The sequence below is a fragment of the Phyllobates terribilis genome, unplaced genomic scaffold (genome assembly GCF_046119375.1).
Source record: "Phyllobates terribilis strain yellow unplaced genomic scaffold, ASM4611937v1 Scaffold_35__1_contigs__length_13245226, whole genome shotgun sequence".
NCBI lineage: Eukaryota > Metazoa > Chordata > Amphibia > Anura > Dendrobatidae > Phyllobates > Phyllobates terribilis.
The window spans coordinates 4,273,519-4,417,697 of record NW_027362795.1 but is presented as its reverse complement, the minus strand read 5'-3'; the positions used below and the strand labels follow the sequence as shown (position 1 = coordinate 4,417,697).

The following is a 144,179-nucleotide window of genomic DNA, read 5'->3' as shown; positions in this document are numbered from 1 at the left end:
GCCCCAGCACTGAAGGTGTGTGACTGTGTCTGTTTGTGTGACCTCAGCACCAAAGGGATGTGTGTCTGTGACCCCAGCAATAAAGATGTGTGTCTCTATGGCCCCATCAATAAAGGGGTGGCTGTGAGATGGTTTGTGTGTCCCTGCACTAATGGGGTGTGTGTTTGTGTCCTCAACACTGCAGCACTGAAGGGGTGTGTGCACGTGTGTTTGGCACATGTGTACATGTCCCCTGAAATGCAGCATTGAAGGGCTGTGTGTGTGGCCCAGCACTGAAGGTGTGTGTCTGTTTGTTTGACCTCAGCACTAAAGGGATGTGTGTCTGTGACCCCAGCAATAAAGATGTGCGTCTCTAGGGCCCCATCAATAACGGGGAGGCTGTGTGATGGTTTGCGTGTCCCTGCACTAATGGGGTGTGTGCTTGTTTCCTCAACACTGCAACACTGAAGGGGTGTGTGCACGTGTGTTTGGCACACGTGTACATCTCCCCTGAAATGCAGCACTGAAGGGCTGTGTGTGTGGCTCCAGCACTGAAGGTGTGTGTCTGTGTCTGTTTGTGTGACCTCAGCACCAAAGGGATGTGTGTCTGTGACCCCAGCAATGAAGGGCTGGGTCTCTATGGCCCCATTAATAAAGGGGTGGCTGTGTGATGGTTTGTGTCTCCCTGCACTAATGGGGTGTGTGTTTGTGTCCTCAACACTGCAGCACTGAAGGGGAGTGTGCACGTAGGTTTGGCACACATGTCCATGTCTCCAGAAATGTAGCACTGAAGGGCTGTGTGTGTGGCCCCAGCACTGAAGGTGTGTGTCTGTGTCTGTTTGTGTGACCTCAGCACCAAAGGGATGTGTGTCTGTGACCCCAGAAATGAAGGGGTGTCTCTGTGACCCCATCAATAAAGGGGTGCATGTGTGATGGTTTGTGTGTCCCTGCACTAATGGGGTGTGTGTTTGTGTCCTCAACACTGCAACACTGAAGGGGTGTGTGCAAGTGTGTTTGGCACACGTGTACATCTCCCCTGAAATGCAGCACTGAAGGGCTGTGTGTGTGGCTCCAGCACTGAAGGTGTGTGTCTGTGTCTGTTTGTGTGACCTCAGCACCAAAGGGATGTGTGTCTGTGACCCCAGCAATGAAGGGCTGTGTCTCTATGGCCCCATTAATAAAGGGGTGGCTGTGTGATGGTTTGTGTGTCCCTGCACTAATGGGGTGTGTGTTTGTGTCCTCAACACTGCAGCACTGAAGGGGAGTGTGCACGTGTGTTTGGCACACATGTACATGTCTCCAGAAATGTAGCACTGAAGGGCTGTGTGTGTGGCCCCAGCACTGAAGGTGTGTGTCTGTGTCTGTTTGTGTGACCTCAGCACCAAAGGGATGTGTGTCTGTGACCCCAGAAATGAAGGGGTGTCTCTGTGACCGCATCAATAAAGGGGTGCATATGTGATGGCTTGTGTGTCCCTGCACTAATGGGGTGTGTGTTTGTGTCCTCAACACTGCAACACTGAAGGGGTGTGTGCACGTGTGTTTGGCACACGTGTACATCTCCCCTGAAATGCAGCACTGAAGGGCTGTGTGTGTGGCTCCAGCACTGAAGGTGTGTGTCTGTGTCTGTTTGTGTGACCTCAGCACCAAAGGGATGTGTGTCTGTGACCCCAGCAATAAAGATGTATGTCTCTATGGCCCCATCAATAACGGGGAGGCTGTGTGATGGTTTGCGTGTCCCTGCACTAATGGGGTGTGTGCTTGTTTCCTCAACACTGCAACACTGAAGGGGTGTGTGCACGTGTGTTTGGCACACGTGTACATCTCCCCTGAAATGCAGCACTGAAGGGCTGTGTGTGTGGCTCCAGCACTGAAGGTGTGTGTCTGTGTCTGTTTGTGTGACCTCAGCACCAAAGGGATGTGTGTCTGTGACCCCAGCAATGAAGGGCTGTGTCTCTATGGTCCCATTAATAAAGGGGTGGCTGTGTGATGGTTTGTGTGTCCCTGCACTAATGGGGTGTGTGTTTGTGTCCTCAACACTGCAGCACTGAAGGGGAGTGTGCACGTGTGTTTGGCACACATGTACATGTCTCCAGAAATGTAGCACTGAAGGGCTGTGTGTGTGGCCCCAGCACTGAAGGTGTGTGTCTGTGTCTGTTTGTGTGACCTCAGCACCAAAGGGATGTGTGTCTGTGACCCCAGAAATGAAGGGGTGTCTCTGTGACCCCATCAATAAAGGGGTGCATGTGTGATGGTTTGTGTGTCCCTGCACTAATGGGGTGTGTGTTTGTGTCCTCAACACTGCAACACTGAAGGGGTGTGTGCAAGTGTGTTTGGCACACGTGTACATCTCCCCTGAAATGCAGCACTGAAGGGCTGTGTGTGTGGCTCCAGCACTGAAGGTGTGTGTCTGTGTCTGTTTGTGTGACCTCAGCACCAAAGGGATGTGTGTCTGTGACCCCAGCAATGAAGGGCTGTGTCTCTATGGCCCCATTAATAAAGGGGTGGCTGTGTGATGGTTTGTGTGTCCCTGCACTAATGGGGTGTGTGTTTGTGTCCTCAACACTGCAGCACTGAAGGGGAGTGTGCACGTGTGTTTGGCACACATGTACATGTCTCCAGAAATGTAGCACTGAAGGGCTGTGTGTGTGGCCCCAGCACTGAAGGTGTGTGTCTGTGTCTGTTTGTGTGACCTCAGCACCAAAGGGATGTGTGTCTGTGACCCCAGCAATAAAGATGTGTGTCTCTATGGCCCCATCAATAACGGGGAGGCTGTGTGATGGTTTGCGTGTCCCTGCACTAATGGGGTGTGTGCTTGTTTCCTCAACACTGCAGCACTGAAGGGGTGTGTGCACGTGTGTTTGGCACACGTGTATATTTCCCCTGAAATGCAGCACTGAAGGGCTGTGTGAGTGGCCCCAGCACTGAAGGTGTGTGTCTGTTTGTGTGACCTCAGCACCAAAGGGATGTGTGTCTGTGACACCAGCAATGAAGGGGTTGTGTCTCTATGGCCCCATCAATAAAGGGGTGGCTGTGTGATGGTTTGTGTGTCCCTGCACTAATGGGGTGTGTGTTTGTGTCCTCAACACTGCAGCACTGAAGGGTTGTGTGCACGTGTGTTTGGCACACATGTACATGTCTCCAGAAATGCGGCACTTAAGGGCTGTGTGTGTGGCCCCAGAAACTGAAAGTGTGTGTCTGTGTCTGTTTGTGTGACCTCAGCACCAAAGGGATGTGTGTCTGTGACCCCAGCAATAAAGATGTGTGTCTCTATGGCCCCATCAATAACGGGGTGGCTGTGCGATGGTTTGTGTGTCCCTGCACTAATGGGGTGTGTGCTTGTTTCCTCATCACTGCAACACTGAAGGGGTGTGTGCACGTTTGTTTGGCACACATGTACATGTTCCCTGAAATGCAGCACTGAAGGGCTGTGTGTGTGGCCCCAGCACTGAAGGTGTGTGTCTGTGTCTGTTTGTGTGACCTCAGCACCAAAGGGATGTGTGTCTGTGACCCCAGCAAGGAAGGGCTGTGTCTCTATGGCCCCATTAATAAAGGGGTGGCTGTGTGATGGTTTGTGTGTCCCTGCACTAATGGGGTGTGTGTTTGTGTCCTCAACACTGCAGCACTGAAGGGGAGTGTGCACGTGTGTTTGGCACACATGTATATGTCTCCAGAAATGTAGCACTGAAGGGCTGTGTGTGTGGCCCCAGCACTGAAGGTGTGTGTTTGTGTCTGTTTGTGTGACCTCAGCACCAAAGGGATGTGTGTCTGTGACCCCAGAAATGAAGGGGTGTCTCTGTGACCCCATCAATAAAGGGGTGGATGTGTGATGGTTTGTGTGTCCCTGCACTAATGGGGTGTGTGTTTGTGTCCTCAACACTGCAGCACTGAAGGGGTGTGTGCACGTGTGTTTGGCACACGTGTACATGTTCCCTGAAATGCAGCACTGAAGGGCTGTGCATGTGGCCCCAGCACTGAAGGTGTGTGTTTGTGTCTGTTTGTGTGACCTCAGCACCAAAGGGATGTGTGTCTGTGACCCCAGCAATAAAGATGTGTGTCTCTATAGCCCCATCAATAACGGGGAGGCTGTGTGATGGTTTGCGTGTCCCTGCACTAAGGAGGTGTGTGCTTGTTTCCTCAACACCGCAGCACTAAAGGGGTGTGTGCACGTGTGTTTGGCACACGTGTACATCTCCCCTGAAATGCAGCACTGAAGGACTGTGTGGGTGGCCCCAGCACTGAAGGTGTGTGTCTGTTTGTGTGACCTCAGCACCAAAGGGATGTGTGTCTGTGACCCCAGCAATGAAGGGGTTGTGTCTCTATGGCCCCATCAATAAAGGGGTGGCTGTGTGATGGTTTGTGTGTCCCTGCACTAATGGGGTGTGTGTTTGTGTCCTCAACACTGCAGCACTGAAGGGGTGTGTGCATGTGTGTTTGGCACACATGTACATGTCTCCAGAAAAGCGGCACTTAAGGGCTGTGTGTGTGGCCCCAGCACTGAAAGTGTGTGTCTGTGTCTGTTTGTGTGACCTCAGCACCAAAGGGATGTGTGTCTGTGACCCCAGCAATAAAGATGTGTGTCTCTATGACCCCATCAATAACGGGGTGGCTGTGCGATGGTTTGTGTGTCCCTGCACTAATGGGGTGTGTGCTTGTTTCCTCATCACTGCAACACTGAAGGGGTGTGTGCACGTGTCTTTGGCACACGTGTACATGTTCCCTGAAATTCAGCACTGAAGGGCTGTGTGTGTGGCCCCAGCACTGAAGGTGTGTGTCTGTGTCTGTTTGTGTGACCTCAGCACCAAAGGGATGTGTGTCTGTGACCCCAGCAATGAAGGGGTTGTGTCTCTATGGCCCCATCAATAAAGGGGTGGCTGTGTGATGGTTTGTGTGTCCCTGCACTAATGGGGTGTGTGTTTGTGCCCTCAACACTGCAGCACTGAAGGGGAGTGTGCACGTGTGTTTGGCACACATGTACATGTCTCCAGAAATGCAGCACTGAAGGGCTGTGTGTGTGGCCCCAGCACTGAAGGTGTGTGTCTGTGTCTGTTTGTGTGACCTCAGCACCAAAGGGATGTGTGTCTGTGACCCCAGCAATGAAGGGCTGTGTCTCTATGGCCCCATTAATAAAGGGGTGGCTGTGTGATGGTTTGTGTGTCCCTGCACTAATGGGGTGTGTGTTTGTGCCCTCAACACTGCAGCACTGAAGGGGAGTGTGCACGTGTGTTTGGCACACATGTACATGTCTCCAGAAATGTAGCACTGAAGGGCTGTGTGTGTGGCCCCAGCACTGAAGGTGTGTGTCTGTGTCTGTTTGTGTGACCTCAGCACCAAAGGGATGTGTGTCTGTGACCCCAGAAATGAAGGGGTGTCTCTGTGACCCCATCAATAAAGGGGTGGATGTGTGATGGTTTGTGTGTCCCTGCACTAATGGGGTGTGTGCTTGTGTCCTCAACACTGCAGCACTGAAGGGGTGTGTGCACGTGTGTTTGGCACACGTGTACATGTCCCCTGAAATGCAGCACTGAAGGGCTGTGTATGTGGCCCCAGCACTGAAGGTGTGTGTCTGTGTCTGTTTGTGTGACCTCAGCACCAAAGGGATGTGTGTCTGTGACCCCAGCAATAAAGATGTGTGTCTCTATGGCCCCATCAATAACGGGGAGGCTGTGTGATGGTTTGCGTGTCCCTGCACTAATGAGGTGTGTGCTTGTTTCCTCAACACCGCAGCACTAAAGGGGTGTGTGCACGTGTGTTTGGCACACGTGTACATGTCCCCTGAAATGCAGCACTGAAGGACTGTGTGGGTGGCCCCAGCACTGAAGGTGTTTGTCTGTTTGTGTGACCTCAGCACCAAAGGGATGTGTGTCTGTGACCCCAGCAATGAAGGGCTGTGTCTCTATGGCCCCATTAATAAAGGGGTGGCTGTGTGATGGTTTGTGTGTCCCTGCACTAATGGGGTGTGTGTTTGTGTCCTCAACACTGCAGCACTGAAGGGGAGTGTGCACGTGTGTTTGGCACACATGTACATGTCTCCAGAAATGTAGCACTGAAGGGCTGTGTGTGTGGCCCCAGCACTGAAAGTGTGTGTCTGTGTCTGTTTGTGTGACCTCAGCACCAAAGGGATGTGTGTCTGTGACCCCAGCAATAAAGATGTGTGTCTCTATGGCCCCATCAATAACCGGGAGGCTGTGTGATGGTTTGCGTGTCCCTGCACTAATGGGGTGTGTGCTTGTTTCCTCAACACTGCAGCACTGAAGGGGTGTGTGCACGTGTGTTTGGCACACGTGTTCATGTCCCCTGAAATGCAGCACTGAAGGACTGTGTGGGTGGCCCCAGCACTGAAGGTGTGTGTCTGTTTGTGTGACCTCAGCACCAAAGGGATATGTGTCTGCGACCCCAGCAATGAAGGGGTTGTGTCTCTATGGCCCCATCAATAAAGGGGTGGCTGTGTGATGGTTTGTGTGTCCCTGCACTAATGGGGTGTGTGTTTGTGTCCTCAACACTGCAGCACTGAAGGGGTATGTGCACGTGTGTTTGGCACACATGTACATGTCTCCAGAAATGCAGCACTTAAGGGCTGTGTGTGTGGCCCCAGCACTGAAAGTGTGTGTCTGTGTCTGTTTGTGTGACATCAGCACCAAAGGGATGTGTGTCTGTGACCCCAGCACTGAAGGGGTGTGTATCTGTGACCCCTTCAATAAAGGGGTGGCTGTGTGATGGTTTGTGTGTCCCTGGACTAACGGTCTGTGTGTTTGTGTACTGAGCACTGCAGCACTGAAGGGGTGTGTGCACGTGTGTTTATTGTATGTGTATAGAGGTGAGTGTGTATTTGTGTCTGTGTGTTTGTGTGTGTATGTATGTGTGTGTTGAAGTGAGTGTGTATGTGTGTGAATGTTCATGTATGTATTAAAGGTAACCCATCACTTCATTTCAGGCCCCTAAACCACCACCATTGTGAAATACCACTGTGTAATGAGTTTATAAAGATGCCCCTGTATAAATCATTCATTTCTACATTGTGTAGAAAACGAGCTTATAATGAACCAACAGTTTATACAAGGACATATTTATTATTCTGTTGGTGCCTTGGTGGTGATTTCATTCCCAGTCCCCTTAAAGGGTTATTTGGGACTTAAGAATTGATGACCTATCTGTAAGATAGCTCATCAGTATGAGATCGGAGGGTCTGACACCTGGCGCCCCCTCGATCAGCTGAAATCTGCTCCGGCAGGTGCCAGACACATGATAAGCATACTTGATAGGACGCTGCTTCTGGTCTATAGGACGCACACAATACTGAGCACGATTTTTTGTTGTTAAAAAGTGCGTCATATAGTCTAGAAAATACAGTTGATGACGGTCACTCTTTAACTAAGAAATGCATCTTAACTTATGAAGGACTATATCCGTCATAATTCTGCTCCCCGCATTTCTTGCAGGCTCACACGCCGAGTCTGCATCTTTCTCGGCAGATGATGGCTGTGTTATTCAGCAATCATATGCCTCTAACAGTCGCAGGTTGAGCGGAGCTCTGCCCACGACAGTTAGCCTATTAAATCTTGCTATCAGTGTGTGACAGCGGCATTTAATGTGCGCCAGCAGGGGGTGCACCATTCCATCTCTTCATTGGCGCACCCGTGACTTGATCACTGAAGATCCCTGTGTCTGTCATCACTGGATTCCTGTGACAGCCAGCCTGTTGCTAGTGTTCATAGGAGACCGTGATTTCTGCTATATATAGCAATGCTGTATATAGCACAAGCAATCAGATGATTGCAGGTTCAAGCCTCCTAAAGAGACGAACAAATACAGTGAAAAGTAAAAAAAAATGAAAAAAGTATAAAAGTTCAAATCATCCCAGTTTTCCCCCCATTAAAAATTAAGAAATATAAAACATTTAAAAAATACACATATTTGGTATCGCTGCGTTTGTAAAAGTCAGATCCATCAAAATATAAAATAAATTAATCCATTTAGTAAACGGCGTAACTAGAACATTAAATAAAATGCCAGAATTACAGATTTTCAGTCGTTGCAACAAGAAAAAAATATATAATAACAGACAATCAAAACATTGTATATACCCCAAAATGATATCACTATAACCATCAGTTTGTGGTGCAAAAAACTAGCCCTCACGCAGCCCCATTCCCGAAACATGATAACGCCGCGGCTTTCAGATCTCGGAAAGTGGCGACACAAGCAAATTATTTTTATTATTTTTTTTACAAATTTCGGAATTTTTTTTCATCACTTAAATATAAATCCTATAAATCGTCACTTAAGTAGAAGAGATGAAGCTTTACTACCTCCTGCTCCAGCTCCAGCACTTCACCGCTGCCGCTGATCTTTAGTCACTGGCTCAAATGGTGACATCATGACTGCAGCTCTGCAGCCAATCACTTGGCTCAGTGGGCCACCCTGACAGAGCTTCTAAGCTCAGTGATTGGCTGCAGCAATGATGTGTGCTGAAGCTGAGCCATCACCCCTGCAGCCTGTCACAATAGACCACAGGAAGCGCTGAAGATCCAGAGCTGGAGCAGCAGGAGAAAGTAAAGCTCTGTGTGTTTTCTCTACCACTGGGAACCTCCTATATATTACATAAAAACATTCCTGAAAACCCCTTTAATCTGACTTTATAGAAAAAGTCTATATCCGGCTACTGTCCTCCCCTCATGAATCACAAAATATGCCAAGTGTGAACAACTCCTGTCCCCAAATGAGGACTTGCAGGCGATCAGTTGATAGTCGGGGGTCCGGCAGTGAACCCCCTCAGCAATCAGCTGTGTTTGGCTGGACGTAGCGGTCTCTCCAGGACACATGTGGTATTACATGGTGCTCTTTCAGAATAATATGTAATATGTAATACATGATATCTTGAAGTCTTCCAGAAGAAGATATTGGCAGACAGGTAATGACTTATTACCTACCAGCCATTGTCTCCTTTATCACTCGCTAGTTCTTATACACATTTGGATGATGTCACATCTTCATTGGAAGCCGTATTAGGAACCTCCATCGCAGATTTTATCATACAGGACGAGTTCTCAGCCAACAGCTATTTGGCCATTGTTCACATGACGTAAGCCTATGCTATATACAGCAATATGCAGCAGGATACACGAGATCCAGGGAAATATCCGATCGCCAGAAATGGGGTCAGGAAGGAATTTTTTTCCCCCCTGAATCAGAATTCTTTTGGGGGGGTTTCTTTGCCTTCTTCTGGATCTTTGGGTCCCAATGACTCTCAGGTGGTCCCCAATGACCGCAGCTCGTTTTGTGGTCTCCACCGGGGCCAATCTGAGAGTGACTGTGACCATAGTTTAATTTCTTAAAGGACCAGTAATATTTTCATTACAATGTTGCTTATTGCTATTTCAATAAAAAAATTAATTATATATATATTGTTTTGTGTGTTTTTCTCCTGGATTTCACCTTCCACAGTGAGAATGATAAGAGTAATCACAAAATATGGGTGCTCCATACACAGAGAGAACTCTGGTACCAAATTCCATGACAATTGTTCTGGGGTTCAGTCTGTGATGCAGCAGTAACATTGTATCCAGGACGTCGTACACACCATGCTACAGAAAGAAGACTGAAGAACGGGACGCAGCTGCAGAATACAGGAGACACAGGGTCTTGTGTAACAGTAAAAAACAGGAAAGATGTCCAACAAGTGGCCGGGGGGCTCCAGGACCAAACCAGGAGGGAGGCCTCAGTTATCAGTGGCCAATATTCCCATGAAGTGGCCACATTTACCAACCGTTCTGCAGCCACTCGTTTACCTTTGTCCAACACCTCCGTCGCTCCTTGCAGTTATTAGGCCACCACTGAAATTCTTTTCTGACTACACACAGACACGTCCATAGAAACCGTGCATGCCGCAATCACCGGACACAACCAGAGTCCTGGTCCAGACCAGTGGCCTTTCCAATTCAAGTCTACTTGGGTTTAAACAAGGGTCCTGTCTCTAAGAGAACCATGTGCTTGCCACTTGGAACAGCAGTAATACAGTAACACCAGGTTAATATTCTTCGGGCACAGAGATGCACAGACAGTGAACCCTCTTAAAAAGAAGAATTGGACTGACATTCCCTAAGCAATAAGTACCCACACAATTGGAGGGACAGATTGCTAGCCCTTGCTGCACCATGGTGTATGCCCAGTGGTGGCCACTCTTAGTCCAAGTTGGCTCTTCAGATTGCATGGTGATAAAGAACCTGAGGGCCATATACCTTCAAGAAAAAGATCTCATAAGGACACGTCGCCTTGAATTGTGAAGAACACAATAATGTTTTCCATACAATTCTATTGTGTTCTATTCAGGATATATTAAAAAAAAGTCTGGTCCTTAGAAGTTATAAAATGAGGTCAATACAACCTCAGGTGAAGAACAACACATCACAAATGACACCAGGTCATCGAATATTTACCAAAAAATAGACTTAAATGCAGAAACAGTTTTTGAAAAATTAAAGGGGTTGTCCAATGGAAACAAGCTCCAATCTACAGGAACCTTCATCCCCTTTAGATTGGAACGGTGGTCCGCATGCTAAAATGCTGCTCCATTCATTCTATATGAGGCGGCCATGAAGTGAGCCCGACTTTTTTGGACCGATGAGACAGAGTGGCCTTACAGAGAAGGGTCCTTGGATTGGACGCCGAGTTAATGACCCCAAAGCAGCACTGAATATGATGTACTAGTGGGAGTCACGAGTGCAAGGGTTCAAGGGCGCCAGTAGTGGAAGACATAGTGCGCGAAACCGAAGAACAAGTAAGCAGACCTGCTGATCAGCACTGCAGTGCCGAGGCCGAGTTATGGTGAAATAGGGAGCGACAGTGCGCCTCACCAGTCCTGGAGTATATTACAGAGGAAGGATACTGTGTGGAAAATGCTTCATACTGTAAAGGAAACCTCCAGAACACTTTGTGCCCCCCGATATCCCTTGTATGCCGGGACGTTGCTAGGGTCCTCAAAGGTCAGGGGCCAAAGCCCCAAAGTAGGTGTTTCCCCATACAACCTCCCCGCCACTTAAAAGAGGACCTATACATATATAATTACAGTACACCATTGTTGCTAACCTAAAATACACAACTGAAAGACCAATATTCCCAAAATTACTTCTATACAAGGCAATAATAATCACAATGCCCTCTACCACCAACACTACACAGTGAGTACATAGTATTATGATATGACCATTGCCTCTACATAAAAAAACACCCTGTACAAAGACCATCTGACTTCTCACATTTCCAGCACCGTCCCCATCTATTCCCACCCTGCACAACCTCCCCATGCTGCCTGCTCTTCCGACGTGGAATAGGAACCTCAATACTTCAAAAATTATGTCATTACTATGATTACCCTCCACCAATTAATGCTACAAAGACTGTGTGCCAGATAGAGGTGACCTATAAAAATAATAGCGTCCCATAGAAAGTAGTAAAGACCCCACTGTGCTACCTAGCAAGTAATAATGCCAGATATGCTCTTATGAAAGTTTCAATATCTGAAGTGTTCCCTCCAAGCAACAAATACCGTTGAGAATCCCCTTTAAGTAATAATGCCCCCTTAAAGCCACAATCAAACTACACCCAACTACAAAGTTCTTCTTCAAGTCTATGGAAGATGATTTCGGGGTAGTGAAAGAAGAAATTTCTGATGATGCACCCATTTAAAAGAAATAATGTCCTGAGTGCCCCCATAGCACCCTGTATATGGTATGATAGTCCCACAGCTCACTACACACTATATGATGGTCCCCACAGCTCCCTAGACACTGCATGATGGTCCCCACAGCTCCCTAGACACTGTATGATGGTCCCCACAGCTCCCTACGCACTGTATGATGATCCCCATAGCTCCCTATACCCTGTATGATGGTCCCCACAGCTCCGTATGCACTGCATAATGGTCCCCAGAGCTCCCTATGCCCTGTATGATGGTCCCCACAGCTCCCTACGCACTCTATGATGATCCCCATAGCTCCCTATACCCTGTATGATGGTCCCCACAGCTCCCTATGCACTGTATGATGGTCTCCACAGCTCCCTATGCACTGTATCATGGTCCCCACATCTCCCTACGCTCTGTGTGATGGTCCCCACAGCTCCCTATGCACTGTATGATGGTCCCCACAGCTCCCTATGCACTGTATGATGGTACCCACAGCTCCATATGCACTGGTAACATGGTCCCCACAGCTCCCTACGCTCTGTATGATGGTCCCCACAGCTCCCTATACACTGTATGATGGTCCCCACAGCTCCCTACACACTGTATGATGGTCCCCACAGCTCCTTAGATACTGTACGATGGTCCCCACAGCTCCCTAGACACTATATGATGGTCCCCACAGCTTCATACACACTGTATGATTGTCCCCACAGCTCCTTAGATACTGGATGAGGGTCCCAACAGCTCCGTAGACACTGTATGATGATCCCCACAGCTCCCCCATGCACTGTATGATGGTCCCCACAGCTCACTATGCATTGCATAATGGTCCCCACAGCTCTCTATGCTCTGTATGATGGTCCCCATAGCTCCCTATGCCATGTATGATGGAACCCACAGCTCCCTATGCACTGTATGATGGTCCCCACAGCTATCTACGCTCTGTATGATGGAACCCACAGGTCTCTACGCTCCGTATGATGGAACCCACAGCTCACTATGCACTGTATGATGGTCCCCACAGCTCCCTACACACTGTATGATGGTCCCCACAGCTCCTTAGATACTGTATGAGGGTCCCCACAGCTCCCTAGACACTGTATGATGGTCGCCACAGCTCCCTATGCTCTGTATGATGGTCCCCACAGCTCCCTATGCTCTGTATGATGGTCCCCACAGCTCCCTACGCTCTGTATGATGGTCCCCACAGTGCCCTATGCACTGTATGATGGTCTTCACAGCTCCCTATGCATTGTATGATGGTCTCCACAGCTCCCTATGCATTGTATGATGGTCCTCATAGCTCTCTACGCACTGTATGAAGGTCCCCGCAGCTCCTTATGCACTGAATGATGGTCCCCACGGCTCCTTATACACTGTATGACGGTCCCCACGGCTCCTTATGTACTGTATGATGGTCCCCGCAGCTCCCTACGCTCGGTTTGATGGTCTCCACAGCTCCCTATACACTCCATAATGGTCCCCACAGCTCCCTATGCCCTGTATGATGGTCCCCACATCTCCCTATGCACTGTATGATGGTCCCCACAGCTCTCTACACTCTGTGTGATAGTCCCCACGGCTCCTTATACACTGTATGATGGTCCCCTCAGCTCCTTATACACGGTATGATGGTCCCCACAGCTCCTTATGTACTGTATGATAGTCCCCACAACCCCCTATGCACTGTATGATGGTCCCCACAACTCCCTATGCACTGCATAATGGTCCCCACAGCTCCCTACGCACTGCATAATGGTCCCCACAGCTCCCTACGCACTGCATAATGGTCCCCACAGCTCCCTATGCATTGTCTGATGGTCCCCACATATCCCTATGCACTGTATGATGGTCCCCACAACTACCTATGCACGGCATAATGGTCCCCACAGCTCCCTATGCACTGCATAATGGTCCCCACAGCTCCCTATGAACTGTATGATGGTCTCCACAGCTCCCTATGCATTGTCTGATGGTCCCCACAGCTCCTTATGCACTGTATGATGGTCTCTACAACTCCTTATAACTGGCATGATGGTCCCTACAACTACCTATATCCTGTATAATGGCCCTCACAGCCCCATATATACAGTACTGTATGATGGCCCCCGCAGCCCAATATATATTGTATGATGGCCCCCATACCCACTTGTACACTATATTATGGCCCCTACAGCTCCCTTTATACTGTATGATGGCCCCACAGCCCCTTATAAACTGTATTCTGGCACCCACTCCCCATTTTATATAATATGATGGTCCCACTGCCCCTTATATATAGCATGATGACTCCCATAGCCCCTTATAGTATGATGGCACCCACACCCCTTATATATACAGGTGCATCTCACTAAATTAGAATATCATCAAAAAGTTTATTTATTTTAGTTCTTCAATGCTGAAAATGAAACTCATATATTATATAAAGTCATTACAATCAAAGTGATCTATTTCAAGTGTTTATTTCTGTTAATGTTGATGATTATGGCCAGGGGAGCACATAGAAATCATGAGGCCCCATAGCAGAAGCTCTAATTGGACCCCCCCACCAAAAAAATAAAGAAATATTTGTCTGTGTCACAGAAGAGCCGATCTCACAACTTTCCAGCCTTTACTTCGTTTTTCTAATTTTCCTCCTACTGAAGTCCTAGATCCCTCTTTCATTGCCCCCATGAAGTATGATGCCAATAAAAGTGCCCCCCAAACACAGTATGATACCCCCATGGTGCATTCCTCCACATTAGCCTCTACATGAACAGTATAATGACCTTATTGTACCCCACTTCAACTCCCAAGGCAAAGTATGGTGACCCCAACACAGTATGATTCCCCCAACTGTGACTCCCACACAGCCCTCCATACAGTATAATGGGCCTACATACAGTATAATGGCCCACACTAGCCCTCCAAACAGTATAATGGCCCCACACAGCCCTCCAAACAGTATAATGGACCCCACACAGCCCTCCATACAGTATAATGGGCCTACATACAGTATAATGGCCCACACTAGCCCTCCAAACAGTATGATGGACCCACACAAACCTTCACACCGTATAATTGCTTTCATACAGTATAACGGCCCCCCGCATAGCCCTCAAAATATCATAATGGCCCCACATAGACTTCCATATATTATAATATGCCACCCATAATCCTCCATATAGTATAATGCACCCTCCAAAATCCTCCATATAGTATAATGCACACCCCATAATCCTCCATATAGCATAATGCATCCCCCATAATCCGCCATATAGTATAATGAACTTCCCATGGTCCTCGATAGAATATAATGCACTCACCATAGTCCTCCATACAGTATATTTCACACCCCAAAGGGCAAAATGCAGCCCCCATATAGTATAATGCACCACACAGTCCTGCAGTATTATGGGCACCACGTACTCACTGATTTTAAAATACCGTATGTTTTAAATAAGACGACCCGAGTATAAGCCGAGGCCCCTAATTTTACCACAAAAAAACTGGGAAAAAGTATTGAGTTGAGTATAAGCCTAGGGTGGGAAATGCAGAAGCTACTGGAAAATTTCACCATCCTGGTATGTATGGCTCCCTCATCACCAATCCTGGTATGTATGGCACCCCTCATCACCAATCCTGGTATGTATGGCACCCCTCATCCCCCAATCCTGGTACATATGGCACCCCTCATCCCCCAATCGTGGTATGCGTGGCCCCCTCATCCCCCAATCCTGGTATGTGTGGCCCCATCACTGCACACTGTCTGTCATCACAGTATTCCTGTGACAGCCAGCCTGTTGCTAGTGTTCATAGGAGACCGTGATTTCTGCTATATATAGCAATGCTGTATATAGCACAAGCAATCAGATGACTGCAGGTTCAAGTTCCCTAAAGAGACTAACAAATACAGTGAAAAGTAAAAAAACATTGAAAAAAGTATAAAAGTTCAAATCATCCCAGTTTTCCCCCCATTAAAAATTAAGAAATATAAAACATTTAAAAAATACACATATTTGGTATCGCTGCGTTTGTAAAAGTCAGATCCATCAAAATATAAAATAAATTAATCCATTTAGTAAACGGTGTAACTAGATCATTACATAAAATGCCAGAATTACAGATTTTCAGTCGTTGCAACAAGAAAAAATATATAATAACAGGCAATCAAAACATTGTATATACCCCAAAATGATATCAATATAACCATCAGTTTGTGGTGCAAAAAACTCGCCCTCACGCAGCCCCATTCCCGAAACATGAAAATGTCGCGGCTTTCAGATCTCGGAAAGTGGCGACACAAGCAAATTATTTTTATTATTTTTACAAATTTCTGAATTTTTTTTCATCACTTAAATATAAATCCTATAAATCGTCACTTAAGTAGAAGAGATGAAGCTTTACTACCTCCTGCTCCAGCTCCAGCACTTCACCGCTGCCGCTGATCTTTAGTCACTGGCTTCAAGGGTGACATCATGACTGCAGCTCTGCAGCCAATCACTTGGCTCAGTGGGCCATGCTGACAGAGCTTCTAAGCTCAGTGATTGGCTGCAGCAATGATGTGTGCTGAAGTTGAGCCATCACCCCTGCAGCCTGTCACAATAGAGCACAGGAAGCGCTGAAGATCCAGAGCTGGAGCAGCAGGAGAAAGTAAAGCTCTGTGTGTTTTCTCTACCACTGGGACCCTCCTATATATTACATAAAAACATTCCTGAAAACCCCTTTAATCTGACTTTATAGAAAAAGTCTATATCCGGCTACTGTCCTCCCCTCATGAATCACAAAATATGCCAAGTGTGAACAACTCCTGCCCCCAAATGAGGACTTGCAGGCGATCAGTTGATAGTCGGGGGTCCGGCAGTGAACACCCTCAGCAATCAGCTGTGTTTTGCTGGACGTAGTGGCCTCTCCAGGACACATGTGGTATTACATGGTGCTCTTTCAGAATAATATGTAATATGTAATACATGATATCTTGAAGTCTTCCAGAAGAAGATATTGGCAGACAGGTAATGACTTATTACCTACCAGCCATTGTCTCCATTATCACTTGCTAGTTCTTATACACATTTGGATGATTTCACATCTTCGTTGGAAGCCGTATTAGGAACCTCCATCGCAGATTTTATCATACAGGACGAGTTCTCAGCCAACAGCTATTTGGCCATTGTTCACATGACGTAAGCCTATGTTATATACAGCAATATGCAGCAGGATACATGAGATCCAGGGAAATATCCAATCGCCAGAAATGGGGTCAGGAATGGTATGTGTGGCCTTCTCATCCAACAATCCTGGTATGTGTGGCCCCTCATCCCCCAATCCTGGTATGCATGGCCCCCTCATCCCGCAATCCTGGTATGTATAGCCTCCTCACCCCCCAATCCTGGTATGTGTGGCCCCATCACTGCACACACAAAAAATAAACACTTATACTCACCTTCCTTCCTCACCTCTGCTCCAGAGCTGCTGTCTTCTGTCTGCCAGCAGCTCATGTTGGTATCTGAGCAGCGCGTGCTCCTAGTTGCCGAGGTGAGCTGCTGCTGCCGGCATATTCACTCCTCTCCACGCTGGGACTATGAGCGTTGACAAGAGTGAATATGCATTCTCTTTAGTAGCGGGCACTGTAAGCAGGAGCCACGGCTCAGCGCTCCTCCGTGCCCGCTACTAAAGAGAATGAATATTCCCTCTTCTCCACGCCCATGGAAGTGGAGAAGAGGGAATATTCATGTCCCTTTAGCAGCGGGCACACGTGGTAGCTACAGCAGCCGCTACTGCGTGTGCCCGCTCCTCCGCCGCCGCAACCTCCTACCCCCCCAATACTCACCTATCCTCCTCGCTCCCCCGAGGCTCACGGGCCCCATAGCAGTGGTGTGGCCTGCCACCATTGGCGGTACGCCACTGATTATAGCTTACAGCCAATGAAATCACAAAAGTCATTATCTCAGTAAATTAAAATACTTTATAACATCAGCTTGAAAAATGTTTTTAAAATCCGAAATGTTGGTCTACTGAAATGTATGTTCAGTAAATGCCCTCATACTTGGTCAGGGCTCCTTTTGCATCAATTACTGCATCAATGCGGCGTGGCATGGAGGCGATCAGCCTGTGGCCCTGCTGAGGTGTTATGGAAGCCCAGGTTGCTTTGATAGCAGCCTTCAGCTCGTCTGCATTGTTGGGTTTGGTGTCTCTCATCTTCCTCTTGACAATACCCCATAGATTCTCTATAATAGATTCTCTATGGGGTTAAGGGCATGTGAGTTAGCTGACCAATTAAGCAGAGTGATACTGTTGTGTGTAAACCAGGTATTGGTACTTTTGGCAGTGTGGACAGGTGCCAAGTCCTGCTGGAGAATGAAATTTCCATCTCCAAAAAGCTTGTCGGCAGAGGGAAGCATGAAGTGCTGTAAAATTTCCTCGTAGACGGCGGCGCTGACTTTGTTCTTGATAAAACACAGTGGACCTACACCAGCAGATGACATGGCTCCCCAAACCATCACTGATTGTGGAAACTTCACACTAGACCTCCAGCAGCTTGGATTGTGACCTCTTCACTCTTCCTCCAGACTCTGGGACCTTGATTTCCAAAGGAAAATTGGAACTCTGGGATCTAATGGATGGTGTCAGTGACTGCCTTCTTGGCATTTGTCAAGTCAGCAGTCTTCCCCATGATTGTGGAGCCTACTGAAACAGACTATGGGACATTTTTAAACACTTAAGAAGCCGTTGCAGGAGTTTTTTGTTAATTATTCTAATTTACTGAGATAATGACTTTAGTGTTTTCATTGGCTGTAAGCCATAATCATCAACATTAACAGAAATAAACACTTGAAATAGATCTCTCTGTCTGTAATGACTCTATATAATATAGGAGTTTCACTTTTTGTATTGAAGAACTCAAATAAATTAACTTTTTGATGATATTCTAATTTAGTGAGATGCACCTGCATATGATGACTGTTGCCCCCAGTGGAATATATGCGGTGTCTATTTTGGGATATTTTAGTACACCCATGATGATACTATAGACAGCCATTATACCTGGAATGGCCCCTTCCTTGCGTGCCTTGCTTTTTTTCGCTTACATGTCTAACAATCACATATGTGTTGTGTCCCTTCCCCCATCATCCTATTCTTCTATTGCTGAATAAATATGATAGATTTTATACTCCCTGGACTCCTTTGATGGTCTTTTACCCTGCGGGGTTTTCTCTCATATATGGAGTCACTGTGTGGTGGTGATGGTAGAGGACATTGTGTAGCAGGATCATTTTGGCCTTGTATAGTAGTAATTTTGGGAATATTGGTCTTTGTATAGTGTATTTTAGATTAGTAACAGTGGTATACTGTAATTATATATGTATAAATCCTCTTTTAAGTGGCGGGGAGGCTATATGGGGAAACATGTACTTTGGGGCTGGGGTCCCTGATCTCTTAGGACCCCAGCAACGCTCCTGCACTGGGGAAAAGCAGGGTCTGGAGGCCACTTTAATATCATCACTTTATGGATATGACGCCAAAGAAACTAATGAAGTGCTTTGCAAACTGCCATAATTTTCACAATTCTGAAAATAAATTGTAAGTTTAGTTCCACTATAAGTGATGTTAATTCTGTTATGAGAGCTAACCTTCTGAGACAATTTGTCACTGCGGTGTGTGAATTGTCATATTAAGCTTTGCTACATCTATACATAGTGAAGCTCAGGGTCAAAATGCTGCAGGTCCCATCTCTTCTACAGAACAATCCCATGGAAATAAAGCTGATCATTTTATCAGACGGGATAATTAGAACTTACCTGGTTGGATCCTTTGTTTCTGGTGGTTTCTTTCCCAGGTCGTCATTAAGGCCCTTTACAATAAGCTCCAAAAACTCATCGGACTTTCTGAATCTTTCAAGCGTTTTCTCCATCACAGAAAGGACAGAAAGGACGCGCTTATCCTGGCAGAGGAGAATCAGAGATATATTGTTCTACATCTCCCAGATGTTTGGATTTATCTACAGACTAATGATTAATCTCGCATGAAGAATGATAATATTATAACAGATCACAATTTTGGGGTAAAATTATTCAATTTTAAATATATATACAGTACAGACCAAAAGTTTGGACACACCTTCTCATTTTAAGATTTTTCTGTATTTTCATGATTTTGAAAATTGTACATTCACACTGAAGGCATCAAAACTATGAATTAACACATGTGGAATTATATACTTAACAAAAAAGTGTGAAACAACTGAAAATATGTCTTATATTCTAGGTACTTCAAAGTAGCCACCTTTAGCTTTGATGACTGCTTTGCACACTCTTGCATTCTCTTGATGAGCTTCAAGAGGTAGTCACCGGAAATGGTCTTCCAACAATCTTGAAGGAGTTCCCAGAGATGCTTAGCACTTGTTGGCCCTTTTGCCTTCACTCTGCGGTCCAGCTCACCCCAAACCATCTTGATTGGGGTCAGGTCTGGTGACTGTGGAGGCCAGGTCATCTGGCGTAGCACCCCATCACTCTCCTTCTTGGTCAAATAGCCCTTACACAGCCTGGAGGTGTGTTTGGGGTCATTATCCTGTTGAAAAATAAATGATGGTCCAACTAAACGCAAACCGGATGGAATAGCATGCCGCTGCAAGATGCTGTGGTAGCCATGCTGGTTCAGTATGCCTTCAATTTTGAATAAATCCCCAACAGTGTCACCAGCAAAGCACCCCCACACCATCACACCTCCTCCTCCATGCTTCACGGTGGGAACCAGGCATGTAGAGTCCATCCGTTCACCTTTTCTGCGTCGCACAAAGACACGGTGGTTGGAACCAAAGATCTCAAATATGGACTCAACAGACCAAAGCACAGATTTCCACTGGTCTAATGACCATTACTTGTGTTCTTTAGCCCAAACAAGTCTCTTCTGCTTGTTGCCTGTCCTTAGCAGTGGTTTCCTAGCAGCTATTTTACCATGAAGGCCTGCTGCACAAAGTCTCCTCTTGAAGAAATGTGTCTGCTGCTAGAACTCTGTGTGGCATTGACCTGGTCTCTAATCTGAGCTGCTGTTAACCTGCGATTTCTGAGGCTGGTGACTCGGATAAAGTTATCCTCGGAAGCAGAGGTGACTCTTGGTCTTCCTTTCCTGGGGCGGTCCTCATGTGAGCCAGTTTCTTTGTAGTGCTTGATGGTTTTTGCATCTGCACTTGGGGACACTTTCAAAGTTTTCCCAATTTTTCACACTGACTGACCTTCATTTCTTAAAGTAATGATGGCCACTCGTTTTTCGTTACTTAGCTGCTTTTTTCTTGCCATAATACAAATTCTAACAGTCTATTCAGTAGGACTATCAGCTGTGTATCCACCTGACTTCTGCACAACACAACTGATGGTCCCAACCCCATTTAGAAAGCAAGAAATGCCACTTATTAAACCTGACAGGGCACACCTGTGAAGTGAAAACCATTTCCGGTGACTACCTCTTGAAGCTCATCAAGAGAATGCCAAGAGTGTGCAAAGCAGTCATCAAAGCAAAAGGTGGCTACTTTGAAGAACCTAGAATATAAGACATATTTTCAGTTGTTTCACACTTTTTTGTTAAGTATATAATTCCAAATGTGTTAATTCATAGTTTTGATGCCTTCAGTGTGAATGTACAATTTTCATAGTCATGAAAATACAGAAAAATCTTTAAATGAGAAGGTGTGTCCAAACTTTTGGTCTGTACTGTATATATATAGCAATTACATTATTCTGACAAGACCAATTTTTTTTTTTTTTCTTCCCCTTTTTCCCAAAAAATATAACTTTGTTTTTTCATTCACATAGACGGAGGGCTTGTGTTTTGTGGGACTAGTTGCTCTTTGGAATGACAATATTCAATTTACCACATAAAGTATTGAAAAATGGGGAAAAAATCAAAGTAAGGTTATTATTTTTGTTTGTTTGGTTTTTTTTATGAACATTTTAAAAAAAATGTGGTTTGTGAGACCATTTTCATCTTGCAAAGACCTAATTTTATAAAATGATCCCATTGATGGAGTTGTCGGCTTTTTCTTGTGGAGAGATCAGTAGTTACAAGTTTCTGGCACTTTACTGTCCTTTACAGCATTGACCCGACGTGTAATAGATTTATATATAATGAAAGATTGTACTTATGTCAATGCAGCAGAAACAAATATTGTTTTACGCTTTTTCTTTTTTTATAGTTGGCCAGAAAACCGCAGAACCTTAAGCAGAAAATGACATGAATGAGAACATCTGCCCGGCTTGTACCGGATCCGGGGGTGTTACGTACAAGGCGAAGGTCCCAGAATAAGGATTTGCTTCATTTTGGTGCAGAGTTTCTAGTAGTTTCTGATTCCTACTGTTACAGGCAGATGCCGTCTGCATAATACAGCCAGCACCGCCTCAACCCCTCCATGCATGTGGACCCCGGCACAAACACTCAGGTCCATCCTTTTATGCTAAGACATTAATAATTCTACAATTATCACACACAACTTATATACAGAAACCTCCCAACCGTCCCCGATCCAATGGGACTGTCCGGCTGTCGCTGGAGGTCGGGGCCATGTCCTGACGAGCTGTGTTCTGTCAGGACAGTCCGTGTAGTACAAGAATGTCTCATGCCGAGCATGCTGCTGTGATCGCTCCTGGAGAGGGGCAGCATCCGCTCCGCACGCCTCGTACACGCCCGGCTCCGCTCCGTACACCTCGTACACACACGGCTCCGCTCCGTACGCCTCGTACACACACGGCTCCGCTCCGTACACCTCGTACACACACGGCTCCGCTCCGCACGCCTCGTACACGCCCGGCTCCGCTCCGTACGCCTCGTACACGCCCGGCTCCGCTCCGTACGCCTCGTACATACACGGCTCCGTACACCTCGTACACACGCGGCTCCGCTCCATACACCTCGTACACACATGGCTCCGCTCCGTACACCTCGTACACACGCGGCTCCGCTCCGTACACCTCGTACACACACGGCTACGCTCCGTACACCTCGTACACACACGGCTCCGCTCCGTACACCTCGTACACGCGCGGCTCCGCTCCGTACACCTCGTACACGCGCGGCTCCGCTCCGTACACCTCGTACACGCGCGGCTCTGCTCCGTACACCTCGTACACGCGCGGCTCTGCTCCGTACACCTCGTACACGCGCGGCTCTGCTCCGTACACCTCGTACACGCGCGGCTCTGCTCCGTACACCTCGTAAACGCGCGGCTCCGCTCCGTACACCTCGTACACGCGCGGCTCCGCTCCGTACACCTCGTACACGCGCGGCTCTGCTCCGTACACCTCGTACACGCGCGGCTCTGCTCCGTACACCTCGTACACGCGCGGCTCCGCTCCGTACACCTCGTACACGCACGGCTCCGCTCCGTACACCTCGTACACGCACGGCTCCGCTCCGTACACCTCGTACACGCACGGCTCCGCTCCGTACACCTCGTACACGCACGGCTCTGCTCCGTACACCTCGTACACACACGGCTCTGCTCCGTACACCTCGTACACACACGGCTCCGCTCCGTACACCTCGTACACACGCGGCTCCGCTCCGTACACCTCGTACACACGCGGCTCTGCTCCGTACACCTCGTACACGCGCGGCTCCGCTCCATACACCTCGTACACACACGGCTACGCTCCGTACACCTCGTACACACACGGCTCCGCTCCGTACACCTCGTACACGCGCGGCTCTGCTCCGTACACCTCGTACACACACGGCTCTTCTCTGTACACCTCGTACACACGCAGCTCTGCTCCGTACACCTCGTACACACGCGGCTCTTCTCTGTACACCTCGTACACACACGGCTCTGCTCCGTACACCTCGTACACACGCAGCTCTGCTCCGTACACCTCGTACACACACGGCTCCGCTCCGTACACCTCGTACACACACGGCTCTGCTCCGTACACCTCGTACACACACGGCTCCGCTCCGTACGCCTCGTACACACGCGGCTCTGCTCCGTACACCTCGTACACACACGGCTCTGCTACATCCACACTGTAAACCCCTCCTGATCCCACACATAAACTTCAGCTCATCCAGCACCATGACAACCAGCACAGCAGAGTCCTGCATCCACTGAGGCCCCTGATCATGTGACCCCTGACTCCTCCCCTCCTGTGACCTCATCACAGCTCCTGTGCGCACAGAGCAGCCATATATGTGGTGGCGGCTCTGCGGGTGGAGGTATGTGGAGACCCCCATTACTGGGCGCAGGGGGCATTAACCCCTTCAGCACCGAGACTCTTTTGGGGTCTTGTGTTGCCCCTTTATAAGAATCATAAGGTTTTTGTTCTGTTTCCTGTAATAGATACATACGACCCAACTATGGAGACAGGAAGGGAGGAAACATATTGTTCTCATAGTACAGGACCCCTTTACTGCCCCACAGTGTAATGCCCCCATTATGCCCCTTATGCAGTATGTATGATGCCCCCACAGTGTAATGCCCCATTATGCCCCTTATGCAGGATGTATGATGCCCCCACAGTGTAATGCCCCCATTATGCCCCTTATGCAGTATGTATGATGCCCCCACACAGTGTAATGCCCCCACTATGCCCCTTTTGCAGTATGTATGATGCCCCCCACACAGTGTAATGCCCCCATTATGCCCCTTATGCAGTATGTATGATGCCCCCACACAGTGTAATGCCCCCATTATGGCCCTTATGCAGGATGTATGATGCCCCACACAGTGTAATGCCCCCATTATGCCCCTTATGCAGGATGTATGATGCCCCCACAGTGTAATGCCCCCATTATGCCCCTTATGCAGGATGTATGATGCCCCCACAGTGTAATGCCCCCACTATGCCCCTTAAGCAGTATGTATGATGCCCCCCACACAGTGTAATGCCCCCACTATGCCCCTTATGCAGTATGTATGATGCCCCCACAGTGTAATGCCCCCATTATGCCCCTTATGCAGGATGTATGATGCCCCCACACAGTTTAATGCCCCCATTATGCCCCTTATGCAGGATGTATGATGCCCCCACACAGTGTAATGCCCCCATTATGCCCCTTATGCAGTATGTATGATGCCCCCCACACAGTGTAATGCCCCCATTATGCCCCTTATGCAGTATGTATGATGCCCCCACAGTGTAATGCACCCATTATGCCCCTTATGCAGTATATATGATGCCCCACACAGTGTAATGCCCCCATTATGCCCCTTATGCAGGATGTATGATGCCCCCATTATGACCCTTATGCAGGATGTATGATGCCCCCACACAGTGTAATGCCCCCATTATGCCCCTTATGCCGGATGTATGATGCCCCCATTATGCCCCTTATGCCGGATGTAGGATGCCCCTACACAGTGTAATGCCCCCATTATGCCCCTCATGCTGGATGTATGATGCCCCCCACAGTGTAATGCCCCCATTATACCCCTTATGCAGGATGTATGATGCCCCCACACAGTGTAATGTCCCCATTATGCCCCTCATGCTGGATGTATGATGCCCCCCACAGTGTAATGCCCCCATTATACCCCTTATGCAGGATGTATGATGCCCCCACACAGTGTAATGCCCCCATTATGCCCCTTATGCAGTATGTATGACGCCCCCCACAGTGTAATGCCCCCATTATGCCCCTTATGCAGGATGTATGATGCCCCCCACAGTGTAATGCCCCCATTATGCCCCTTATGCAGTATGTATGATGCCCCCACACAGTGTAATGCCCCCATTATGCCCCTCATGCTGGATGTATGATGCCCCCCACAGTGTAATGCCCCCATTATACCCCTTATGCAGGATGTATGACGCCCCCACACAGTGTAATGCCCCCATTATGCCACTTATGCAGTATGTATGATGCCCCCACACAGTGTAATGCCCCCATTATGCCCCTCATGCAGTATGTATGAGGCCCCCACGCAGTTTAATGACCCCATTATGCCCCTCATGCAGGATGTATGATGCCCCCACACAGTGTAATGCCCCCAATTATGCCCCTTATGCAGTATGTATGATGCCCCCACACAGTGTAATGGCCCCATTATGCCCCTTATGCAGGATGTATGATGGCCCCATTATGCCCCTTATGCAGGATGTATGATGCCCCCACACAGTGTAATGCCCCTTATGCAGTATGTATGACGCCCCCACACAGTGTAATGCCCCCATTATGCCCCTCATGCAGTATGTATGATGCCCCTGCGCAGTGTAATGCCCCCATTATGCCCCTTATGCAGTATGTATGATGCCCCCACACGGTGTAATGACCCCATTATGCCCCTTATGCAGGATGTATGATGGCCCCATTATGCAGTATGTATGATGCCCCCACACAGTGTAATGCCCCCATTATGCCCCTTATGCAGTATGTATGATGCCCCCACAGTGTAATGCCCCCATTATGCCCCTTATGCAGGATGTATGATGCCCCCACAGTGTAATGCCCCCATTATGCCCCTCATGCTGGATGTATGATGCCCCCCACAGTGTAATGCCCCCATTATACCCCTTATGCAGGATGTATGATGCCCCCACACAGTGTAATGCCCCCATTATGCCCCTTATGCAGTATGTATGACGCCCCCCACAGTGTAATGCCCCCATTATGCCCCTTATGCAGGATGTATGATGCCCCCCACAGTGTAATGCCCCCATTATGCCCCTTATGCAGTATGTATGATGCCCCCACACAGTGTAATGCCCCCATTATGCCCCTCATGCTGGATGTATGATGCCCCCCACAGTGTAATGCCCCCATTATACCCCTTATGCAGGATGTATGACGCCCCCACACAGTGTAATGCCCCCATTATGCCGCTTATGCAGTATGTATGATGCCCCCACACAGTGTAATGCCCCCATTATGCCCCTCATGCAGTATGTATGAGGCCCCCACGCAGTTTAATGACCCCATTATGCCCCTCATGCAGGATGTATGATGCCCCCACACAGTGTAATGCCCCCAATTATGCCCCTTATGCAGTATGTATGATGCCCCCACACAGTGTAATGGCCCCATTATGCCCCTTATGCAGGATGTATGATGGCCCCATTATGCCCCTTATGCAGGATGTATGATGCCCCCACACAGTGTAATGCCCCTTATGCAGTATGTATGATGCCCCCACACAGTGTAATGTCCCCATTATGCCCCTTATGCAGGATGTATTATGCCCCCCACAGTGTAATGCCCCCATTATGCCCCTTATGCAGGATGTATGATGCCCCCACACAGTGTAATGCCCCCATTATGCCCCTTATGCAGGATGTATGATGCCCCCACAGTGTAATGCCCCCATTATGCCCCTTATACAGTATGTATGATGCCCCCACACAGTGTAATACCCCCATTATGCCCCTTATGCAGGATGTATGATGCCCCCATTATTCCCCTTATGCAGTATGTTTGATGCCCCCACACAGTGTAATGCCCCCATTATGCCCCTTATGCAGGATGTATGATGCCCCCACAGTGTAATGCCCCCATTATGCCCCTTATACAGTATGTATGATGCCCCCCACAGTGTAATGCCCCCATTATACCCCTTATGCAGGATGTATGATGCCCCCACAGTGTAATGCCCCCATTATTCCCCTTATGCAGTATGTATGACGCCCCCCACAGTGTAATGCCCCCATTATGCCCCTTATGCAGGATGTATGATGCCCCCACACAGTGTAATGCCCCCATTATGCCCCTTATGCAGGATGTATGATGCCCCCACACAGTGTAATGCCCCCATTATGCCTCTTATGCAGGATGTATGATGCCCCCACACAGTGTAATGCCCCCATTATGCCCCTTATGCAGTATGTATGATGCCCCCACACAATGTAATGCCCCCATTATGCCCCTTATGCAGGATGTATGATGCCCCCACACAGTGTAATGCCCCCATTATGCCCTGTATACAGGATGTATGATTCCCCCCCACAGTGTAATGCCCCCATTATGCCCCTTATGCAGTATGTATGATGCCCCACAGTGTAATGCCCCCATTATGCCCCTTATGCAGGATGTGTGATGCCCCCATACAGTGTAATGCCCCCATTATGCTCCTTATGCATGATGTATGATGCCCCCCCACACAGTGTAATGCCCCCATTATACCCCTTATGCAGGATGTATGACGCCCCCACACAGTGTAATGCCCCCATTATGCCGCTTATGCAGTATGTATGATGCCCCCACACAGTGTAATGCCCCCATTATGCCCCTCATGCAGTATGTATGATGCCCCCACGCAGTTTAATGACCCCATTATGCCCCACATGCAGGATGTATGATGCCCCCACACAGTGTAATGGCCCCATTATGCCCCTTATGCAGGATGTATGATGGCCCCATTATGCCCCTTATGCAGGATGTATGATGCCCCCACACAGTGTAATGCCCCATTATGCCCCTTATGCAGTATGTATGATGCCCCCACACAGTGTAATGTCCCCATTATGCCCCTTATGCAGGATGTATTATGCCCCCCACAGTGTAATGCCCCCATTATGCCCCTTATGCAGGATGTATGATGCCCCCACACAGTGTAATGCCCCCATTATGCCCCTTATGCAGGATGTATGATGCCCCCATTATGCCCCTTATGCAGGATGTGTGATGCCCCCCACACAGTGTAATGCCCCCATTATGCCCCTTATGCAGGATGTGTGATTCCCCCATTATGCCCCTTATGCAGGATGTATGATGCCCCCACGCAGTGTAATGCCCCCATTATGCCCCTTATGCAGGATGTATGATGCCCCCACACAGTGTAATACCCCCATTATGCCCCTTATGCAGGATGTATGATGCCCCCACACAGTGTAATGCCCCCATTATGCCCCTTATGCAGGATGTATGATGCCCCCACAGTGTAATGCCCCCATTATTCCCCTTATGCAGTATGTTTGATGCCCCCACACAGTGTAATGCCCCCATTATGCCCCATTATGCAGGATGTATGATGCCCCCACACAGTGTAATGCCCCCATTATGCCTCTTATGCAGGATGTATGATGCCCCCACACAGTGTAATGCCCCCATTATGCCCCTTATGCAGGATGTATGATGCCCCCACACAGTGTAATGCCCCCATTATGCCCCTTATGCAGGATGTATGATGCCCCCACACAGTGTAATGCCCCCATTATGCCCTGTATACAGGATGTATGATTCCCCCCCACAGTGTAATGCCCCCATTATGCCCCTTATGCAGTATGTATGATGCCCCACAGTGTAATGCCCCCATTATGCCCCTTATGCAGGATGTATGATGCCCCCACACAGTCTAATGCCCCCATTATGCCCCTTATGCAGGATGTGTGATGCCCCCATTATGCCCCTTATGCAGGATTTATGATGCCCCCACACAGTGTAATGCCCCCATTATGCCGATTATGCAGTATGTATGATGCCCCCCACACAGTGTAATACCCCCATTATGCCCCTTATGCAGTATGTATGATGCTCCCACACAGTGTAATGCCCCCATTATGCCCCTTATGCAGGATGTATGATGCCCCCACACAGTGTAATGCCCCCATTATGCCCCTTATACACGATGTATGATGCCCCCACACAGTGTAATGCCCCCATTATGCCCCTTATGCAGTATGTATGATGCCCCACAGTGTAATGCCCCCATTATGCCCCTTATGCAGTAAGTATGATGCCCCCACACAGTGTAATGCCCCCATTATGCTCCTTATGCATGATGTATGATGCCCCCACACAGTGTAATGCCCCCATTATGCCCCTTATGCAGTATGTATGATGCCCCCACACAGTGTAATGCCCCCATTATGCCCCTTATGCAGTATGTATGATACCCCCCCCCACAGTGTAATGTCCCCATTATGCCCCTTATGCAGGATGTATGATGCCCCCACACAGTGTAATGCCCCCATTATGCCCCTTATGCAGTATGTATGATGCCCCCATTATGCCCCTTATGCAGTATGTATGATGCCCCCCCCACAGTGTAATGTCCCCATTATGCCCCTTATGCAGGATGTATGATGCCCCAATTATGCCCCTTATGCATTATGTATGATGCCCCCATTATGCCCCTTATGCAGTATGTATGATACCCCACAGTGTAATGCCCCCATTATGCCCCTTATGCAGGATGTATGATGCCCCCACACATTGTAATGCCCCCATTATGCCCCTTATGCAGGATGTATGATGCCCACACACAGTGTAATGTCCCCATTATGCCCCTTATGCAGGATGTATGATGCCCCCACACAGTGTAAAGCTCCCATTATGCCCCTTATGCAGGATGTATGATGCCCCACACAGTGTAATGCCCCCATTATGCCCCTTATGCAGGATGTATGATGCCCCCACACAGTGTAATGCCCCCATTATGCCCCTTATGCAGGATGTATGATGCCCCCCACAGTGTAATGCCCCCATTATGCCCCTTATGCATTATGTATGATGCCCCCACACAGTGTAATGCCCCCATTATGCCACTTATGCAGTATGTATGATGCCCCCACACAGTGTAAAGCCCCCATTATGCCCCTTATGCAGGATGTATGATGCCCCGACACAGTGTAATGCCCCCATTTTGCCCCTTATGCAGGATGTATGATGCCCCCACACATTGTAATGCCCCCATTATGCCCCTTATGCAGGATGTATGATGCCTCCCACAGTGTAATGCCCCTATTATGCCCCTTATACAGGATGTATGATGCCCCACAGTGTAATGCCCCCATTATGCCCCTTATGCAGTATGTATGATGCGCCCACACAGTGTAATGCCCCCATTATGCTCCTTATGGAGTATGTATGATGCCCCCACACAGTGTAATGCCCCCATTATGCCCCTTATACAGTATGTATGATGCCCCCCCACAGTGTAATGCCCCCATTATGCCCCTTATGCAGGATGTATGATGCCTCCCACAGTGTAATGCCCTCATTATGCCCCTTATGCAGGATGTATGATGCCCCCACACACAGTGTAATGCCCTCATTATGCCCCTTATGCAGGATGTATGATGCCTCCCACAGTGTAATGCCCCCATTATGCCCCTTATACAGCATGTATGATGCCCCACAGTGTAATGCCCCCATTTTGCCCCTTATGCAGGATGTATGATGCCCCCACACAGTGTAATGCCCCCATTATGCCCCTTATGGAGTATGTATGATGCCCTCACACAGTATAATGTTCTCACAGTGCCATAATCCCCCCCACACAGTATAATCAGTGGCGTAACTAGGGTCTGATTGGCCCCGGTGCAAAGATTTCGACTGACCCTCCCCTCCCACTTCATCCTGATATGTCCCCTATCGTGGTATTTATATCCCCCGTTTAATGTATAGTAAAAAAATGTTCTATAAGGCTATGTGCCGTAATCGCCGCCATTGACTTGCATTGGACCGCGTGACATCCGCATCACTCCATCTGCACATGCGGATATCACACGGTTCAATGTGCGGATGGTACCCAGGTCTGGAGGAGAGGAGACCATAGAACCATAGAACCTGTTAAAAAAAAGGATTTTAAAATAAAAAAAAAAGATTCTACTTACCTTCCGATGTCCTCCCGGTGTTTTCTCCCCTCCGTCTGGTCTGCTGTATGGGTCGCGTTGTTGTGAAGGACCTGCCATGACGTTATTGAGTCATGTGACCTGTCACTCAATGACGTCATCGCAGGTCCTTCACACCACCGCGAGCCGCCCAAGACACCGGACGGAGCAGACGAAACACCGGAGTACATCGGAAGGAAAATATCATCTTTTTTTATTTTTTACCATTCTTATTCTTTTTTTTTTTTTAACTAACTTGGTCACACTACTATCCATGCCGGTTGCATGGATTTATATAGTGTGAACAAGTTGTCAAGCACTTTCCAAGTGATGCTAAAATCGCTTGGAAAAGTGCTTGATAACCTGCATGCAGAAATGCATGTGAAGAACGCTTGACAAACTCTTCTACCTGGCGGGAAAAATGCATGTAAAAACAGCACGCCTTTTTCCTGCCAGGGAGAAACGGAAAAAATATGCAGCATTTCTGCATCTTGGGCACTTAGCCTTATACTTACCAGGTACGAACTTAGAAGTCATGGGACCCCATAGCAGAAGTATAATGCACAGCCCATAGTCTTCCATATAGTATAATGCACAGCCCATAGTCTTCCATATAGTATAATGCACAGCCCACAGTCCTCCATATAGTATAATGCACAGCCCATAGTCCTCAATATAGTATAATACACTCCCCATAGTCCTCCATATAGTATAATGCACAGCCCATAGTACTCCACATAGTATAATGCACAGTCCATAGTACTCCACATAGTATAATACACTCCCCATAGTACTCCATATAGTATAATGCACAGCCCATAGTCTTCCATATAGTATAATGCACAGCCCATAGTCTTCCATATAGTATAATGCACAGCCCATAGTCCTCCATATAGTATAATGCACAGCCCATAGTCCTCCATATAGTATAATGCACAGCCCATAGTCCTCCATATAGCGTAATGCACAGCCCATAGTCCTCCATATAGCGTAATGCACAGCCCATAGTCCTCCATGTAGCGTAATGCACAGCCCATAGTCCTCCATGTAGCGTAATGCACAGCCCATAGTCCTCCATGTAGCGTAATGCACAGCCCATAGTCGTGCATGTAGCGTAATGCACAGCCCATAGTCGTGCATGTAGCGTAATGCACAGCCCATAGTCGTGCATGTAGCGTAATGCACAGCCCATAGTCGTGCATGTAGCGTAATGCACAGCCCATAGTCGTGCATGTAGCGTAATGCACAGCCCATAGTCGTGCATGTAGCGTAATGCACAGCCCATAGTCGTGCATGTAGCGTAATGCACAGCCCATAGTCGTGCATGTAGCGTAATGCACAGCCCATAGTCGTGCATGTAGCGTAATGCACAGCCCATAGTCGTGCATGTAGCGTAATGCACAGCCCATAGTCGTGCATGTAGCGTAATGCACAGCCCATAGTCGTGCATGTAGCGTAATGCACAGCCCATAGTCGTGCATGTAGCGTAATGCACAGCCCATAGTCGTGCATGTAGCGTAATGCACAGCCCATAGTCGTGCATGTAGCGTAATGCACAGCCCATAGTCGTGCATGTAGCGTAATGCACAGCCCATAGTCGTGCATGTAGCGTAATGCACAGCCCATAGTCGTGCATGTAGCGTAATGCACAGCCCATAGTCGTGCATGTAGCGTAATGCACAGCCCATAGTCGTGCATGTAGCGTAATGCACAGCCCATAGTCGTGCATGTAGCGTAATGCACAGCCCATAGTCGTGCATGTAGCGTAATGCACAGCCCATAGTCGTGCATGTAGCGTAATGCACAGCCCACAGTCGTGCATGTAGCGTAATGCACAGCCCACAGTCGTGCATGTAGCGTAATGCACAGCCCACAGTCGTGCATGTAGCGTAATGCACAGCCCACAGTCGTGCATGTAGCGTAATGCACAGCCCACAGTCGTGCATGTAGCGTAATGCACAGCCCACAGTCGTGCATGTAGCGTAATGCACAGCCCACAGTCGTGCATGTAGCGTAATGCACAGCCCACAGTCGTGCATGTAGCGTAATGCACAGCCCACAGTCGTGCATGTAGCGTAATGCACAGCCCACAGTCGTCCATGTAGCGTAATGCACAGCCCACAGTCGTCCATGTAGCGTAATGCACAGCCCACAGTCGTCCATGTAGCGTAATGCACAGCCCACAGTCGTCCATGTAGCGTAATGCACAGCCCACAGTCGTCCATGTAGCGTAATGCACAGCCCACAGTCGTCCATGTAGCGTAATGCACAGCCCACAGTCGTCCATGTAGCGTAATGCACAGCCCACAGTCGTGCATGTAGTACTATGGCCTAGGGTACCATGTACTCACTAATTTAAAAAAAAAAACAACACATTATACTCACCTTCACTCTGTCGCGCTGCATATTTTTATGGAGCTGGCAGCTGGCTTCAGCGTGCAAGCGACGGGAGCGCATGATGTCACTTCCATGCGCCTCTAGTCACGTGTACGCTGACTTCATCTGATGGCCTCTGATTGGTCGGCAGCGTGTATTGTGGCACACTGACAAGATAGGAGTGAGGTAGTAGGGGTCAATGAGGATCTAGGAGGGGCTGGGATATGCAAGGAAAGTAGGGAGCTGAGTAAGTGTAATAAATGTGCTAATAATATTAAATATCTGCTGGCAAATGCAAGAAGTCTCGCAAACAAAATGAATGAACTGGAGACTCTTATATCGGTCACAGAATACGATGTGGTGGGTATTACGGAAACCTAGCTGGATGAAAGCCATGACTGTGTGACAAACATGGAGGGATATACTACATTTTAGGATATAGTCAGCAGTGGGGTGCCGCAGGGATCTGAACGAGGACCGATTCTTTTTAACCTCTTTATTAATGACCTTGGGGATGGGATTGAGAGTAAAGTGTCAGTTTTTGCTGACGACATCAAACTATGTAGAATATTAAAATCTGATCTTGACATTATGATATTGCAGAACGATCTGGATAAGATGACTGAATGGCCAAACACTTGGCGGATGAGGTTTAATGTAGAGTAATGCAACTAGGTCGGAGTAATTCTATTGCTGCATATACATTATATGGGAGTATACTTGGGACTACAGAACAGGAGAAGGCCTTGGGTATTCTGGGTACAAGTAAGCTGAGCAGCAGTACTTAATGTCAAGCAGCAGCCGCAAAAGCAAACAAGACTGTAGGATGTATAAAAAGATAAGGAAGGTTGAACTGGATGCACCTAGGTCTTTATTCAACCTACATTACTATGTTGGTATGAATGTGTGTCCGAGGACACACATCTAGCTGAAACAGGGGCTAGCATTGGCTAGGCCCGGTCGTAGCAGTGACCGCGGTCATTAAGCCTCTAGATAAAATACTCCCACAGTACCTACAGCATATAAGGTTACAGAAAATAAAAGGGATTAACAAGAGAACTTACTACACCGATCGCAGAGACGATTCAGTTTAGCTGAAGGAGAGCACTTCAAATGGCCATTTTGTGAACGGGGTTTCCTGCATACATGATGTGTATCTCTCATACATGGGCCAGGTTGTGGGCTGGTCTCAGCACTTCATGATTTTATGGAATCCCCAACTTATGTGATAACGCCTCTCTGGATGATCGCAGAAGTTGTAGATTGACACCATATTTTCCATAAGGATTTTATTTTTACTTAGAGACCAAAAATGGCATAGCTGTTGTCAGTTATGTGGCCACTGTGCATTTATGGCTCATTGGCAGAGGGGGTACAGTTATGAGAAAATATGTATCCTTTTCTCTGGCTAGCCCATGTGCTGGAAATGTATTTCTCATTAATATTGGATTTATGTATATTCCAATATTCTATATTTTCATTCGGAGACATCCTGACTGCTGAAGCTGTGCTGATGAAAGGAATGTGTATGCTGGGTGACCATGGCTATTTCTAAAGAGTGTGAGATATCCCTTTTATCCTTGATAGACCTTTTCCTGTCTGAACAGATAGGTTAATCTGCACTCTTTGTCTATGCACAATACACATCCTCATAGTCTTTTCCCTACAAGAAGCTCTTGCATGTTAATTAAGCTGATTCACTGTTCGGCCACATTCAATTTCCTACTGGTATTAGTTTCTTGTCTAAGTCTTGGAGACTGTCAGCTGTTTGTCTTACTGGAAAACCTTGTGAGGTGTCTACTTTAATCCTCTTACTTCACAAGGGACGGCCTGCATGTTGATTAGGCTGGTTCACTTCACACTATAGGTAACACTGTTCAACAAGGCTTTTGTTTCCGGCATGAAATTGGGTGAATCTTATCGGAATTGTCATGCTGAGAAATAACTTCAGAATTGCTCTATCACTTAAGATTTTTGAGAAAAATGCAATTATGTATGCATTGAATACTGTCAAATTCGTGGTGGCATGTGATATTCCGAATTCAAAAGTCAGCAACAGCGATCAAGTTTAGAAATGTTTTGCCATTGATTTTCTTTATAATCACTGTCCGATAATTCACAGGCAAGATTCCAACAATAGTCACCCAGCATCGAGGGCCTCCACCTCCCCTGGTACCTTTTTTCCATCTGGGAAATGTCTTGATGAAACCTTTCACCATGTTCATCACTTACAGTGCCTAGGTTTGTTGGGAAAAAGTCAATGTGTGAATGAAGGAAATGTATTTTAAGTGATATGTTGCACTTCATTGACTTGTAAGCCTGACGAAAACTTTCAAACTGTTCAGCATAGTTTGGCACCTTGTAGTTGCCTAGAAAGTTGAAAACGACATTCTTGAAGGCCGACCATGCTACATGTTCTGCACCATGCAGAAGACCATCAAAGAAAGGCTGCATGCCCACTATGCGTTTTTCAAGCAGACCCGGGTACCATAGTACCTGTGTAAAAAAGAATTTAAAATAAAAAATAAAGATTATACTTGCCTTCCGGTGGCCCCCGGTCTCCTCAGCGATGTGTCCGGTGTGTTGGGCGGCTCATGGAAGGTCCTTTTAGACCATCGCGAGCCACCCAACACACCGGTCGCATCACTGAGGAGACCGGGGGCCATCGGAAGGTAAGTATAATCTTTATTTTTTATTTTTTACCATTCTTATTCTTTTTTTTTTTTTTTTTTACTATTACTTGGTCACACTATATAAATCCATGCCGGTTGCATGGATTTATATAGCGTGATCAAGTTGTCAAGCACTTTCCAAGTGATGCTAAAATCGCTTGGAAAAGAGCTTGATAACCCGCATGCGGAAATGCATGCAAAAACGCTTGACAAATTCTTCTACCTGGCAGGAAAAACGCATGTAAAAAACGCATGCTTTTTTCCTGCCAGGGAGATGTGGAAAAAATATGCAGCATTTATGCATCGTGGGCACTTAGCCTTACTATCATTTACTAGCTCTCGGATTTGTGGGCCAATGAAAACACCCTCTTTTATCTTGGCATCACTGATGCATGGAAACTTCTGTCGCAAGTAAGCAAAGACTTCAGTTTCCTTGTTCATTGCTTTGACAAAGTTCTTCATTAATCCCAGTTTGATGTGCAAAGGTGGAAAGAATATCATCTTTTCATCTACCAATGGTTCGTGTTTAACATTCTTCTGCCCTGGAATAAATTTATTGCGTAGTGGCCAGTCCTTCCTGATATAATGCGAGTCTCTTGCGCGACTGTCCCATTCCCAAAGGAAACAACAGTACTTAGTGTATCCCATCTGAAAAACCTAATAAAATTGCAACTACCTTGAGATCACCACATATATTCCATTTGTACCTTGAGTATTGAATGTGCATCTGCATATTCTCATAGGTCTCCTTCATACTGATCGACATGTCCGATAGGTATCGAAGAGTAGACATTGCCATTGTGTAGCAAGACAGCCTTCAAACTTAAGGCCAATGAATCAATGAACAGTCGCCATTCCCTTGGGTCATGGTCAACTCCAAGGACAGAAAACAATCCAGTAATATCACTGCAAAAAGTGAGACAGTCAGGTTGACTGAAATATTTGGTTAAATCTTCATGATGACTGCAAAATACTGAAATTTCTGTACCTGGCTGCAACAGATGCCACCCTTGCAACCTTGATCCAAGTAGTTCTGCCTGACTCTTTGATAAACCCAAATCTCTGACCAGATCGTTGAGTCTTGCTTGAGATATTAAACGTGGAGCAGTTGATATTGATGGTTCGAAATCTGAATCAGCAGCAGGTTCCATCTCTAATGAATCAACCATCATTTCATCGCCCTCTTCTATTCTCCACACCGGCGGTGGTTTTGGAACTGGCAGACTTTCATCGTGCGCCACTGGTCAAATTGCAGAAGCAAGGTTGGGATATTCAATAGACCTCCTGTTCTTAGGAGGAAAAGCCGGATACATTCGTCATGCAGAAGTAACAATCGGTTATATGGTCCTTCTGCTCCCTCCCGATCATTGGAATGACAAACGGCATCTATGGTCGCACACCCTTCAGCCAAGACCTCAAACTCGTAGCGCAAGATGAGCAGCATATATGAGTAGCCCTTGCTCTGTCTTGGTCACCAATTTAGCATCCAAAATATAACTCCTATGCCTTCTTAACAACTGCAGTTATACTCCTTTTCTGGGCTTTAAGGGTATAATCTCCACATGTATAACAAAAGAGATCACTACTATTGCGACATTGACACGACATTCTACAACTCCTTACTTATTAAACAGTTTTGCTCCTTTATGAAATTTTCTCAAAACAGAAGAAACTCATGAAGATTACAGCGTCGTTACTGCTGCTATTATATAATGCTACCAAAGTCTAACAGTTGTGTCTGGTCGTGCCTGAGAGTGCACAACTAATGCAATGCATGATTGGACAGGACTTAGTGCTGTATATTATAATAAAGAGAGTCCATATTATGAATTTTTATTGGTTATTTCTACAAAAAATACGCTTCTGAAATAAAAAGTTTAATATAAGTGCCAATTTATTATGCACTGTCCTTATCATTATAATCATAAACTTAAACTATCTCGGGAATGGTACATGCTACAGAAATTCTGATTTACATTTCTGAAATCAGCTCCTCAAAATACATAGACAACATATTTTAAAACAGGAAACAGAAAAAAAGTTACAATTTGTTGACCAGTGTAATTTGTACAATCCTCCACCTAAGAGTGTCTGATCAGATTGCAAATGACAGAGGGAAGGAGGGAGGCGATTAACTTCAGAGATTTTTAATATTTTCTATGACATATCCAGAAAAAAAAAACACCGTACATGGAGACATTAGCTTCAAATCACTCCTGTGTTGGTGTTCTTACAAGCAAACTTTTATACATGAGATCTAATTTGATAAAAAGATTACAGCCGGGGAAAGATGGAAAACTTTCATATAGATGACTAGTGGTGATGTAGTCAGTGAAGGACTCTGGCCAAATATGTTTCTGGAGTTATAGTAGAAGATGTCGTCCTCATCATGAAGTAGTTATTTCTCATGTCACGTGTAATGAATATCTCCTGCAGTATTGCTAATGCCGATTCCAGTGTCAGTAAATGAGACGATAATTAGCGTTATGGAAGATGAGTCCATGAGAAACGTATTCAGCTACAGACTCCAAGGAAGAAACTGCTTGTTGTCTGTGGCCTAAAATATATAGGTTTCATTAGTACATGACAGGGTAAAAGCAGAATGTTGTAAACTAATAAGAATACCATTGCTGCTTGGGTCCCCCACCAGTCTCTGTATTTCCTGTGTACTTCAGATTTCTACAGCTAATCAGTTGGCTAAGCAGTGGTCAAATTAACCAGTGATTGGGAGCATGGAGGAGATGTCTTTTTCTGCAATTCAACTTGTGTTCAAATCCATACAAGACTAGAGAATACAACATCTGCACCTTCTATCTCCTGATATATTTCCCTTATTGTGTCCAGTAATTGTATTATTACACGGAATTCTTTATGATGTTCCATCGTCTCATTGTCTTCCTATTTAGGTCACTACAATATCAGATCCTCTCAGTGGACATCTTCTATATTGACAGAATTTTTGTGAATCACCCATCAAGGATGGATATGGACAGAGACAAGATGGCGGAGAGGATATTACACCTCACCCTAGAGATCATCTTCCGGCTTACTGGAGAGGTGAGAGATTCTGATGACGTCTCATTACATCATTCTTATCTATGGGAATAACAGATGGACAGAACTGGAGAGGTGAGGACTCTGGAAATGTCTATAGTGAGATTTATTAATGTGTCTCTCCATAACCAAGATTACACAGTAGTGAAGAAGACCTCTAGTGAGCGCTGTCAGGACCCTGTGTCTGAGGGATGGGGAAGACCCCTGAGCCCAATCACAGGGCCTCCACCTCACCCCCTGATACATGAGGACATCAATGACCAGAAGATCGTAGAACTCACCTATAAGATGATTGAGCTGCTGACTGGAGAGGTGACACTGCTGGGAATGCTGGGACATTATACAGTAACACTATTAAGGGATTGGGGTGATGACGGTATCATTGTATGTGTCAGGTTCCTATAAGGTGTCAGGATGTCGCTGTCTATTTCTCCAAGGAGGAGTGGGAGTATTTAGAAGGACACAAAGATCTGTACAAGGGCGTCATGATGGAGGTTCCCCAGTCCCTCACATCACCAGGTAATAGACAGGACTAAATACACACGGCCTATAATTATCTGTATGTAAAGAATGAATTCAGTCCCTGTATGTGTTTCCTCCAGATCTATCCAGTAAGAGGACAACACCAGAGAGATGTCCCCGTCCTCTTCTTCCACAGGACTGTAAACAAGAAGATCCTAATGTTCCTCAGGATCATCAGGTAGATGGCGAGAAGGTGTCATGAGATCTCCCCTATGATGTGAAGACGGCTGTGAAGGTCTTGTGTTCAGTCTTGTTTTATCCACCAGTATTATATGTTTTATATTTGTGTAATGAGGACCGTGGAGATGACAGGATTAGAGCTGATCATAGATGGGACTTCTCCATCTGTTTGTGACTTTTACAATATTTGTTTCAGGGTGAAGATCTGACCCATATTAATACTACAGAGACATATGTATGGGGTGATGAGCGGTGTAAAGAGGAGATTCCTACATATGACTACACAGGTGAGTAGTGACCACTAAATGCAGAGAAGTGACAGATTCTTGTCTGTCACCAGCTATGGCTGCTTTATCGGTGATGTAGTCTGGCCATATCACAATCGTGTGATCGCCATTTTGCCACTAGAGCATAACATTCGCCTCCATATGAAAAATGTTCTAATTACTTGGGGAAATTGTGAAAGCTCTTTTCTATGGAACTTACAATCTGAAAGATCCACCTACCCCCTGGAATTAGAAGATGCTGACCGTTACCTGCCCAGATGACAGCGTACGTAGAAAGTGCTGACAAGTTAGAAAATCACTTGAAGAAAAATATTCTGATGGGCCTGTAAGAGAAAGTGGAGGGTAATGATGCTGTTCCTTCCTAGATCCCTGATATCTTATTGGATGAATCTACCTTCTCTCCCTTCTGTGCCGCTGAATGTTCTCATATGGTTCCTACAAGACCAGGTCCAGTCTCTCTGGCCAAACTTCACTTTTATGATCGACAACATTAAATGTGCAGTGAGGCCAAGTGTGAATTTCTGTACAATAACAGCAGAGTTTCCCTTTATCCTGACTTTACACTTTATTTTAAAACCAACTAACTTCATACAGGATTGTGATAAACTACATAAAAAAAATTACACCTGTGCCATGATATATCTCTAAGCTGTGCATGGCTGATGGCTGTAATATACATTTATTCCCGCCTGCAGGAGATGTGTTGGCTCCAGCCCTGGTTTCATGGATTCACTCCACGTCATAAATTCCATTATGTTGTCATCCTAAGGAGTTCAGATTCCTGCACAATCTCTCCTGAAATGGGGGCACTAATACTTTCTCTACTCTTCTGGTTAGGACTCATAGTAGCTCCAATGGCTCCACCATAAATGAGTGCAACTCCATTTTAGTGTTGGAGTTCTCCCCTTATACATAGGTTGTTGTTGGGGATGTAACATAGAATTTTTTTTTTTTCACAGGTTCCTTCTCACTCCGCAGCCAGTTTTGTGTTCCTAATCAGGCCCTATTTTTCAAATCTGACGTGTGTCACTTTATGTGGTGATAACTTTGGAATTCTTCACAAAGGATAATAGGAAACAAATGGACCTTACTAATTATTTTCCAGCTTATTTATTTATTTTACTCGCTTATATACCGTCATTAATTCCACAGCGCTTTACAGACCTTATTGGCACTGTTCTCATTGGGGCTGACAATCTAAATTCCCTATCAGGATGTCTTTGGAGTGTGGGAGGAAACCGGACAACCTGGAGGAAACCCACGCAAACACAGGGAGAACATACAAACTCATTTTTTGTCATTCGTGGGATTTGAACCCAGGACCCCAGTTCTGCAAGGCTGCAATTCTATAGTCAAAGTATTGTCTGATCTCATCAGACAGTGCTCACAAAGGTGAACACCTCCATATTACAAGTAAACAATTAGGAAAGGGAAAAGGGTGTGAGTAAAAGTGAAATTCTTTGTTAAATAATAATATTAAAACCTGGTAAATCATACATTCCATTAGGGATGTATCATGGATCATGATTATATAAATGGAGTCATGATCCACTAAATTACTGATAGAGTCAGACGGTGAATCAAATTATTAATAAAATAAGCCCCTAGCCAATGTCCCTTAGAATTGATGGCTGGGTTTATGCTTATAAAATGAATGCCATAGATTATATCAAGGGTGTGCTGAATTATGATAGTATCCTCAGCCAGGAGAGAATTTATTAAATAAAGGCTCAATTTGCCAGTGTGAATTCAATAGTAAAAAATTCTCCTAGCCCGTTGGATACACTCCCCATATTATAAAGTGACTTCAAAAGTGTGGCCGGTCTGATAGATATAAGTGTAATGAGCCCTTGTACAGAGGTTATCAGGGCACACTATTGCACCTGTCACACAATCTGTGTAATGGATCCTTAATAATTCCACTCGCATCTCCAGTAGTGCTGTCAGCAGTGAAATAACTCCGGCAATATAACAGACTTAGCCAGCTTAAGAGCACAAGCAGCTCAGCTATGCCACTGACTGTCTCTCACACGCTGTCCGCACAAGAATTGACGGTCAGCAGGAGAAGCAAGCGATCCCACTAAGTCACGATCTCCTGGTTGTGCTTTCTGCCGATTTTAGATATCAGATGCGGCTAGCATGTGCCACTATCGGCCTCTCCCATGCTGTCAACACGTGTGTGGGTATGATCAGCGTGAGAGACAATTTCAACTATGTCAGCAGTCTTGACAGAGCTGACAGCTAAAACGGGGTAAATCTGGTTTTACCTGACAGGGCACACCTGTGAAGTGAAGACCATTTCTGGTAACTACCTCTTGAAGCTCATCAAGAGAATGCCAAGAGTGTGCAAAGCTGTCATCAAAGCAAAAGGTGGCTACTTTGAAGAACCTAGAATATAAGACATATTTTCAGTTGTTTCACACTTTTTTTGTTAAGTATATAATTCCACATGTGTTAATTCATAGTTTTGATGCCTTCAGTGTGAATGTACACTTTTCATAGTCATGAAAATACAGAAAAATCTTAAAATGAGAAGGTGTGTCCAAACTTTTGGTCTGTACTGTACATATTTACATATATACTGAAATTATATACATGAGCCTTTCCTATGCTCATCATGAATGTACTTGTAATTGTGTGACAATCTTCAGCGGCTTCTAGGACATCCGTCCTGCAGGTAAGTATTGCTGATATTCTGGCCACATGGTAAGTCATTGGTAAAAATATGGGACAATGGAAGCAAAAAGATTAATGATTAAGTGGAGGAGCAAAGGAGCCGGAGGATGGCCAAGGAGAAGAATGATAGAGCTTAGGTGGTAAAGAAGTTAGGTATCAGGGCAGAGACATAAGGAAAATAGGTCACCAAATAGATGAGTATAAAGTTATGTTAGGTACGGGGCAGAGACATATGAGGAATATAGGTCCCCACTCAGGTAAGTAATAAAGCTTATTAAGTAACAGGGCAGAGACATATAGGGAGTACAGGTCCCCAAACAGATCAGTATAGAGGCATGTGGCCAGGTGGCTTGCCTGACTGCTCAAAATGTGCTGGGTGGGTACCTTTAATGGAGCTGTGAACAGGCGCTCCCGCCGCACCTTCATCTTGTGCATCTGTCTCTAGCTGCGGTTGGGGGTTTATGTATGTTTCCGCGATTACCGCCAGACCGTAAGTGCATGCGCTCAAACTCGACCCCCCCCCTGGAAGTTGCGTCACAGGCAGGTGATGTGGCAGGGAGAGTGGGTCTGTTGGGGCGGACCTGTCCTCCTGTATGGCTGTGTCACATGTGTAGCATATCCATGGCGTCTGGTGAAGCCTGCGCATGCGCTTTAGGCTGTATGCGATAGTTCTGTTATGTTAATTTTTTTTAGAGAGGAGTAGCGCTGGCAGGTAGGCCTATTATTCCTGCAGCAAGTGGGACAGTATCCTCACACTGTTGGGGAAAATGAATGTACAAAGTATGTATAATAATTCACTAGCGCTGGAATAAGACTGGAGATATACTAATGAGATAAAATATACAAATGTATTAGTATTGGTTTAAAATACATTACAAAAGTAAAATCAGGGGTATAAATAGGATAAAATATAGCCTGTCGGAGATACGGTCTAAAAAAGGAGGGAAGAGTGGTGGGATAGTAATTTTCCTCCTGTATTTCAGATAATTTGTCCGGTTGAGGTTTAGTAGTTTCTTTCCTAATTAGAAGACAAATGGTTTAGAATGTGGTGTGAAGATAGCAGGTCTGATTGAGGAGTAACCGATCTTACCTGCTGGTGAGGAAGGAAGGATGGTTAGTGGTCCTCTGTGTTGGTGTATTTTCTCGGTGGTAGAGAAAGCTAAAATATTGAAAATTAGTTAATTCCAAAATCATGTCTACAGGTAAGGGTTTGGTGGTACCACACCTACCGGGAAGAAAAAGAGGATGTTGGTAAATAGCTTTTTAGGAAGCGAGTTACTATTGTCCAAGTGGTCTTTTTGGTCCGGTGACTTGGAGAATCAAAGAAACAATATAGGTAAGGTAACATAGGTTAGAATAAAGAACATATAATTTTATTAGGAATTGTAACTTTTAATTAAATCAATTACCTCTGGAAACAGTCCAGGGATGACTTGGAGAGAAAAGTGCTTATTATGGCACGTTCGTGGTGTAATCCATTTTAAACCGATAAAATATACAAATTTTTTAGTATCTCATTAGTATATCTCCAGCCTTATTCCTGCGCTAGTGAATTATTATACATACTCAGTTCTGTTATGTTGTCATCATGGTGTATCGATGAGGGGCAAAAGTGAGGTTGATCTGGGTGGGGGAATAAAATTGTGCTGGTTTGGTCAATTGGTGCTGTGGATGAAAGGAATAATGGAGGGGGGTGTAAGGAATGTATGGAGTCCTGTATGAAACTAAATAGTGTGAGGCCATGCCCCTTGTATGTAATTAGGTTTGCTAGAATGATATATGGGAGCTGTGTGTAAGAGGGTGAGGGGAAGGGGTGGAGACGGAGATAGGAGGGGGAAGCCAGGGGAGACGGGAAGGGGGTTTCTGGAACTCACCTGGAGAGGAGGAATAGGAGAGGTTGTAGAGCTGATCTAGTGTGTCTGAAAAAAAGATGATCAGGTTAGCCAATCTATTTCATGGTTGAGACCCTCTGTCAGTGTCTGGAGGGTGTGTATCCAGAACCACTCCCGTTGTTTAAGGAGTTTAATATGGTTACCACCTCGTCTGGGTACTTGTTCGATCACCTGGAACCTGAGTTGTGATACTGCATGCCTGGCGCTGGAGAAATGATGGGATAGTGGTAACAAGGTTTTGCCGCAATGAATCGTGGATTTATGGCTGGCAATATGGTCCCTGATGTGTTGAGTAGTTTCCCCTACGAATAGTAGACAACATGGGCATTTGATTACATACACCTTAAAGTCAGATTCTCTGCAGAATGAATGAGGACAGGTATGGTGAAAGAAGCAGACGTCGCAGCAGCGGATCTCAGAGGAGATGGGTCACACCATTTGTAGAAGCCCTAATATGACAAAATGGCAGAAAACCAGAGCAGTAGAAATTCTCATAAAGTGACTCAATTTTGAATATTATAACCCTCAGTGAATTAATCTATAGGAGTAGTGACTATTTTGACTGCAAAACCACTTTCCGGAAATTAGCACGCAGTGGATGTTGGAGCGTGAAAATTGCAAATATACTATTTTATTGCCCAACACATAGTGCCCAGATTGTGCTCCAGGGGACACACACCGTAAATTAAGTGAGTTCTTCTCATTATAGTAATGCCAAATACATGGATGCTAAATGTGGTTTGGGCGCACTGCAAGGCTCAGAAGTGAGGGGGAGATTTGACTTTGGGAGAGTGGATATTGCTGGATTGGTTTATGGAAGCCATGTTGCTTTTCAAGAGCCTTTGAGACCCTAATAATGTGGAAACTTCTGTTTTTCCACTGACAGATGATAGACCTGAGTGGGGACTTGTTTATTGTAAGATGAGTGGAAGTTTTTATTGGTATTATTTTCACCTACATAACATCATTTGGTGGCTTTTTATTCCATATTTGGGATCCAGAATGAGCAAACAGTTGGACACCACGCTGTACTGGTTAATCCTATGGGGTTTTCTATTAGACTGTGAACTGTCATTGTCTTGGTAAATCTTTCAATGTTTTTACATAACTTGCCATTTCTACAGACACTTTAAGTAGAAATGCTCAAAAATATAAAACTCAAGGATATTTTATTCAAAAATAATAATTGGTTTTATTCTTGGCAGATGACTGTGCCAGGAGATCAGAGGGACAGCTGACATCTTCAATTTTTAAATCCGATGATCTTGAGATACCACAGGATACAATTGAAGTGAATGCCATTACTCCAGATTTACCATCATCCCTTCACAGCAAAGATCTGTCATCTGATTCTTTAAAACAGGTCCTGTCTTCTGATTCATTACTGACTACTAAGGAAAATCATAGTCACAAAAGAGGCATTAAGAAACAAACTGCACCTAAAGCAACAAAGCCATTTTCACGTTCAGAATATGGAAATAGTCTTCTCAAAAAGTCTTTTCTTAAACCTCAAAAAACGTACACAGCAGAGAATAGATTTTTTTGTTTCAAGCAGGGGAAATGTTTTAACCGGAAATCAGATCTTGTTAGTCACCAGAGAAGTCACACAGGGGGGAAACCATTTTCATGTTCAGAATGTCGGAAATGTTTTAAAGAGAAATCAAGGCTAACCCAACATCTGAGAACTCACACAGGGGAGAAGCCTTTTTCCTGTTCAGAATGTGGAAAATGTTTTACAAGGAAATCAAATATTATCGTACATCAGAGAACTCACACAGGGGAGAAGCCTTTTTTCTGTTCAGAATGTGGAAAATGTTTTACAGGGAAATCAGATCTGAACAAACATCAGAGAACTCACACAGGGGAGAAACCATTTTCATGTTTAGAATGTGGGAAATGTTTTGCAAATAAATCATATCTTATCTCGCATCAGAGAACTCACACAGGGGAGAAGCCATTTTCATGTTCAGAATGTGGGAAATGTTTTGCAAATAAATCATATCTTATCTCACATCAGAGAACTCACACAGGGGAGAAGCCATTTTCATGTTCAGAATGTGGGAAACGTTTTACAGAGAAATCACATCTTATCGTACATCAGAGAACTCACACAGGGGAGAAGCCTTTTTCATGTTCAGAATGTGGGAAATGTTTTACCCATGAATCAGATGTTGTAATACACCAAAGGACCCACACAGGGGAGAAGCCATTTTCATGTTCAGAATGTGGAAAATGTTTTACAAGGAAATCAAATCTTGTCAAACATCAGAGAACTCACATAAGGGATAAGCCTTTTTTATGTTCAGAATGTGAGAAATGTTTTGCAAATAAATCAAATCTTATTGCACATCAGAGAACTCACACAGGGGAGAAGCCATTTTCATGTTCAGAATGTGGGAAATGTTTTGCAAAGAAATCAAATCTTGTCAAACATCAGAGAACTCACACAGGAAAGAAGCCTTTTTCATGTTCAGAATGTGGGAAATGTTTTAACCATGAATCAGAAGTTGTTATACACCACAGAATTCACACAGGGGAGAAGCTATTTTCATGTTCAGAATGTGGAAAATGTTTTACAAGGAAATCAGATCTTGTCAGACATCAAAGAACTCACACAGGGGAGAAGCCATTTTCATGTTCAGAATGTGGAAAATGTTTTAACCAGAAAGCGCATTTTGATAGCCACCGGAGAACCCACACGGGAAAACGCCGCAACTACACCCAACTGGTCTCTGTATAGACTAAAAAGACCCTAGCTGCCCAACTTAAAACACCACCTCGGATCTAACTCCGTAATAGGCCATTGAGGGGTTTCTTGTACCTCCCGAGGAACCAGAGGGGAGGCCACAACACACTGTCAACAAGGGGAAAGGAAAGTGTGAAGTAAGATACAAAAACTCTGGGTGAGAAACTAAAACACATTCATATAGGGCAAAGAAGTCAAGCTAAGAAGAATCAAAAATAAAAGGAATAAAAAGTATAATTTCCCAGAAACCTAATTGTGGAAGAAGGAAAAGTTGATGGAAGAGAAGGCAAACGGATGGAGAGGATAGTTTCACCTTTTTGGTGAAACTTACAAAATTCATCCTCACCCACGATTACTTTGAATTTGATAACCACATATATCTACAGGAGACTGATACAGAAATAGGAAGTATAATGGCTTAACAGTATCTTAATTTTCATGACCAAGCTTGAATGTGACTTCTTGTCCTCATGTCACATCAGGCCTCTGGCCTACTACCGTTATATTGACGATAGTTTAATCATCTGGACATAATCTGAGCAACAGCTAAAGAAGTTCCTTGAACACTTTAATCAATTTAATCCCACCATCAACTTAACACTCAACTACTTCTGTACTGAAATGAACTTTTTGGACGCCATCATTAAGTTACAGAACAATGAAATAGAGACGTCCATGTACCAGAAGCCAGTTGACCGTCCAACATCCCTTAAATGGGTCCGTTTCCATACAAAACACATAACCTCTATTGGCTACAGCCAGGCCATCCAATACAATTGGATATGTTCCAACGCTATGGACAGAGGCAAACACCTTGGTGGCCTCAGAAACACCTTTTTGAACCAGGGCTACCACCAAACAAGAATTGAAAACCAGATTGCAAGAGCCACCAGAATATCAAGGAATCATCTTCTAGATTTCAAAACTAAACAAGAAAGCAACCGCGTGCCTCTCGTAGTCACCTAAAATCCAAATCTGGAGGTGCTAATGGGAGCTGCATGGAAATTACAACAATCTATATTTCCAGACTCCCCACTTCTGTGATTTAGGCAGTCCTCTCCAACAGCTACAGGAACTTTTCCCTGCAGCCAGAAAAAATGTAAAACCTGTCTATTTATAATGACCACTGACCAGATAAAGATTCCCAACCCGCATCAGCACCACAAGATCCCAGGTGCTTTCAGCTGCATTACATCTAATATAGTGTACTTAATTATATGTACCAAATGTCCAGCTGGGGGTCTGTGTGTAGGGAAGACAGGGCAAAAATTTAGAACAAGGATGAATTCTCATCGCCACCCAATAAAAGAAAAAAGAATAGAGCTACCTGTGGCCAAACATTTTTTATCCCTGATCACAGCATCGTGGACATGAAATTACTTGTATTAAAATGTAACTTCAAATCTCAGAGAGACAAAAAAATTTGGGAGTACAATCTTATGACAATCTTTGACCTACTGTCACGGGTGTATCAGAGGTGACAGGTAGTCGCCCTGCAGTTGGTTGCAGGAGATCTCTATGTTTGGCATTACAGACATCTTAGATGAGAGGCTGTCTCTAAGACCTAGCGGCTACCTCCCTCTAGCTAATTGGCTCTCTGGCCTGGGTGTATAAATACCTGGTGTGTCTGAGAGGGAGGTGCCGGCTATATTCATTTCTACTTGTGAAGGCTTAGCAAGAGAAGTACTGCGTCATCTCTGGAGCTTGAGGCCAAGTGCACATTTGTCTAGACTTCATCTAAAGCTAAGCAATCTCCCCCCTGTTTGTTTACCCTTGTTGTCTATAGAGTTTAGTGAGATCGACTAGTGCTCATCTCCTCCCTTCCCTAGCCTTAGCCATACGCCAGGGAAAGCCAGGGTGAGGCACGTGTGCGGCAATTAGCGAGGAGCCAATATAGTGACGGTAGTTGAGACAGGGTGACCAGACTAGGAGATCTCCACTTCCCCCTTTCCCTAGTGTCTGGGCTCCCTTTCCCTCTTCCCTCTGTGTTCACTTAGTCGTTCCCACATCTGGGAAAGACTACATCTTAGTCTTTCACACACTCAGAGCAGCAATGAATGTATGTATATCGCATGTATTTATGTCTTTGTACATCAACTAAGGAATGTGCTCCTCAGACCATTTTGGGAGCATCACAATCATGGACCAGACCTCAATCACAGGACAATAAAACGTTCACACTCCTTATGTATGAGCTGTGTCAATATTTACGGCCACAACTGCTTCTCCCTCTCCAATACTGATAGTTCTGCTTCATATCACTTGTCTTATCTACTGCATTATTCCTGTGCCCTGCTGTGTATGAATATGTGACTCTTCAGATTGTGATATAGTATGCGTGATGAAGATACCTGAGTAGTCTTGAAAGCTTGCAATTTACCATCTTTTCAGTTAGCCATTAAAAGGTATCAACCACTGAGGGCTCTCAAATCTTAATATTTTTCTATCTACTGGCTAACACGATACAATTAGGCTGCGTGCACACGATGCAGAAATGAAGCAGAAAATTTCTGCAGCATTTCTGCATCTCCCTGGCAGAAAAAACGCATGTAGATTGTGCATGCGTTTTTCCTGCAGAATACATGCGGATTCACATGCGTATCCACATGCGTTAATGCATGTGTTTCCGCATATGGACTGACAAGCACTTTCAAGGCGATAGCATCACTTGGAAAGTGCTTGAGAACTAGGTCACACTATATAAATCCATGCAAACGGCATGGATTTATATAGAGTGACCGTAAAAATAGAAAAATAAAGCTATACTTACCTCCGATGCTGCCGCGTATGCTGTCGCGCTCCTTCCTGGCTCCTTCCTGGCTTGCCGGCATCTCGCGAGACAGCCTGCGGTCACATGACCGCGACGTCATCTCAGGTCCTGGAAGGAGAAGCGCTGCAGGGGCCGCCGGACAGGTGAATATAAACTTTATTTTTTATTTTATTCTTTTTTTTACAGGTACAATGGTACCCAGGTCTGGATGAGAGTCTTCTCTCCTCCAGACCTGGGTACCATCCGCACATTGAAATGCATATTATCCGCTTGTACAGATGTACAGACACGGATTCTATGCGTCTCAATGCAAGTCAATGGCGGCCATTCCGCTGCGCTTCCGCAAAATTAATGAACATGTTGCGGATTTATGAGCGCTACAGAAACGCTGCGGAAAAATCCACAGCATGTGCATTGACATTGCGGAATGCCATTGGGGACCATGGGGTGCGGATTACCATGCGTTTTTGATGCGTTTCTGCTGCGGAGACGCATGAAAAACGCATCGTGTGCACGCAGCCTAAAACATATTTTTTTCTAAAATTTTTGCTAAACTTGAGAAATGTGTTTTTTTTTCTGTCCAGGAAGTTTCATTCATGGGTTTCATTTTATCAGCTGATGGGTTTAAGATGGATCCAGGGAAGGTTTTTATGTTATGGTTTTCATCCCCATTTTGGTGAATTTTCTAAGATAAGTTCTGAATGTCCTGGGGTGGAGGTCGTCCTACAGAAACATGGGGATGTTACATAGAGTAGGTTGAAAAAGACCTAGGTCCATAAAGTTCACCCTTTGTCCACCAATTATAAATTTTTGTCACTAAATTATCTATAACCTACAATGAGATTTGTACTGAGGAAATCATCCAGCCCTTTTTTTCAAATTTGTTAGTGTTTACCATTACTACCTCTTATGGTAGAGCGTTCCACAGTCTGACTGCTCTAACTGTAAAGAACCCTTTCCCGCTTGCCAGAATAGCCATTCTTCCACCTGTAATAAGTGCCCCTTAGTCCTTAGTATGGTCTATGGATGGAATAATAGAGAGGAGATGATGGCGTGCACTCTGTCACAGCTGAGGTGCTGATGTAATGGGCATGGGCTCCAATAGTTCAAATATAATTCATCGCACACTCCAGAGGTGAAGATGCAAAAATTCATTTATTAACATAAGAAATAAAGAAATAGAAGTATCAAACGAATCGTGGATGGCGACAAAACAAGATGTTTCGGCCTATTAGTTGGCCTGTTCGCTACTGTAAAAAAGAACAGAAATTATCAGGTACATTGGCCACAGGAATTACATGAAAATAATTATAAAAAATTCCAAACAGAGTTTGACAGCAGAGTATGATGAAGGAGGGGGGTGGGGGTTGGACAGGAGTGGGGAGGGGGAGGGAGAGATAAGTAGATACTTGGGTCTATACAATATATACAGCAAACATATTTACAAAAATACCATAGAAAACCCAGTAGAGAATACGTAAGTTCCTTACTTATAAATTGGTTTGTAGACAAGTCAGACGTAAATAGAAGGCAAAGGGGGAAGATTCACAAGGGCGAGGGACTGTAATATAAAGGGAATATCATGAGAAACACACAGCCTGCACATAGAGAGCGAGAAGTTATATGTAGATGAATACCTTGTACTTGTCCCATATACAGGTAGGGCTATTCAGGCCTGGAAAGACAGGTCAGAGTAAAATGAGGAGCAACTTAGAGATCAGTGTGCTAACAGGTTCTGCATACTAGCAGCGGACAATCCATTGATTAGCATGTCAGTACCTTAAATGAGGATAAATTTCACCTGGGTCCAGTGGGCCATGGAGATCCAGCATCCTGTGAGTGAGGGGGTAGTTAGAGGGGCGCTCCCGTGCCTTGCTGCTTCAGGCTTTGGTGTTACACTGGCCTGGGGGCCTTTTTTGGTGGCTGATTGCTGGACCGGAAGTGTGGCATCATTGGGGGCATGGCGCCGGAAGTGACAAGGTGCTGGTGCTCTCACACTGCAGAGAGATGCCAGTTGTTATGGTGATGAGGGTAAGCAGAGCGCACAATGTTCTTAGGCTAGTATGCAGTGATAACTCTGCATGATGTCACAGGGGAAAACAGTAAAAGCCTTCATTAGGAGTGTGGCAAGCTAGGGGCATCTGTGAATGCTTGGGAATTACACTGAGTAGAAAACTGAATATAACAATGAGCTGATGACAGACATGAGACATGCTAATAGGAAGTAATAATAGCACAGATATGTGACATATTGGAAATATAGCAATGTGCTGAACACATGGGGGGGTGCCAAATGGAGATGATGATATGTAAATGGGGTCAGGAGTAATTGAGACGTGCTGAATGGGGGTGATAGTACCAGAACTGATTATGGGAGAGTGGCAAATATTATATGGAGAGACCAATGATAGGGAAATAGTAATTTTGGAAGAGGTACATCTGCCGCAGAGGGTGAGGATAAGATGATGGGATGGTGATGGAGTAATAGGGGGGTATGGTGTTATCAGAGAAGAAAGAGGATATACACTATGTGGGACATTGGTTATTGCATTATGCTAGGTGGGCACTCACCCTGTTGTACAGTAGGATTCATTGGGTCTGTGGAAAAATGAATGTATTAGTAAATCCATTCAATCTCCCTATTGAGGCCTTTGGGAGATGACGTTTGTAAGGTGTATATCCAGTATGATGCTCGTTGTTTCAATAATTAGACATGATTCCCGCCCCTCCTTGGTCTAGCTACATGCTCTATCACTTGGAAAAGTAGTTTGGCCACTGTGTGTTTTGAAAACAGACAGCATAGCCAGAACAATAAACAACATTTTTAGAAAATAGCAAAAGGCAATGGTACTCACCAGCCAAAGTTTCAAGAGAAATGCACACCAGGACGTGGCCGGCCCCCTTTTGTTAGAAGGAGGTAACACAGGTGCAGAATGCTGATGAGCAATCGCCCTCCTGGTGAGCATTTCTCTTGAAACTTTGGCTGGTGAGTACTATTGCCTTTTACTATTTTCTAAAAATTCTGTCTATTGTTCTGGCTATGCTGTCTGTTTTTAATGTTAGAGTAGGGACTCGCAAAACCGTGAGGACCCTTGACGATGGGTTGCGATCTTACGTATTTTGGCCAAAATATTAACTAATACCTCATCTGATATTTTTTGCACTTTTTTTTATCTGCCAGGGCACGGCCAGGGCCAGTAATGGCGACCTTGTGAGTTGGGGCTTCGCAACTCTGCGATGCACGGATAGGGTGCCGAGCATCCCGCCTAGTCGAATAGTAGGGGCGTGTAATAGGATGCTGGCTAGGCACGGTGCCGCGAGTGTGTGAATTGCACCCTACTGCAAGTTTCATCTGTGTGCAGTTTTAGTGCTAGGCAATCGCCCCTCCAGTGAGAGTGGATGAGGGCAATTGTTCATCAGCATTCTGCACCTGTGTTACCTCCTTCTAACAAAAGGGGGCCGGCCGTGTCCTGGTGTGCATTTCTCTTGAAACTTTGGCTGGTGAGTGCTATTGCCACTGTGTGTTTTGCTTTGGAGAAGTGGTCTGGGAGTGGTAACCAATGTTTAGCACAGCGAATGGTAGATTTGTGGCTTGCTATACGATCTCTTATGTGTTATGTGGTCTTGCCTACATAAAGTAGGCCACATGGACAATTTACAACGTAAATTACGAAATTGGAGTCACAGGTAAAATAACCCTTAATGGTTTCAAATTTGATAATGTTTGAAAAGGCATCACAGCTGAGACAGGGGAAGGAGTAAACGTTGATATGGAGTGGTATGTGAGCTGCCTATGTCGGCTCTAATGACTTTATCTTTAATGTTGGGGGCACGCTTCATGCACATTATGGCTGGATTTGAAAAGGCAGAAATCTCGGGGTAGGCCCTAGTGAGAAGGGGCAAATGTTTTTTAATGGTAGTATGGACTTTTGACATCAGGGGGTGATATGTGTGAACAAAATGGACATGTTCAACATTAGAGGTAGGAGGGGGTGAGGGTTCCTCTCTGTTCTAGCGCTCTGGTTCTTTCTATATCAAGAAGTTTGGTGGGATAGCTCCTCTCCTGGAATTTCTGTGACATGGTTTGCAGGCGTTGGGATTGGAGGTCATGATTGGTGACAATGTGGATGACTCTGTGGAATTGAGAGCGAGGGAGGCTATTCTTGGTAGTTCTAGGGTGACAGCTAGAATAGTGTAACAGACTTATATTACAGCCAGTTGGTTTGGAAAATAGGCCGGTCATGAGATTACCATTTTCATCTTTTACAACTAGGGTGTCCAGGAAGGAGATTTGTTTTAGGTCATGATTGAGTGTAAATTACAGCTCTGTTCTAATGGAATTGAGCGAGTTGAAAAGCAAATGAGTGTCTCAACTGGTCTCTGCCAGATGCAAAAAATATCGATGTAGCGACAAGAGTTCATGAGTATAGACAAATTCTTCCTCACACCTATGCATATACACATTTGCATAGGCCGCCACCACATTGATGCCCATCACGGTTCCCCTCTCCTGTACGTAATAGTCGTCTCCAAACATGAAGAAATTTTCGTGGAGTACTAATGAGAGGAGTTCAAGGCAGAAATCAACAGAGTTAGATGAGAGGTTGGACTGTAAAAGGAGGTGCGAAGAGGTTTCCAGACCTCTGGTGTGGGTGATGGATGTATACAGGCTATTAACATCCAGTGTGACCAATAAACTGTGTGTGGGAATGCCTGAAATGTTCATGATGATGCTTAGGAATTTACTTGTATCGAGCAAAAAAGCTTGTGTATTCTGGACTACTGGTGTTAGAATTTTTTCAAGGTATATTGTTGTGACAAGATAGTGTCAGTGGAGGCCACAATTGGTCGGCTAGGTGGTTTCGTCAGTGATTTGTGGATTTTTGGTATAATGTAGAACACCGGGGTTGTCGGGTGGGGGTTGGTCAGAAATGTCACAGTCTTAGAATCTATAGTATTTATATCATGATGTCGATTGAGAACCTCTCGGATTTTAGAGCGGATAGTGCTGGTGGGATCATGGCTAATCTTCCTATATGTAGTTGTGTTGGCTAATTGGCAATTAATTTCTTCAACATAGAATGTCCGGTCCATGATAACCGTAGCTCCCCCCTTGTCAGACGGCTTGATTACTATGTGTTTATTGTTCTGCATGGCGCTGCGGGCCCTTTTTTCCTCACCAGAAATATTTTGATGTGTGGGGAAGAAGCCTAGGTGTTGCTGATGCTATAGGCTCTTGATGTCCCTATCTATCAAGGCTATCGTGGTCTCTGCTGCGTGATTCGTATGTGGAGGATTAAAGGAAATTGTATTGCTAAACCTAGAGCTGCTGTGGAGAGTTCCGGGGCAGGGACGCCCCATGGTGGAGGCACCCTGTTCACGGAGGTCTCCTTTTACTCTGATCTGTCTTTCCAGGCCTCAATAGCCCTACCTGTATATGGGACAAGTACAAGGTATTCATCTACATATAACTTCTTCCTCTCTGTGTGAAGCCTGTTTCTCATCATATTCCCTTTACATTACAGTCCCTCACCCTTGTGGATCTTCCCTCTTTGCCTTCTATTTAAGTCTGACTTGCCTACAAACCAATTTACAATTAAGGAAATTGCGTATTCTCTACCGTACTTTCTATGGTAATTTTGTAAATATGCTGTAAATATGTTTGCTGTATATATTGTATAGACCCTAGTATCTACCTATCTCTGCCTCCCCCTCCCCACTCCTGTCCAACCCCCACCCCCCTCCTTCATCATCCCCTGCTGTCAAACTCTGTTTGGAATTTTTTATAATTATTTTCATGTAATTCCTGTGGCCAATGTACCTGATAATTTCTGTTCATTTTTACAGTAGCGACCAAAATGATTAAGGCCAACTAATAGGCCGAAACGTCTTGTATTGTTGCCATCCACGATTGGTTTGATACTTCTATTTCTTTATTTCTTATATTAATAAATGATTTTTTGCATCTTCACCTCCCGAGTGTGCGATGAATCATATTTGAACTATGGATGAAATAAGTCAGCTAGAGATAGTCACCATCGTGCTCTCCAGAAACCCCAAAGCATCACCTAAGAATAAGAGTAAATCATCAGCATACAATGCCGCCTTCTCTTCCTTGGTCCATATTTAAATCTCAGACGTTTTACTAATTATTGCCACAAGAAGTTCAATTGCTATTGCAAACAATAAGGGAGACAGGGGGCTCTCTTGACTTGTATCTCTGTGCAACAAAAAATGATTAGACCTAGAGCCACTCGCTCCTATTTTGGCCTTTGGGTCCAAATAAAGCAATTGCACCCATTTTATAAATTTGTCACCAAAATCCATCTGCTGCAATGTAGCCCACAAATATGGCCATTCTACACTGTCAAAGGCCTTAGCTGCGCCCAAAGACAGGATCACCCTCTGACCAATATTATCAGCCCTTGCTTGCATATTAATATAAAGCCTTCTGAAATTGATCACAGTGGACTTATTGGGCATAAATCCATACTGATCGGGGTGTATTATTGAGATTACTTTTGAGAGTCTGTTAGGAATAAGTTTGACGTCTATAGGATGCCGGCAAGCTGGGGGCCTTGCCTTGTTTAGGTCATACCATAGTTATGGCTTTCTGCATGGCAATGATCCCCTCAAAACATGAATTGTATACCTCGAATAGCAGTGTAGTAGTAATACTTCCTTATATCTTATATACTTCCACTGGAAGACCATCTATTCCCAGTACTTTATCGTTGGCCATTGAGCTCAGTTCCCATTCTAAATCTTGTATATCAAGTGATTCATCTAATAAATTCCGAGAGAGTCTAAGAAAAAGGCCGGAAGCTTTAGAAACCGCTTCTTCCTTCCTGCATCTCCCAACTCCTGAAACACCATTTTATCCTGCTGCTTAGTCCGGGATTTAGCTGCTGAGATTTATTTTTGAAATATTCCTCTAATGTCGGCCTTCATGGCTTCCCATACATAGAAAATAGAAGTTGTATTTTTATTAATCACAAGGTTCTCTATGTTCCTTCAATTTTCCCTTAAAAGTCTATAACTTGCATCCAAAAGGGGTTTAATTTCCCTGTGGGTCACGGGCCTGGCCGGACATGTGAGCGGATGTGCGGCAGAAGAAGGGGTTTCTGAATATAAAATAATACAGAGAATAGCTAATTTACGTAGCTCTCGGGGACTAATCTCAATAATTTATAACATTGTCCTGGATAAGATATTGACAAATCATCCTATACGTTCAAAGGAAAAATGCCCTATAGAAGAAAACCATTGGCTAAATATATTGGAAAGAATCCCACAATTATCTTTAAGCGAATTCCACAGACTGTCTCATATATATGTGATACACCAGGTATATAGGACGCCTCAATTCTTATATAGTATTGGATTTCGTTCAAGTCCTCATGTTCTAGGTGCAAAATTCACTCAGCAGATATGTTGCTTCATATGATGTGGGATTGTCCTAAACTAATGTCCTTTGTAAAGGAGTTGTAGCAATGTTTAACAGGGTTTATTCAGTTAATGCAAAGCTTTCACTACTAGTATATATACTACGATATGTTGAAGATCTGACTATTGATGAGCAAGACAAAATAGCGGTGGCACGTATGTTATATATGGTGAGGAAGTTAACAGGCCAAAAATGGATAACAGACCAGGAGCCTATGAGGTTAGAATTTATAGACAAAGTTAATTGGATAGTAAATATGGAAAAAGGTATATACCTAAACAGAGACTCTATCTCTAAATTTGATAAGTTATGGAATTTATGGATTGATCCGGTTTTGGGGTCTAAGGTATTGCAGAGATTCCGCATAGGTCTCTTTTGACTCCACGTTTTATGTGACACTTTAGACTTCCCCAAGAATAAACAAGTATTTTCATAAATTATAAAAAGCTAAAATGTTTATTGTTATTGTGACCCAGCATACTGCTATCTAAGCTGGAAAAGAATATATTTTTTTTGCAGAGCCGAGAAACATAAACACTACATGTGAAATGTTTGTTACTGTTGGGGGGTAGAGGACTGTGTTCCTCTAATGTTTATGTTGATGTTTTTTGGAAAACTTTATAAAAATTAATAAAAAACATTTGATTTAAATAAAATGATGCTGATGGCTTCCTAGATCCCTGATATCTCATTGGATGAATCCACCTTCTCTCCCTTCTGTGCTTCTGAATGTGCTCATATGGCTCACTGCTCATGCTACTAGAGCATAACATTCGCCTCCATATGAAAAATGTTCTAATTACTTGGAGAAATTGTGAAAGCTCTTTTCTATAGAATTTACAACCTGGAGGATCCACCTACCCCCTGGGATTAGGAGACAATGACCGTTACCTGCCCAGGTCTGTAAACTATAAAGCCAAATGACAGTGTACGTAGAATGTGCTGACAAATTAGAAAATCACTTGAAGAAAAATATTATGATGGGTCTGTAAGAGAAAGTGGAGGGTAATGATGGTGTTGGCTTCCTAGAAGCCTGATATTTTATTGGATGAATCTACCTTCTCTCCATTCTGTGCTGCTGAATGTGCTCATATGGTCCCTACAAGACCAGGTCCAGTCTTTCTGTCCAAACTTCACTTTTATGATAACATTAAATGTGCAGTGAGGCCAAGTGTGAATTTCTGTACAATAACAACAGAGTTTCCCTTTATCCTGACTGTTCAATTTCTTTTCAAACCGACTAACTTCAAACATAATTGTGATAAACTATACAGAAAACATTACACCTGTGCCATGATGTATCTCTAAGCTGTGCGTGGCTGATGGCTGTAATATACATTTATTCCCGCCTGCAGGAGATGTGTTGGCATGGCTCGAGCCCTGGTTATTATTATTTATTATTATAGCGCCATTTATTCCATGGCGCTTTACATGTGAAAAAGGGGTATAATGCTAGAACAAGTACAACAATCTTGAACACAATGTGACAGCGACTGGTACAGGAGGAGCGAGGACCCTGCCTGCGAGGGCTCACAATCTACAAGGGATGGGTGAGGATACAGTAGGTGAGGGTAGAGCTGGTCGTGCAGTGGTATGGTGGAGCGGTGGTTACTGCAGGTTGTAGGCTTGTCGGAAGAGGTGGGTCTTCAGGTTCCTTTTGAAGGTTTCCACGGTAGGAGAGAGTCTGATACGTTGGGGTAGAGAGTTCCAGAGTAGGGGGGAATCATGGGAGAAATGTTGTATGCGATTGCGGGAGGAGGAGATAAGAGCGGAGTAAAGAAGGAGATCTTGTGAGGATCGGAGGTTGCGTGCGGGTATGTAACGGGAGACTAGGTCAGAGATATATGGAGAAGACGGGTTTTGAATGGCTTTGTATGTCATGGTTAGGGTTTTGAACTGGAGTCTCTGAGCAATGGGGAGCCAGTGAAGAGATTGACAGAGAGGAGAGGCCGGGGAATAGCGGGGGGACAGGTGGATTAGTCGGGCAGCAGACTTTAGGATAGATTGGAGGGGTGCACGAGTGTTAGAGGGGAGGCCACAGAGCAGGAGGTTGCAGTAGTCAAGGCGGGAGATGATGAGGGTGTGCATTAGTGTTTTTGCAGATTCATGGTTGAGTAATGTGCGGATCCGGGAGATATTTTTGAGTTGGAGTCGGCAGGAAGTGGAAAGGGCTTGGATATGTGGTTTGAAGGAGAGATCAGAGTCCAGGGTTACCCCAAGGCAGCGAGCTTGAGGGACTGGGGAGAGTGGGCAGCCATTGACATTGATAGATAGGTCAGTTGGGGGGGGTTGAATGAGATGGCGGAAAGATGATGAATTCTGTTTTGTCCATGTTAAGTTTTAGAAATCTGGCAGAGAAGAAGGATGAAATAGCAGACAGACATTGTGGGATTTTGGTTATTAAGGAGGTGATATCGGGTATAGAGAGGTAGATCTGTGTGTCATCAACATAGAGGTGATAATGAAAGCCATGAGATTCTATGAGCTGTCCCAGGCCTAAAGTGTAGATGGAGAAGAGCAGCGGTCCTAGAACTGAACCTTGGGGGACACCGACGGGGCGAGATGAGGTGGTGTGTGAGTGGGAGACACTGAATGTCCTGTCTGTTGTGTATGAGGATATCCAGGATAGGGCCAAGTCTGTGATGCCGAGAGATGAGTCTGTAGTAAGAGGGAATGGTCCACTGTGTCAAAGGCAGATGACAGGTCTAGGAGGAGGAGGACAGAGTAGTGTCGCTTAGATTTGGCGGTTAGTAGGTCGTTGGTGACTTTAGTCAGTGCAGTTTCAGTAGAATGGTGCGGTCGGAAACCAGATTGTAGGTGGTCGAAGAGGGAGCAGGAGGAGAGGTGGGAGGACAGCTCAGAGTGGACATGTTGTTCCAGTTGTTTTGAGGCATAGGGGAGAAGTGATATGGGGCGATAGCTAGACACAGAGGGATGGGTCAAGAGAGGGCTTTTTGAGGATGGGTGTGATTGAGGCATGTTTGAAGCATGAGGGGAAGACACCAGTTGTTTATGACAGGTTGAAGAGGTGGGCTAGGGTTGGGATAAAGATAGTGGTAAGGTTTGGGATGAGGTGGGACGGGATAGGGTCAAGTTTACAGGTGGTGAGGTGTGATTTGGAGAGTAGAGAGGAAAGTTGATCTTCAGAAATGGTGGAGAAGGTGGTTTTGGAGGAAGAGGGTTGAGTAGGTGTGGGGAGGGGCTGTGGGGGCTTTAGGCTAAAGCTTTGTCTGATGGTGTCAATATTCTGCTTGAAGAATGAAGCAAAATCTTCGGCTGAAATAAGAGGAGAGGGAGGAAGCACTGGGGGACGGAGGAGAGAATTGAAGGTGTTGAATAGTTGTTTGGGGTTGTGAGACAGGGAGGATATGAGAGGTGCGAAGTATGTTTGTTTTGCTGCAGTGAGTGTGGACTTGAAGGTAGTGAGGGACTGCTTGAATGCGATGAAGTGCTCATTGGAGTGGGACCTTTTCCATCTACGCTCAGCAACCCTGGAGGCCCGTCGCAGTTGTTTAGTTAGGCTGGTGTGCCAGGGTTGTCTGTTGATTGTGCGAGCCTTGGTATGTGTGAGGGGGCGACCGAATCGAGAGCTGCAGAGGCTGTGGTGTTGTATAAAGTGGAAGCAACATCTGCATCATGTAAGGAACTAATGTCTGTAAGAGGGAGGAGGGATTCAGAGAGTGAGTGTAGGTCAAGGTGTTTGAGATTTCTGCTAGGGTATGCAAGTTTGTGGAGTGGGGATTGTTGCCCTGGGGAGGAGAGAGAAGAGAATGTGAGTAGGTTGTGGTCAGAAAGAGGGAGAGGTGAGTTAGAGAGGTTAAATAGGGAACAGAGGTGGGTGAAGATGAGGTCCAGTGTGTGGCCGTCTTTGTGGGTGGGTGTGGAAGACCACTGAGTAATACCGAAGGAGGAAGTAAGGGAGAGAAGCTTAGAGGCAGCTGAGAGGGAAGTGTCAATGGGGATGTTAAAGTCGCCCATGAGGATAGTGGGGATGTCAACGGAGAGGAAATGAAGTAGCCAAGTGGTGAAGTGGTCAAAGAAAGTGGTGGTTGATCCTGGCGGGCAGTAGATGACAGTCAGTTGGAGGTTGGAGGGGGATTAGATGTGCACGCAGTGCACTTCAAAAGAGAGGAGAGTAATTGAGGGTGGCAGTTGGATATGGGTGAAGGAGCAGTTATCTGAGAGGAGGAAACCTATTCCTCCACCGTGCTTGCCGGTGGGGCGGGGAGTATGGGAGAGGTGGAATCCGCCATACGAAAGTGCAGCAGCAGAGGCCGTGTCAGAGGGGGTGAGCCAGGTTTCAGTGATGCCGAGGAAGGAAAGCTTGTTAGTGATGAAGAGATCGTGAATGTAGGAAAGTTTGTTGCAGACGGAGCAAGCGTTCCATAGAGCTCCTGTTAGGGGGACTGGGGAAGCAGGGGCTGGGGGGATGGGTATAAGGTTAGAAGGGTTACGAGAGTTTGGGATAGATCATGGGTAGGAGGTGGAAGTGACAGTAGGGATGTGGTGAGGAGGGCCGGGATGTGGAGAGATGTCGCCGGCAGTAAGGAGGAGCAGCGAAAATGTTAGTAGGTGGGAGCAGGAGAGGGCATGAGGTGGCTGTCTGTGTTTGGAAACAAAGGATTGTATGTTGAGGAATAGCTCTCAGGAGGAGGTGAGATGGGTGGGGAGAATGGAGGGAGAGATGAAAAGTTCCTTACTAGGTGTAAGGATTAGGGGTGGTTGTAAGAAGTGAAGGATTAAGGGGGTGAGAGTGAAAACAAAGACAAACATTGTTTACTGGGACTTAGTGTCCAGTTACCCTCAGGTTCAATTCAGGATTAATTCAAATTTCAGACACTTTAGCTAATGGACACTTAAGGTGATGGACACAGACTAAAGTCTTTCATGGATTCACTGTGGTTTCATGGATTCACTCCACGTCATAAATTCCATTATGTTTTCAATCCTAAGGAATTCAGATTACTGCACAATCTCTCCTGAAATGGGGGCACTAATACTTTCTACTCTTCTGGTCAGGACTGCACTATTATAAAAAATTATCTTTAACCCTCCGTCAGGGGCAACTGATCTGACAAGCGCAGCTCACTTAGTTTCATTTCTCTATTTTCAGTGGTTTGTCTGGTTAGTGTTACTTTTCTGGTTAGTAAACTTTTTTTTTTCCACCTGATTATGTGTATTCTCATTTACTACATTCCTATTAAGGTAACTGATCACTTTTAGAGCATTGAAATTAAAAAAAAAGGAAAATATAGCCAATTTTCTAGCCTGTGCCTGGCAGGCGCAATGCCCCTAAACTCATTATGAAACATATTGCCCCTGACGGAGGGTTAAATGTCAAATATTTCTGACAGAAAATATTGGCCCTAACGATTCGGGCAGCACGGTGGCTCAGTGGTTAGCACTGCAGCCTTGCTACTGGGGTCCTGGGTTCAAATTCCAACAAGGACAACGTCTGCAAGGAGTTTGTATGTTCTTCCCAAGTTTGCATGGGTTTCCTCCAGGTACTCCGGTTTCCTCCCACATTCCAAAGACATACTGATAGCGAATTTAGATTGTGAGCCCCAATGGGGACAGTGATAATAATGTCTGTAAAGCGCTGCGGAATACAAGGATATGCCTTCTACACACGCGGCTCTGCTCCGTTCACCTCGTACACACACAGCTCCGCTCCGTACACCTCGTACACACACGGCTCCGCTCCGTACACCTCGTACACACGCGGCTCTGCTACATCCACACTGTAAACCCCTCCTGACCCCACACATAAACTTCAGCTCATCCAGCACCATGACAACCAGCACAGCAGAGTCCTGCATCCACTGAGGCCCCTGATCATGTGACCCCTGACTCCTCCCCTCCTGTGACCTCATCACAGGTCCTGTGCGCACAGAACAGCCATATATGTGGTGGCGGCTCTGCAGGTGGAGGTATGTGGAGATCTCCCATTACTGGGCACAGGGAGCATTAACCCCCTCAGCACGGAGACTCTTTTGGGGTCTTGTGTTGCCTCTTTATAAGAATCATAAGGTTTTTGTTCTGTTTCCTGTAATAGATACATACGACCCAACTATGGAGAAAGGAAGGGAGGAAACGTATTGTTCTCATAGTACAGGGCCCCTTTACTGGCCCCCATTTTGCACCTTATTCAGGATGTATGATGCCCCACACAGTGTAATGCCCCCATTATGCCTCTTATCCAGTATGTATGATGCCCCCACACAGTGTAATGTTCCCACAGTACCTCCATTATATGTAGTAGACATAATGACTTCATGGAGGATCTTCTAAAATTCACTCTTGCTTATAACGTCTTTCTTTTTGACAGGAAGAACTTCCACCAGCTATGGGGTACTGTGATGGGGAGCCCCTGTGCCCCCTTGTATGCTAACCTGTTCCTGGGCTGGTGGGAGGAAACCACAATATTCATAGATGATCATAAGTGGTGACATCCATATATTGGGGTTTGGTATAGATATATTGACATTTTTATCATCTGGTCAGGGGCGAGGGAACAATTTCTTGAATTTGTCAGGGAACTCAATATCCATAGAGTGGGCCTGAGATTTACATCGGAGTTTAGTTATAACCAGTTGCCTTTCCTAGATGTACTAATAAAGAAAGAATGGAACGGGATGGGACCCTAGGAACACTCATCTACCATAAACTTACAAGCACTAATAAAATATTGAAGTGGGATAGCCAACACCCCATCCCCCTAAAAAATGGAAAACCTAAGGGCCAATTTTTATGGTTGAGAAGTAACTGTTCTAATATCACAGATATTAATATACAGGCAATAGACATGAACATCAGATTCAAGGAAAAAGGGTATCCACAGTACATTTTGGATTTCGCACAATCGTTTGCAGATAGACAGGATAGGCAGACACTCCATACCTAACCAAGAGACCAAGAAAAATATGGGAAAACACAAGTAATAGGAACTTACGACTATCAGAGTGACCGTATTTTTATAATCTTCAGAAAGCACTGTGATATACTTGTGACCTGAGGGTTCTGTGGGATTTACTCCCACAATAACTTTCAGAAAGGGTTAAAGCTTGGGCGGAAATGGGTCTTCTAAATATAAAATGACCCAAAGCATACTGCCAAAATGGTAACAAAGTGGCTTAAGGATAACAAAGTCAATGTTTTGGAGTGGCCATCACAAAGCCCTGATCTCAATTCTATTGAAAATGTATGGGCAAAGCTGAAAAGGCTGCGAGCAAGGCGACCTACAAACCTGGATCAGTTACATCAGTTTTGTCAGGAGGAATGGGCCCAAATTCCGACCAACTATTGTGAGAAGCTTGTGGAAGGATATCCCAAACGTCTGACCCAAGTTTTCAGTTTAAGGGCAATGGTACCAAATACTGATGAAATGTATGGAAACATTTGACTTTGCAGTAAGTAATAAAAATGCCTTAATACATTCTCTCTCTCTCTCATTATTCTGGCATTTGGCAAATATTAAAAATTATGGTAATCCTAATTGACCTAAAACGGGAAAGGTTTATTCTGATTTCAGGTCAGATATTGAGAAAAACATGCAAATGTGTATTTTTATATAGTGTATGTAAACCTCTGGTTTCAACTATATATGGCTACATGCACCTGCCCCCTAGATAATGTAGGCATGGCCAAGAGTTATTTAGCAGGAGGGTGAGTAAGGGGGCATTTGGGCGATATATGCCATGGTCAGGACACCCCATTAGCCAGACACATGAACAGTTTACATAAATGTGAAACCTGATACATTTCCTTTTGTATCATTGATGCAGTTAAACCCAATGTGAGAGAACGTGATCACAATAGATGTATCCTAAAAAAGAAAAGTGAGTGGACTGTTAGACGTGATTCATTGGTCCCTAAGGGACTCAATGAGAAAATGTCCTATACCTGTTTTGTGTGAATACAGCCCCATTCTGGATTATAATTTTGGATTTTATGCTCTACTATTGCTACTTAGTTTCCTGTAAATGGGGTTCACATATTGTTGTAATTCATCGAGATATCTGAGCTTCTATATCAGAATTATTTCTTATCCGTTACTGTACAGACCAAAAGTTTGGACACACCTTCTCATTTAAAGATTTTTCTGTATTTTCATAACTATGAAAATTGTACATTCACACTGAAGGCATCAAAACTATGAATTACCACATGTGGAATTATATACTTAACAAAAAAGTGTGAAACAAGTGAAAATATGTCTTATATTCAAGGTTCTTCAAAGTAGCCACCTTTTGCTTTGATGACTGCTTTGCACATTCTTGGCATTCTCTTGATGAGCTTCAAGAGGTAGTCACCGGAAATGGTTTTCACTTCACAGGTGTACCCTGTCAGGTTTAATAAGTGGGATTTCTTGCCTTATAAATGGAGTTGGGACCATCAGTTGTGTTGTGCAGAAGTCTGGTGGATGCACAGCTGATAGTCCTACTGAATAGACTGTTAGAATTTGTATTATGGCAAGAAAAAAGCAGCTAAGTAAAGAAAAACGAGTGGCCATCATTACTTTAAGAAATGAAGGTCAGTCAGTGCGAAAAATTAGGCCAACTTTGAAAGTGTCCCCAAGTGCAGTTGTAAAAACCATCAAGCGCTACAAAGAAACTGGCTCACATGAGGACCGCCCCAGGAAAGGAAGACCAAGAGTCACCTCTGCTTCTGAGGATAAGTTTATCCGAGTCACCAGCCTCAGAAATCGCAGGTTAACAGAAGCTCAGATTAGAGACCAGGTCAATGCCACACAAAGTCCTAGCAGCAGACACATCTCTACAACAACTGTTGAGAGGAGACTTTGTGCAGCAGGCCTTCATGGTAAAATAGCTGCTAGGAAACCACTGCCAAGGACAGGCAACAAGCAGAAGAGACTTGTTTGGGCTAAAGAACACAAGGAATGGACATTAGACTAGTGGAAATCTGTGCTTTGGTCTGATGAGTCCAAATTTGAGATCTTTGATTCCAACCACAGTGTCTTTGTGCAACGCAGAAAAGGTGAACGGATGGACTCTACATGCCTGGTTCCCACCATGAAGCATGGAGGAGGAGGTGTGATGGTGTGGGGGTGCTTTGCTGTTGACACTGTTGGGGATTTATTCAAAATTGAAGGCATACTGAACCAGCATGGCTACCACAGCATCTTGCAGCTGCATGCTATTCCATCCGGTTTGCGTTTAGTTGGACCATCATTTATTTTTCAACAGGACAATGACCACAAACACACCTCCAGGCTCTGTAAGGGCTATTTGACCAAGAAGAAGAGTGATGGGGTGCTACGCCAGATGACCTGGCCTCCACAGTCACCGGACCTGAACCCAATCGAGATGGTTTGGGGTGAGCTGGACCGCAGAGTGAAGGCAAAAGGGCCAACAAGTGCTAAGCATCTCTGGGAACTCCTTCAAGATTGTTGGAAGACCATTTCCGGTGACTACTTCTTGAAGCTCATCAAGAGAATGCCAAGAGTGTGCAAAGCAGTCATCAAAGCAAAAGGTGGCTACTTTGAAGAACCTAGAATATAAGACATATTTTCAGTTGTTTCACACTTTTTGTTAAGTATATAATGCCACATGTGTTAATTCATAGTTTTGATGCCTTCAGTGTGAATGTACAATTTTCATAGTCATGAAAATACAGAAAAATCTTTAAATGAGAAGGTGTGTCCAAACTTTTGGTCTGTACTGTATATATGATATGCATAGATATTTTAGGACACTTATCTTTACACTCTTTCCTCAGTTCGAAATGTAATTAGGTAATGGCAGTTAACAGCAAGGAAGACCAAGCCGAATTTCAGTGAGAGCTGCTCGTAGGATTGCTGGAGAGGAAAATCAGAAACCCCCCTTGACTGCAAAAGACTTTCAGAAAGATTTAGAAGACTCTTTAGCTGTGGTACATTGTTCTACTGTTCAGAGACACCCGCACAAATATGGCCTTCATGAAGGAGTCATTAGAAGAAAACCTCTCCTGCGTCCTCACCATAAAATTCTGTGTCAGAAGTATGCAAAAGAACATCTAAACAAGCCTGATGCATTCTGGATACATGTTCTGTGGACTGATGAGGTTAAAATAAAACTCTTTGACCAAAATGATCAAAGGTATGTGTGGAGTAAAAAGGGCACAGAATTTCAAGAAAAGAACATCTTGCCAACCTTCACAAGCATGGGGGTGGATCAATCATGCTTTAGGGTTGTGGCATGGGATCATTTCATGGGTAGAGGGAAGAATGGATTCAATGAAATTTCAACAAATTGTTGATGCAAATAAAACACCATCTGTAAAAAAGCTGAAGTTGAAAAGAGAATGGCTTCTTCAAATGGATAATGGATTCTAAACACAGTTCAAAATCCACAATAGACAACCTCAAAGGCACAAGATGAAGGTTTTACAATGGCCCTCACAGTCCTCTGATCTGAACCTCATTGATAATCTGTGGCTAGATGTCAAAATAGCAGTACATGCAGGACGACCCAGGAATCTCACAGAACTGGAAGAATTTTCCAAGGAAGAATGAATGAAAATTCCTCAAATAAGAATTTAAAAACTCTTGTCTGGCTACAAAAAGCGTTTACAAGCTGTGATATTTGCAAAAGGTGGTGTTACTAGGTACTAACCATGCAGGGTGCCCAAACTTTTGCATCGGCCCATTTTCCGTTTTGTAATTTTGACCATGGGTGTTTACTCACAGTGGCATGTAAAGGTTTAAAGGGAATTAAGTTAAGGAAGGATTCCTTATCTTAAATGAACAGGATTTAAACAAACAGTTGTCTATACTAGAGAGAAAGCTACAGTGTCGTATAACTGGGACATCCGTTCTCCTAAGAAGACCTGAAGATGCAGTGCCACAGCAATGAGTGTGTGGCCCTCATCGAATGGACTTTGAAAGTACTAGTGGGCCAGTGAGGTCCTCACAAATCAACTGGGAGCTCTGAGTTGCCCTGAGGGGCTTTAACGATACATCTCAACCTGTATGGTCCCCACAGGGATGATGGACCTTCCCATAATGGCTTGCTGGACTGTTGTAGCTTTTAACAAAAGTTATGTACTGCCACATGTAACCATAAAGTTCTTGACTCTGCATAATGGAGGAGAAACGTTAACAAAGTGTTGTGCCTGCTATCTGATATATATACTGTACTTGTCATCAAGTTCTTGTAAAGTAAAGTTTATTTTTGGATTTTGGTCTCCTTCATTTATCTGCATACCATCTGGACTGGGCCTGCCAAGTACAGTGGCAGCATATGGTCTTCAGAATCGGGAAATATACATAGTAACATAGTAACATAGTTTGTAAAGCCGAATAAAGACTTGCGTCCATCAAGTTCGACCTGTTAGTTCTGTAATTGCTAAAGTTGATCCAGAGGAGGGCAAAAACCCCAAATGATTTAGCCAATCTTCACCTGAGGAAAAATTCCCTCCCGACTCTGAAACCAGCAGTCAGAATAAATCCCTGTATCAACCTACTATTTTATTCTTATTTTTAAGTATATGCTGAAATCTGCCTGGTATCTAGAAATGCATCCAGTCCCTGCTTGAACTAGTGTAGTGAATCTGACATTGCCGTCTCCTCACTTAGTGAATTGCATATTCTCACTGCTCTTACCTTAAAGAACCCCTTCCTATGCTGGTGCTGAAACCTTTTCTCTTCCAGTCTTAGTGAATGCCCTCTTGTTACCGTAATATCCCTCCTTTTGAACAAATCCCGGGCAAGATCTCTATACTGTCCCCTAACATATTTGTACTGTACACATTTATTATGTCCTCCCTCAACCTTCTCTTTTCCAGGCTGAATAGTCCTAGTTTTGCCAACCTCTCTGGGTATTGCAGTCCCTCCATTCCCTTTATTAATTTTGTTGCCCTCCTTTGTACCCTTTCAAGCTCATTTATATCCTTTCTATATATTGGGGCCCATAACTGAGCACAGTATTCCAAGTGTGGTCTGACCAGTGCTTTGTACAGTGGAAGAACAATGTTCTCATCCTTTGCAGCTATACCTCTTCTGATACATCCCATTACCCTGTTTGCCCTTACAGCAGCGGCCTGACTTTGGGTACTCCAATTTAATATGACTCCGCCAAATTAAAGTCTGTGATGCAATGTGTCATTGGTGGATGGAACAAGACATGATGTCCCAGATGTGCTCAATTGGATTCAGGTCTGGGGAATGGACAGGCCATTCCAAAGCATCAATGCCTTCATCATACAGGAACTGCTGACACACTTCAGCCACATGAGGCCTAGCATTGTCATGCATCAGAAGGAAACCAGGGCCCATTGCACCTGCATACGGTTTCACAATGGATCTGGGGATCTCATCCCAGGACCTAATGGCAGTCAGGGTACCTCTGGCTAGCACATGGAGGGCTGTGCTTCCCTCCAAAGAAATGCCACCCCACACCATTACTGACCCACTGCCAAACCGGTCGTGCTGGAGAACATTCTCCACTGCATCTCCAGACTCTGTCATGTCTGTCACATGTGCGCAGTATGAACCTGCTCTCATCCGTGAAGAACACAGGGCGCCAATGTGGAATCTGCCAATCTTGGTGTTCTCTGGCAAATGCCAATGACCCTGCACTTTGTTGGACTGTAAGCGCAACACCCACTTGTGGACTTCCAGCCTTCATACCACCCTCATGGAATCTGTTTCTGACAGTTTGAGCTGACAAATAAATGTTAGTGGCCTGTTGGAGGTCATTTTGCAGGGATCTTGCACTTCTCCTCATGTTCCTCCTTGCACAAAGGAAGAGGTAGCAGTCCTGATGCTGGATTGTTGCCCTCCTACGGCCCCCTCCACATCTCCTGGTGTACTGGCCTGTCTCCTGGTACAGTATATGCTCCATGCTTTGGACACTATGCTGACACACAGTTACCCTTCTTGCCATAGCTCTCATTGATGTGCCATCCTGGATGAGCTGCACTACATGAGCTACTTCCTTGGGTTGTAGACACTGCCTCATGCTACTGTACCTCTAGGGGTGAGAGCAATGAGAAAATGCAAAAGTGACCAAAATAGCCAAAAAGGATGAGAACAGAGAAATGGTCTGTGGTCACCATCTGCAGAACCATTCCTTTTATAGGGGGTGTCTTGCTAATTGACTATCATTTCTACCAGTTGTCTGTTCCATTTACACAACAGCAGGAGAAATTGATTCACAATCAGTGTTGTTTCATAACTGGACCGGTTGATTTCACAGAACTGTGATTGACTTTGAGTTACATTGTGATGTTTAAGTGCTCCCTTTATATTTTTGAGTAGTGTACTTAACAGCCTCATACACGAGATAAGTGTTGGCTGAACGGTCATTTGGCAGATGGCTATTTTTCCCGACTCCCCCAGACACACAAATATTCCAGCTTTCTTCTAGTCTGTATGAGAGAGTCACCTCCAGACTCCTATAGTGGAGGATTATCTACAGGAAGAACAAACAATTAGCCTCTAAAATTCAGGATGCCAGATCCTTCTCTGCCCTGACATCATCTGTCGGGAGGCCCCCAAATACATTATATAGTCAGCCAACCCCCAATTCATTACTTCCATGCAACTTTAGTCTAATGTGTATGGGGGCTTTACAGTGTAACTCATTGGAATCTGCCTCTGGCCCGGCCTAATAGACTTTCGTACATTGCAGGTCCAGACACCATTATTAGGTTTTTAAGTATTGTAGTAACTAGCCAGCCCCATACTATCGAGTATTGGGGGAGGAGGGGCATTCACCCGAACTCTGTCAAACCTTATTAGATGCCATGTTTGCTTTTGACACCAGCAAGTGGTTAAACTGCCAGGGTTCTTGTTGCAGCCGAACCTGTGCCATCCCTGCGGTGTACATCTATGTTCCGGTGCTCAAAGGAATTAATTATATTAAAACAAATGTTTAATGTGTTAGAAAATAACAAAATTTGTCTTATGCTGTTTGCATGTTTTTTTCTTTTTATTAGAATTGTTGGTGCCAATTTTCTTTTGTTTTTCTTGTAATATAGGAAAGCCTAAGGCCAGAAATAAACCCCATAAAACACTGTACATGGAGACTTTGGTATCAAACAATTTCTGCCGACAATATTTGCATCAACAAAAAAAGTTTTATAAATGCATCAAACTTCTGTGTGTGAATCAGACATAAAATCTAACAAGATAGAAGATTACAGTCCGGGGAAGACAGGAAACATTCATATAGACGGGTGGTGATGTAGTCAGTGATGGACTCTGGCCAAATATGTTTCTAGAGCCGTAGAAGAAGATGAAAATGTCGTCCTCATCATGAAGTAGTTATTTCTCATGTCACGTGTAATGAATATCTCCTGCAGTATAGATAATGCCGATTCCAGTGTCGATAAATGAGACCACAACTAGCATTATGGAAGATGAGTCTATGAGAAACTTATTCAGCTGCAGACTCCGAGGAAGAAACTGCTTGTTGTCTGTGGCCTAAAATATATTTGTTTTATTAGCAGATATAAAGAAAAAAACTAAATAGTGTAAAATAATAAATCTCATATTTTTCTCTAATTATCTCCAGTAATTGTATTATTACACAGGATTTTTATGATGTTACATCTACTTATCTTCTCATTTAGGTCTCTACAATAGTCGATCTGCTCAGTGACAATCTTCTATATAAGAGAGTTTTCCTGATTTACCCATCAAAACTGGGTATGGACAAGGACAAGATGGCAGAGAAAATATTACACCTCGCCCTAGAGATCCTCTTTCATCTTACTGGAGAGGTGAGAGATTCTGATGACGTCACATTATATCATTCTTATCTATGGGAATAACAGATGGACAGAACTAGAGAAGTGAGGACTCTGGAAATGTCTGTAATGAGATTTATTAATGTCTCTCTCCATAACCAGGATTACACAGTAGTGAAGAAGACCTCTAGTGAGCGCTGTCAGGACCCTGTGTCTGAGGGATGGAGAAGACCCCTGAGCCCAATCACGTGGCCTCCATCTCACCCCCTGATACATGAGGACATTAATGACCAGAAGATCCTAGAACTCGCCTACAAGATGATTGAGCTGCTGACTGGAGAGGTGACACTGCTGGGAATGCTAGGATATTATACAGTAACGCTATGAAGGGATCGCAGTGATGACATTATCATTGTATGTGTCAGGTTCCTATAAGGTGTCAGGATGTTGCCGTCTATTTCTCCATGGAGGAGTGGGAGTATTTAGAAGGACACAAAGATCTGTACAAGGACGTCATGATGGAGGTTCCTCAGCCCCTCACATCTCCAGGTAATAGACAGGATTAAATACACACGACCTATAATTATCTGTATGTAAAGAATGAATTCAGTCCCTGTATGTGTTTCCTCCAGATCTATCCAGTAAGAAGACACCACCAGAGAGATGTCCCCCTCCTCTTCTTCCACAGGACTGTAAACAAGAAGACCCCAATGTTCCTCAAGAACATCAGGTAGATGGAGAGAAGATATCATGAGATCTTCTCTATGATATGTAGTGGCTGTGAAGGTCTTGTGCTCAGCAGGGCTGTGGTGTCTGAATCGGAGCCCATTTTGGCAGAGTCGGAGTGGTATAAAATGGACCGACTCTGACTCTTAAAATATATAATAAATTGGGTACAGTAGTTCAATGCAGTTTGTGGGGAATATTTTTTCATAAGAATTTGGGAAAGTTATGAAATGTCCTATAAATGTCTGTCCTATTCCTGATCTAAGGGTCTAGACTTTTAGCTGAGATGAATCTGTGCTACAGTAAATTTATCACTTAAACATGAGCCATGTATGAGGGAGTTGTGGAGTCGGTATCATGAAAATTGAGGAGTTAGAGGTTTGGCTTACCAACTCCACAGCCCTGGTGCTCAATCTTGTTTTATCCACCAGTATTATATGGTTTATACTTGTGTAATGAGAACGGTGGAGATGGCAGGATTAGAGCTGATCATAGATGTGACTTTTACAATATTTGTTTCAGGGTGAAGATCTGACCCATATTAATACTACAGAGACATATGTGAGGGGTGATGAGCGGTGTAAAGAGGAGATTCCTACATATGACTACCCAGGTGAGTAGTGACCACTAAATGCAGAGAAGTCACAGATTCTTCTCAGTCACCGGCTGTGGCTGCTTTATCGGTGGTGAAGTCCGGCCGTATCACAATCGTGTGATCATCATTCTTCCACTAGACCACAACATTCTCCCCTACACAAAACTGTTAACCCCGTTCTGATGTTGTAAGTAATAATACGTCCCTGTGCCCTGGACCTTATGGACCAGGAACATATTATTACTACATGGCGATCACACCCGCACACAGGCACAGGCTGTACGGGCGCAATAGCCACCCGTGTCAGCTGATTCTGACAGCTGACACCCGGCACGCAGTGTCCGCACCGCTCCCGGCAGCACTTTAACCCCCTAAATGCTGTAATCACTGTGATTGCAGCATTTAGCGAGTAAGCAGAGGAATAGCAGCGGGGTCTCGATCGTTGCCATGGTGACCCGATGTCGTCATGACAACATCCGGGTCACCAGCCCCAGCAAGTTAGTTTGATCATGCGCAGTGCATGATCAAAGTAACTCGTGTCTGCAGAGCTGACAGTTTATTAGTTATAGCAGTGATCCTGCTCTGCTATACCTTATAACTGCGATCAGCCTGTTGTAAAAATATATAAAAAAATATATATTTTTAAAAGATATATTAAAAATAATATATGAAAAAATAAATAAACAATAAAAACACACATATTTGGTATTGCTGCGTCCGGAACGACCTGACCTATAAAGCTGTCCCACTAGTTAACCCCTTTAGTGAACACAGTAAAAGAAAAAAAACTAGCAAAAAACGGTGTTTTATCATTGTCAAACAAAAAGTAGAATAAAACGCAATAAAAAAGATGAATGTAAATAAAAATGGTACCGCTGAAAACGTCATCTTGTCCCGAAAAAAGAAGCCGCCATACAGCTCCAATGGTTGAAAAATAAAAAAGTTACAGCTCTCAGAATAAAGCAATGCAAAAAAAAAATAGTTTTTATTGTGTAACAGCGCCAAAACCTAAAAAAAACAATATAAATGTAGTGCGGCTGTAATCGTACTGATCCGAATAATAAAGCGGCCTTATAAATTTTTCCACACGCGGAACGGCATAAAAAGAACCCCCAAAAAAGTATTCCTGAATTGGTGGTTTTTGTTTATTCCACCTCCCAAAGATCGGAATAGAAAGTGATAAAAAAAGTCACGTGCCCAAAATGAGTACCAATAAAAACATCAACTTGTCCCGCAAAAGCAAGCCTCAACATGACTCTGTCGGACGAAATATGGAAAAATTATAGCTATCAAAATATGGCGATGCAAAAACCCTCAGTGAACTGCAGCCTTGCAGCGCTGGGATCCTGGGTTGAAATCCAACCAAGGACAACACCTGCAAGGAGTTTGTATGTTCTCCCCGTGTTTCTCTGGCTTCCTCCCACACTTCAAAGACATACTACTGATAGGGAATTTAGATTGTGAGCCCCAATGTGAACAGTGCCAATAATGTCTGTAAATTGTCTGAATTGTAAAGCGCTGCGGAATATGTTGGCACTATATAAATAAAAAGATTATTATTATTATATTTTTGTACCTTAGATGTGAGTTCCTTATACTCCAACATTACACATATTTTAGGTTTAGAGGCTATTGATCATTATTTGTGCTCAGATACCTCTATATTTTTGGAACAGAAAAGGTTCTTATTAGAAAGTATTGAGTTTATCTTAAATAATAAAAAAAAAATATTTGAAGGGACCACATAAACAGATGAGAGGTTGTGCGATGGGGATGAGATTCGTCCCTAGCTATGCTAATTTATTTATGGGGAGGTTTGAGTCCATCTTCATCGTACAGTCCCATTTATATACTAGACATATATGTCTCTATAGGAGATTTATAGATGATCCTTTCTTTGTCAGGACTGGTACCCTTGAGGAAGTTTTTCATCTAATATATCCAGTTTAAGTATTCAATTCCTTGACCTCCTGATTCAAAAAAAACCCAGAAGGAAAGATAATCACCTCCATGCATTTCAAAGAGGTGGATGTGAATAGTTACCTAGCATATAATAGCAGCCATCTTCCAGCCTGGGTGCGTAATATTCCCTATGGACTGTATTGGAGAATTAGGAAAAATTGTAGTAGAGATGTGGATTTTATTAATGAATCTAGGATTTTAAAGATGAGATTCAGGGAAAAGGGATATCCTGACAAATTATTAAGTGATGCATATAAGAAAGCCAAAAGTTTACCCAAAGAAAAATGCTTGGAAATGATAAACAATAAGGGGAATCTGGCCGGACCTACCACTGTGGTAAAAAATGAGACTATTAAACCATTGAGTGCCGAGTATAGTCTCATTACAACATTTAGCCAATCTAGAGTTATTCTTAATAACCTATTGAAGATGTACTGGTTAATTTTATCCAGTGATCCCATTTTGGGCAAGCAACTACCGGCCAAACCAAGGATTATATATAGGAGGTGTCAGAATATGAAAAATGTGTTAGCGCCTAGCTCCACATCACTAACTAAGAATTATATAAAGTATAAAAATATAAACCAAGGAAGGAGGGATGGGTGCTTTAGATGTAGAACATCAAAATGTCTCTGTTGTGGGATCTTTAATAATGGAACAAAAACTTTTAGAATTCGCACACCACGGGGGAGACTTTTCAGATTAGATGCTGGACAGACTGCCAGTTGTCATATGTGATATATTTGTTGGAGTGCACATGTGGTCTACAGTATGTAGGTCGCACCATACAACCAATGCGCGCCAGGCTAAATAAACATCGGCAGAATATCAGAAATGGAGATTTGTTCCATAGTTGTCAAAGCACTTCTTAGAAGATCAGAAAGATCCAAAATATCTACACCTTACGATTATTGATCATATATCTGACACGGTGCATGATAGAAAAGGTTGGTAAACCGGGAAAATTATTGGCTCTATAAGTTGGGAACTTTATCCCTGGAAGGTCTGAATCTCTCACTTGAAAATATTATTAACTAAGTAATATCATTTATATAGAATTGAAAAATATAGTGGATATTTATTTTTATTAGGTTTTTAATAAGTTAATATGAGTGTAATTATGAAAAACTGCAGCTTTTACTCTTTTTATATTCTCCTTTTATATGTATATACAGATTAGGAGGGCTTCTTAAAGAAAACTTAACATGTCTGTGAGAGCCAGAATTCTTGCTGGTTGGTAGGTGATCAAATACTTATTTCATGCAATAAAATGCAAATTGATTATTTAAAAATCATACAATGTGATTTTCTGTTTTTTATTTTTAGATTCTGTCTCTCACAGGTGAAGTGTACCTACGATAAAAATTACAGCCCTCTCCATTCTTTGTAGGTGGGAAAATTTGGAAAATCACTAGCGTATCAAATACCTATTTTCCCCACTATACATAACATTGTTTGGCTTTTTAATACATATTTGGGAGGCAGAATGAACAATCAGTTGAACACCTCGCTTTACTGGTTCACGCTATGAGGTTTTCTATTAGACTGTGAATTGTCATTGTCCTGGTGAATAATTCAATATTTTTTACATAACTTCCCATTTTTACAGACAGTTTAAGTAGAAATGTTCAAAACTATAAAATTCAAGGATATTTAATTCAAAAATAATAATTGGTTTTATTCTTGGCAGATGACTGTACCAGGAGATCAGAGGGACAGCTGACATCTTCAATTTTTAAATCGGGTGATCTTGAGATCCCCCAAGATGCAATTGAAGTGAATGCCATTTCTCCAGATTTACCATCATCCCTTCACAGAAAAAATCTGTCATCTGATCCTATGAAACAGGTCCTATCTTCTGGTTCATTACCGACTACTAAGGAAAATCAAAGTCACAAAAAAAGCATTAAAAAACAAACTGCTCCTAAAGCAAAGAAGCCATTTTCACATTCAGAATATAGAAATAGTTTTCCTCTCAAAATGTCTCTTCTTAAACATCAAAAAATTCACACAGCAGAGAATAGATTTTCTTGTTCCAAGTGTGGGAGATGTTTTAACCAGAAATCAAATCTTGTTAGTCACCAGAGAACTCACACAGGGGAGAAGCCATTTTCATGTTCAGAATGTGGGAAATGTTTTAACCGGAAATCAGATGTTATTATACACCAGAGAACCCACACAGGGGAGAAACCTTTATCATGTTCAGAATGTGGAAAATGTTTTACACAGAAATCACATCTTGTTAGTCACCAGAGAATTCACACAGGGGAGAAGCCATTTTCATGTTTAGAATGTGGGAAGTATTTTACACAGATATCAAGTCTTATCAGACATCAAAGAACCCACACAGGGGAAAAGCCTTTTTCATGTTCAGAATGTGGAAAATGTTTTACACAGAAATCAAATTTTGTTAATCACCAAAGAACTCACACAGGAGTGAAGCCATTTTCATGTTTAGAATGTGGGAAATGTTTTAACCGGAAATCAGATGTTGTTATACACCAAAAAACCCACACAGGGGAGAAGCCTTTTTCATGTTTAGAATGTGGGAAATGTTTTAACCGGAAATCAGATGTTGTTATACACCAGAGAACCCACACAGGGAAGAAGCCTTTTTCATGTTCAGAATGTGGGAAATGTTTTAACCGGAAATCAGATGTTGTTATACACCAGAGAACTCACACAGGGGAGAAGCCTTTTTCATGTCCAGAATGTGGGAAATGTTTTAACCGGAAATCAGATGTTGTTATACACCAGAGAACCCACACGAGGAAGAAGCCTTATTTATGTTCAGAATGTGGTAAATGTTTTAACAGGAAAACAAATTTTGTTAATCACCAAAGAATTCACACAGGAGAGATGCCTTTTCGATGTAAAGAATGTGGTAAATGTTTTATTGTGAAATCAGATGTTGTTATACACCAGAGAACCCACACAGGGGAGAAGCCTTTTTTATGTACAGAATGTGGAAAATGTTTTAACCGGAAAGCAGATGTTGTTATACACCAGAGAACCCACACAGGGAAGAAGCCTTATTTATGTTCAGAATGTGGGAAATGTTTTAACCGGAAATCAGATGTTGTTATACACCAGAGAACCCACACAGGGGAGAAGCCTTTTTCATGTACAGAATGTGGGAGATGTTTCAACCGGAAAGCATATGTTGTTATACACCAGAGAACCCACACAGGGGAGAAGCCTTATTTATGTTCAGAATGTGGGAAATGTTTTAACTGGAAATCAACTCTTGTTACACATCAGAGAACTCACACAGGATAGAAGCCATTTTCATGGAAAATGTTTTGCGGATAAATAAGCTCTTCTTAGTCACCAGAGCAGTCACACAAGGAAGAAGCCTTTTATATATTCTTAAAGTGGGAATGTTTAACTTGGAAAGACACACTTATTAGCAGGAAAAAATCTTTCTAATAAGTTAGTGCGTCTTATAGACTTTAGGCAGCTTACTGTTACTGAGGAGAACATTGAAACAGTGTCCTTCCTGATCAATCAGAAAATTGCTCTCTCCTCCACTCCACTTATCTAACTGATTGGTGCAAAGTAGGAGAAGAAACTACAGGGACCTGCACAGAGGCTGCATGTCCAGAATAAGCAGCTGAAGACTTCCTTAAGGACCTTTCAGATCATGTAACACTGTTTTACATATTTTCAAAAGTTGTCAGGTTCATTTATGAAATGAGCCATTTTTTTATGATTTTGACCATGTGAATTCAAATAGCACAATAAAATTTTTTAGTTGCCTCTTGTTTCTGTGATATCAAAGAGTTTTCCTTTTACTGCTACATATAATTGATGAAAAAACACAGCAAAAAAGGGCAGCAGGGACCTGCCCAGATCTTCAGAACTAAATGCACTACCAGGATGCAGCAAACCCACATAAAGATGGCGGATACACAGGTGCAGAATACTGATGAGACAATCACTCACAACCTACCATTTCATGGAGGGGGTGACTGCGTAGTATTTGAATTGCACACAAAAAGGATTGTATAGGGTGCTGTTCACACTAGGGTAGTGCACAGTATCCGGCTTACAGCCTACTAGCTAAGCCCATACTATTAGATTAAGCGGGCTGTCCGGTATTATCCAAGTGCACCCCATGGGAACAGACACCCCAGTTTACAATGCCCGCACTGATGGGCCTGGCTGCACCCTGGGATAAAAAAGTGTAAAAATACATATGTATAATATATGAGGTATTAGTTGATATTTTGGCCAAAATATCTAAGCTCGTAACCTGCGACAAGGGTCCTAATGCTTATGAGCCCTACTCTAAACACAAAAAGCAAAGCCAAACCAAGAAGAATTAAAATTCCCCCAAAAATTCAAGAAAAAACACAGCAAAAAAGGGCAGCAGTGTTTACCTGCCCAGATCTTCAGAACTAAATGCACTACCAGGGTGCAGCAAACCCACATACAGATGGCGGCTACACTGATGAGACAATCACTCACAACCTACCATTTCATGGAGGGGTGACTACGTAGTATTTGAATTGCACACAAAAAGGCTCGTAAGCGGTTTGCGAGCTTACGTATTTTGGCCAAAATATCAACTAGTACCTCATATATAATATAACACTACAAGCATCCGTCTGTCTGAAGCCTCTATAGCAATCTCCGGCGCCATACACTCCTCTTACCTGCGCAAGGCGTGTCGCACTTGCGCAGTCTTGCCCCAGACAGAAGAACGCATGGAACCATTGCAGGTAAGAGGAGTGTATGGCGCCGGAGATCGCGGTATGCGAAGACATTGAATGCATACCGCAATCTCCAGCGCCATACTTACATACTTACCTGACCGGGAGGAGCGGTGCCTCTCTCCTCGCCAGAGACCGGGGGTGGAGTGAAGGTGTCAAAATCAGTGCATACGCATAGCGCTATCCAGCGCCATTTTACTGAAGACACATTTGCAGTGTGTCTTCAGCAAAATGGTGCCGGACAGCGCTGTATGGGCACTCGCGTACTCCGGCGCTACACTCCTCCCCCGGCCTCCGGCAGAACAGGACACAGCAGCGCTGGAGCACAGGGAAGAAAGGGGAGTATAAGTGGTTTTTTTTGTATGTGTGCAGCGTGAAAGGGATGAGGGGTACCATGCATACCAGGATTGGGGGATGAGGGGGCCACACATACCAGGATTGGGGGGTCAGGGGGCCACACATACCAGGATTGGGGGATGAGGGGTACCATACATACCATGATTGGGGGTGAGGGGACCATGCATACCAGGATTGGGAGGTGAGGGGACCATGCATACCAGGATTGGGAGGTGAGGGGACCATGCATACCAGGATTGGGAGGTGAGGGGGCCACGTATACCAGGATTGGGAAGTGAGGGGGCCACGCATACCAGGATTGGGGGATAAGGGGGCCACACATACCAGGATTGAGGGATGAGGGGTACCATGCATACCAGGATTGGGGGATGAGGGGTACCACACATACCAGGATTGGGGAATGAGGGGTACCACGCATACCAGGATTGGGGGATAAGGGGTACCAAGCATACCAAGATTGGGGGATGAGGAGTGCCATGCATACCAGGATAGGGATGAGGGCGCCATACATACCAGGATTGGGGATGAGAAATTCATGCATACCAGGTTGAGGGATTGGGTACCATACATACCAGGATTGGGGATGTGGGGTACCACACATACCAGGATTGGGGGATGAGGGGTACCACACATACCAGGATTGGGGGATAAGGGGTACCAAGCATACCAAGATTGGGGGATGAGGAGTGCCATGCATACCAGGATAGGGATGAGGGCGCCATACATACCAGGATTGGGGATGAGAAATTCATGCATACCAGGTTGAGGGATTGGGTACCATACATACCAGGATTGGGGATGTGGGGTGCCATGCATACCAGGATTGGGGGATGAGGGGTGCCATACATACCAGGATTGGGATGAGGGGTGCCATGTATATCAAATTTGGGATGAGGGGTGGCATGCATACCAGGATGAGAGATGGGATGCCATGCATACCAGGATTGGGATGAGGGGTGCCATGTATACCAGATTTGAAATGAGGGGTGGCATGCATACCAGGATTGGGGGATGAGGGGTGCCATGCATACTAGGATTGGGGAATGAGGGGAACAGGGAAGAAAAGGTGAGTATAAGTGAGTTTTTTTTGTATGTATGCAGCGTGAAAGGGAAGGGGGGCCATGCATACCAGGATAGGGATGAGGGGTACCATGTATACCAGGATAGGGATGAGGGGTACCATGCATACCAGGATAGGGATGAGGGGTACCATGCATACCAGGATGAGGGATGGGGTGCTATGCATACCAGGATAGGGATGAGGGGTACCATGCATACCAGGATAGGGATGAGGGGTACCATGCATACCAGGATAGGGATGAGGGATGGGGTACCATGCATACCAGGATTGGGTATGAGGGAGCCATGCATGCCAGGATTGGGATGAGGGGTCCCATGCATACCAGGATTGGGGGTGAGGGGTGCCATGCATACCAGGATAGGGATGAGGGGTACCATGCATACCAGGATAGGGATCTGGGGGGGCCATGCATACTATGATTCGGATGAGGGGTCATGCATACCAGGATAGGGATGAGGGGTACCCTGCATACCAGGATGAGGGATGGGGTGCCATGCATACCAGAATAGGGATGATAGGTACCATGCATACCAGGATGAGGGGTACCATACATACCAGGATAGGGATGAGGAGTGCCATGCATACAAGGATTGGGGATGAGGGGGGCCATGCATACCAGGATAGGGATGAGGGAGCCATGCATACCAGGATGAGGGGCAGCATGCATGCCAGGATTGGGATGAGGGGTGCCATGCATGCCAAGATTGGGGATGAGGGGTGCCATGCATGCCAGGATTGGGGATGAGGGGTGCCATGCATACCAGGATTGGGGGTGAGGGGTGCCATGTATACAGGATTGGGGGTGAGGGGTGCCATGCATACCAGGATTGGAGGTGAGAGGTGCCATGCATACCAGGATTAGTGGTGAGAGGTGCCATGCATACCAGAATTGGGGGTGAGGGGTGCCATGCATACCAGAATTGGGGGTGAGGGGTGCCATGCATACCAGGATAGGGATGAGGGCAGCACATAACAGGATGGGGAACAGGATGGGGCAGCACAAATACCAGGATTGGGGCTGCACAAATACCAGCATGGGAGACCATATACCAATAAAAATGCTCGCCACACGGACATAGAACGGGCTCAATAGCTAGTAAATTATATATATGTATTTTTGCACTTTCTTATTCCAGGGTGCAGCCACACCCATCAGTGTGAGCATTGTAAACTCGGGTGTCTGTTCCCATGGGGTGCACTTGGATAGTACTGGGAAACCCGCCTAATCTAATAGTATGGGCGTAACTAATAGGCTGTAAGCCGGATACTGTGCACTACCCTAGTGTGAACAGCACCCAATACAAGCCTTTTTGTGTGCAATTCAAATACTAAGCAGTCACCCCTCCATGAAATGGTAAGTTGTGAGTGATTGTCTCATCAGTATTCTGCACCTGTGTAGCTGCCATCTTTATGTGGATTTGCTGCACCCTGGTAGTGCATTTAGTTCTGAAGATTTGGACAGGTAAACATTAGTGATGAGCGAGCATGCTTGCTACTGCTCGGTGCTCGCCCAAGTATCTCACTTCTCGGCACTCGCCGAGTATTTCCGGGGTTGCTCGGCGGGAGCTCGGTCCCCTCCCTGCATGTTTGGCGCTCTTTAGAGCTCCAATCAACATGCAGGGATTGCCTGTCACTCATTGTAATGCCGCAGCCATGGTGGTTGTGGCATTACAGTGATTGGCTGGCCGCACAGCATCATCGGGTCTATATCAGACCTGGCGCCGCTGTGCTCGTCACAGTCACTCTGGAATCAGGTAGAGTAGGGAGAGGTGCTGCTGCGTCAGGGAGAGATTTGCTTGTGTATTAGGTACTGTAGGGAGAAAAACCGTACATTACACATATCCAGCTTAACAAACAGTCCTTTTGAGGACTAACTAATCCATCTGCAGAGATATCAGGCAGGCAGTGTATATAGGCAGGTAGTGTATATAGCAGACTGCAGTGCATATAGCACAAGAGGCTCCATTCTAATTCTGCCTTCTGCTGCTGTTAGATATTTCTATACAAAGGCCCAGGTCTCAGGGGCCAGGAATACTTTTTTGGATCTTAATCCTCATTATTTGCTTAAAAAGCAATCCAGAGAACACCGTTTTTCTGTGCCATTTGCTTGTTGGCACTGGAGAATACAGCCAGGTCTTTTCCATATTAGAGCGCTAGAAATCCAGCTACTTAAAACTGTGTTTTCTCCGTCACACGGATCTCATATACATTTTCAGAAAATACTGCCATTTTTGGCCTCCATTCCAATTTTTTTCACTGTGTCAGCGAAGTTTTTGACACCGGTTTGCTGTTCAAACTAGTTACCTACAGGCCAGGTATTTAAAACTCTGTTTTCTACGCCACACGGATCACATATAAGTTCGCTCCAAACTCAGTCATTTGTAGTGAGTGTGGAAGATACTGTCCTCCATTTAAAATGGGCAAGGCACGTGGCAAGGGACGGGGAACTGGACGTGATGGTGATGGTGCATGCAGAGGCCGAGGACAAGGCCGTGGGCAAGCTGAAATTGTGCCACAACAAACACCCACATCTTCTCGCCCGACCTTCCTGTCCCAATTCCTAGGGGACTGCAGCACACCACTATTGAACCCAGAGCAGTGTCAAAAGGTTGATGGTTGGATAGCGGACAATGCTTTCAGTCACTTAGCCACCACCACCCTGTCTTCCACACGGTCAAGTCTCAGTAGCCGTGAGTCTGGACCGCATATTCCTCACCCTGATCCTCCTTTCTCCCACCATGCCGAGTAGCCGGAGACAACTGATCCCACACTTGGACACTCTGAAGAGCTGTTCACTTTTCCATTTACAGATTCGGGCCTCTCGCCCGGTCCACTTGAAGCAGGGCAAGAGGAGATCGCATGTAGGGATGCCCAAATATTTGAGCAGCCACGGTCACATGAAGGCGACAGTGGGAAAGTGTCACAAGAGGGGGACGATGATGAGACACAATTGCCAGAAAGTCAGGAGGAGGACCAGGGTGCGGAAGTGGAAGACAAGGTGGTGGATGATATAGTAACTGACCCAACCTGGCAGCAGGACATGCAAAGCGAGGACAGCACCACACAGGTGGAGGGAACCAGAGCACCCCAACATGCAGGAAGAAGCAGTGTGGTGGCCGCAGACAGAAGGCAGGCAACCGTTCCCCGTAACACCAACACGAAGGAAGTTGCCAGTTCAACTGTTAGGTCTTCCCGAGTCTGGTTGTTTTTGTAAAGACTCTGCCGATAACCCCACAAAGGCCATTTGCACCACCTGCCAGGCCAGCATCAGCAGGGGTGGCAAAATGACCAGCCTGACCACCACCAGCATGATCAGGCACATGGCAGCAAAGCACCCGATTTTGTGGGCCGAACTCCAGGGTCCAGGAACAGTGTCTGCGGGTGGCACCATTGCTTCTTCCGCTGTTGTGCAAGCAAGCCAATCCCCTGTCCATGGTGCATGCGAAGATGCCTCCTGCCCTGCACCTGTCACTGCACACTCTCAAGTAGCAGCATCAGGAAGCATGTCCATGTCCTTGTCCCAGTGCAGCGTTCAGTTGTCCATACCCCAGTCCTTGGAACACAAGCGCAAATATGCAGCCAATGCCCCACAGGCCACACTACTAAATTCACACATTTCACGACTGCTTGCACTCAAAATGTTGCCTTTTAGGCTCGTGGAGATGGAAGCATTCCGCAACCTGATGGCAGCGGCGGTCCCTCGGTACTTGGTCCCCAGCCGCCACTAATTCTCCCGTGTGCCGTCCTTGCATTACACAAGCAGGTGTCCCAAAACCTTAGCCGTGCCCTCAACAACGCAGTTACTGGGAAAGTCCACCTTACCACGGACACATGGACAAGTGCTTGTGGGCAGGGACGGTACACTGGGTTAACATAGTGGAAACCGGGACCCAGTCGGACCTTGGGATGGAACACGTCCTCCCAACGCCAAGGATTGCGGGCCCTAGGTCAATCAGGGTTTCCTCCACGGTCTACAGCTCCTGCACCTCATCCTCCTCCTCCTCTTCAGCCTCCATATCCGAAATGACCACATCAGTCACAAGCTGGAAGCACTGCAGCACTGCCTCGGCCAAGCGGCAACAAGCTATGCTGAAGTTAATATGCTTAGGTGACAAACCGCACAATGCTGAAGAGTTGTGGACAGCTCTGAAAGATCTGTGTCCCACACCGCTGAACCTACAGCCAGGCATGGTTGTGTGTGACAATGGCCGGAACCTGGTGGCGGCTCTGAAGCAAGGTGAGCTCACACATGTACTATGCCTGGCCCATGTGCTTAACCTCATGGTTCAGCACTTTCTCAAATCCTACCCGGAGCAGCCGGATCTGCTTGTTAAAATACGCCGCCTGTGTGCCCATTTTAGAAAGTCAGCTACAGCTTCCGCTGCCCTTCCCATGTTTAAGCAGCGTTTGCAGCTTCATGGCTCACAGACTGGTGTGTGATGTCCCCACGCGTTGGAACTCTACACTGCAGATGTTGGGAAGGATTTGTGAGCAGAAGAGGGCAGTTGTTGAATACCAGCATCAACAAGGCCGTTGGTATTCAGTTCAGACTTCACACATAAGACCTCAGGAGTGGACATGGATGTCAGACATATGTACCATCCTCCAAAACTTTGAGGACTCCACCAAGATGGTGAGCGGCAATGTCGCCATAATTAGCATCACCATCCCGCTTTTCTGTCTTCTGAAATGCTCTCTGCTCACAATCAAAGAGGATGCATTGCAGGCGGAGCACAATGAGATGGAGCAAGGAACCATACAGGGTGATTACACACAGCCCAGCCTCATCTCATCCCAATGTGGATTAGGTGACAATGAGGAAGAGGAGGAGGAGGAAGGACAAGAGCTAGTTTCATGCGCTATAGACGGTACTACCTGCACAGCTGTCATACCATCTGTTCAGCGTGGATGACCAGAGGACAGAGAGGAGGAGAGCATGGTCAGTCATCCTCTTGGTGAGGACACGGAAGTCTTGCCTGTTAGTAGTCTGGCACGCATGGCTGAGTTTATGTTATGCTGCCTTTCCCATGACCCAAGCGTTCTCAAAATTTTGGGTGACAGTCATTACTGGTTGGTGACACTTCTAGACCTACGCTTCAAGGAGAATTTTATATCTCTTATTCCTGAGGCAGAAAGGGCTACAAAAAATGGGGCTGTACCAGAAGGCCCTTGTTGCGGAACTATTAAAAAAATTCCCATCTGAAAACGTTGGCGGCAGAGGGCACAATTCGTTGGACAACCAAAAAGTACAGGCGAGAGAGACACAACTTCAATCCAGCAGAGGCAGGGGAACACTGTCAAAGTTCTGGGAGAGTTTTCTCAGCCCCTCTCATCGCACAGGCCCTGAGGCGTGGGGTACTCTCACAAGGAGTGCAAAGTTTGGGAAGATGCTGAGTGAGTACCTAGCCGACCGTACCAACGTCCTCCGTGGTTCTTCTGTGCCTTATAATTATTGGGTATCCAAGGTGGATACGTGGAATGAACTGGCTCTCTATGCCTTGGAGGTCCTGGCCTGTCCTGCCGCCAGCTTTTTATCAGAGCAGGATTTTTAGTGCCACTGGTGGAATTATAACTGATAAGCTCATCCGCCTGTCAACTGAAAATGCTGAAAGACTGACTCTTATAAAAATGAACAAGGGCTGGATTGGGCCAGACTCCTCAACACCACTGAATGATAGCAGCGTAACATAAACTCAAATCCAGTGTCTTTTCTTGGGAGGTGTATTCCCATGCACCTTTTCACACCCAGACATGGGTATACGCTTCCTGATTTGGGCTATTTGCTCTTGTCCTCCTCCTTCTCCTCATCCTCCACCACCATATCACCAGGGTGACTGTGGTCCGTGATGCAACACCCACATAATTTTTTTAAAGGGTGTTTATGATGCCCGAAAAAATTTTTTTATATAGTATGTTCATGTATACCCCCCAGGAGTAAATGTTTGTCAGCCCATACACTTAGTGCATGGGCATTACAAGTATAGGAGGCCCGCTCCTTTCTAATGGGAACATTTTTTTATGAGGCCCTCCTCCACGTCTCTTCCAAGGGGCATTGGAGTGTCTCCAAATTTTTGGCAACCCTTGCATTCACTGCATAGGCCAGCACTATTGGAGACCCACTTCCTAATAATGGTAACATTGTTTTCAGGAGGCCCTCTGACCTCCATGTCTCTTCCAATGGGTATTGAAGTGCCTCCAAATTTTTGGCAGCCCTTGCATTCACTGCATAGGCCAACACTATGGGAGACTCTCTCATTTCTTATGGGAATTTGTCATTACTGTGGCCCTGCTCTGTCTCTTTAAATTGCTAGTGGGGTTTTTCCTAAATTTGGTCAGCCATTGGACTCACAGCATACCCTATAACTGTATAGCAGACCCTCTCCTTTCTAATGGGAACATGTTGTACTTGTTACTGTGGCCCTGCTCTATGTGTCTTTAAATTTTTAGTGGGGTTTTCCTAAATTTGGTCAGCCATTGGACTCACTGCGTACCCTATAACTGTATAGCAGACTCTCTCCTTTCTAATGGTAATTTGTCGTTACTGTGGCCCTGCTCTATGTGTCTTTAATTTCTTAGTGGGGTTTTTCCTAAATTTGGTCAGCAGTTGGACTCACTGCATACCCTATAACTGTATAGCAGACTCTCCTTTCTAAAGGGAACAAGTCGTACTCGTTACTGTGGCCCTGCTCTATGTGTCTTTCAGAGTCCCTCCATCATCAATGAAACAGGATGTGTCTGATGATGTGTCACAGATCACATTGCCAGATAAGGTTGTAAAATGTTAAAATGACATTTCCCGGTAAATGGTAGGATCTTTCTTTAGTATAAAAACAGAGTCTCCAATGTAACCTCAATGTAATCACATTGTTCAGCTCCTGCACCTCCTCCTTCATCTCTGAAATGACCACATCAGTCACAACAAGCTGAAAGCACTGCAGCACTGCCTTGGCCAAATGGCAACAGGCTGTGCTGAAGATAACATGCTTAATGCTTAGATGACAAACCGCCCAGCGCTGCAGAGTTGTTGAAAGCTGTAACACAGCAGCTTGATCTGTGGCTCTCACCGCTGAACATACAGCCAGGCATGGTCGGAGTAGATATGGTTTCCCTCTATGCCAGTCCTTTCACCGAGCTAAAGAATATGGCTGTGGTGACATATAACTCCCACTGAGAAGCTGTTTCAGATTGAAAAACATTGTGCCCACCAGAGGATTTGATTCTGAAGGCTCACCTTTCTCCCCCGCTCAAGAGCCCCATAGCAGCTGCAAAGTTAGCGCTATCATGAACTCTCCTGAAGTAGAAACCAGGGCACACCAGAGGATTCTCTGGTGCGACCGTCCAACCCTGCCGAGAAACAGTCCTGGCTAAGAAAAGTGTGTGGGAAGGTTCCCGGACACTATGGCTGCTTTTTTACTGAGGTGGAAACCCATGCAAACATGGGGAGAACATACAAAGTCCTTGCAGATGTTGATCCAATGTGCTGCTGTTCACCCTCTAATATCTAACAGGCCAGAGAAACTTGCACCTACTGCCACTCTATCTTCTGCTCCTTTGTGAGAAACTAATGTATTTGGGCATCCACTCAGTCTACCAAATAAAATTCCTGAGAAGGAAATTGGGGATGTCTTCGCTACTTATACTGGGGGCAGTGCAAATACCATGGCGTCGTACCATAGTTTACTGGAAATATTCCAGGCTGGTAGGAGGCAAGCAAATTCCCACAGAAAAGTACCAGTAGTAATGTTCAGGGACCCGCGCTTGTAGAAGGCGGAGACAACACCGGGAGAAATAGTGACGGCTGGGGACCGAGTATGGACACGAGGCATGAGGTTGTGAAAAGCTTCCGCCTCCACGAGCCTAAAAAGCCACATTTCAAGTGCAAGCAGCTGCCCAGAAATCTGTCAGTTTAGTATTGCAGACTGTGAGTGGGTGGCTGGCTGCATAATTGCGCTTGCATTCCAAGTAACAGAAAACTAAGCAGATGGTGTTCTCTATCATCATCATGGCTTCACCTCGGCACTATGAACTCTCCTGAAGGAGAAGCCAGGACCCACTGAAGGAGTCTCCGGTTTTCTGGTGGGTCTGTCAAACCCTGCCGAGAAGCTGCCCTGGCTAAGAAAAGTGTGGGGAAGATTCCCGGACACTCTATGGCTGTTTTTTTTAATGTGGATCGGACATTTTTTTTAATGTGGATCGTTTTTTTAATGTGGATCGGACATGCTTATGCATGTTATTTCTCAAACAGCATTGCCGATCAGGCCATTGTCCAATTCTGTAGTCATGAAATTAAATGCCCAAAGAAAGATGTTTATTTGTCAAAGCACCACCGAGAAGTGCGAGTTGATGTTGGACGGGCTGCCATTGCTTCTGCAACAAGCTGCTTTAGAGGACTTCCTGGGAGAAATAACACCCAGAGTAGATACGGTTTCCCTATATGCCAGTCCTTTCACCGAGCTAAAGAATATGGCTGTGGCAAAATACAACTCTCAGTAAAAAAAAGCTGTGGACTGGCTCCGTACCGTCCCTGGCCACATTCACCTGTCCACGTGTTTGTGGTTAGGCGGTCCTTCCCAGTAAGTGCACTGGGTAGGGCACGGGTAATGTTGTGGGACCCTTGCTTGTGGAAGGCGGAGACGATACCAGGAGAAACTGTGGCGGCTGGGGAACGAGTATGGACATCCAGCCGCCGCCGGCATGAAGTTATGAAAAGCTTCCGCCTCCACGAGCCTAAAAGGCCACATTTCAAGTGAAAGCAGCTTTAGAGGACTTCCTGGGAGAAATGACAGCTGGGTAGATATGGTTTCCCAAGTCCTTTCACCAAGCTAAAGAATATGGCTGTGGTGAAATACAACTCAGCAAAAAAGCTGTGGACTGGCTCCGTACCGTCCCTGGCCACATTCACCTGTCCACGTGTTTGTGGTTAGGCGGTCCTTCCTACTAAGTGTACTGGGGAGGGCACGGGTAATGTTGTGGGACCCGTGCTTGTGGAAGGCGGAGACGACACCGGGACAAATAGTGGCGGCTGGGGACCGAGTATGGATACCCAGTCGCCGCCTAGACATAAGATTGTGGACAGCTTCCGCCTCCACGAGCCTAAAAGGCCACATTTCAAGTGCAAGCAGCTGTGAAAAATTTGGAAGTATAGTATTGCAGCCTGTGGGTTGGTGGGTGGCTGGCTGCATACTTGCGCTTGCATTCCAAGGAATGGGGTAGGGACAACTGAACGCTGCACTGGGATGTGGACGGTGATTGTTGCAAGTCTGCAACGACAGGTGCATGGAGGGAGGCATCTTCGCATGCGCCAAGGATCACTTATGATGGGCACACTTTTAGGCAGTGACCTGGGAGTCAGAGATACTTCCAGAGCTCTTCCCCATGCTGTTCCCATGTCTTTTCAGCACTGTATGCATGTGTCGAGCACCCAAGTATTCCAACGTGCTCGACCCGAGCAACGAGTACCTGAGCATTTTAGTTCTCGCCCATCACTATTCACAATCCATCTGTGCTAATGAACGCTTTAACTCTCCTCCTCTGATACCACAGTGAAGACGATCAAGACATCTAATCTGTAAAAATTTTGGATCACAGCCATGAAAGGCCCGAAAATGTCTTGTCGATGTTTTTAACGTGGAAATATTTTTCACTTTCTGAGCATTTATTATATCTCGGACTTGTTCGCGAACACGCACAAGAAGCTGTCTGGTAGTTAGTCCGACGTAAATCCTTGAGCAAGGACATGTAGCATAGAATACACACAAGAGTACTGCTGCATGACATGTAATGTATGATGTCAAATTTTCTCTTCACATTTGCAGATTTGAAAGATGTACTTCTAACAAAGTTTTTATTTTTGCACGCCAGGCAATCGCCACATGGATAGCATCCCCATTTGGATTTTTTATTGTCTGGATTTAAAGGATTTTTTATTTTCGCTACATAGTGGCTATCCACTAGAATGTCCCTCAGATTCTTGCCCTTTTTCGCCGTAAATAAGAGTGCATTTGGTAATTTTACAGCCAGAGTAGGATCCCTCATCAATATAGACCAATGTTTTGGAATACTATTGTGAACTTTATTCCATTGGTTATTATATGTTAAAATGAATCTCACCTTGGAGTGAGAATCGGAAGGACCTTCAGACTTAAACAATAATGTTTGTCTTGTTTTTTTTTTACTCGTATATATCCATTTTTGATGGATGATGAGTGTGATTGTTTTATCCTCTAGACCTAAAGCTATATTTATGATCTTTGGCTTGTTGTTCGAATCTCCCATTGGTAGAGCAGATTCACTTCAACATGAGAAAATGTCCAACTGGGACGGTCTTGATGGTATGATGAATATGAGCTGACGATGCATGTAATAAGGCATTAATGGAAGTTTCCTTCCTAAATACATCCGCCTGAATCATACCATCATTATCTACTTCCAATAGGATGTCCAAAAATTCAGTCTTTCCCTGATGTGCCTTTTATGTCAATCTTATATTATAGGGATTTTTGTTCAGTTCCATAAAAGATGCCAATTCCGATTCAGTTCCCTGCCATATAAAAAATATGTCATCAATATACCTAAGCCAACACTGCACCTGATCAATGGTCAAGACCCCATCTTGGTGAAAGATGCATCTTTTCCAGAGACCAATTCTTAAGTGTACAGGGTGATACTTTATCCTCAGGTTCAACCAAATGCAGTAAGGTTGATTGGATGGCTCTTCGCAGTACAGCTGGACAATGATCCAAACTATAGTGCAAAATCAATCCAGGAGTTTTTTTTAAAGCAAAGCAGTGGAATATTCTGCAATGGCCACGTCAGTCACCAGATCTCAACCGCATTGAGCTGCATTTCACAGACTGAAGACAAAACATAAGGGAGAAAGACCCACAAACAAGCAACAACTGAAGTCACTGCAGGAAAGCCGGCAAAGCCTCACAAAGGAGGAAATCCAGCGTTTGGTGATGTCTATGGCTTCCAGATTTCATGCCGTTGTATTTTCATTGGCTGTAAGCCATAATCATCAACATTAGCAGAAATAAACACTTGAAATAGATCACTCTGTGTGTAATGACTCTATATAATATATGAGTTTCATTTTTTGTATTCAAGAACTGAAATAAATTAACTTTTTGATGATATTCTAATTTAGTGAGATGCACCTGTATTTCCTGTGTATTATACAGAAAAATAGAGCTATCTCCATAGTTCAGGCAGCTTCTATTTTATTCAAAATCTCTTTATAAGAACAAGATCAGAGTCTCATTATACCGAGCAGAGAAGCTCCAGGGACAAAGACCCCGTCTGGTCCTAACACGCTGGGGGTCCGGAGTATCCAGCCACGGGGCCCGGATTTTCTCATTTGTGGCCCCAGCGTTTCTTGTAGAATAAATCCCTTTCTCATCCAGTCCTGCAGTAATGACTTTGTTATCAGGTTTTGTAGGAGGGTTCGTCTGACTCCATCTTATGTTATCAATATCTGTGCGAGAAACAAGAGACGTCCGAGCGCAGTTTTACCGAGTGTCCAGAGTCAGTTCTTCTACATCTGATAAAGAGCCGCGGTGTTTCCGACCGAACCTGGGGGGTATACAGCTGTATACAGCATACACACGCGGCTCCATAAACACGGCTCCGCTCCGTACATACACGGCTCCGCTCCGCACACACACAGCTCTGTACACACACGGCTCCGCTCCCTACACTTCGTACACACGCGGCTCTGCTCCGTACACACACGGCTCTGCTCCGTACACCTCGTACACGCGCGGCTCTGCTCCATACCCCTCGTACACACGCGGCTCTGCTCCGCTCACCTCCTACACACGCGGCTCTGCTCCGTACACCTCGTACACGCGCGGCTCAGCTCCGTACACCTCGTACACGCGCAGCTCCGCTCCGTACACCTCGCACACACGCGGCTCTGCTCCGTACACCTCGTACACACACGGCTCTGCTCCGTACACCTCGTACACGCGCGGCTCTGCTCCATACCCCTCGTACACACGCGGCTCTGCTCCGCTCACCTCCTACACACGCGGCTCTGCTCCGTACACCTCGTACACGCGCGGCTCAGCTCCGTACACCTCGTACACGCGCGGCTCTGCTCCGTACACCTCGTACACGCGCGGCTCCGCTCCGTACACCTCGTACACGCGCGGCTCCGCTCCGTACACCTCGTACACGCGCGGCTCCGCTCCGTACACCTCGTACACGCGCGGCTCCGCTCCGTACACCTCGTACACGCGCGGCTCCGCTCCGTACACCTCGTACACGCGCGGCTCTGCTCCGCTCACCTCGTACACGCGCGGCTCTGCTCCGTACACCTCGTACACGCGCGGCTCAGCTCCGTACACCTCGTACACGCGCGGCTCCGCTCCGTACACCTCGTACACACGCGGCTCCGCTCCGTACACCTCGTACACACGCGGCTCCGCTCCGTACGCCTCGTACACACGCGGCTCCGCTCCGTACGCCTCGTACACACGCGGCTCCGCTCCGTACGCCTCGTACACACGCGGCTCCGCTCCGTACGCCTCGTACACACGCGGCTCCGCTCCGTACGCCTCGTACACACGCGGCTCCGCTCCGTACACCTCGTACACACGCGGCTCCGCTCCGTACACCTCGTACACACGCGGCTCTGCTCCGTACACCTCGTACACACGCGGCTCTGCTCCGTACTCCTCGTACACACGCGGCTCCGCTCCGTACACCTCGTACACACGCGGCTCCGCTCCGTACACCTCGTACACACGCGGCTCCGCTCCGTACACCTCGTACACAGGCGGCTCTGCTCCGTACTCCTCGTACACACGCGGCTCCGCTCCGTACACCTCGTACACACGCGGCTCCGCTCCGTACACCTCGTACACACGCGGCTCTGCTCCGTACTCCTCGTACACACGCGGCTCTGCTCCGTACTCCTCGTACACACGCGGCTCCGCTCCGTACGCCTCGTACACACGCGGCTCTGCTCCGTACACCTCGTACACACGCGGCTCTGCTCCGTACTCCTCGTACACACGCGGCTCCGCTCCGTACACCTCGTACACACGCGGCTCTGCTCCGTACTCCTCGTACACACGCGGCTCCGCTCCGTACACCTCGTACACACGCGGTTCCGCTCCGTACTCCTCGTACACACGCGGCTCCGCTCCGTACACCTCGTACACACGCGGCTCCGCTCCGTACACCTCGTACACACGCGGCTCTGCTCCGTACACCTCGTACACACGCGGCTCCGCTCCGTACACCTCGTACACACACGGCTCTGCTCCGTACACCTCGTACACACGCGGCTCCGCTCCGTACACCTCGTACACACACGGCTCCGCTCCGTACACCTCGTACACGCGCGGCTCCGCTCCGTACACCTCGTACACGCGCGGCTCTGCTCCGTACACCTCGTACACACGCGGCTCTGCTACATCCACACTGTAAACCCCTCCTGACCCCACACATAAACTTCAGCTCATCCAGCACCATGACAACCAGCACAGCAGAGTCCTGCATCCACTGAGGCCCCTGATCATGTGACCCCTGACTCCTCCCCTCCTGTGACCTCATCACAGCTCCTGTGCGCACAGAGCAGCCATATATGTGGTGGCGGCTCTGCAGGTGGAGGTATGTGGAGACCCCATTACTGGGCGCAGGGGGCATTAACCCCTTCAGCACGGGGACTCTTTTGGGGTCTTGTGTTGCCACTTTATAAGAATCCTAAGGTTTTTGTTCTGTTTCCTGTAATAGATACATACGACCCAACTATGGAGACAGGAAGGGGGGAAACGTATTGTTCTCATAGTACAGGACCCCTTTACTGCTCCCACAGTGTAATGCCCCCATTATGCCCCTTATGCAGGATGTATGATGCCCCCACACAGTGTAATGCCCCCATTATGCCCCTTATGCAGTATGTATGATGCCCCCACACAGTGTAATGCCCCCATTATACCCCTTATGCAGTATGTATGATGCCCCCCACAGTGTAATGCCCCCATTATGCCCCTTATGCAGTATGTATGATGCCTCCACACAGTGTAATGACCCCATTATGCCCCTTATGCAGGATGTATGATGCCCCCACACAGTGTAATGCCCCCATTATACCCCTTATGCAGGATGTATGATGCCCCCACACAGTGTAATGCCCCCATTATGCCCCTTATGCAGGATGTATGATGCCCCCACACAGTGTAATGCCCCCATTATGCCCCTTATGCAGGATGTATGATGCCCCCATTATGCCCCTTATGCAAGATGTATGATGCCCCCACACAGTGTAATGCCCCCATTATGTCCCTTATGCAGGATGTATGATGCCCCCCACACAGTGTAATGCCCCCATTATGCAGGATGCATGATGCCCCCACACAGTGTAATGCCCCCATTATGCCCATTATGCAGGATGTATGATGCCCCCCACACAGTATAATGCTCCCATTATGCCCCTTATGCAGTATGTATGATGCCCCTACAGTGTAATGCCCCCATTATGCCCATTATGCAGGATGTATGATGCCCCCCACACAGTATAATGCTCCCATTATGCCCCTTATGTAGGATGTATGATGCCCCCATTATGCCCCTTATGCAGTATGTATGATGCCCCCACACAGTGTAATGCCCCCATTATGCAGTATGTATGATGCCCCTACAGTGTAATGCCCCCATTATGCCCCTTATGCAGTATGTATGATACCCCCACACAGTGTAATGCCCCCATTATGCCCCTTATGCAGTATGTATGATGCCCCCACACAGGGTAATGCCCCCATTATGCCCCTTATGCAGGATGTATGATGCCCCCCACACAGTATAATGCTCCCATTATGCCCCTTATGCAGTATGTATGATGCCCCTACAGTGTAATGCCCCCATTATGCACCTTATGCAGGATGTATGATGCCCCCACAGTGTAATGCCCCCATTATGCCCCTTATGCAGGATGTATGATGCCCCACACACAGTGTAATGCCCCCATTATGCCCCTTATGCAGGATGTATGATGCCCCCACACAGTGTAATGCCCCCATTATGCAGGATATATGATGCCCCCCACACAGTATAATGCTCCCATTATGCCCCTTATGCAGTATGTATGATGCCCCCACACAGTGTAATGCCCCCCTTATGCAGGATGTATGATGCCCCCATTATGCCCATTATGCAGGATGTATGATGCCCCCCACACAGTATAATGCTCCCACAGTACCACCTGAGATTTTACAGTTGGAATAATCCCTCTGGAAATGGTTTTCCCTTTGCCTGCTCCCCTACATGTAGACCCTCGAGCATGTATATAAAAACAACCTTTATTCCAAATGGATTAAAAATTCATGTTCTACAAACAAGCGCTGATTCAGATGCATTCAACTGACTCGTTTTGAACCAATAAAGTTCTTATTCCTAGAATTGCAATTCCATTTGGAATAAAGGTCATTTTTATTTATTTTTCAGATTTTTCCATGTGACTGGTGCTGGATTATTCACCTGCCTCTTTTTGCTCTAATAACTTGTGGCTGATACAAGCTTTCAGCCTGGGCACTACTGTTGGACTTCATCAGTGATGAGTGAGCTGGATATATTCTTTTTTATTCCTCGAGCATGTAGGGGAGCAGGCCTTACTCAGCTCCCAACCGTCCTGTCTTCTGCGGGACTGTCCCGTCACGGCTCAGCTGTTCTCCTGCGGGACTGTCCCGTCACGGCTCAGCTGTTCTCCCGGCTTCTTCTTATACTCACCGCTCCATGTTTGGCTGTAGCTCCTCCTCCTCCTCAGTGGGGATATGGGGGGAGGGTGTCAGTGAATAAGTTAAATTATATTACTCAGTACACACCTCTTCATTCTCCTGTGACCACACCTGCCCGCAACTCCAACCAGGAACTCAGTATCCAGAGGTGGAGGCTCTAACCATTGAGCTACAGCCCCCAATGGTGAACATAGGAGGATTTAGTTAACTTGACTTTACAATGCAGTCAATGCATCCAGAAGCAGCTCATATAAGCCCATAGAAATACATTGTGTATAGCAGTATTTTTATGGTGCCTGTATACTGAGCAGAAGAAAATGATTATTTTGGTCCTATAAATGAAAAGTGGTAAATTTATGAGCAATTACAAATTATTTTTTTCCTGTGAGTCCCTGGTGTTGAACCCTCAACCTCAAAACATTACAGACACAGCAGACCCTTATCCTGCTGAGCCACCAGCTATATTGAGATCAGGGCAGGCAGGGTCCTCGCTCCTCCTGTACCAGTCGCTGTCACATTGTGTTCAAGATTATTGTAATTGTTCTTGTATTATACCCCTTTTTCACATGTAAAGCGCCATGGAATAAATGGCGCTATAATAATAAATAATAATAATCTGTGCTGCAGGATCTGCCCAGGATAGAAATACTCTGCTGTGTACAATGAATGGATTTCTATACACACATTGTACACGCCTCTTCATTCTCCTGTGACCGCACCTGCCCGAGATAATAATAAAGAAAAACACTTGATAATTAAATAAAAATTTACATTTTTAATGAGTTTTGTAAAAAATAATGAACATCACAAATCAGCACATAACATGGACATATTTGGTGTCCCTGTAATCGTGATGACCCGCGCTACACAGCGATCAGATTATTTATGGGGATCGATAAATGGCGCAATAACAATCTTCTCTGATTATTGGTGTTTGCTGCGTTTCTATTATGCGTTTTCCTGCTTATTTGATGTGATTTTGGGGCGGATATGAAGTAGAGTTTTCAACGCTTTTTAATAGTACAGAAAAGCTTTGATTCTGCGCTTAAATATGCAGCTGAGTTTTTTTTCTTCATTCTTTTTTTTTCAGAAGAAGTATATAGAGAAAATGCACCAAAACCGCAGAGTAGTGATGAGGGTGTATTGTTAACCGTTTCGGCAAGCACGCTCGGGTGCTTGCGGAGTATTTTCAGCGTGTTTGGCATCTACATTTAAGCCATTGCATGTGTGTGGCGGCACTAAGATTAATGCCGAGCGTGCTTGCCGAAAGGGTTAACAATACACACTCGCTCATCTCGCTCTTCAGACGCTTCTATGTGGAGCCTAAAAAATGCAGATACTTCGTTAAGTTCAAAATCAAAGCTTTTCTGTCCTATAGAAAGCACCTTAAAACCATGGCTTCACATCTGCACCAAAACGCATCAAATAAGGGGAAGAAAAGTGTTCTTGTGTAGTTTGGTGCGGACATCTGCAGACACACAGATGACGTCGCGCTGCCCCGGAAGATAAAAGACTCCAGGCCTCTCATCCACCCACCAGGTGGCACTGACCTGGACGCTGGATCAGAGACCCAGGAATCCATCTGCTTATCTCTGTCCCGGATACAGTGGACAGTCCTGGATTTGGGTCTACACCCTGCAGTCTCAGGCGTCTGCTGAATTTTCCTCACTACCAACGCCCCTCTGACAACTCTTCCTATGGGGGGGGGAGATAATGGTAAATGGGCATGGATTGGGGTGTAGCCAGGGGCGTGACCAAAATTTGCCGTGGCACACATAGCTGGTGAAAGGAAACCACAATATCATTAAGAATAATAAGTGGTGACATCCATATATTGGGGTATGGTATAGATATATTGATGACATTTTTGTCATCTAGTCAAGGACGAGTGAACAATTTCTTGGATTTGTCTGGGAACTCAAAATCAATAGAGTGGGCCTGAGATTTATATCAGAGTTTAATTATTACCAGTTCCTGGATGTACTAATCAAGAAAGAACGGGATGGGACCCTAGGGACATAAACCTACACAGCACTAGTAGTCTATTCAAGTGGGATAGCTTTCGTTTTTTGCCTTACTGTGTGATCAGAAGGTGATATGTTGCCAAAGATAGGAGAGGTGTTACTATTGGCAACATGATATCACCTTCTGATCACACAGTAAGGCAAAAAACTAAAGCAAAACGCAACTGGTTATCTGAGTCCGGTTCATACAAATGCGGCAGACGACAGTGCGGCTTATGTCCATACATGGATAATTAAAGCCCCAGCTGCTCCATACACACATAGGAACCGCACGGTTATTAATTGCAGTACAACCTATGTGGTTTATGTCATTACGTGCACACAGTGCAATCTGCAATATGTTGGTTGCACTACACGACCTCTCAGGACCAGAATTTCCGAACATATGTATGATGCTGCAAATGTCACAACAAGAGCTTTATCAGGAGCCTCTTACCATTTTCTGTCTGTCCATAAAGGTTGTCTGGACTTTTTTCATGTTCATGCATTAGAGGAGGTTCTCACCAGTGATCGAGGTGGTGATAGAGATAAAGTATTGCATTTTAGAGAAGCACAATATATTTTCAAGTTTAATTGCAGAGTTCCTTCCGGATTGAATAAGAGAACGGATATCACGTATTATTATTATTGAATTAATGCTTTTACACCTATGACATTTGTTTGGTTTATTAGCATAATTGTTTCATTTACATGACTAATTGCTCACCTTGTTCCTTTTCCTCCCTTTTTTTTTTATTTAACTTTGCTTTTGTAATGATCACAAGACATGGTTATGACTAAGAACATTTTTGTTCGAAACGCGTAATCCCCTGGATTTATAATTTTAACAGCATGATTTTAAAGGAATTCTAATAAACATGAAGTTTTAACACACATTCATATTCCTATTTTGATGTTTGTCGCTGGATCCTTGGTTTTTGTTGATTTCTATATAAAAAAGTACGGATCCGGGAAATATTTTTGAGTTGGAGTCGGCATGAAGTGGAAAGGGCTTGGATATGTGGTTTGAAGGCGAGAACAGAGTACAGGGTTACCCCGAGGCAGCGAGCCTGCGGGAGTGTGGAGAGTGAGCAGTCATTTACTTTAATTGATAGGTCTGTTGAGAGGGTTGAGTGAGATGGGGGAAAGATGATCAATTCTGTTTTGTCCATGTTAAGTTTTAGAAATCTAGCAGAGAAGTATGAAATAGCGGACAGACATTGTGAGATTCTGGTTAGTAGGGAGATGATATCGGGTCCAGAGAGGTAGATCTGTGTGTCATCAGCATAGAGGTGATACTGAAAGCTGTGGGATTCTATGAGCTGTCCCAGGCCAAAGGTGTAAATGGAGAAGAGCAGGGGCTTTAGGACTGAACCTTCCGGGACACCGACACATAGGGGGCGAGGTGAGGAGGTGGTGTGTGAGACTCAGAATGTCCATTCAGTTAGGTAAAATGAAATCCAAGATAGGGCCAAGTGATGAGAGAATCTGTAGTAATAGGGAATGGTCCACCATGTCAAAAGCAGAGGACAGAATAGTGTCGCTTGGATTTGGTGGCTAGTAGGTCATTGGTGACTTTAGTCAGGGCAGTTTCAGTGGAATACTGCAGTCGGAAGCCAGATTGAAAGAGGGAGCAGGAGGAGAGGTGGAAGGACAGTAATTTTTGGCCAGTCATTTTTTGAGGCATAGAGGGCATAGAGGAGAAGTAATATGAGGAGATAGCTAGACAGAGAGGATGGGTCATGGGAGGGCTTTTTGGGGAGGGGTGTGATTGAGGCATGTTTAAAGTTGGAGGGGAAGACACCAGTTGTTAGTGATAGGTTGAAGAAATGGGTTAGGGTTGGAGTAAATACTGTTGTGAGATTTGGGATGAGGTGGGAAGGGTACTGGTCGAGTGCACAGGTGTTGAGATGTGATCTTGAGGGTAAAGCGGAAAGTTGATCTTTCATGATGGCAGAGAAGCTGGTTTTGGAAGAGGAGGGCTGAGTAGATATGAGGAGGTGCTGTGAGGGTTGTTGGCCAAAGCTTTCTCTGAAGTTATCAATCTTCTGCGTGAAGAATGAGGCAAAGTCTTCAGCTAAGATGGGTGGAGAGGGAGGACGTGCTTGGGGACGGAGGAGAGAATTGAAAGTGTTGAATAGTTGTTTAGGGTTGTGAGACAGGGAGGATAAGAGATGAGAAGTATGTTTGCTTTGCTGCAGTGAGTGTGGACTTGAAAGTAGTGAGAGACTGTTTGAATGCCATGAAGTGCTCTTTGGTGTGGGATCTTTTTCATCTCCGATCAGCAACTCTGGAAGCCCGCCTCAGTTCTCTAGTCTAGTCTCTCTGGTGTGCAAGGGTTGCCTGTTAATTTTGCGAGCTTTGGTATGTGTGAGAGGGGCAGCCGATTCGAGAGCTGTAGATATTGTAGTGTTATATAAAGCGGCAGCAGCATCTGCATTGTGTAAGGATTCAAACTTATGTTTGAAAGAGGGAGAAGGGACTCAGAAAGTGAATGTAGATCAAGGTGTTTAAGATTTCTGCGAGGGTGTGCAGGTTTGTGGAGTGGGGATTGTGGACTTAGAGAGGAGAGGGAAGATAATGTAAGTAGGTTGTGGTCAGAAAGAGGGAAAGGTGAGTTAGAGATGTTAGATAGGGAACAGAGAAGGGAGAAGATGAGGTCCAGAATGTGGCCATAATAATAATTATAATAATATTTTTTTATTTTTATAGCGCCAATATAGCTGCACTTTACAATTTTAGGGGGAACTTATACAGACAATACAGAATAAGCATATCTCATGTCGAAAGGAGTGAGGGCCCTGCTCGCCAGCTTACAGTCTATGAGGAAATGGGGGAGACACAAAAGGTAAAATGTACATCTATTGTATAATACAGCCTTGATATACTATATAGGATAAATAATACATGGACTGGTCGCCAGCCAGTATGTGTGCAGTCCTGACCGAAGCTATTTAGTGCATGGCTGGTATGAATCTGAAATTGAAGAATATTTTAATATGGGGGAAAACTGGGACGGACAGATAGTGTGTGGAGGCGATATGCCAGTCTAAAGAAATGGGTTTTTAGGGTCCGCTTGAAACTGTGGGTATTGGGAATTAATCGAACTGTCCTGGGTAGTGCTTTCCATAGAATTGGCGCAGTACGCGAGAAATCTTGGAGACGGGAGTGGGTAGTTCGGATTATGGAGGATTTTAGTTTTAAGTCTTTGGCAGAACGGAGGGCACATGTAGGGTGGTAAACTGAGACAAGGGAGGAGATGTAGGGGGGTACTGAAGCATGGAGCCCTTTGTGGGTAAGCGTAAGTTTAAATTGAACTCTATATTGGATGGGCAACCAATGCAATGACTGGCACATGGTGATCCTGGCTGCTGCATTAAGGACGGATTGGACAGGGGAAAGTTTAGTAAGAGGGAGACCGATTAGTAGAGACTTGCAATAGTCGAGACGAGAATGAATAAGAGCTACAGTAAGAGTTTTTGCCGAGTTAAAGGTGAGAAAAGTCCTGATTCTTGAGATGTTTTTGAGGTGTAGATGACAAGAACGAGCGAGTGATTTGATGTGAGGAGTGAAGGAAAGATCTGAATCAAAAATGACCCCAAGACAGGGGTCTTGTTGCTGGAGAGTAATGGTTGAGCCACAAACGGAAATGGCAATATCGGGCTCAGGTGGGTTAGTGGAGGGAGGAAATTTGAGTAGTTCAGTTTTTGACAGATTCAGTTTTAGACAGAGGGAGGACATAATGTTAGACACAGCAGAAAGACAATCACTGGTCTTTTGTAGTAATGAAGGGGTGATGTCCGGAGCAGAGGTGTATAATTGGGTGTCATCAGCATAGAGATGGTACTGAAAACTGAATCTGCTGATTGTTTGTCCAATAGGAGCGGTGTATAAGGAAAAAAGAAAGGGGCCTAGGACTGATCCTTGAGGAACACCAACAGTAAGGGGAAGGAGAGAGGAGGAGGAGCCGGCAAAAGACACAGAGAAGGAGCGGTCAGAGAGATAGGAGGAGAACCAGGAGAGAACAGTGTCCTTGAGGCCAATAGTGCAGAGCATGGTGAGGAGGAGCTGGTGATCCACAGTGTCGAATGCTGCAGAGAGATCCAGGAGAATCAGCATGGAGTAGTGACCATTAGATTTAGCTGTTAGTAGATCATTAGAGACTTTAGTGAGGGCAGTTTCAGTAGAATGTAAAGAGCGGAAACCAGATTGTAAAGGGTCAAGAAGAGAGTTGTCGGAGAGATAGCAGATTAGACGGGAATGGACCAGGCGTTCCAGGAGTTTAGAGATAAAGGGAAGATTGGAAACAGGTCTGTAGTTGGCCGTGCAGTTCTGGTCAAGGGATGATTTTTTAAGTAATGGATGTAGGCTGGCATGTTTAAAAGAAGAGGGAAAGATACCAGGTGAGAGGGAGAGGTTGAAAATTTTAGTTAGGTGAGTGGTGACAGCTGGAGAAAGGGACTGAAGGAGATATGAGAGAATAGCGTCACTGGTGCAGGTGGTAGACCGAGAGGAAGCAAGGAGCCTTGTCACTTCTTCTGTGACTGGTTCGAAGACAGAGAGTGAGCCAGATGCAATGGGGCGGGGAAGAGCATGCATAATGTTTGGGAGAAAACTTCCTGTCGGATATGGTCAATTTTTTCTTTGAAATAATTGGCCAGATCGTCAGCGCTGAGGTCGGTGGTCGGGGCCTGTGCTGTTTAATTGAGGAGAGAATGAAACGTATCAAAGAGTCGTTTAGGATTATTGGAAAGTGAGATGATGAGGTTGTTAAAGTAGGTTTGTTTGGAGAGGTGAAGGTCAGAGTTATATGTTTTCAGCATAAATTTATAATGGAGGAAATCTTCGGGCAGATTAGATTTTCTCCACAGCCGTTCAGCGCACCTGGAGCACCGCTGGAGAAGACGTGTTTGAGGCGTGTGCCAGGGTTGTAGCCGTCTATGCCGAATTGTTCTTTGTGTAGGAGGTGCGGCTTCATCCAGGGCGCATAGCATTATTTCGTTACAATGCTTCAATGCAGAGTCGGGACATGAGAGGAAGGAGATTGGGGCCAATGATGATTGCAACTTTTTCAGAAATTTATGGGCGTTAATGGCGCGTATATTTCTATAAGTGTGGAGAGTGGGGGTGTCTTGAATAGAGTCACAGTTCTTGACAGAGAATGAAAGAAGATTATGGTCAGAGAGTAGAAGGGGAGATTTAGTAAAGTCATGTACTGAGCAAAGCCGGGAGAAGATCAGGTCCAATGTGTTCCCATCTTCATGTGTAGGAGAATTAGCAAGCTGTGAAAGGCCGAAGGAGGAGGTTAATGATAAAAGATGAGCGGCAGATGGGGCCATCTTTGTGAGTGGCTGCGGAGTACCAATCAACAAGGCCGAAAGAGGAAGTGAGAGATAGAAGCTTAGAGGCAGCTGAGAGGGAAGTGTCAATGTGGATGTTTAAGTCACCCATGATGATAATGGGGATGTCAATGGAATGGAAATTAAATTAAAGGGGAATAAGTTAAGGACGGATTCCTTATCTTAGACTAACATTTAAGCGAACAATTGTCTATACTAGAGAGGAAGCTACAGTGTCACCAAACTGGGACATGAGTTCTCCCACGAAGAACTGAAAGCCACAGCAAGGAGGCATTGAATGTAATTTGTGAGTACTAGTGAGGAGTCGTACCGATATACCTCAGCCAGTGAGGTACTCACAAATCAACTGGGAGCAGAGGGCACCCATATGGCCCCCATAGGGGATGATGGACCTAGCTATGATGATTTTCTGGACTGTTGTAGCTTGTAACAAAAGTTATGTAGTGCCACATGTAACCGGAAAGTACTTGACTCTGCATAATACAAAAGAACCATCCATGAAATGTTGTGCCTGATGTATATCAAGTTCTTGTAAAGTAAAGAAAAGTTTATTTTCGGACTTTGGTTTCCCTCATTCATCTCCATACCATCTGGTCTGCGTTATATAGTTATATTTATGTTTTATATTGGGATCTGTGATTTCAATCTATTCCACTGTGTATAGGATGTCTATAGGATAATAGAGTATAATAAAGTTGTTATGGACGTGACTTAACTAACATTATGCAGTGTGTCTGGTTTCCCTATAGTGACGGATATTTCTTGTTGCTAAAACTGTGATATTTTTTTTACGTTAAACCTTTTTTAAACAACTCTCATTAGTGCGATCATACAACACAGAAGCCTCTGATTGCTCAGATGATGCACTGTACTACTGTAGTGCTGTATACTATCCCTGCCTGTCAGTGTAATACTAACGGCCCCGTACACATGAGATAAGTGTTGGCTGAACGGTCATTTGGCAGACGGTTATCTCTCCAGACTCCTCCATACACAGAAATATTCCAGCTTTCCTGTGATCTGTATGAGAGTCGCCTCCAGACTCCTCTAGCGGAGGATTATCTACAGGAAGAAGAAACGGATTAACCTCTGAAATTCAGGAAATTCAGGATGCCAGATCCTTCTCTGCCCTGACATTATCTGTCAGGAGGCCCCCAAATACATTATATAGTCTACCAACACCCCCCCCCCCCCCCAAAAAAAAAAAATAGTGCTTTCATGCACCTTTAATCTAATATGTATGGGGGCATTAAAAGGTAACTTATTGGACGCTGCCTCTGGCCCGGCCTAATAGAATTTAGTACATTACAGGCCCAGGCACCATTATTAGGCATTTATATATCGTAGTAACTAGGCGGCCCCATATTATCAAGACCTTGGAGGAGGAGGGGCATTTAGAATAACTCTGTCAAACCTTCTTAGATGCCATGTTTGCTTTTGACATCAGCAAGTGGTTAAACTGCCAGGGTTTATGTTGCAGCCGCACCTGTGCCATCCCTGCGGTGTAAATCTATGTTCTGGTGCTGAAACGAGTTAATTTTTTTATATTTAACATATTAAAAAATAAGAAAATATGTCTCATGCTTTTTGCATGTTTTTTTTCTTTTTCCTAGAATTGTTGGGGCCAATTTTCTTTTGAAGCATTTTAATATCTGCTTTTTTCTGGTGTATTTTTTGTAACATACGAAAGCCTAAGGCCAGAAATAAACTCCATAAAACACTGTACATGGAGACTTTGGTATCAAATAATTTCTGTCCGAGGTGTTTGTGGAAAGAAAAAAGCTTTTATAAAAGCCTCAAACTTCTGTGTGTGAATCAGACATGAGATCTAACGTGATAGAAGATTACAGTCCGGGGAAGACGGGAAACATTCATATAGACGGCCGGTGGTGATGTAGTCAGTGATGGACTCTGGCCAAATATGTTTCTAGAGCCGTAGTAGAAGATGAAGATGTCGTCCTCATCATGAAGTAGTTATTTCTCATGTCACGTGTAATGAATATCTCCTGCAGTATTGCTAATGCCGATTCCAGTGTCTAAATAAAATGAGAATTAGCGTCATGGACGATGAGTCTATGAGAAACGTATTCAGCTGCAGACTCCGAGCAAGAAACTGCTTGTTGTCTGTGGCCTAAAATATATAGGTTTTATTAGTAGATGTAAAGAAGAAAACTAAATACTGTAAAATAACAAATCTCCTCATATGTTTCCCTTATTATCTCCAGTAATTGTATTATTACACTGCATTTTTATGATGTTTCATTGGCTTATCTTCTTCTCACTCAGGTCTCTACAATATCGGATCCTCTTAGTGAAGATCTTCTATAGAAGAGAATTTTCCTGATTTACCCATCAAAGACAGAGACAAGATGGCAGAGAAAATATTACACCTCACCCTAGAGATCCTCTTCCGGCTTACTGGAGAGGTGAGAGATTCTGATGATGTCACATTACATCATTCTTATCTATGGGAATAACAGATGGACAGAACTGGAGAGGTGAGGACTCTGGAAATGTCTGTAGTGAGATTTATTAATGTGTCTCTCCATAACCAGGATTACACAGTAGTGAAGAAAACCTCTAGTGAGCGCCGTCAGGACCCTGTGTCTGAGCAATGGGAAAGACCCCTGAGCCCAATCACAGGACCTCCACCTCACCCCCTGATACATGAGGACATCAATGACCAGAAGATCCTAGAACTCGCCTACAAGATGATTGAGCTGCTGACTGGAGAGGTGACACTGCTGGGAATGCTGGGACATTATACAGTAATGCTATGAAGGGATCGGGGAGATGATGGTATCATTGTATGTGTCAGGTTCCTATAAGGTATCAGGATGTCACTGTCTATTTCTCCATGGAGGAGTGGGAGTATTTAAAAGGACACAAAGATCTGTACAAGGACGTCATGATTGAGGTTCCCCAGCCCCTCACATCACCAGGTAATAGACAGGACTAAATACACACGGCCTATAATTATCTGTATGTAAAGAATGAATTCAGTCCCTGTATGTGTTTCCTCCAGATCTGTCCAGTAAGAGGACAACGCGAGAGAGATGTCCCCATCCTCTTCTTCCACAGGACTGTAAACAAGAAGACCCCAATGTTCCTCAGGGTCATCAGGTAGATGGAGAGAAGGTGTCATGAGATCTCCTCTATGATGTGTAGACGGCTGTGATGGTCTTGTGCTCAGTCTTGTTTTATCCACCAGTATTATATGTTTTATACTTGTGTAATGAGAACGGTGGAGATGGCAGGATTAGAGCCGATCATAGATGTGACTTCTCCATCTGTCTGTGACTTTTACAATATTTGTTTCAGGGTGAAGATCTGACCCAAATTAATACTATAGAGACATATGTGAGGGGTGATGAGCAGTGTAAAGAGGAGGTTCCTACATATGACTACGCAGGTGAGTAGTAACCACTAAATGCAGAGAAGTTACAGATTCTTCCCAGCTTCTCAGCTTTGCTGGTAGTGTATCCCGACCATATCACAATTGTGTAATCACCATTTTGCCTTTAGACCACAACATTCTCCTCCACCCAAAACTGTTCAAATGACTTTGGGTATTAAAAGCCCTTTTCTATAGAGTTTACAACTTTAGAGGATCCACCTACCCCCTGGGATTAGAAAACGCTAACTCTTACCTGCCCAGATCTGTAAACTACAAATCCAAATGACAGCGTACGTAGAATGTGCTGACAAATCAGAAAATCACTTGAAGAAAAATATTATCATGGACCTCTAAGAGAAAGTGGAGGGTAATGATGCTGTTGGCATCCTAGAATCCTGATATCTTATCGGATGAATCTACCTTCTCTCCCTTCTGTGCTGCTGAATGTGCTCATATGTTTCCTAAAAGACCAGGTCCAGTCTTTCTGACCAAACTTCACTTTTATGATCGATAAAATTAAATGTACAGTGAGGGCCAAGTGTGAATTTCTGTACAATAATAGATTACTTTGGAATTTTTCACAAATGGTGCTTTACATGTGAAAAGAGGTTACCGACTGGTACAAGAGGAGAGAGGACCCTGCCCGTGAGGGCGCTCAAACAGTCTATAAGGGATGGGTGGGGATACAGTAGGTGAGGGTACAGCTGGTCGTGCAGCTATATGGTGGAGCGAGGGTTACTGGGGGTTGTAGGCTTGTCGGAAGAGGTGGGTCTTCAGCTTCCTTTTAAAGGTTTCAACAGTAGGCGAGAGTCTGATATGTTGGAGTACAGAGTTCAAGAGTAGAGGGGATGCACAGGAGAAATCTTGTATATGATTGTGGGAACATGAGTTAAGACGGGAGTAGAGAAGGAGCATGCTCAGGCATATGACAGAGGATTGCAGAGTTGTTGAAAGCTGTATCAGAGAACCTGATGGCGGCTCTGAAGCTAGGCAAGCTTGCACACGTACCATGCCTGGTCCATGTGCTCAACTTAGTGGTTCAGCGACTTCTCAAAATCTACCTGGATCTGCCAGAGCAGCTTGTGAAAGTACTCCACGTGTGTGCCCATTTCAGAAAGTCAGCTACAGCTTCCGCCGCCCTGGCCGGGTTTCAGCAGCGTTTGCAGCTTCCAGTTCACCAACTGGTGTGTGATGTGACTACTCGTTGGAAATCAACGTTGCAGATGTGTGGAATGATTTTGAGCAGCAGAGAGCAGTTGTTGAGTACCTGCTTCAACACGCCCGTTGGCATTCAGGTCAGCCTCCGCACATAAGAGCTGATGAGTGGGCATGGATGTCTGACATCTGTGTCGTCATCCAAAACTTTGAGGACTCCACCAAGATAGTGAGCGGCTATGACACAATAATTAGCGTCGTCATGCAGGTGACATGAGCAAGTGAGTGATTTTTCACGTTGAATAAAGGATAGTTGTGTGTCAAATATGACTCCAAGACAGCAGGTGTGCCGAATGGGAGTTATAGTGGCACCAACTAAAGGAAATTGCAAAGTTAGGTATAGGTAGGTTAGTAAAAGTCAGGTATAGGTAGGTTAGTAGAGGGAGGAAACCAAAGGAGTTTATTGTTGGAGATATTAAGTTCAGGCTCTTGAAGAATTCTAAAAAAAAAATTCCTATCTGACAACGCTGGTGGCAGAGGTCACAGTTCCTTGGACAACCAAGGAATACAGGCAGGAGAGACACAAATCAGATGCAGCAGAGGTAGGGGAACGCTGTCAAAGGTCTGTGACAGTTTTCTCAGACCCTCCCAGTGCCCAGGCTCTAATAAACCTGGTACTCTGACAAGGAGGGAAAAGGTTTGGAAGATGCTGAAGGACTACCTTGGCGACTGTACCAGCATCCTCCATGATTCCTCTCTGTGCCTTACAACTGTTGGGTATCCAAGCTGGACCCTTGGAGGTCCTGGCAGCTAGCGTTTTGTCAGAGATGGTTTTTAATGCTGCTGGGGGCATTATAAATTATATAACTGATAGGCGCATCTGCCTGTCAACTGAAAATGCTGACAGGCTGACTTATCAAAATGAACAAGGGCTGGATTGGGCCAGACCTCTCAACACCACCAGATGATAGCATCGAGCATAAACTCAAATCCAGTGGTTATTTTTTTGGGGTCTATTCCCATGCACCCCTTCACACCCAGACATCCTCCTTCTCCTCATCCTCCACCTCCATATTTCCATGCCCACATAAATTTTTAAGAGTGTTTCTAATTAGAGACGAGCGAATATTTCAACATTCGATTCAGATTATAATTACCGTTTTTGCAATATTCGCCAATGTAATTGTCGAGTATTCGCCGAACATTGCCGAACGCCATTGGATTCAATGGGGGTCAAAACCAATCGCATACACAACACCTTCAAATGGGACCAAAAGCTGCAAAACACATCAATTTAGGGGCAGACAACAGGAAAGTGCTATCAATTGACCCACAGTACAAGTAGTATAATTATTATTCATTATTATAGCGCAATTTATTCCATGGCGCTTTACATGTGAAAAGAGGTTACCGAGTGGTACAAGAGGAGAGAGGACCCTGCCCGTGAGGGCGCACAAACAGTCTATAAGGGATGGGTGAGGATACAGTTGGTGAGGGTACAGCTGGTCGTGCAGCAATATGGTGGAGCGAGGGTTACTGGGGGTTGTAGGCTTGTCGGAAGAGGTGGGTCTTCAGCTTCCTTTTAAAGGTTTCAACAGTAGGCGAGAGTCTGATATGTTGGAGTACAGAGTTCAAGAGTAGAGGGGATGCACAGGAGAAATCTTGTATATGATTGTGGGAACATGAGTTAAGACGGGAGTAGAGAAGGAGATCTTGTAAGGATCGAGGTTGCGTGCAGGTACAGTACAGATCAAAAGTTTGAACACTCCTTCTCATTTAAAGATTTTTCTGTATTTTCATGACTATGAAAATTGTACATTCACACTGAAGGCATCAAAACTATGAATTAACACATGTGGAATTATATACTTAACAAAAAAGTGTGAAACAACTGAAAATATGTCTTGTATTCTAGGTTCTTCAAAGTAGCCACCTTTTGCTTTGATGACTGCTTTGCACACTCTTGGCATTCACTTCATGAGCTTCAAGAGGTAGTCACCGGAAATGGTTTTCACTTCACAGGTGTGCCCTGTCAGGTTTAATAAGTGTGATTTCTTGCCTTATAAATGGGGTTGGGACCATCAGTTGTGTTGTGCAGAAGTCTGGTGGATACACAGCTAATAGTCCTACTGAATAGACTGTTAGAATTTGTATTATGGCAAGAAAAAAGCAGCTAAGTAAAGAAAAACGAGTGGCCATCATTACTTTAAGAAATGAAGGTCAGTCAGTACGAAAAATTGGGAAAACTTTGAAAGTGTCCCAAGTGCAGTTGCAAAAACCATCAAGCGCTACAAAGAAACTGGCTCACATGAGGACCACCCCAGGAAAGGAAGACCAAGAGTCACCTCTGCTTCTGAGGATAAGTTTATCCGAGTCACCAGCCTCAGAAATCGCAGGTTAACAGCAGCTCAGATTAGAGATCAGGTCAATGCCACACAGAGTTCTAGCAGCAGGCACATCTCTTCAACAACTGTTAAGAGGAGACTTTGTGCAGCAGGCCTTCATGGTAAAATAGCTGCTAGGAAACCACTGCTAAGGACAGGAAACAAGCGGAAGAGACTTGTTTGGGCTAAAGAACACAAGGAATGGACATTAGACCAGTGGAAATCTGTGCTTTGGTCTGATGAGTCCAAATTTGAGATCTTTGGTTCCAACCACCGTGTCTTTGTGTGATGCAGAAAAGGTGAACTGATGGACTCTACATGCCTGGTTCCCACCGTGAAGCATGGAGGAGGAGGTGTGATGGTGTGGGGGTGCTTTGCTGGTGATACTGTTGGGGATTTATTCAAAATTGAAGGCATACTGAACCAGCATGGCTACCACAGCATCTTGCAGCGGCATGCTATTCCATCCGGTTTGCGTTTAGTTGGACCATCATTTATTTTTCAACAGGACAATGATCCCAAACACACCTCCAGGTTGTGTAAGGGCTATTTGACCAAGAAGGAGAGTGATGGGGTGCTACACCAGATGACCTGGCCTCCACAGTCCCCAGACCTGAACCCAATCAAGATGGTTTGGGGTGAGCTGGACCACAGAGTGAAGGCAAAAGGTTTCTCAAGCGCTAAGCATCTCTGGGAACTCCTTCAAGATTGTTGGAAGATCATTTCAGGTGACTACCTCTTGAAGCTCATCAAGAGAATGCCAAGCGTGTGCAAACCAGTCATCAAAGCAAAAGGTGGCTACTTTGAAGAACCTAGAATATAAGACATATTTTCAGTTGTTTCACACTTTTTTGTTAAGTATATAATCCCACATGTGTTAATTCATCGTTTTTATGCCTTCAATGTGAATGTACAATTTTCATAGTCATGAAAATACAGAAAAATCTTTAAATGAGAAGGTGTGTCCAAACTTTTGGTCTGTACTGTAAGTACCAGGAGACTAGGTCCCAGATATATTTAAGAGACAGGTTGTGGATGGCTTTGCATCTCATGGTTATGGTTTTGAACTGGAGTCTCTGGGCAATGGGGGAGCCAGTGAAGGGATTTTATAGATTGCAATCTTATAGATTTCTGGAGCCAGTCCACAATAAAAAAGCAACCATAGAATGTCCGGGAACCTTCCCACAGACTTCTTAGCCAGGGCTGCTTCTCGTCTGGGTTGGATGGGCCCACCAGAGAACCGGAAACTCCTCCAGCGTGCCCTGGCTTCTCCTTCAGGAGAGTTCATAGTGCAAACCTTGCAGGTCGTGATGATGATAGAGGCCACCATCTTGTCACACACGACCATGCCTAGCTGTATGTTCAGCGGTGAGATCCACCAATCTGCCTGTTGTGTTACAGCTTTCAACAACTCTGCACCGGTGTGTGTTTTGTCACCTAAGCATTAAGCATATTATCTTCAGCACAGCCTGTTGCCGCTTGGCCAAGGCAGTGCTGCAGTGCTTCCAACTTGGGACTGATGTGGTCATTTCGGAGATGGATGCCGAACAGGAGGAGGAGGGGGGTGCAGGAGCTGAACAATGTTATTACATTGAGGGTACATTAGCGAGTCTGGTTTTTATACAAAAGAAAGATCCTACTGTGTTTTTATTTTATTTATTTTTTTACAGCTCTTCAAATGTGTATTGGAGTGCGTCCTAATTTTTGGCAGCCCTTGAAATTGCTGCATATGCAATAACAGTGTAACATCCCTGGCAGCGTGCTTGCATAGTGCACCACCTCCCACTATGCAAGACCGCAATCTTACCTGTCAGTCCAGCCTAAAAACCGTGCTCCCGTTCATGCTGTGTGCATGTCTCTTGACTGACTGCTTAGGGTGGCGGCCCGGTTACTTCCTGATTCTTATAGCTGCTGTGGGCACACCCCTAATGCGTCTCCAGCCTATTGCTGTGAGTCACTGGATATTTAAACCCCCTCCACCCAGAAGGAGGTGCCTGAGCAACACTTTCACTCAGTTTGTCTTTGCAACTGTATTGCCAGGTCCTGTCCTGTTTCTGCCACTCTGGGGGCTGCATACCCAGACCTGTTATCTCTGACTTCTAGTCTGTTTCCGCCACTCTGGGGGCTGTATACCCAGACCTGTTACCTGTGACTTCTAGTCTGTTTCCGCCACTCTGGGGGCTGTATACCCAGGCTCGTTCTTGTATCTCATTGCAGTAGCAGTTCCTGTCTGAACTGTATCCTAGCCTGTTACCTGTTTGTCTCTATGTCCGTACCTTCCCTTTTCCTGCAGTATCTGAACCTGCACCTAACTCCAACTCGTTGTCTCTGTACTTCTGTTTGTGAGTTTTGTGTCCACTCGCTACTTCATAGGAAGTACCCTGTGTGTATCTGGTTCTGCTTGTCCCTTTTCCCTTCCTCCGTATCTTCCTCCTGTGTTCTAGCCATCTTCCTGTATTTTCCAGTCTGTTCCATGTGAACAGAGCCCTGTCCTCTCTGCCTTGTTCACCGCACCCCCGGTTTCGCTCCGCTCTGTCTTGCCCACCGCTCCGGCGGTTTCTCTCTGCTCTGACTTGCCCACCGCTCCGGTGGCTTCCCTCTGCTCTGCCTTACCCACTGCTCCGGCGGTTTCTCTCTGCTCTGACTTTCCCACCGCTCCGGCGGCTTCCCTCTGCTCTGCCTTACCCACTGCTCCGGCGGCTTCTCTCTGCTCTGCCTTGCCCACCGCTCCAGCGGCTTCTCTCTGCTCTGCCTTGCTCACCGCACCAGCGGCTTCTCTCTCCTTTGCCTTGCCCACCACTCCGGCGGCTTCTCTCTCCTTTGCCTTGCCCACCGCTCTGGCGGCTTCTCTCAGCTCTGCCTTGCCCACCGCTCCGGCGGTTTCTCTCTGCTCAGCCTTGTCCACCGCACCTGCGGTTTCTCTCTGCTCTGCCTTGTCCACCGCTCCGGCGGTTCCGCTCTGCTCTGCCTTGCCCACCGCACCTGCGGTTTTCGTTCCGCTCTGCTTGCTCACCGCACCAGCAGTTTCTCTCTGCTCTGCCTTGTCCTCTGCTCCGGCGGATTTGCTTTACTCTGCTTGTCTACCGCATCTGCGGCTCTGCACCTGTCTCCCAGTCTGTACTGGACCCTATCCAGCCTGCGCTCCAACCTGCTAGTACCTCCCTGTCTGCACTCCAGCCGTGCTTGCCAGTGCCCACCTGTCTGCATACCAGCCGTGCTTGCCAGTACCCACCTGTCTGCATACCAGCTGTACTTGCCAATACCCACCTGCCTGTATGCCAGTCTAACCTGCCTGTTCCTGCATTCCCCGGTGTGGGTCAACAACTGTGACCGGGATCTGACCTGGAGTCGCACCTGGTCCCTCTGCTCGGTTCCTCCTTGGTCCACGGAGTCGACTAAGCCGCCGTGCGACCTTGGTCGGATCGGGTTGATACTTAGTTACGCCCCTCCAGGCACTCTTCGGTTCATGGTACAGTGGGATCACTAATCACGCTCATGCCAGTCAGTCTGGGTGCGAGCGTAACAAACAGTATTGGAGACACACTCTTTAATAATGGGAAAGAAAATTCAAATAGATTCTATATTCTAGAATATTAACTGTCTTATCTGAAATTCATTTACAGGTGAGGAATCGCAGTATGGATTGCGTATTACACCGATCCAGCCAGGTATTATTGCCTTATACTGCGTGCTGCTGGTGCTGCCCAAAAAATGTAAAATCTGTTCTATTCCCTATCGATAATGCTGTTAGATGCATTAACAATAGGGACAGGTGCTGCTAGGTGGTATCATCAGCTCCAGATGAGTTCATTCTGGTCGCATAAATGTCTTCCACAGTCCATAATTTTTTTTTTAGTATTTCTTTGGCTTTATATACAAGTCATTACCCTGGAAAGAATGTTTCTTAACATTTTTTCTATTTTAGCTTGTTTTTTGTATGTTTTCTTTTTTGGCAGTGGTGTAATACTCTGACAACATTGTTCACAGATTTTGTCAGCAGCCAACTGTGAATAGGTTTGAACCCACAACTGCAATTTTTTAAATAGAGTGTAATATTTGACACACTTACAAAAATTGCTGGATTATTAGGGCAGTCATATGGGATCACGTCTGATGGCCACAGTTTCAGGTAGTCGCCAAATAGCATGGTATTTCTCAGCGACCAACTATCCATTGGTTCAACAAAACACAGCTGTCTAAATTTTAATAGTCTGATCATTGAAAAAAAAAGTTTCTCTGCTTCCACAATACAGTAATGTGAATAAAATAAAAAAAATCTGTCTGTATTCTGCCAACAAGCAAATGGAGCAGTAAAATGGTGTACTCTGGATTACTTTTTAAGCAAATAATAAGGATTAAGATAAAAAAAAATTTTAACCCTGGCCCCTGATACCTTGGGCTATATCTACGGATATCTGTAACAGCAGCAGCAGACAGAATGTGCAATGGACCCTCTTGTGCTGTATACACTGCCACAAACCCTGACTGCCTGATTGCCTAACTCCTGCTATCACCACTGAATATATGCAGCTGGATTAGTCCTCAGAAGGACTGTTAGTTCAGATGAATTTATATATACTCCTTGAGTACCACTACCTATATCTAATTATTACACCGACAATTCTGTCCCTCACACAGCAGCACCTCTCCCTACTCTGCCTGTTCCCGGGATAGACTGTGACGAGCCTAGTGTCATCAAGTCTTATATAGACCTGATGACGCTATGCGGCCAGCCAATCACTGTAATGCCAGAACCAACATGGCTACGACAATACAGTGCTTGGCAGGAATCCCTGCATGTTCGTTGGCTCTCTAAAGAGCGTCAAACATGCAGGGCGGGGACCCCGAGCAAGCCGGAAATACTCGCCAAGCATGTCGATGCTCGGGCGAGTCCCAAGCAGTAGCGAGCATGGTCGCTCATCATTACTCACTACCCTTTATCCCCTCTACATGGATCTGGACTTACACAGAGACCCCTAGGCTTGGGCCACGGTGTTACCTGCTGTTCTGGGGAGTGAGATGGGAAGAAGAATAGTCAAGTATCCGGGTCAGAACAAGGGGGGAAGAGAAAATACAAAATCAGAAGACACAAGAGTAGTCCGTAAACGGGCCGGGGTCACAACAGGAAACAAATACACAAGCCGGGAGCTGAGCACAGAGGACTGAACCAGAGGAGAACAAGGCTGTATCTGGCAGCTTCCGGCAATATGCTTCCAGCTTTAGTAGGGTGTGGTGCTTTCTAATTGGCTGAAGCAGAGAGCAGATTACTTCAGCTGGACAGCACACACCCCCATACTGCCAGACTGGATGGTACTAGAGGTCAAAGGCACCCTAATTTTAGTAGCTGGACAGAGCCTATGCCTCACAGAGCTTCTGGTTCAGATGTCTCTTCCATCACCAGTGCTGCCTGCCAAATGAATAAGGCAGCTCCTGGTGACTGAATCAGTCGTCACAGCAGCAGATCCCAGAGGAGATGGGACACACCATTTGCAGAAGCCCTAATGTGACCAAAATGGCAAAAAACCATAGCAGTAGAAATCCCCATAAGTGACTCCATTTTGGACATTATAACCCTCAGTGAATTCATCTATAGGAATAGTGACTATATTGACTCCACAGCCACTTTCTGGAAATTAGCACACAGTGGATGTTGGAGAATGAAAATTGGAAATATACCATTTTATTACCCAACACATAGTGCCCAGATTGTGCTCCTGGAGACACACACCATCAATTAACTGGGTTCTTCTCACTATGGTAATGCCAAATACATGGATGCTAAATGTCTTTTGGGCGCACTGCAAGGCTCAGAAGCAAGGTGGAGATTTGACTTTGGGAGATCGGATATTGCTGGATTGGTTTATGGAAGCCATGTTGCTTTTCAAAAGCCTTTGAGCCACTAATAATGAGGAAACCTCCGTTTTTCCACTGACAGATGATGGACCTGAATAGGGTCTTGTTTTTTGTGAGACGAGTATATATTTTTATTCATATTATTTTCTCCTACATAACATTGGTGGCTTTTTATTCCATATTTTGGAGGCAGAATGAACAAACAGTTGAACACCATGCACTACTGGTTCATGCTATGAGGTTTTCTATTAGACTGTGAACTGTCATCTTGGTGAATAATTCAATATTTTACATAACTTAACATTTTTACGGACAATTTGAGTAGAAATGTTCAAAAATATTAATTTCAAGGATATTTTATTAAAAAATAATAATTGGTTTTATTCTTTGCAGTTGTCTGTACTAAGAGATCAGAGGAACAGCTGACATTTTTGATTTTTAAATCAGATGAGCTGGAGATCACACAGGATACAATTGAAGTGAATTATATTACTCCTGAAATACCATCATCCCTTTGCAGCAAACATCTGTCATCTGATCCTTTGAAACAGGTCCTGTCTTCTGATTCATTGCAGACTACTAAGGAAAATCCAAGCCATAAAAGAACCATTAAAAAACAAACTGCTCTTAAAGCAAAGAAACCATTTTCATGTTCAGACCGTGTGAGATTTTTTAACAAGAAATCGCAACTTGTTAGTCACCAGAGAACTCACACAGGGGAGAAGATCTTTTCATGTTCAGAATGTGGAAAATGTTTTGTAGATAAATCAACTCTTGTTACACATCAAAGAAGTCACACAAGGAAGAAGCCTTTTTCATGTTCAGAATGTGGGAAATGTTTTGTAGGTAAATCCATTCTTCTCGCACATCAGAGAATTCACACCGGGGAGGAACTGTATTCTTGTTTAGAATGTGGGAAATTTTTTATCTGGAAATCGTATCTTGTTAAACACCAGAGAATTCACACAGGGGTTAAGCCATTTTCATGTTCAGAATGTGGAAAATGTTTTGTGAATACATCATCTCTTATTAGTCACCAGAGAAGTCACACAGGGGAGAGGCCTTTTTCCTGTTCAGAATGTGGGAAATATTTTACACAGAAATCAAGTTTGGTTCTACACCAGAGAAGTCACACGGGAGAGAAGCTTTTTTCCTGTTCAGAATGTGGGAAATATTTTACACAGAAATCACGTTTTGTTCAGCACCAGAGAACTCACACAGGGGAGAAGCCTTTTTCCTGTTCAGAATGTGGGAAATGTTTTAACTATAAATCATATCTTGTTAGTCACCAAAGAACTCACACAGGGGAGAAGCCTTTTTCATGTTCAGATTGTGGAAAATGTTTTAATCAGAAACCGCATCTTGATAGACACCGAAGAAACCACAAAGGGGAGAAGCCTTTTTCATGTTCAGAATGTGGAAAATGTTTTAACCATAAATCATATCTTGTTAGTCACCAAAGAACTCACACAGGGGAAAAGCCTTTTTCATGTTCAGATTGTGGGAAATGTTTTAACCAGAAATCGCATCTTGATAGACACCAGAGAACCCACACAGGGGAGAAGCCTTTTTCATGTTCAGAATGCGGAAAATGTTTTATCCAAAAATCATATCTTGTTAGTCACCAAAGAACTCACACAGGGGAGAAGCCTTTTTCATGTTCAGATTGTGGGAAATGTTATAACCAGAAATCGCATCTTGATAGACACCAGAGAACCCACACAGAAGAGAAGCCTTTTTCATGTTTAGAATGTGAGAAATGTTTTGCAAAGAAATCACTGCTCATTAAACATCAGCGAACTCACACAGTGGAGAAGCCTTTTTCATGTTCAGAATGTGGAAAATGTTTTGTAGTGAAATCACACCTTGTTAAACACCACAGACTTCACACAGGGGAGACCTGTATAAATCCTGAAGGTAAAACTAGAGAAGACAACTCGGACCTGGCTCCCTGAAAGGCTGTTGAATGTATCATGTACCTCCTAAGGAACCGTGCAGCATAGGAAGAAACCCAAGCAGTACACTTATTGGACTGGCCTAGATATTCAGAAGTAGGACCAGAACTCCAAGCAGAATCCACTAAAGACTATCAGCAGCAGCGAAGACCAGCAGGGGGAAGATTTAACTAGTAGGACAGGCAAGATAACAAATGAAAAACAATTGCTATTCGAAATGAATGGACAAAGGCAAATGGTAATCAGCACCCATACAGGTACAGAACCTGCTGTGGCTCCGTGGACAGAGACGCCAACATAAAAGAACAGGACCACCGATCAGATCCCGAGGCATGACAGTTTTATACAGAAATCAAATATTATCACACATCAAGGACCTTACACAGGGGATAAACTGTATTCTTGTTTAGAATGTGGGACATTTTTTAACTGGAGATTACATCTTGCTAGACGCCAGAGCAGTCACACAGAAAAGAAGCCTTTTCCATGTTCAGAATGTGGGAAATGTTTTACACAGAAATCAAGTTTTGTTTAGTACCAGAGAACTCACACAGGTGAGAAGCCTTTTTCCTGTTCAGATTGTAGAAAATGTTTTAACCAAAAATTCTATTTTGTTAGGCACAAGAGAACTCACACAGAGGAGAAGCCTTTTTCATGTTTAGAATGTGAGAAATGTTTTGTAGAGAAATTGCAGCTTAAGCTTATTAAACATCAGAGAACCCACACAGGGGAGAAGTCTTTTTTTTTGTTCAGAATGTGGAAAATCTTTTGTGAAGAAATCATTTCTTCTTAGTCACCAAAGAACTCACACAGTGGAGAAGCCTTTTTCATATTCTTAATGTGGGAAATGTTTTACACCGAAATCAACTCTTAATAAACATCAGAGAAGAAGCCTTTTTCATATTCAGAATGTTGGAAATGTTTTAACTGAAAATTGTATCTTGTTAACCCCTTCCCCCCGAATCTGTTTTACAATTCTGATCAGTGTCACTTTATGTGGTAATAACTCTGAAACGCTTTAACAAATCCCAGTGATTCTGAGATAATTTTTTCGAGACACATTGTACTTTATTTTAGTGGAAAATTTTACTTAGAGTTTACTTGTGAAAATATCGGAATTTGGGCAAAAATTTAGCAATTTTCAAACTTTCAGTTTTTATATCTGTAAAGGGATTTTCTGGTCCAAATCAATAAATTTGCAGTCACTGTATGTGATTGCAGAATTATGAATCCACCCAGTGTGAGCACTGTGAGCTATGAAGATTTGTAGGTTTCAGACCCGGGACTGGAGGGTGTGTATGAGGTATACATACTCCCGGTCAGTGGGTATAACCTCACTTCCACATAGTTGTATGGAGTGAGGCGGCGTCCACTAGTTGACCATACCTACTGGCCGGCCGCTTCACTTGTATTGATCGAGGCCACACCCACTGTCTGGAAGTATGTATAACTCATACATACCTTCCAGTCCCGGGTCTGAAACAGTCAGTGCACGCTGGGGGGATTTATAATTCTGCAGTCACTTTTGACTGCAGACTTATCGATTTGGACCGAACAACCCCTTTAAACCAGTTAGTCATGCTGTAGAAAATAATTTATAAATAACATTTCCCAACTGTCTTCTTTACATCTGCATAATTTTTAAACATGTTTAATTTCTGTTAGGAAGTCAAAAGGATTAAAAGTTTATCAGCAATTTCTCATTTTTCCAAAACACTTACAAAACAGTTTTTTTTAGGGACCACATCACATTCGAAATGACTTTGAGGGATCTATAAGACAGAAAATGACCATTTTAAAAACTGCACCCCTCAAAGTGCTCAAAACCACATTCAAGAAGTTTATTAACCCTTTAGGTGCTTCGCAAGAATTAAAGCAGTGTGGAAGGGAAAATATTAACATTTTAATTTTTCACACAAAAATCTTAATTTGCATTTTAACAAGGCTTACTCCAATTGACTTTGGAACACAAAATTGGCTGGAATAGATAGCGCATTTGTCGCATTTGCAGAACTCCTGCTGTGCCTAAACAGTGGAAACAAACCCCCCACAAGTAACCCAATTTTGGAAACTACACCCCTAAAGAAACTTATCTAGAGGTGTAGTGAGCAGCTTGAACCCATATGTGCTTCACATTATTTTATAATGTTGAGCCATGAAAATTAAAAAATAAATTTTTCCCCAAAACATGTTCCTTTTGCCCCAAATTTTTAATTTTCACAAGGGTAACAGGAGAAAATGGACCATACAATTTGTTGTGCAATTTCGTCTGAGTATTCCAATACTGCATTTGTGGTGGAAAACTACTGTTGGGTGTATAGCAGGGCTTGGAAGGGAAGTAGCGCCAAATGAATTCTGGAGCACAATTTTGGCTGGAACAGATTGTGGATGCTATGTCACATTGGAAGAGCCCCTGACATGCTAAAACATCAGAAACCCCCACAAGTGACCCAATTTTGTAAACTATACCTCTTAAGGAATTCATATAGCAGTGTAGTGAGCATTTCTAACCCTCAAGCAATTCATAGAGTTGTATAACATTGGGTTGAGTGCATGGAAAATTACAATTTTTTTCCACTAAAATGTTATTTTGGCTTCAAGTTTTCAGTTTTCAAAAAGGATGATAGGAGAAAATAAACAGAAAAACGGGGAAATCTCACCAAAATATTAGGGGTACTCCTACACTTTTATTGAGGTCCGATATTAATGCTTAAGGTCAGCTTTGACTAGTAACAATTAATATACAACATAGTGATGCTTTATCGCTTCCTATTCCTTATATATGTAAATATTTATTTATTTTACTCACAATCTGGACTCCCTATCAGTATGTCTTAGGAGAGTGGGAGGAAACTGGAGGAAATGCAGGCAAACACAGGGAGATCATGCAAACTCCTTGCAGATATTGTCCTTGGTTTGAACCCAGGACCCCAGCACTGCAAGGTTGCAGTCCTAACCACTGAGCCACCGTGCTATTCAATATTCTTATATCTGTAAGAACGACGACTAACTGAGACAACACCGTGTACTAATCAGTGCTATGGAGTCAGTAAGCCAAGACACCAACTTAGACTGCTCAATTTCCCTGACTCACAACTCTATGACATGTGCATACAGTAGCAGTACAGATTAATCTCAACTAAAAGCCTAAATGGAACAGACATTTATGGGACATTTCATAACTTTTTTAAATTTTTCAGAAAAAAATTACTGCACGTATTATATATTTATACCCAAGCTGGAGATTTTATAATATATATATATATATATATATATACACACACAGTATATATATATATATATAATACAGTATATATATATATATATATACATACAGTATATATATACAGTATATATATATACATACAGTATATATATACAGTATATATATATATATATATACATACAGTATATATATATATATACTGTATATATATATATATATTTATACACTGCTCCAAAAAATAAAGGTAACACTTAACACAATGTAACTCCAAGTCAATAACACTTCTGTGAAATCTACCTGCCCAGTTATGAAGCGACACTGATTGTGAATCAATTTCTCCTGCTGTTGTGCAAATGGAACAGACAACTGGTAGAAATGATAGGCAATTAGCGAGATACCCCTTATAAAGGAGCGGTTCTGCAGGTGGTGACCACAGACCATTTCTCTGTTCTCATCCTTTTTGGCTGTTGTTTTGGTCACTTTTTCATTTTGCCATTGCTCTCACCCCTAGAGATACAGTAGCATGAGGCGATGTCTACAGTACAACCCTCAAAAGTTGCTCAGGTAGTGAAGTTCATCCAGGATGGCATATCAGTGCGAGCTGTGGCAAGAAGGGTAGCTGTGTCTGTCAGCACAGTATCAAGAGCATGGAGCAGATACCAGGAGATGTGGAGGGAGCCATAGGAGGGCAACAACCCAGCAGCAGGACCACTACCTCCTCCTTTGTGCAAGGAGGAACAGGAGGAGCACTGCCAGAGCCCTGCAAAATGACCTCCAGCAGGCCACAAATGTGCATGTTTCTGCACAAACGGTTAGAAACCGACTCCATGAGGGTGGTATGAGGGCCCGACGTCCACAGATGGGGGTTGTGCTCACAGCCCAACACCGTGCAGGACGCTTGGCATTTGCCACAGAACACCAGGATTGGCAAAGTCGCCACTGGCGTCCTGTGCTCTTCACAGATGAAAGCAGGTTCACACTGAGCACATGTGACAGAGTCTGGAGACGCCATGGAGAGCGATCTGCTACCTGCAACATCCTTAAGCATGACCGGTTTAGCAGTGGGTCAGTAATGGTGTGGGGTGGCATTTTTTTGGAGGGCCATCCATGTGCTCGCCTGAGGTAGCCTGACTGCCATTAGGTAACAAGATGAGATCCTCCGACCTCTTGTGAGACCATATGCTGGTGCGGTTGGCCCTGGGTTCCTCTTAATGCAGGACAATGCCAGACCTCATGTGGCTGGAGTGTGTCAGCAGTTCCTGCAAGATGAAGGCATTGAAGCTATGGACTGGCCGCCCGTTCCTCAGACCTGAATCCTGTTGAGCACATCTGGGACATCATGTCTCGCTCCATCCACCAACGTCACGTTGCACCACAGACTGTCCAGGAGTCGGTGGATGGTTTAGTCCAGGTCTGGGAGGAGATCCCACAGGAGACCATCCGCAACCTCTTCAGGAGCATGCCCAGGTGTTGTAGGGAGGTCATACAGGCACGTGGAGGCCACACACAATACTGAGCCTCATTTTGACTTGTTTTAAAGGACATTACATCAAAGTTGGATCAGCCTGTAGTGTGTTTTTCCACTTTAATTTGGGGGGTGACTTCAAATTCAGGCCTCCATTGGTTAATAAATTTGATTTCCATTGATTATTTTTGTGTGATTTTGTTGTCCGCACATTCAACTTTGTACAGAACAAAGTATTCAATGAGAATATTTCATTCATTCAGATCTAGGATGTGTTATTTTAGTGTTCCCTTTATTTTTTTGAGCAGTGTATTATGGCTGCGATCAGACTGCTACTATAAGTAGTCCCCATAGTGGGACTAAGTAAAAAAGTGAGAAAAAACAACAACAATAAAAGTACCCATATTTGGTATCGCCGCAACTGGAGCGACCTGACCTATAAAACTGTCCCACTAGTTAACCCCTTTAGTGAACACAGTAAAAATAAAAAACTAAAAAAAATAATGCTTTATCATCATACCGCCGAACAAAAAGTGGAATAAAACGAGATCAAAAAGACAAATATAAATAAAAATGATACCGCTGAAAACGTCATCTTGGCCCGCAAAAGACAAGCTGCCATACAGCTCCATCAGGGGCTCCCCAACACGACATTGCGTCCGCTAATTATTCAAGCAAATTTTACATTCAAAAAGTCAAATTGCGCTTCTTTCCTTCCGTACCCTACCGTTCACCCAAACAGTGGTTTTCTCCCACATATGGGGTATTGGCGTACTCAGGAGAAATTTCACAACAAATGGTATGGCGCAATTTCTCCTGTTACACTTATGAAAATGCAAAATTGCTGGCTGAAAAACATTTTTGCTGGAAAAATGTAATTTTATTTTTACGTCTCAATGTTATAAACTTCTGTGAAGCACCTGGGGGTTCAGGGTGCTCACCACACATCTAGATAAGTTCCCTGAAGGGTCTAGTTTGCAAAATGGTGTCACTTGTGGTGGGTTTCTACTGTTTAGGCACATCAGGGGCTCTCCAAATGCAACATGGCGTCCCACTAATTATTCAAGCAAATTTTACTTTCAAAAAGTCAAATGCGCTCCTTCCATTCCAAGCCCTGAAACACCAAATATGAGGTCAGTCAAAAACCTTTAACAAGCAATTGGTTACATGGTGGCACCGCAGAAGCGGGTGCCCACACTACATAAAATACAATGATTGTATAAATACACAAATAGTTAAATATATAATATATATAAATACACATACATACACACACACACACATGTAGTCTGAACCACAAAGGAGCAAGTATGTACAAGTAGAGTGAGGCCAAGCGTATAAAGCAATATACCTAGTGTAGCATGTCAATGAACCTCGGGTAGCCTAAAAATAACATATAGATGAGCTTAACTGTATAGCATAAGATGATTGTAGATATAAAGTGGTCCTACACAGGCGGCGAGCCAACTGATGGCACCAGGGAATGAATCCCTCTTGTGAAGATTTAAATAGAGTCAATGACTAATGAAGGAAGTATAATGTAAGGTATAGAGTATTCCAAAGAGAGGGAAGGGGGAGGGGACACAATGGACATAACACCAGATCAATGGCAGACAGTGTTATATATAAGAAAGGGGCTTAATGACCGGCTGTGGAGAGGAGTGCCCAGAAGATGCTGGTTAGATGTTAGAGGACGTGTTCAACATGAGGGCCAGGTCAAAACTTGTAGACAAGATATGTAATATGACTTATACTTCTGTTCTACGTGGTCCAGGGTACCGACCGAGTGTGCGCCACACTCTGCACCCTGGGCCACTTAGGTAATATGCCTTCCATGACCTCATGTTCGGTGTTTCTGCTTTGGGTTTTGGCTTGAAAAACGCAGATTTCATTAGAATAGATTGTGGGCTCCATTAGCTGAGCCCCTGAGGTGGCAGAAACACCCCCCCCCCCCCCCCCCAGTGACCCCATATTGGAAACTTCACTGCCTAAGGAATTAATCTAGGGGTGTAGTAAGTATTTCGAACCCATAGGTGCCTTACAGAATTTTATAACATTGAGTCGTGGAAATATGACATTTTAGTGGTAAAAATGCAATTTTTCTATTTGCTACAAATTTGTCAGGTACACAAGGGTTAATAGGTGAAACTGAACCCCATAATTTATTAAATAATATATCCTGAAAGAGGTGATGTCCCATGTCATCAGAAATTAGTTAGCCCACACCTCAGGGGCCACTCATAGCCATGGTGACTCGATGTCATCATGACAACATCCGGGTGACCAGAGCTAACAAGTTCTTTAGGTCATGTGCAGTGCATGATCTACCTAACTGGTGTCAGTGCAGCACTAAAAGTTATAAAGCATAGCAAAGCTCCTGTATATATATATACACATAAAGGCAGTTGTACTCAAAAGTTTACATACCTCGGCAGAATTTTTCATTTTTTGACCTTGTTTCAGAGAATATGAATGCTACAGTTTTTTTGTTTTCTCCACTCTTGGTTATTGGTTGGGTGAAGCCATTTATTGTCAAACTACTAAATTTTCTCTTTTTATATTTTAATGACAACCAAAAACATCCAAATGACCCTGAGCAAAAGTTCACATACCCTGGTGATTTTGGCCTGATAACATGCACAGAATTTGACCCAAATGGGTTTGAATGGCTACTAAAGGTAACATCCTCACCTGTGACCTGTTTGCTTGTAATCAGTGTGTGTGCGTAAAAGCTGAGTGAGTTTCTGGGATCCAGACAGACTCTTGCATCTTTCATCCAGCCACTGACGTTTGTGGATTGAGAGTCATGGAGAAAGCAAAAGAATTGTCAATGGATCTACGGGAAATGGTAGTTGACCTGTATAACACAGGAAAGGGATACAAAAAAAAATATCCAAGGAATTGATAATGCCAGTCTGCAGCATTCAAACTATGATTAACAATTGGAAAATCAGGGGCTCTGTAAAAACCAAACCACGCTCAGTTAGACCAACAAAAATTTCGGCCACAACTGGCAGGAAAATTGTCTGGGATGCAAAGAAAAACCCACAAATAACATCAGCTGAACATCAGGACTCTCTGAAAACTATTGATGTGGCAGTTTCAAGATGCACAATAAGGAGGCACTTGAAGAAAAATGGGCTGCATGGTCAAGTCGCCAGAAGAAAGCCATTACTGTGCAAATGCCACAAAGTATCTCACCTAGAATACACCAAACAGCATAGAGACAAGCCTCAAAACTTCTGGAACAAGGTAATTTGGAATGAGGAGACCAAAATTGAACTTTTTGGCCACAATCATAAACGTTACATTTGGAAAGAGGTCAACAAGGCCTATGATAAAAAGGAACACCATTCCTACAGTAAAGCACGGAGGTGGATCGCTGATGTTTTGGGGATGTATGAGCTACAATGGCACAGGAAACTTGGTAAAAGTTGAAGGAAACATGAATGCCGCACGTTATCAGCAAATACTGGAGGCAAATTTGCCCTCATCAGCCCGGAAGCTGCGCATGGGGACCTACTTGGACGTTCCAACATAACAATGATCCAAAACACAAGCCCAAGTCGACCTGTCATTGGCTACAGCAGAACAAAGTGAAGGATCTGGAGTGGTCATCTCAGTCTCCTGACCTCAATATCATTGAGCCACTCTGGGGAGATCTCAAGCGCGCAGTTCATGCTAGACAGCCCAGGAATTTACAGGAACTGGAGGCTGTTTGCCAAGAAGAATGGGCAGCTTTACCATCTGAGAAATTAAAGAACCTCATCTACAACTACCACAAAATATTTCAAGCTGTCATTGATGTTAAAAGGGGGCAATACACGCTATTAAGAACTGGGGTATGTGAACTTTTGATCAGGGTCATTTGGATGTTTTTGGTTGTCATTAAGATTTAAAAAGAGAAAACACAGTAGTTTGACAATAAATGGCTTCATCCAACCAATAACCATGAGTGGAGGAAAAGTTTTTTTGTTATCATTCATATTCTCTCAAACAAGGCCAAGATTGGAAAAATTCTGCTGGGGTATGTAAACTCTTGAGCACAACTGTAAGAGATATCAAGAATGTGGAATGTTAATTGGAAGATCTAGGAACTGCAAGTTATCAGGCAGTAATGGGCAAGCTGAAAGGATATATAGGAGAGACGAATGTATGTGATCCCTATGGTATGTTGCTTTATTATTGTATGTACTGGTTTCTTGGTTTTGTTAAAAAAAAAAAACTAATGAAAAAAATCTCAAATGTATTGGATTAAAAAAAAAAGACTAAGAAAAAGGCTTCTCCCCTGTGTGGGTTCTCTGGTGCCTAATCAAATCTGATTTCTGGTTAAAACATTTCCCACATTCTGAACATGAAAAAGTCTTCTCCACTGTGTGGGTTCTCTGGTGCCTAATCAAATCTGATTTCTGGTTAAAACATTTCCCACATTCTGAACATGAAAAAGTCTTCTCCACTGTGTGGGTTCTCTGGTGCCTAATCAAATCTGATTTCTGGTTAAAACATTTCCCACATTCTGAACATGAAAAAGGCTTCTCCCCTGTGTGATTTCTCTGGTGATTGACCAAAGCTGATTTCTGGTTGAAACATTTTCCACATTCCGAACAGGTAAAAGGCTTCTCCCCTGTGTGAATTCTCTGGTGCTTAACCAAAGATGATTTATCGTTAAAACATTTCCCACATTCTGAACATGAAAAAGGCTTCTCCCCTGTGTGAGTTCTCTGGTGGATATTAAGATGCGCTTTCTGGTTGAAACATTTTCCACATTCTGAACAGGAAAAAGGCTTCTCCCCTATGTGAAGTCTCTGGTGCTTGACAAAATCTGATTTCTGGTTAAAATATTTCCCATATTTGGAACAAAAAAATCTATTGTCCGCTGTGTGTATTTTTTGATGTTTAAGAAAATACTTTTCAAGGGTAAAACTATTTCCATTTTCTGAACATGAAAATGACTTTGTTCCTTTAGGAGCAGTTCGTTTATTAATGCTTATTTTTTTATTTTGATTTTCCTTAGTAGTCGGTAATGAATCAGAAGACAGGACCTGTTTCACAGGATCAGATGACAGATCTTTGCTGTGAAGGATTGATGGTATATCTGGAGTAATGGCATTCACTTCAACTGTATCCTGTGGGATCCCAAGATCATCAGATTTAAAAACTGAAGATGTCAGCTGTCCCTCTGATCTCCTGGTACAGTCAACTGCCAAGAATAAAACAAATTATTATATTTTGAATAAAATATCCCTGAAATTTATATTTTTGAACATTTCTACTTAAAATGCCTGTAGAAATGGCAAGTTATTGACAGAATGACAGTTAACAGTCTAATAGAAAACCTCATAGGATGAACCAGTAGAGCGTGGTGTCCAACTGTTTGTTCATTCTGTCTCCAAAATATGGAATAAGAAGCCATCAAAAAATGTTATGTATGTGAAAATTATACCAATAAAAGCTTCTACTCATCAATAAATCAATCCAGCAATATTCGCTCTCTCAAAGTCAGATCTCCCCCTCGCTTCTGAGCCTTGCAGTGTGCCCAAACCATATTCAGCATCCATGTACTTGGTATTACTATAGTGAGAAGAACCCACTTAATTTACGGTGTGTGTCTCCTGGAGAACAATCTGGGCACTATGTGTTGGGTAATAAAATGGCCAATGTGCAATTTTCATTCTCCACCATTCATTGCGTGCTAATTTCCGGAAAGTGCCTCTGGAATCAAAATAATCGCTACGTCTATAGATTAATTCACTGCGGGTTATAATTTCCAAAATGGAGTCACTTTGTTATATTAAAGAAGTTGTCCAGTACTTTTTACAATTGCCCCAATTTCCCCCAATGTTTTTACCATGTGCCCATAAGTCTTTTTGCAATTACCTTCTGCAGTCCTTCTTGCCTGTGCGCATTGCTATCGCTGGCCGCTCTCAGGCACCACGTGACCCCCGATAGCGCCACTCACAGGCTACATGGTAAATACATTGGGAGACATTGGGCAATTGTAAAAAGTACTAGAAAACTTCTTTAAGGCTTCCGTAAATAGTGTGTCCAATCTCCCCTGGGATCTGCTCCCCCGACGTCTGCTTCTGTCACCAGGCGCCGCCTTATTCATCCTGCAGGCGGCGCTGGTGATGGAGGAGACAGAGTAACCAGAAGCTCTGGGCGGCGCAGGCTGTGTCCAAACACTAAGATTAGGGTGCCTGGGACCTGTAGTACCATCCAGTCTGGCAGTATGGGTGTGTGTGCTGTCCAGCTAGAGTAATCTGCTCCCTGCTTCAGCCATTTGGAAAGCACCGCACCCTACTAAAGCTGGAAGCATATTGCTGGAAGCTGCCAGATACAGCCTTGTTCTCCTCTGGTTCAGTCCCCTGTGCTCAGCTCCTGGCTTGTGTATTTGTTTCCTGTTGTGACCTCGGCCCGTTTACTGACTACTCTTCTGATTTAGTATTTTCTCGGTCCTCCTGGTTATGACCCGGCTACCAGACTATTCGTCTTGGGGTTAAAGGGTGATGAGCAAGGCAATCCCTGGGATCAGGAAAATGGAGTAGATAGCACCAAGCCTGTTCGTGGTAGCCATCTTTTGAGGTGACCATGAACAGGGTCCCCAATACATTGTGTCTGCAAACTATTCCAGCAAGATCTGCATTCAGATAGCTAAATGTCGCTCCTTCCCTTCTTATCCTGCCATGTGCGCAGACAGTAGTGTACAACCATATATAGGGGATTGTTGGATTCAAGAGAAGTTGGTAAATAATTTGTAAGATCCATTTGTTTCCTATTATCCTTTGTGAAGAATTACAAAGTTATCACCATATAAAGTGACACACGTCAGATTTGAAAATGGGCCCTGATAGGAACACAAAACTGTCTGCAGGAAGGGGTTAAATCAGAGTATTTTGGGAACTAACTACTGTAGTCAAAAACTGTGAGTATAGACAATAACACATCTACTGAAATTATCAAACTCAACAGTCTCCATCAGTAATAAATGAGTAACTAGTGGTGAAACCTCTCTGGGGTAATTAGAGTATGGGGCTCGGTGGCTCTTGGCAATCTAAACTATCGTAAGGGACAATATTTTCTGTCAGATGAGTTTCAAGAAGAAATATTAGACGTTCAAAGAGAACTTTTTATAATAGTGCAGGGATGAGGTGTCTTAAATTTAGATCTCAGGCATTGGGAAGAGGTAATGGAGACCTTCTTTTAAAGACTACCAGGGAGTTACAGAGTCAAATAAGTGAGTCAGGCCGATCCCACCAAAATCAAACAAAGTGAACCTGTAAAAAAAGACAGAATAAAAGATATGTTACATCCCCAACAACCACATCTATACAAGGGAGAGCTCCAACACTAAAGCGGAGTCACACTCATTTATGGTGGAGCATTGGAGCTACTATGAGTCCTGACCAGGAGAGTAGAGAAAGTATTAGCGCCCCCATTTCAGGAGAGATTGTGCAGTAATCTGAATTCCTTAGGATTGAAAACATAATGGAATTTATGACATGGAGTGAATCCATGAAACCAGGGCTGGAGCCAACACATCTCCTGCAGGTGTGAATAAATGTATATTACAGCCATCAGCCACGCACAGCTTAGAGATATATCATGGCACAGGTGTAATGTTTTCTGTATAGTTTATCACAATCCTGTTTGAAGTTAGTTGGTTTAAAAAGAAATTGAAAAGTCAGGATAAAGGGAAACTCTGTTGTTATTGTACAGAAATTCACACTTGGCCTCACTGCACATTTAATATTGTCGATCATAAAAGTGAAGTTTGGCCACAAAGACTGGACCTGGTCTTGTAGGGACCATATGAGCACATTCAGCAGCACAGAAGGGAGAGAAGGTAGATTCATCCAATAAGATATTAGGGATCTAGGAAGCCAACAGCATCATTACCCTCCGCTTTCTCTTACAGGTCCATCATAATTTTGATTTTCTCACTTGTCAGAACATTCTACGTACGCTGTCATTTGGCTTTACAGTTTACAGATCTGGGCAGGTAATGGTCAGCGTCTACTAATCCCAGGGGGTAGGTGGATCCTCCAGGTTGTAGGTTCTACAGAAAAGATCTTTTACAATTACACAAAGTAATGTGAACATTTTCGGATGGAGGAAAATATTGTGGTCTAGCGGTAAAATGGTGATCACACGATTGTGATACAGCTGGACTACACCAGCGATAAAGCAGCCACAGCCGGTGACTGAGAAGAATCTGTGACTTCTCTGCATTTAGTGGTCGCTACTCACCTGGGTAGTCATATGTAGGAATCTCCTCTTTACACCGCTCATCACCCCTCACATGTGTCTCTGTAGTATTAATATAGGTCAGATCTTCACCCTGAAACAAATATTGTAAACATGGAGAAGTCACATCTATGATCAGCTCTAATCCTGCCATCTCCACCGTTCTCATTACACAAGTATAAAACATATAATACTGGTGGATAAAACAAGACTGAGCACAAGACCTTCACAGCCGTCTACACATCATAGGGGAGATCTCATGACACCTTCTCTCCATCTAGCTGATGATCCTGAGGAACATTGGGATCTTCTTGTTTACAGTCCTGTGGAAGAAGAGGACGGGGACATCTCTCTGGTGTTGTCCTCTTACTGGATAGATCTGGAGGAAACACATACAGAGATTGAATTCATTCTTTACATACAGATAATTATAGGCCGTGTGTATTTAGTCCTGTCTATTACCTGGTGATGTGAGGGGCTGAGGAACCTCCATCATGACGTCCTTGTACAGATCTTTGTGTCCTTCTAAATACTCCCACTCCTCCATGGAGAAATAGACGGCGACATCCTGACATCTTATAGGAACCTGACACATACAATGATACCGTCATCCCCCCGATCCCTCCATAGCGTTACTGTATAATGTCCCAGCATTTCCAGCAGTGTCACCTCTCCAGTCAGCAGCTCAATCATCTTGTAGGTGAGTTCTAGGATCTTCTGGTCATTGATGTCCTCATGTATCAGAGGGTGAGGTGGAGGCCCCATGATTGGGCTCTGGGTTCTTTCCCATCCCTCAGACACAGGGTCCTGACAGTGCCCACTAGAGGTCTTCTTCACTACTGTGTAATCCTGGTTATGGAGAGACACATTAATAAATCTCCCTCCAGACATTTCCAGAGTCCTCACCTCTCCAGTTCTGTCCATCTGTTATTCCCATAGATAAGAATGATGTAATGTGACGTCATCAGAATCTCTCACCTCTCCAGTAAGCCGGAAGAGGATCTCTAGGGTGAGGTGTAATATCCTCTCTGCCATCTTGTCTCTGTCCATATTCATCTTTGATGGGTCAATAAGGAAAATTCTCTTCTATAGAAGATCTTCACTGAGAGGATCTGATATTGTAGAGACCTGAATGAGAAGAAGATGAGCCGACATAACATCATAAAGAATTCTGTGTATTAATACAATTACTGGAGACAATAAGAGAAATATATCAGGAGATAGAATGTGTAGATGTTGTATTCTCTAGTCTTTTATGGACTGGAACATAAGTTGAATTGATGACTTAGACATCTCCTCCATACTTCCAATCACTGGCTAAGTTGGCCACTGCTGCAGTAAGAATCACCCAGAAACCCAAGCAGCAATGGTATTTTTATTATTTTACAACATTCTGCTTTTGTCCCTGACGTACTAATAAAACCTATATATTTTAGGCCACAGACAACAAGCAGTTTGTTCCTCGGAGTCTGCAGCTGAATACGTGTCTTATAGACTTATCTTCCATAACGCTAATTCTCGTCATATACATTACACGTGACATGAGAAATAACAACTTCATAATGACGACGACATCTTAATCTTCTAATACGGCTCTAGAAACAAATTTGGCCAGAGTCCGTCGCTGACCTCATCATCACTGACTATATGAATGTTTCCCGTCTTTCCCAGGTTGTAATCTTTTATCACGTTAGATCTCATTTATAAGAGCTTGTTTGTAAGAACACCAAGACAGGAGTTATTTGATGCTAATGTCTCCTTGTACAGTGTTTTTCTTTCCTGGATATTATGTTTCTTTTAGCATTTTTATGTTGGTTTCCATATATTACATGAAAAACACCAAAAAAAAGAAAACCAAGTGTTAAAACATAAAATAAAATTAGGGGATGGCGGCACTGTGGGATCATTATACTGTATGTGGGGGGATGGTGGTAATGTGGGAATATTATATTGTATTTGGGGGGATGGCGGAACTATGACAACATTATACTGTATGTGGGAAGATTGCAGAACTGTGGGAACATTATACTGTATGTGGGAAGATGGCGGTACTGTGGGAACATTATACTGTATGTGGGAAGATTGCAGAACTGTGGGAACATTATACTGTATGTGGGTAGATGGCGGTACTGTGGGAACATTATACTGTATGTGGGAAGATGGCGGTACTGTGAGGACATTATACTGTATGTGGGAAGATGGCGGTACTGTGAGAACATTATACTGTATGTGGGAAGATGGCGGAACTGTGAGAACATTATACTGTATGTGGGTAGATGGCGGTACTGTGGGAACATTATACTGTATGTGGGAAGATGGCGGTACTGTGAGAACATTATACTGTATGTGGGAAGATGGCGGTACTGTGGGAACATTATACTGTATGTGGGAAGATGGCGGTACTGTGGGAACATTATACTGTATGTGGGAAGATGGCGGTACTGTGGGAACATTATACTGTATGTGGGAAGATGGCGGTACTGTTAGAACATTATACTGTATGTGGGAAGATGGCGGAACTGTGAGAACATTATACTGTATGTGGGTAGATGGCGGTACTGTGGGAACATTATACTGTATGTGGGAAGATGGCGGTACTGTGAGAACATTATACTGTATGTGGGAAGATGGCGGTACTGTTAGAACATTATACTGTATGTGGGAAGATGGCGGAACTGTGAGAACATTATACTGTATGTGGGTAGATGGCGGTACTGTGGGAACATTATACTGTATGTGGGAAGATGGCGGTACTGTGAGAACATTATACTGTATGTGGGAAGATGGCGGTACTGTGGGAACATTATACTGTATGTGGGAAGATGGCGGTACTGTGGGAACATTATACTGTATGTGGGAAGATGGCGGTACTGTGAGAACATTATATGGTGTGGGGAAATAGAGGTACTATGAGAGCATTATATTGAGAGGCTTAATGAGGGCAGTCGCTCCTGTGACCGGGCCCAGCCACCACCAGCCCCTGCTGCAGCTGGATGTGTGTTCTTGGACTGACATTCAGCTTAGTGCCACAATACACGCTGCTGACCAATCAGAGGCCAGCAGCTGACATCGGCATGTACGTCATTAGGGGCGCATGGAAGTAACATCATCCTCGCCTGTCGCTTCCAGCTGAAGTCAGCGGCAGCTCCAGAAAAGACACCGCGCGGCGAGGGAGCGGAGAGAAGGCGAGTATAATGTTTGTTTTTTAAATCAGTGAGTACACGGTGCCCTTGGCCATAATACTACATGTAAGAGGATGGGCTGTGCATTATACTACATGTACGGACTATGGGCTGTGCATTATACTACATGTAAGAGGATGGGCTGTGCATTATACTACATGTACGGACTATGGGCTGTGCATTATACTACATGTAAGAGGATGGGCTGTGCATTATACTACATGTACGGACTATGGGCTGTGCATTATATTACATGTACGGACTATGGGCTGTGTATTATACTACATGTACGGACTATGGGCTGTGCATTATACTACATGTACGGACTATGGGCTGTGCATTATATTACATGTACGGACTATGGGCTGTGTATTATACTACATGTACGGACTATGGGCTGTGTATTATACTACATGTACGGACTATGGGCTGTGCATTATACTACATGTACGGACTATGGGCTGTGCATTATACTACATGTACAGAATATGGGCTGTGTATTATACTACATGTACGGACTATGGGCTGTGCATTATACTACATGTACAGAATATGGGCTGTGCATTATATTACATGTACGGACTATGGGCTGTGCATTATACTACATGTACGGACTATGGGCTGTGTATTATACTACATGTACGGACTATGGGCTGTGCATTATACTACATGTACGGACTATGGGCTGTGCATTATACTACATGTACGGACTATGGGCTGTGCATTATACTACATGTACGGACTATGGGCTGTGTATTATACTACATGTACGGACTATGGGCTGTGCATTATACTACATGTACGGACTATGGGCTGTGCATTATACTACATGTACGGACTATGGGCTGTGTATTATACTACATGTACGGACTATGGGCTGTGTATTATACTACATGTACGGACTATGGGCTGTGCATTATACTACATGTACGGACTATGGGCTGTGTATTATACTACATGTACGGACTATGGGCTGTGCATTATACTACATGTACGGACTATGGGCTGTGTATTATACTACATGTACGGACTATGGGCTGTGTATTATACTACATGTATGGACTATGGGCTGTGTATTATACTACATATAAGGACTATGGGCTGTGCATTATACTACATGTACGGACTATGGGCTGTGCATTATACTACATGTACGGACTATGGGCTGTGCATTATACTACATGTACGGACTATGGGCTGTGCATTATACTACATGTACGGACTATGGGCTGTGCATTATACTACATGTACGGACCATGGGCTGTGTATTATACTACATGTATGGACTATGGGCTGTGCATTATACTACATGTATGGACTATGGGCTGTGTATTATACTACATGTACGGACTATGGGCTGTGCATTATACTACATGTACGGACTATGGGCTGTGCATTATACTACATGTACGGACTATGGGCTGTGTATTATACTACATGTACGGACTATGGGCTGTGTATTATACTACATGTACGGACCATGGGCTGTGTATTATACTACATGTATGGACTATGGGCTGTGTATTATACTACATGTACGGACTATGGGCTGTGCATTATACTACATGTACGGACTATGGGCTGTGCATTATACTACATGTACGGACTATGGGCTGTGCATTATACTACATGTACGGACTATGGGCTGTGCATTACATTACATGTACGGACTATGGGCTGTGCATTATACTACATGTACGGACTATGGGCTGTGTATTATACTACATGTATGGACTATGGGCTGTGCATTATACTACATGTACGGACTATGGGCTGTGCATTATACTACATGTACGGACTATGGGCTGTGCATTATACTACATGTACGGACTATGGGCTGTGCATTATACTACATGTACGGACTATGGGCTGTGCATTATACTACATGTATGGACTATGGGCTGTGTATTATACTACATGTATGGACTATGGGCTGTGTATTATACTACATGTATAGACTATGGGCTGTGCATTATACTACATGTATGGACTATGGGCTGTGCATTATACTACATGTATGGACTATGGGCTGTGTATTATACTACATGTATGGACTATGGGCTGTGCATTATACTACATGTATGGACTATGGGCTGTGTATTATACTACATGTATGGACTATGGGCTGTGTATTATACTACATGTACGGACTATGGGCTGTGCATTATACTACATGTACGGACTATGGGCTGTGCATTATACTACATGTACGGACTATGGGCTGTGCATTATACTACATGTACGGACTATGGGCTGTGCATTATACTACATGTACGGACTATGGGCTGTGCATTATACTACATGTATGGACTATGGGCTGTGCATTACACTACATGTACGGACTATGGGCTGTGCATTATACTACATATACGGACTATGGGCTGTGCATTACACTACATGTACGGACTATGGGCTGTGCATTATACTACATGTACGGACTATGGGCTGTGCATTATACTACATGTACGGACTATGGGCTGCGCATTATACTACATGTACAGAATATGGGCTGTGCATTATACTACATGTACGGACTATGGGCTGCGCATTATACTACATGTACAGAATATGGGCTGTGCATTATACTACATGGATGACTGTGGGCTGTGCATTATACTACATGTACGGACTATGGGCTGTGCATTATACTACATGGATGACTGTGGGCTGTGCATTATACTACATGTACGGGCTATGGGCTGCGCATTATACTACATGTATGGACTATGGGCTGTGCATTATACTACATGTACGGACTATGGGCTGTGCATTATATTACATGTACGGACTATGGGCTGTGCATTACACTACATGTACGGACTATGGGCTGTGCATTATACTACATGTACGGACTATGGGCTGTGCATTACACTACATGTACGGACTATGGGCTGTGCATTATACTACATGTAAGACTAAGGGCTGTGCATTATACTACATGTAAGACTATGGGCTGTGCATTATACTACATGGATGATTGTGGTCTGTGCATTATACTACATGTAAGACTATGGGCTGTGCATTATACTACATGGATGATTGTGGTCTGTGCATTATACTACATGTAAGAGTATGGGCTGTGCATTATACTACATGGATGATTGTGGTCTGTGCATTATACTACATGTAAGAGTATGGGCTGTGCATTATACTACATGGATGACTGTGGGCTGTGCATTATACTACTATGTATGACTATGGGTTGTGCATTATACTACATGGATGACTATGGTCTGTGCATTATACTACATGGATGACTGTGGGCTGTGCATTATACTACTATGTATGACTATGGGTTGTGCATTATACTACATGGATGACTATGGTCTGTGCATTATACTACATGGATGACTGTGGGCTGTGCATTATACTACATGTACGGACTATGGGCTGTGCATTATACTACATGTACAGAATATGGGCTGTGTATTATACTACATGTGTGGACTATGGGCTGTGCATTATACTACATGTACGGACTATGGGCTGTGTATTATACTACATGTACGGACTATGGGCTGTGCATTATACTACATGTACGGTCCATGGGCTGTGCATTATACTACATGTATGGACTATGGGTTGTGCATTATACTATATGTACGGACTATGGGCTGCACATTATACTACATGTACGGACTATGGGCTGTGTATTATACTACATGTACAGACTATGGGCTGTGCATTATACTACATGTACAGAATATGGGCTGTGCATTATACTACATGTACGGACTATGGGCTGTGCATTATACTACATGTACAGAATATGGGCTGTGCATTATACTACATGTACGGACTATGGGCTGTGCATTATACTACATGTACGGTCCATGGGCTGTGCATTATACTACATGTATGGACTATGGGTTGTGCATTATACTATATGTACGGACTATGGGCTGTGTATTATACTACATGTACGGACTATGGGCTGTGCATTATACTACATGTACGGACTATGGGCTGTGCATTATACTACATGTACAGAATATGGGCTGTGCATTATACTACATGTACGGACTATGGGCTGTGCATTATACTACATGTACGGACTATGGGCTGTGTATTATACTACATGTACGGACTATGGGCTGTGCATTATACTACATGTACAGAATATGGGCTGTGCATTACACTACATGTACGGACTATGGGCTGTGCATTATACTACATGTACGGACTATGGGCTGTGCATTATACTACATGTACGGACTATGGGCTGTGCATTATACTACATGTATGACTATGGGCTGTGCATTATACTACATGTACAGAATATGGGCTGTGCATTATACTACATGTACGGACTATGGGCTGTGCATTATACTACATGTACGGACTATGGGCTGTGCATTATACTACATGTACAAACTATGGGCTGTGCATTATACTACATGTATGACTATGGGCTGTGCATTATACTACATGTACAGAATATGGGCTGTGCATTATACTACATGTACGGACTATGGGCTGTGCATTATACTACATGTACGGACTATGGGCTGTGCATTATACTACATGTACAAACTATGGGCTGTGCATTATACTACATGTACGGACTATGGGCTGTGCATTATACTACATGTACGGACTATGGGCTGTGCATTATACTACATGTACGGACTATGGGCTGTGCATTATACTACATGTACGGACTATGGGCTGTGCATTATACTACATGTACAAACTATGGGCTGTGCATTATACTACATGTACAAACTATGGGCAGTGCATTATACTACATGTACAGAATATGGGCTGTGCATTATACTACATGTACAAACTATGGGCAGTGCATTATACTACATGTACAGAATATGGGCTGTGCATTATACTACATGTACGGACTATGGGCTGTGCATTATACTACATGTACAGAATATGGGCTGTGCATTATACTACATGTACGGACTATGGGCTGTGCATTATACTACATGTACAAACTATGGGCTGTGCATTATACTACATGTACGGACTATGGGCTGTGCATTATACTACATGTACAAACTATGGGCTGTGCATTATACTACATGTACGGACTATGGGCTGTGCATTATGCTACATGTACAAACTATGGGCTGTGCATTATACTACATGTACGGACTATGGGCTGTGCATTATACTACATGTACAGAATATGGGCTGTGCATTATACTACATGTACGGACTATGGGCTGTGCATTATACTACATGTACGGACTATGGGCTGTGCATTACACTACATGTACGGACTATGGGCTGTGCATTATACTACATGTACAGAATATGGGCTGTGCATTATACTACATGTACGGACTATGGGCTGTGCATTATACTACATGTACGGACTATGGGCTGTGCATTATACTACATGTACGGACTATGGGCTGTGCATTATACTACATGTACGGACTATGGGCTGTGCATTATACTACATGTACGGACTATGGGCAGTGCATTATACTACATGTACAGAATATGGGCTGTGCATTATACTACATGTACGGACTATGGGCTGTGCATTACACTACATGTACGGACTATGGGCTGTGCATTATACTACATGTACGGACTATGGGCTGCGCATTATACTACATGTACGGGCTATGGGCTGCGCATTATACTACATGTACGGACTATGGGCTGTGCATTATACTACATGTAAGAGGATGGGCTGTGCATTACACTACATGTACGGGCTATGGGCTGCGCATTATACTACATGTACGGACTATGGGCTGTGCATTATACTACATGTACGGACTATGGGCTGTGCATTACACTACATGTACGGACTATGGGCTGTGCATTACACTACATGTACGGACTATGGGCTGTGCATTATACTACATGTACGGACTATGGGCTGTGCATTATACTACATGTACGGACTATGGGCTGTGCATTATACTACATGTACGGACTATGGGCTGTGCATTACACTACATGTACGGACTATGGGCTGTGCATTATACTACATGTAAGACTATGGGCTGTGCATTATACTACATGTAAGACTATGGGCTGTGCATTATACTACATGGATGATTGTGGTCTGTGCATTATACTACATGTAAGAGTATGGGCTGTGCATTATACTACATGGATGATTGTGGTCTGTGCATTATACTACATGTAAGACTATGGGCTGTGCATTATACTACATGGATGATTGTGGTCTGTGCATTATACTACATGTAAGAGTATGGGCTGTGCATTATACTACATGGATGACTGTGGGCTGTGCATTATACTACATGTACAGACTATGGGCTGTGCATTATACTACATGTACAGAATATGGGCTGTGCATTATACTACATGTATGACTATGGGTTGTGCATTATACTACATGAATGACTATGGTCTGTGCATTATACTACATGGATGACTGTGGGCTGTGCATTATACTACATGTACGGACTATGGGCTGTGCATTATACTACATGTATGGACTATGGGTTGTGCATTATACTATATGTACGGACTATGGGCTGCACATTATACTACATGTACGGACTATGGGCTGTGTATTATACTACATGTACAGACTATGGGCTGTGCATTATACTACATGTACGGACTATGGGTTGTGCATTATACTATATGTACGGACTATGGGCTGTGTATTATACTACATGTACAGACTATGGGCTGTGCATTATACTACATGTACGGACTATGGGCTGTGCATTATACTACATGTACAGAATATGGGCTGTGCATTATACTACATGTATGGACTATGGGCTGTGCATTATACTACATGTACAGAATATGGGCTGTGTATTATACTACATGTACGGACTATGGGCTGTGCATTATACTACATGTACAGAATATGGGCTGTGCATTACACTACATGTACGGACTATGGGCTGTGTATTATACTACATGTACGGACTATGGGCTGTGCATTATACTACATGTACGGACTATGGGCTGTGCATTATACTACATGTACAGAATATGGGCTGTGCATTATACTACATGTACGGACTATGGGCTGTGCATTACACTACATGTACGGACTATGGGCTGTGCATTATACTACATGTACGGACTATGGGCTGTGTATTATACTACATGTACGGACTATGGGCTGTGCATTATACTACATGTACAGAATATGGGCTGTGTATTATACTACATGTACGGACTATGGGCTGTGTATTATACTACATGTACGGACTATGGGCTGTGCATTATACTACATGTACAGAATATGGGCTGTGCATTATACTACATGTACGGACTATGGGCTGTGCATTATACTACATGTACAAACTATGGGCTGTGCATTATACTACATGTACGGACTATGGGCTGTGCATTATACTACATGTACAAACTATGGGCTGTGCATTATACTACATGTACGGACTATGGGCTGTGCATTATACTACATGTACAAACTATGGGCTGTGCATTATACTACATGTACGGACTATGGGCTGTGCATTATACTACATGTACAGAATATGGGCTGTGCATTATACTACATGTACGGACTATGGGCTGTGCATTATACTACATGTACAAACTATGGGCTGTGCATTATACTACATGTACAGAATATGGGCTGTGCATTATACTACATGTACGGACTATGGGCTGTGCATTATACTACATGTACGGACTATGGGCTGTGCATTATACTACATGTACAAACTATGGGCTGTGCATTATACTACATGTACGGACTATGGACTGTGCATTATACTACATGTACAAACTATGGGCTGTGCATTATACAACATGTACGGACTATGGGCTGTGCATTATACTACATGTACGGACTATGGGCTGTGCATTATACTACATGTACGGACTATGGGCTGTGCATTATACTACATGTACAGAATATGGGCTGTGCATTATACTACATGTACGGACTATTGGCTGTGCATTATACTACATGTACGGACTATGGGCTGTGCATTACACTACATGTACGGACTATGGGCTGTGCATTATACTAGATGTACGGACTATGGGCTGTGCATTACACTACATGTACGGACTATGGGCTGTGCATTATACTACATGTACGGACTATGGGCTGCGCATTATACTACATGTACGGACTATGGGCTGTGCATTATACTACATGTACGGACTATGGGCTGTGCATTATACTACATGTACGGACTATGGGCTGTGTATTATACTACATGTACGGACTATGGGCTGTGTATTATACTACATGTACGGATTATGGGCTGTGCATTATACTACATGCATGACTGTGGGCTGTGCATTATACTACATGTACAAACTATGGGCTGTGCATTATACTACATGTACGGAC

The 144,179-nt window shown here is 44.5% G+C and overlaps 3 protein-coding genes across 5 annotated transcripts; all 3 read left to right on the top strand.

The window, feature by feature from the left end:
• The first annotated feature begins 23,780 nt into the window (after positions 1–23,780).
• Positions 23,781–79,494, top strand: LOC141182612 (uncharacterized). Its single transcript, XM_073660771.1, has 9 exons — positions 23,781–23,839; positions 39,125–39,273; positions 39,403–39,584; positions 39,668–39,791; positions 39,875–39,972; positions 40,171–40,261; positions 46,035–47,422; positions 59,938–59,942; positions 77,845–79,494. The coding sequence occupies exons 1-9, from the start codon at positions 23,814–23,816 to the stop codon at positions 79,043–79,045; spliced, it is 3,264 nt and encodes a 1,087-aa protein (XP_073516872.1). The 5' UTR covers positions 23,781–23,813; the 3' UTR covers positions 79,046–79,494.
• Positions 63,637–77,546, top strand: LOC141182608 (gastrula zinc finger protein XlCGF66.1-like). 2 transcript variants are annotated; one of them, XR_012257929.1, is made up of 8 exons: positions 63,637–63,722; positions 72,367–72,516; positions 72,646–72,825; positions 72,909–73,032; positions 73,116–73,213; positions 73,732–73,822; positions 76,942–77,003; positions 77,093–77,546. XR_012257929.1 is itself a non-coding variant. In XM_073660769.1 (7 exons), the coding sequence occupies exons 2-7, from the start codon at positions 72,445–72,447 to the stop codon at positions 76,944–76,946; spliced, it is 570 nt and encodes a 189-aa protein (XP_073516870.1). In that variant the 5' UTR covers positions 63,637–63,722; positions 72,367–72,444; the 3' UTR covers positions 76,947–77,546. The 2 variants fall into 2 exon arrangements, 1 of the variants encoding a protein (XP_073516870.1); XM_073660769.1 differs by having other exon boundaries at positions 76,942–77,546.
• A 15,983-nt stretch (positions 79,495–95,477) lies between the features above and the next one.
• Positions 95,478–121,059, top strand: LOC141182597 (uncharacterized). 2 transcript variants are annotated; one of them, XM_073660755.1, is made up of 8 exons: positions 95,478–95,536; positions 107,309–107,448; positions 107,578–107,757; positions 107,841–107,964; positions 108,048–108,145; positions 108,344–108,434; positions 115,582–115,626; positions 118,205–121,059. In XM_073660755.1, the coding sequence occupies exons 2-8, from the start codon at positions 107,392–107,394 to the stop codon at positions 119,764–119,766; spliced, it is 2,157 nt and encodes a 718-aa protein (XP_073516856.1). In that variant the 5' UTR covers positions 95,478–95,536; positions 107,309–107,391; the 3' UTR covers positions 119,767–121,059. The 2 variants fall into 2 exon arrangements, with proteins under 2 accessions (XP_073516856.1, XP_073516857.1); XM_073660756.1 differs by lacking the exon at positions 115,582–115,626 and having other exon boundaries at positions 118,205–121,058.
• The last annotated feature ends 23,120 nt before the right edge of the window (positions 121,060–144,179 follow it).

Bases quoted from the DNA above. Each gene is read 5' to 3' on its own strand.
- LOC141182612 (XM_073660771.1), top strand. From the start codon at position 23,814: ATGTGGTGGCGGCTCTGCGGGTGGAG. The intron at 39,792-39,874 runs GTAATAGACAGG...TGTTTCCTCCAG, and splicing joins CCAGTCCCTCACATCACCAG to ATCTATCCAGTAAGAGGACA. The intron at 39,973-40,170 runs GTAGATGGCGAG...TATTTGTTTCAG, and splicing joins ATGTTCCTCAGGATCATCAG to GGTGAAGATCTGACCCATAT.
- LOC141182608 (XM_073660769.1), top strand. From the start codon at position 72,445: ATGGACAAGGACAAGATGGCAGAGAAAATATTACACCTCGCCCTAGAG. The intron at 72,517-72,645 runs GTGAGAGATTCT...CTCCATAACCAG, and splicing joins TCTTTCATCTTACTGGAGAG to GATTACACAGTAGTGAAGAA. The intron at 73,214-73,731 runs GTAGATGGAGAG...TATTTGTTTCAG, and splicing joins ATGTTCCTCAAGAACATCAG to GGTGAAGATCTGACCCATAT.
- LOC141182597 (XM_073660755.1), top strand. From the start codon at position 107,392: ATGGCAGAGAAAATATTACACCTCACCCTAGAGATCCTCTTCCGGCTT. The intron at 107,449-107,577 runs GTGAGAGATTCT...CTCCATAACCAG, and splicing joins TCTTCCGGCTTACTGGAGAG to GATTACACAGTAGTGAAGAA. The intron at 115,627-118,204 runs GTATTATTGCCT...TATTCTTTGCAG, and splicing joins TATTACACCGATCCAGCCAG to TTGTCTGTACTAAGAGATCA.